The 144,179-nt window shown below is 37.6% G+C and overlaps 5 protein-coding genes, 1 long non-coding RNA gene and 3 pseudogenes across 8 annotated transcripts; 6 read left to right on the top strand and 3 right to left on the bottom strand.

The window, feature by feature from the left end:
• Positions 1–82,805: 82,805 nt before the first annotated feature.
• On the bottom strand, positions 82,806–84,740 carry LOC143573554 (cytochrome P450 76C1-like). The gene is made up of 2 exons (XM_077058401.1): positions 83,711–84,740; positions 82,806–83,426 (listed from the first exon to the last, which is right to left on the bottom strand). The coding sequence occupies exons 1-2, from the start codon at positions 84,644–84,646 to the stop codon at positions 82,806–82,808; spliced, it is 1,557 nt and encodes a 518-aa protein (XP_076914516.1). The 5' UTR covers positions 84,647–84,740.
• A 7,675-nt stretch (positions 84,741–92,415) lies between these two features.
• Positions 92,416–94,695, top strand: LOC143573545 (LRR receptor-like serine/threonine-protein kinase FEI 1; annotated as a pseudogene). The gene is made up of 3 exons (XR_013142446.1): positions 92,416–93,146; positions 93,182–94,275; positions 94,353–94,695. The product of XR_013142446.1 is annotated as an LRR receptor-like serine/threonine-protein kinase FEI 1 (transcript).
• Positions 94,696–96,079: 1,384 nt separating this feature from the next.
• Positions 96,080–98,543, top strand: LOC143573548 (MDIS1-interacting receptor like kinase 2-like). Its single transcript, XM_077058397.1, has 3 exons — positions 96,080–96,517; positions 97,335–97,968; positions 98,059–98,543. Exons 1-3 carry the CDS (start codon positions 96,500–96,502, stop codon positions 98,385–98,387), a joined length of 981 nt encoding a protein of 326 aa, XP_076914512.1. The 5' UTR covers positions 96,080–96,499; the 3' UTR covers positions 98,388–98,543.
• Positions 98,544–98,855: 312 nt separating this feature from the next.
• On the bottom strand, positions 98,856–132,076 carry LOC143573549 (putative uncharacterized protein YDL057W). Its single transcript, XM_077058398.1, has 8 exons — positions 131,969–132,076; positions 101,006–101,049; positions 100,779–100,903; positions 99,971–100,053; positions 99,766–99,887; positions 99,500–99,664; positions 99,285–99,378; positions 98,856–99,089 (listed from the first exon to the last, which is right to left on the bottom strand). The coding sequence occupies exons 1-8, from the start codon at positions 131,977–131,979 to the stop codon at positions 98,864–98,866; spliced, it is 870 nt and encodes a 289-aa protein (XP_076914513.1). The 5' UTR covers positions 131,980–132,076; the 3' UTR covers positions 98,856–98,863.
• LOC143573553 (uncharacterized) lies at positions 111,065–111,812 on the top strand. The gene is made up of 2 exons (XR_013142448.1): positions 111,065–111,303; positions 111,393–111,812. It is a non-coding gene; the product is annotated as an uncharacterized LOC143573553 (long non-coding RNA).
• On the top strand, positions 122,097–125,499 carry LOC143573552 (uncharacterized; annotated as a pseudogene). The gene is made up of 3 exons (XR_013142447.1): positions 122,097–122,930; positions 123,051–124,400; positions 124,480–125,499. The product of XR_013142447.1 is annotated as an uncharacterized LOC143573552 (transcript).
• LOC143573551 (uncharacterized) lies at positions 126,400–129,346 on the top strand (annotated as a pseudogene).
• On the bottom strand, positions 130,154–132,080 carry LOC143573550 (putative uncharacterized protein YDL057W). Its single transcript, XM_077058399.1, has 7 exons — positions 131,973–132,080; positions 131,742–131,866; positions 131,569–131,651; positions 131,378–131,499; positions 131,118–131,282; positions 130,902–130,995; positions 130,154–130,695 (listed from the first exon to the last, which is right to left on the bottom strand). Exons 1-7 carry the CDS (start codon positions 131,977–131,979, stop codon positions 130,503–130,505), a joined length of 789 nt encoding a protein of 262 aa, XP_076914514.1. The 5' UTR covers positions 131,980–132,080; the 3' UTR covers positions 130,154–130,502.
• A 6,866-nt stretch (positions 132,081–138,946) lies between these two features.
• On the top strand, positions 138,947–142,443 carry LOC143573546 (protein indeterminate-domain 7-like). The gene is made up of 4 exons (XM_077058396.1): positions 138,947–139,295; positions 139,438–139,792; positions 140,234–140,633; positions 141,175–142,443. Exons 2-4 carry the CDS (start codon positions 139,585–139,587, stop codon positions 142,067–142,069), a joined length of 1,503 nt encoding a protein of 500 aa, XP_076914511.1. The 5' UTR covers positions 138,947–139,295; positions 139,438–139,584; the 3' UTR covers positions 142,070–142,443.
• The last annotated feature ends 1,736 nt before the right edge of the window (positions 142,444–144,179 follow it).

The raw sequence follows: 144,179 nt of genomic DNA, 5'->3' as shown, positions 1-144,179 counted from the left end.
TAACAGACGACCCTGCAGTGGCAACCAGTGTCGATTCAACAAATCTTGCAACGACCTCCGATGGAGTAAGGGTTGGAGGTGGCAAGGACACAATTTCTGGAGCCGAGAGTTGAAATGTGGTGGGTGGTATGCCAAAGGAAGATGAGGTTGTCAACACTGGAACTTCCGAGGTGATCGGTCCTGTAACTGTCAACGATGTGGGGACCATAGTCATACCTGACAGTGCGGGTGGAGAAAAACGAACCACCCTCGAGCTCTCACCAGCTCCCGATCCTTCACCCGTTCTTGCCCTTCTCGCTCGATGAACCAACCGTTGTAAATCCTCCTCAAAATCTGACTCACTATCATCTGTGTCTCTCTTTCTCTTCCCATGAATTCTTTCTTGAGTAATCAGAATCTGTCTTGCCTCAGCCACATCATCATTTGAGGAGTCAGAATCAGTTCTTTCAGTATCAGCCACAGTCATAGCGGCCATCGACACATCCACACTAGAAACCTGTGCAGCCGAGACCTGTACCTCTTCCTCTGTATCAACACGTTCCATATCGAAAAATCCTTGACCGCCGAAAGCAGCTTCAAGGTCGACGTGTTCCTCCGGTGCCACAACAGGAGCAGCATGCGAAGATTGCTGTACCTCAGGTGGTGGTTGAGGTGTTCCAGCCTGTTGCGGTGCCGGATCCCGAAACTCGTCCCCACGAGCTGCAACATAATCCGGGTTGATCAAGTACCCAAATAGCGGAGTATGTCGAGGACGGAGCTCTGGTTTACTTCTGGCACTTGACGATCTACATTGGGCGAAGATCCTCTTGCTGAAACTCTCCACATATCGAATCGGACGGCGCTGAGGTAACGTGGGAGCCATGTGATTCAAGATCATTTGAAGGAATCTTGGATACATCAAGAATCTCTCACGTGCCACCGCTCGTCTTTGACGGTCTATCTTATAGAACACCATCTGACTGAAGCTATACCGCTTGTTGTAAGTCACTGCAGTCATTGCCGACTGCATGGTCGCACCCATTCCATCCGTACCAGCCTTTCTACCCGACATGCACACGATCATCACGTGCATGAGAAAGCGCCATTGATCTAACAGAAACCCCTTGCGTCTCTGAGTATCCCCCAATGGACCAGAATAGCCCATTCTTAGAAAAGCACCATCTCTGAATGGAGCCACGAAGTCTGTAGGGTCATCTCTCGTTTCATCCCCAAACTGCAAAGCACCCCTTATCTGCTCAGAAGAGAACTGCACTTCCTGATTGTTAACCGTTGCACGCATAACTGGGGGCTCAACTCTGCAATCATACTCAACAGTCTGCCAGAAATCTTCTATGTTTGGTAAAGAGATGGGCAGAGTTGTAGTAATAGCGTGGAAGATACGCGAGCGGATAAGAAAAGAGATGATCTCGCGATAATTATCTACACCGCTCGCATCCGGGTCCAAAGTGATGTACATGTTATGCCCCGGGAAAAACTGACGGTTGTTGTCTTCACCTTCGTCACCACCCGGCACCACCGGCTCCTGCAACAGCGGCCATGTCTGCAACACAAACGGTCTAAGTTAGAGAAACGTCGAGGCAGATCGTAACTTCGCTTATTACCATGAGCGAAGTTAAGATAAACATTAGTGTGTAAGCGAAGTTAGACATAGGGAGAAGTTGAGCACAACTTCGCCTATACAATAACTTCGTTTGACAACAGGTTAACATTTAAATAAAATTTAAGGCATCAGGCGAAGTTAAGCCTTAGGCGAAGTTAAGGATAACTTCGCCTAATCATAACTTCGCCCTTGATTAATTAAAGTTTTAAAGTAACAGGCGAAGTTAATCCTTAGGCGAAGTTAAGAATAACTTCGCCTAAACAATAACTTCGCCTGAACTGAAACGGCAAAGTTATAGAAGGCCAGACGAGATGAATTTTGAGAATTTGATGATTGTGGACTCAAAGAAACATGTTTTTATAGAGATCTGGACGATCAAGTTGATTACGACCACGTTAAACCGAGTTTGAAAAGTGGGTGTTTAAGGTTGGCATGAACGGGGTCTAAAATCGGACCAAAACGACATCTAAAAAACATGATCAACACGAATTATACATTATCCCGACCCTACACACCTTTAACACGGATTGAATGTGAGAAAAAAAAAACAACACGGATTGATTTAAAAGACAACTTCGCTTGATGGTTAAAGAGCTAACTTCGCTGGGTTTTGAAAATAATAAAGAGTTTGACTAGAAAAATCCTTTATATAGGGTCAAAGTTACACAGGCGAAGTTAGGGTTAACTTCGCCTACCCCGTAACTTCGCCTGTTTAAACAACTTCGCCTATATTAAACTTTACAAAAACAAAACCCTTATGAATTGAACATTATCCATTAACTTTTCTAACTTTCTTTAAAGAGTAAAATGTTACGATCAAAAACCAAGTAACCAGGTATTACACCATAACATGACATAAGTAAAATAAAACTTTAGAAATAAAGTACACGGGATCAAATTTCAGTCTTGACGGGGACCACAATGTTTCAGAAAAGATCCGAACAGGAATCATACTAATTAGATGGCTGTCACATAGATCCATGTTCAGCTGTATTATGACATAAAGAAACAGGTGTAAGCAGGTGAACAAACTTAGTATGGTTTTCATCGCTTTTGTGATACATATTAGGTTCAATTAAGCTCAAAACTTAAATAGGCAACACATCAGAGATTGTGATGTCTCCTATCTATTCTCAAAGCGTATTTGGCTTTCCCCAAGTCACCCGAGTTGACCTCGACCCGTAGTGTCTGATTAAACATTAAATACACTTCGATCTTTAGTATCATCTTCACGTTATTTTTTTTTATTTTTTTTTATTTTTATTTTTTTAATAAATATTTACGCAGCTTCAAAACAGTAAACAACTGCAAGTCCCGAATCTGGATCACTGCAGTTTCTTGACACACTATCTTCACGGGAATCAGAACACTCACGGGCTCGTGTATGACTGGGTAATCGCTTTTCTGCCTATCATTCGGAAAGATGTATATAGAGGCATGCACAACTCTTAATGAGTTTCCACTTAAAATCGAGGAGATTTAGTTAGTATCACTTCTACTTTTACGCACCATAAAAAGCTACAATAACATACAATGACTGTTCTAAAGTCTTTTAGGTCGAATTACTTCACTAGTTAAGCACACAAAATTAGCTTGTGTATCACTTTCCAAGGTTGGATCAATTTTCTTAGAAACATTGTAATTTAACTTCCTACGAAGTGAAAGACTTGAAAAATTATTTCATCTCCCTCAAAAATATTTTAAATTCTATCGCCCCGATCAAGTCTAAGTCATCAGGTAAACGGCTATTCTGAAGATCCAATGGATCAGCTGGACCGACCACATACGAGTATTTGTCCTTCTAACAAAGTATGACGACTAATTTTCAGCGAAAGAATAAAACCATATCATAAACCGCCCCGGTCACTTTCAGTGATATGGTTAATGGCTATCCTCATAATCTACTGGTAGAAGTGAGGACCAAACACATCCGAAGATATGTCCTTCAAACTGAAGCAACCGACATAATTCTAAGCGATAGTGACGTTTTTTTTAAGTAAAAACGAGAAATACGGTTACTCGGGATTGATCATCCCATTAAGCTCAACAAGGTTTTGAAAACGAGTTCTGTCAAACGCTTTAGTAAACAAATCAGCGAAATTATCTAACGAATCAACCTTTTCGAGCACTATTAATTTCTTCTCAGCACAATCCCGTATAAAATGATGACGAATGTCAATATGTTTAGTTTTGCTATGTTATACGGGATTGTTAGTTACTGAGATAGCAGCAGTGTTATCTATACAGATAGGAGTATGAGTGAAATTCAGACCGTAATCGCGCAATTGCTGTTGTATCCAAAGAACCTGGAAGCAGCAGTTCGATGCTGCCATGTATTCTGCTTCACAGGTAGAGATAGCAACTGAGGTCTGCTTCTTGCACTGTCATGACACTAATCTGCCTCCAAGAAACTGGCATCCACCTGTTGTTGACTTCCGATTCTGATTTCATCCTCCATAGTCAGAATCCGTGTAGGCGACCAACTCCAAGTCTCCCCCTTTCGTGTACCACAACCCCAGCTTAGGCTTGCCCTTGAGATACCGCAATATCCTCTTCACACCCTTCATGTGAGATTCCTTTGGGTTTGCCTGAAAACGAGCACAAAGATAAACTGCAAACATAATATCAGGTCTAGATGCAGTTAAATACATTAAAGAACCTATGATTGCCCGATATTGGGTGGGGTCCACGTCTGCATCACTGTCTGAATAAGCACCCAGTTTGTGGTTGACGCAAACTGGAGTATCAAATGGAGTGCTGTCCTCCATCTTGAAGCGTTTGAGAACGTCTTGAACATATTTAGTTTGATGGATGAACATCCCATCCTTCTTCTGATCGACCTGCAATCCTAAAAAGAAAGTTAATTCACCCATTGCACTCATTTCAAACCTCTTTTTCATGACTTCTTCAATTTCTGACACATGGCGACTTTTGATGCAGCAAAGATGATATCGTCCACGTAGACTTGAACCAGAAGAAAATCTCCCCCTTTTCTCTTGACAAACAGTGTGATGTCGATCTTTCCTCTTTCAAACCCATTCTCAAGCAAGTAATCAGACAAGGTTGCATACCAGGCACGAGGGGCCTGATGTAGTCCATATAGCGCTTTACTTAGCTTGTACACGTGATCAGGAAAGTCTGGGTCAGGAAAACCTGGAGGCTGCTCAACATACACAACTTCATCGACTATACCGTTAAGAAACGCACTTTTCACGTCTAACTGGAACACCTTCATCTCATTGTGTGCAGCAAATGCCAAAAACAGTCGAATCGCTTCCAATTTTGCCACCGGAGCAAACACTTCATTGTAGTCGATCCCTTCTTGCTGATTAAACCCTTTTACAACCAGCCTCGCCTTGTTTCTGATGATTATTCCCTTTTCATCTCTCTTACATTTGAAAACCCATTTGGTTCCAATTGCATGCACATTTTCGGTTTTGCAACCAATTTCCATACCTCCATCTTCTCGAACTGGGCTAACTCTTCTTGCATGGCTTCGACCCACGAGCTGTCCTTTAGAGCCATTTGATTGTTCTTTGGTTCAATTTGGCTGATGAAACAGGTGTACACTCGTTAATGATGCCTGTTTCTTTGATGCTTGCGTAAACACAGGTGTGCTCATTCAAGCTTTGTCTTGTTTGTACACCATCAGACAGATCACCTATCACGTTCTCTAAAGGGTGATATTTGTGAACTTCAGTGGTCGGAACCGAACTGACTTGCAGATTGTCTTCCAGGTTCGAAGATAGTTCATCAATGGGCGAATGTTGTTGAGAGTGAAAAGGATTGAAGAATTCGTCTTCTGTAGAGGCAGCAGGGGTATCAACAGCACTTGACGAGGAGGGTTGACCTTCGTCATACTGCGGTCGTTGCACAAAATTTTCTTCCTCATCATAAAGTAACTGCGTAGCAATTTTCTCATCAACTCCTGCACAATCCAAGTAAGGCATATTAAATGATTTAAAAAGCTTATCATAGTCGAAAGCCTCAGCGGGTCCCGTGCTTGGTTTTGGTGGTTTATAACTTGTGATGTCAGTGTTACACACCACCTCAACCTTGCTGGTCGATAGATTAAAGACTCGTCTGTTGGGTGTCCCAACAACATATCCGACTAAAATGCCTTCGTCGGCTTTCTCACCAAATTTGGAGTTCGTCTTTAAAATCGAACACGGGGACCCGAATGGTTCGAGACCATTCAAGTTAGGCTTTCTACCATGCATAAGTTCATAACATGTTTTATTCAATCTTTTAACAGTTAAAACTCGATTAAGGATATAACAGGCTGTTGCAACAGCTTCAGCCCAGAACACCACAGGAAGTTTAGCATCAGCCAGCATGGTTCTGGCCCCTTCGATTAGCGTCCTGTTCTTCCTCTCAGCCACCCCATTTTGTTGCGGAGTATACGGGGCGCTGTACTGGTGGTCTATCCCTTTCTGTAAGCAGAACATCTCCATCTGGTAATTTTTGAACTCTGTCCCATTGTCACTCCTGATGTATTTAACCTTTCTCCCCACGATATTCTCAACCTTGGTAATCAGGTTAATTATCAACTGAACCGTTTCATCTTTTGTCTTTAGGAAATATACCCAAGAATATCGAGAGAAATCATCAGTTATTACCAAGCAGTAAGATGTTCCACCTAGACTTTTTACATTCACGGGACCGAAGAGATCCATGTGAAGTAGGTCTAGGGTACTGTGTGACAATCGTCAATTTCAGGTTAACTCCGTTAACTCAACTCCGTCAATTCAAACTTAAAGATCACTGGATCTATAACGCACACCTCATTACATTTAAACTAGGGTTTAAATGACGCTTAACACTTACTACATGTGTAGTCTTTCGGGAATTGCACCGAAACGCAAACGAGTTGACGCAAACGATTGGTGAATAAACGAAAAACGTCAAAACAATAATTATGTGATAATTATGTGTTAGACTTATGTGTTATGTGATAACATAGTATAAAACGCTAACTCAAGATGCAAACTAGTTAATTTAGGCTAGAAAAGTACAAGTTAGAAGTTGAGGGACCAAAGTGTAATATATTATTATTAATAATATTAAAACCCTAACCTCCTTCTCTCCCTCACAAACCCGATCGGCCAGCCCCTTTCTCCCCTCCCTCTTGCGACGACAGCCTCACACACACACATATCACACTCGTTTAAACTGGATTCTTCATAATCGGAGCATCCTACACTCGTTTCTAAGCACCCCTCACGTTTCCCTTGGTTTATTTCTGCGTTTTAAGGTATAAATATGAAACCCTAACTATTGAATATCATATTAAGTGTTCTTATGATTGATTATTGCTAGAGGACGATTGATTATGTATTGGTTGTTGATATTGAGGATCATATGTGATTTTGAACGGTGAAAGATTGATGAATCGTTGATTGTTTGTAAACCCTAGAGGGTTGCTACTGATTTTCTATGATTAATTATGTGTATTACATGTTTTGGGTTATGTCGTATGCTTAGGATGCATGTTAGATGATTGTTTAGGCTTGCTGAGTTTTTGACAGCAGTGATTGTTAAGATTGAATGATGTGTAACTTGTTGAATATAAAAGAAAACGGAGCAAATTATGAGTCTACAAGGTAGTACTCTGAGTCTAGTTTTCAGAAAGTCCAACCACGCCAAATTTGGAGGTGTTTTGGTTGGTCAAACGATTTAATTGTGATTAAAGGTCAAAACTGGTACTGGACAGATTGTAAGTTATGTTAGACGACTGTAAATAAATGTTAATGTGGAAATTGGTTGAGGTTGTTAACACTACAGGGTACTTTGTTGAGTCTAATTTTTATAGAGTCCAATTTTGTAATTTTTGGATGAGTAAAAGTTAATCTTTATGATTTTACAAAAACGTTGTGCAAAGCTGAGTTGTTAGACCTGCTGTTAGGTTGTTTTGTAAATGTTATATCTCATGAACTACGAGACCAATTGGGTTGGTTCTACTTCTGGAAGTTGACTTATTGAGTTAGGAACCTAACCCAAGTGGTCTTGCATTTATTGGATTTTTCGTTTAACGGGAATTTTAAATAACATTCTGTTGCGCATGAATTTGACTGTTATGAGTTTGCTGTAATGATTTGATTATTGTGAGAAACCCATGTGAAATAAAAATATAATAAAATATGTTTTGGAAACCTAGGACATATATGCTTTTGTGATGATTTTTGGTAAATTAATTGTGATGCTATGATCGGTGGGATAGACTAGTTTTTCAAGTAGAAATTCTGTCGTTAAGAAACTAGTTGCTAAATTTTGTGAAAGTTGCATGAAACAACGTGATTGCTAATTTATTATCGTGTTTTGACCAAATTGCCCTTGAGGGGAATGATTGCTAATTAATTGTCGTGTTTTGACCAAAATGCCCTTGCGGGGAATAATTGCTAATTGATTGTCATGATTTGACCAAATTGCCCTCGTGGGGAATAATTGCTAGTTAATTGTTATATGTTGACCAAATTGCCCTTACGGGGAGTAATTGCTAGTGATGTACATTATGAATACATGACACGTAAATAATTGCTCACACATGTAACGTATCACAAATACACTTGTTAAAGTCACACACGATTCACAAACGAAACACGAAACATGTTGTGTGCATAGGTATTATGTGCCGGGTCTAGAGACTCGATAATATTCCGACACTTAGAAAAATCTCTTTGTTGTTTTAGAACGCTAGAGAGAGTTTTTATGTGACGCGCATCTTGGTGAATTATTTTGGGAATACTTCGCAAACAGTGAGTTTCACTTACCCCTTTTAAACTGTTTTCAAACGCTTTTCACTTGGGGAGATAACATACTCCGAAAACGCATTTAAGATTTTGTTAATATAGATTATATATCACTTGTAAAGACTAAGTGGCAAACGCAATAACTAAAGTCCTTCATTCACATCGAACCGTTTAATATTGGATAATAGCGAGTCATTGTTGAGTAGTACTACTGGGTTTGACAAACCCCACCCAACGCTAAACTTGACTGGAGGTCGAGTGGGTTTAATCTTGGTTAAACACATACCATGGTCGGGATAGACCTGGTGGCAAGGCAAATGATAAACAGTCAGCTTCGGTGTCGAACACTTAGTAATACTTGTTTTATAGGCTAGCTACCTATAGATATATAATTGACATAACACTATCTGGTAACGCAAAACGCTTAACGCAAAACGCTGAACGCAAAACGCTGAACGCAAACGCTAAACGCTTTATTTTATATAAACTTGTGAACTCACCAACCCCGTGTTGACACTTTTAGTATGTTATTCTCAGGTAGCCGAGGCGGGCGCGCGGTATAGGATCATGCATGGTTTTTGAACATTCTGATATGCAAACATGTTTTTAATTATTATCACTTGGGTTTTTTTAAGTCTTTCTGCGTGACGTAACTTTTGTCTTTGGTTTTTACGCTTCCGCACTTATTTTCATTTAAACGTTTTTATGGTTTGATTATAACTAATGATTCCGATCCTGTTAGTTCACACCCTCTGACGGTAAAACTCCGTTAGTGGATTTTGAGGGTGTGACATACTGACTATTGAATTGATCTTCTTGGTGTGATGAGGTTTCTTGTTGTTGCTTTTCCTTTTTGCATGATAAGCATTGGTCTTCAAAGTTGAAATCTTTTAAGGGAACACCAAGCACCAGCCCATTCTTGACAATGTAGTTCATTTTTCGAAGATGTATATGCCCCATTCTTCGATGCCATAACTCGTACTCCGATTCAGTTGCTTTTGACAGAAGACATGATTCTTCTGTTGCCATCTCAGTCGACCTCATGTCCATTACATATGTATTCTTTTCCCTTGGAGCCTTCATCCCTATCCATGCCTCTGGTATCTTGAAACCAGGATACAGTACAATCGCTTCATTTTTGGTAAAGTGCACAGTGTAATCTTTGTCACAGATCTGAGATACACTCAGCAAATTATGCTTCAGTTCTTCAACGAAATTCACCTTTTCTAACTTCATTTTACCATTAGTCACCGTCCCAATTCCAGTAATTCTACCACCACTCTCTCCAGCAAAACTTACTCTACCTCCTTGAACAGGTTTCCATTCGCGTAACAAATTCTTGTTACCAGTCATGTGCCGGGAACAGCCGCTATCCACAACCCATAGATTGTTTGCAGCCCTGTTCAACTGTTCCTGCATGATTAAAGCAAAGGATTAAATCTGGGGACCCAAGACCTATTGGTCTTGGGTCGATTAAATCTGTTAAAAGGCATCCCGTACTTTGGCTGTCCAAAGTTAGCATGAGAATGATTTCTGTAAGTCCTAAAAGGATACCTTCTTGTAGATTGACTATGAGGCCATCCAAACCTTCGTGAATTAAATGAGTTATAACCAGTGGTTTGATTGTTAACATTGAAAAACTGAGATTGACATCTTTGAAATCTTGGTTTAGTCTAATGTCTGAACATTGGTGAGTTTGCATTTTTACCATTATAATAACCATTGATCGGTTTATTCTCAGTTTTCGGAGGCCTCATACCTCTTAATCTCTGATTTAGAGGACAATCAGCAATCAGGTGTCCTATTTGATTGCATCTGAAACAACTCTTGTGTTCAACTTTCGTCTTAGCAGTTGTTTCTGATGTTGAGGTTGCATTACTACCCGTTTGTCTAAAATATGGTGGGACATACGGGTTTAGAGGGGAATTCTTTTCAGTAGGCTTATATTCCTCCCCACGTCTTAGTAACACTACCTCTTCTTTTGTCTCACTAGATTCGGATGTCTTGTCCGAATTTGATGAGACAGAACTTGGAACAGAAATCTTAACACTCGAAACAGGCTTAGTCGTATTTTTTTCACTCAATTCAGGTTTTTTAATTGAAACTTTGGCAGGAACTGTCTGACTAATCTCAACATCAACAGATTTCTGATTACTAGGATCAAATGTATAGTTATGATTATAAGGTGGTGGAACTTCAGAATATCCAATTCCTCCCCTTTTAACTGGGGAACGTTGATCACTTACGAGGTGATCAAGTAGTGCAGAGGAATTTCTAAATTGCTCAAGCTTTCTGTTTAGTTCCACCACTTTCACCTGGTAGTCAGCTATCTGTTTATCCCTTTCAGCAATTAGTTTGGTTTTCTCTTCTGACACTTCATAGCTAAGATCAATTACTTGTATTTTTTCAGCAAGACTTGCTTTAAGACTTCTGATATCTTTTTCACCAGCCTTAATCTTTACTGAATAACTATTTTCTCTAGTCTTAGTGTAATGATGATCTTCTTTTAACGTCTTAAATTGAGTGTCCAAACTAACAAACTGATTAGTTAATGTTTTCAATTGTTCAGACAGATTTTCACATTGCATACAAGGGAGTTCAGAACTTACCTCAGAGAGCTGATCATTCACCTCTGCCATATAAGCTTGATCTTCTCTTGTCTCTCTGTCGTTTCCTTCAGTTTCGATGTTAACCAAGTTGGCATGTTCGAACACTTCCTCAACCTGCAGATTCCAATTGTATCCCCCGTTCTGTCTGGATACCATCGCCCTATTCTCATTACTTCCCCCGTTCGGTTGTGATGGCCTGTTCTGACTACGTTCTACTCTTTCATTTGTGCATTCTTTAGCAAAGTGGCCATTCTGTTGACAATTATAACACCGAACCTTTGACTTATCAAACCCTGGTCTTTCGCCAACGAACTTTCTACCAGTTTTATTCATAAACCTTTTAACTCTTCTTACTATCATCGCCAGCTGCCACTGCAGATCCATCTCTTCCAGATCATCAGCATTGATCTGATCATAGTCTTCATCTAAAGTTGCAGGGTCAACAATTTTACCTTTGATGTAATTTTCGTAAGAAGTAATGAAAGATGCATAGAGAGCAAGCTGTTGTTCAGCAGATTTAACGCTCATGGGCATCTGAGAGTAGTTGTTGTTCGGAACACTTGAGGAAAAACTACCAGTTGTTGCTTGAGGTTTAGAAGAATTTGTTCCACCAGCTACGAAACACACATCACCATCCATGTTGAGAGTTACATGACCATCATGAGTTGAGTTAGAGCTTGAGTCTCCTTTTGAGTAGTAAGCAGATGATTCTGACTTTGAACTTGAACTTGAAGTAACTTTCGCACCATACATTCCCGGATCCTGAACCTGATCAGTTGGTGTCTCTTTTCGAACCATGTTAAGTTCAAAAGTTCATAGTTTATTGACTGTTGTTTCCAAGTCGATGTTTACAAACTTTTTATCTTCTTTCATCAAGACAGTGTACATCTCCCATTTCGGTGGGACAGCATCAAGAAGTTTTTCCACGATCTCTTCTTCTTTATAGTCAATTGAATAGTTTCTGAGTTCCGTCATCAAGTGGTAATACCTTGTGATGATATCATCAAGTGACTCATTCTTCAAATACTTGAACACCGAGAATTGGGTTTTGAGTAGCTTAATCTTGGATGCACGTATCCCCACATTACCTTCATATCGATTTTCAAGCGCTTCCCATAGCTCTCTGGCGGTTTTATATTTCCTGAAGGTGTGAAGAATCTCTTGAGGAAGAGCCATTGTTATCGCAGCATGAGCTTTGCTTTCAGCCTCATACATCTTCTTTTCTTCCTCTTCCATCTTATTGTACTTCTTAATTTGTTCACGACCCTCAAACAAGGCCGTTGGTGGAATGTATCCATCTTGAATGCACACCCACATCTTAGCATCTTGATATTTAACATATTGTTCAAACCAATCCTTCCAAGCCACGAAATCGGTACCCTTTAGCATTTTTGGGGCCTTAGTTGCAGAGCCGGCCTCAACTTCCATTTTCACCAGTTCCGTAATGTTTATCGAAGTCATCGCTGAAAGAAAAACGACTCGAAAACACAAAGAAACCCAAAACTTAAATTTTTTTTTTTTTGAACAGTACCAGTAAAGAGTAACTTCGCTTGAATACACAACTTCGCTGTATTAACAACTTCGCCTATTGTTCGGCTTATTGACAACTTCGCTTAAGGTAAGCGAACTTGTGAGGTAGGCGAAGTTAACTTCGCGTAATCTTATATCTTCGCCTAAACCCTACAAACAGTGGCGGCAACTTCGCCTGATGAACACAACGTTTTTGCAGGTATGATTTTGAGGTATTGCGAGGTATTCGAAGGTGTAATGGGTTGTTTTTGATGGAGGGAGGTGAGTAGGACACAAAAACTCGGTATTTTAACGCAAACTTGTCCCGCGAATAGTCGAACGGAACAATTTCTACACTCGTGTGATAATCCCGAACCACACAATCATGAGAAAATGCTCTGATACCAATTGTAGGTTCCCGGCCGGATCTACACGGAAATATCTCGTTCTACGTAGGTGCGGAATCCCTACGTAAGACGATACGAGCGTAGAAGCGATATAAGTTAAACACAAGCAAACACACGTTACAATACGCAAAAGACACGTTGTATTGCAACTAATAACACGTGATATCTCAATCATCAATTACACGTACTGACTCGTTACCTACACAAGAAGCCGTAGCCTTGCTTATATGGTTATCGACAACTTCGCCTAACAGGCTAGGCGAAGTTGTTGATAACTTCGCTTGTCCACAAGTTCGCTTATAACAGGCGAACTTGTGAGACAAGTTCGCTTAAACATCAATACAAACCAACAAACACTATTACAGACACTCGATACTGAACTACTGACATCATGCACCAACAGTATGCGACTCAGTGTCGTCATCTAAGGACTGATTAGTTACGGCAACCATCTCAATCTCTGGAATCTCCCTATCGAGAATATGGGTGTCGGAGGCAGATCCTCCACAGATTTCGCTGAGAAACTCCCCAAGATGCTCCATGATGGTATCAATGAAGTATAAGGAGTCATCAGCAGACTTAGGGTGTTTCATTGACTGTCGAACGTCAAAAGTAACGTTCTCATCCCCAACTCTTAAGATCAACTTACCCTCGCAGACGTCGATCAACGCTTGTGCAGTGGCAAGGAATGGTCGGCCCAAGATAAGTGGGACACTATCATCATCGTTCATGTACAGGATGACAAAGTCCACCGGGAAGATGAACTTGTCGACACGACCAAGCATGTTCTCGACCACCCCTCAGGGGTATTTCACAGAACGATCAGCAAGCTAGATACTCATACGAGTAGGCCTCGGTTCTCCTAGACCCAACTTGCGATACACGGAATACGGCATGAGATTAATACTGGCACCAAGATCCGCCAGCGCATGAACAACCATATTATCATTCAAGATGCAGGGAATCGTGAAACTCCCAGGATCGGACATCTTTTCTGGTAACTTTCTCTGCAAGACTGCAGAGCAACCAGCACTCAGGGGAATGGAGGAGACTTCGGCTAGCTTCTCTTTGTTCGAAAGAATATCCTTAAGGAACTTTGCATAATTGGGCATTTGCGTGAGTGCCTCAAGGAATGGGACATTAAGATGAAGTTGCTTCAGAAGATCAAGAAATTTGGAGTTCTGCTCCTCGTCTCTATCCCTACGGACTCTCCCGGGATACTGGAGTTTAGGTTTGTAGACTCTCGGTGGTGTGCTGGGTAGTGGCTGGTTCTCGGCCTGTGCTGTACTTCCTGGGTTGTGCCTCTGATGCACCCTGGCCGGTGGAGACTCCAAATGAATCTCCTCGTCTACCTGCTCGTCTACATCTACCGCAGGCTCGTTGACGACTCCTCTCGTCGCCTCTTGAATCACGGGCTCGCTACGTGCCCTGCACCGCTCCTTGTCGTCACAGCCTTCGCGAACGCCTTCGGATTTTGTTCAGTGTTACTTGGAAGTGTACCTGGAGACCTCTCATTTAGATGACTTGCTATCTCTCCTATCTGACGCTCAAGATTTTGAATTGACGCTCCTTGATTTCTCATGAATGACTCGTTCTCCCGAAATTTCTCTTGAGTTTCTTTGTGACGGGAGTCCCCCCGAGTCATATACTGCGACAACATCTGTGTTTGCTGTGCCATCATCTCCTCTAACGTGGGCTTCTTCTCCCCACTACTCGTTCCCTAACCGGAATCCTGGAATAGGCTCTGACGTTGCTGGAAGCCGGACTGATTTCCGTTCCTCCAGTTGGAATTTTGGTTACCTCTCCACCCCGAATTATAAGAATTGAAAGAATGTTGATTTCGGTTTGGATTATTAACGAAGTCGACTGCCTCCTCCTAGAAACCTACGGGGCACTGAACAGTATCATGTCCCCCTCTACAGATATCGCATAACTTACTTTTCACCTGCAAGTCCTTCACAATCTTTGCTAACGCTTCAACTTGTGCCGCAAGTGCGGTGCTCGTGTCAACCGAATGCATGCCGCGTGATAGGGAATCGACGGTTTTGGTACTCTTAACTGGTGGTCGTTGGTATTCACTCATGGCTAAACCGTTAAACAAGGCAATGCACTCATCCGTATCCTTCGTTGTCAGTAGGTTACCTCCTGCAGCTGTGTTGAGCATACTCTGAGTTGCGTACGTCACTCCGTTGTAGAACTTCTCAACAACCGCCCAGTCTTGTAGGGCGTGGTTTGGACATAACGCAAGTAGATTTTTGAACCTTTCCCACGCCTCGTAGAAGCTCTCGGTGTCCCCCATCTGGAAAGAATGAATTTGGTTACGCAAACGAGCGGCCTTAGCCGGAGGATCGTATTTTTCAAGAAATTGGGTCTGCATGGCAGCCCAAGTAGCAATGGATCCCTGTGGGAGGGACTCAAGCCACAGACTCGCATGATCAACGAGTGAGAACGGAAAGATTCGGAGTTTGATGGCGTCTTCGGATACGCCGACAAGATGAAACGTGTCGCAAATTCGTGTGATGCGAGTGATATGAGCATGTGGGTTCTCATGGAGTAGCCCGTGAAATTGAGCAGAATGAGCAATCGTGTTAAGAACATTAGATGGAATCTGCCAAGTCGTTTGAACTCCTATAGCTGGTGGAGCAATGCTGGATCTCGCGCCAGCATCGACCGGACGGGCCCGGTCTGCAACTGTCCTCCTCGGTGGTGGATTCGCGTCGCCCATAATCCTATCCCTAATGACGGGTTCAGAAAAATCAGGAGAAGAGAATGTATTATCGACGGACGTAGATGAACTGGAAGACGGGTTTGTACGACGTCTCTCACGAAGCTCTCTCTCTGGTTCTGAAAATCCTTCGGTTTCTGGTGGTTCTAGAGATCGAGTACGTCGCATACAACTATTAAAATAAACAAAGAAAACTAAAATTAGCTAAACTATTTTAAACTAACAAACAAAAAAAACAAAAAAAAAAACAAGTAGTAATTAAGGCAAGTCCTAACTCGAGTCGTTCTTAATACGCCTCAAACCGTGTCCCCGGCAATGGCGCCAAAAACTTGATGTGTGTCTAACGATGCTCTCACAACTAAGCTTTAAATTTATTAAACGAAATTCCTAAAGAAGCCACACAAAACCGGCAAGTGTACCGATCACTGATAGTATAGCACTAAGGAAGTCCGAGTGTCGAACACAATGACACGTGAAAACGTTAATGATACTTAACCCTAACCAAGACTCACCTAAGAATATTTAAATGATTTTTAATAATTAACTTCTTAACCTAACTTACTTTAACTGAATTATTTAGCTAGACTTAACTTAACTTAACTTAACTTAACTTAACTAAACACTTGAAACTTAGAAACTTAACTGCAATCGGAGAAAACGTCTACCTAGGTAAGAATCATACTGAAGGTATAATAAGGTAATGGATTGAAGACTCTCACGACACCGGTTCCTAAGGATGACTCAACTAAGGTTCACTCACGAAAGCTAGATCACCTCTCGGTCTCACTAACAAACCCTAACTTACACTTAGTTGATTTTAAGAACAAACCGGGAAACGAAAAGTTAAAGTGTTCTAATGCCGACTCTCCTCTCGGACTCACCGACACACTACCCAAATGGAGACGAATACTACGCAACCAAGGATAGAGGAACAATTTAGTTTAACTTAAACTAGACCAACTAATCGCTCAAAAACCCAAACCCGACAAGAACCGAACCCGCTCTCGCGCGATCCTAATTCTAACAAGCAAAAGCTATGAGACGAGTTTACTTCCTATCACCTCTCGGTCTCTAAGAAGGTGTTCACCCGCTGAATCTAATCAATTAATATACCCACTTAAACCCTACGGTTGATCACCCCGCAAACAATCTCTAGACACAAAGTAAAGAGTTCAAACAAGCTAAAATCAATCAAAACCTATTCAATTAATCAAAGCAAGAGGTATATGAGTATAACTAATAAATTCACAGCCACTAAACACAACCTAATTCAATGTTAAACCAAACTTTTCATTAACAATTCAAGCCATGATGATCAACAATCCATAAAACTCATTAAAACCTAACAATATTCATCTAACCTAGGTAGAACTAACGAGTTTAGCTACTCATAATCAATGAACAATATATGAAATAGATATAAATGATAAACATGTTCATATAAATCTGATTACAAAAGGTTTGAATGCTTAAAAACCAAAAACGAACTCACAAACGTTAAAATAGTCAAAACCGACAACCGAAGGATAAAAGATGTAACCGTAAGCTTGTCCTCCTTGGTTTCTCCTCTAGAGCAGGTGTGGGATGGCTGGAAACTTGACCAACAAGGCCTCTAGAATCTTCCAAATTAAATCTTTTTTCACCATCTTTCATAAACCTACAATTAACATTTAAACTTTGTAAATTATTGCACTTAACCCCCAATACTTTCAAAAAATAAACAATTAAGCACAAAAACCATGATAAAATCATAAGGAAAGTAAGTGTGTTTTACTACACATCATTAGTCTTGGAAGCACGTATCCCCACATTACCTTCATATCTATTTTCTAGTGCTTCCCACAGTTCTCTAGCAGTTTTGTACTTCTTGAAGGTATGAAGAATCTCTTGTGGAAGAGCCATCGTTATCGCTGCATGAGCTTTACATTCTGCCTCATACATTTTCTTTTCCTCCTCTTCCATCTTATTGTACTTCTTAATCTGTTCACGACCTTCAAACAAGGATGTTGGTGGAATGTATCCGTCTTTAATGCACACCCACATCTTAGCATCTTGATACTTCACATACTGTTCAAACCAATCTTTCCATGCAACGAAATCGGTACCCTTAAGCATTTTTGGAGCCTTAGTGATGTGTTGCAAAACACATAGCGTTTTTATTCTGTTTTTGGGTTGTTTTGTGCGTAAAAAGTTAACGAATATAAATTTTTCTTGCATGAAATTACATATTTGTGTATGTGATAGGTTCCATGTTAAAGAGAGCGAGAAAACGAGTCAAATGGAAAAAGAATCAGCTAAAACGGAGCTCGGATGAAGCCGGTACGCAAAAACGAAGATAAACGAGCTAAAAGTCGAAAAACGTCAGAAAATGTCATGTTCGAGCTACGCGACCAGGTCATATCATTCAAGAAGCATGTGGTAGATTCCAACATGTCCCAAGGCTGCCAAGAATGTTCAAGAATCAGCTACCACGTCTATTTTGTCTTCTAGTGGGCCTAGTGGGCTTGTTTTAACCTATTTTATATTAGGAAGGAGGTGATTAAACATATATATAAACCCTAAAAGCCTATGAACGATTTTATTCAAGTTTCCAGCCATCCCACACCTGCTCTAGAGGAGAAACCAAGGAGGACAAGCTTACGGTTACATCTTTTATCCTTCGGTTGTCGGTTTTGACTATTTTAACGTTTGTGAGTTCGTTTTTGATTTTTAAGCATTCAAACCTTTTGTAATCAGATTTATATGAGAATGTTTATCATTTATATCTATTTTATCTACTGTTCATTGATTATGATTGGCTAAACTTATTAGTTCTACCTAGGTTAGATGAATATTGTTAGATTTTAATGAGTTTTATGGATTGTTGATCATCATGGCTTGAATTGTTAATGAAAAGTTTGGTTTAACATTGAATTAGGTTGTGTTTAGTGGCTGTGAATTTATTAGTTATACTCATATACCTCTTGCTTTGATTAATTGAATAGGTTTTGATTGATTTTAGCTTGTTTGAACTCTTTACTTTGTGTCTAGAGATTGTTTGCGGGGTGATCAACCGTAGGGATAAGTGGGTAAATTAATTAGATAAAATCAGTTGTGAAACACCTTCTTAGAGACCGAGAGGTGATAAGAAGTAAACTCGTCTCATTACTTTTACTTGTTAGAATTAAGATAGCGCGAGAGCGGGTTTTGTTCTTGTCGGGTTTGGGTTTTTGAGCGATTAGTTGATCTAGTTTAAGTTAAGCTGAATTGTTCCTCTATCCTTGGTTGTGTAGTATTCGTCTCCATTAGGGTAGTGTGTCGGTGAGACCGAGAGGAGAGTCGACATTAGAGCACTTTAACAATTCATTTCCCGGTTTGTTCTTAAAATCAACTAAGTGTAAGTTAGAGTTTGTTAGTGAGACTGAGAGGTGATCTAGCTTTCATGAGTGAACTTTAGTTGTGTCATCCTTAGGAACCGGTGTCGTGAGAATCCTCAATCCATTAGCTTATTATACCTTCAATATGATTCTTACCTAGGTAGACGTTTTCTCCGATTGCAGTTAAGTTTCCAAGTTTTGTTAAGGTTTAGTTAAGTTAAGTTAAGTTAAGTCTAGCTAATTAATTTAGTTAAAGTAAGTTAGGTTAATTAGTTAATTATTAAAAATCATTTAAATATTCTTAGGTGAGTCTTGGTTAGGGTTAAGTATCATTAACGTTTTCAAGTGTCCTTGTGTTCGATACTCGGACTTCCATAGTGCTATACTATTAGTGATCGGTACACTTGCCGGTTTTGTGTGGTTTCTTTAGGAGTCTTGTTTAATAAATTTAAAGCTTAGTTGTGAGAGCATCATATTACACACATCACTTAGTTGCTGAACCGGCTTCAATCTCCATTTTTACAAGTTTTGTAATGTTTATTGAAGTCATAGTTGAAAGAAACACGACTCGAAATACCAAAAATATTTAAAAATTTTAAACAGTAATCAGATGGCGAAGTTAATATAACTTCGCTTGAATTCAACTTCGCTTCTTAACTTCGCTTGATCTTAACTTCGCTTGATCTATAACTTCGCTTGATATATAACTTCGCTTGACCTTATAAGTTCGCTTAAACCCTATGAACAGTGACGGCAACTTCGCCTGATGAACACAAGGTTTTTGCAGGTTTTAATTGGACGTATTGCGAGGTATGCGAAGGTGTAATGGGTTATATTTGATGGTGGGAGATGGGTAAGACACAAAAACTAGGTATTTCAACGTAAACTCGTTCCGCGAATAGTCGAACGGAACGATCTTAACACTCGTGTGATAATCCCGAACCACACAATCACGAGCAAATGCTCTGATACCAATTGTAGGTTCCCAGCCGGATCTACACAGGAGTATCCAGTAACACGAGGGTGCGGAATCCCCACGTAATACGATACGAGCGTAAGATATGAAATACGTTAAACCGATAAGCAACCACATGTTACAATACTAATAAACACGTTGTATTGCAACACTTCAACACGTGATATCAACTATCACTTACACGTTCTGCCAAAAACTTAATCAAAAACTAAGCCGAAGTGAGGATATATAATCCTCGACAACTTCGCCTAACATGCTAGGCGAAGTTGTCATAACTTCGCTTGTCCACAAGTTCGCCTACATCCCAGGCGAACTTGGGTAAATCAAAATTCTAAACCAAAACAAACAATCTAACACGATTACAGACACATACAAAACACTAGATACTGAACTACTGGCATTATGCACCAACACTTTCATCCCTCTTTTTTCCATCTTTCGTTTTGGGGTGATATTGCATACGTATTCAAATTAAATGTTTTATACTTGAGTCTTAAACCAAAAACTTTATTGTATACCTTACTTAAATAAATGCTCGATTTGGTGTTATATGCTTACATGCTTAATTGCTAATGTGTTTACCGCTTTTGGTTGGTGGATTCATAAATCCGAGTATACAGAAAGGTGTCGCTAATTTAATCTTATTAAGAATTTCATATAAATCCGAATCTATTTGGCATCCCCTTATAGAAAGGTGTTGTTAATGTATTCTTATTAACGATTTCATTATCTAAATTGTTGCTATTATTTATTGTTTTGTATACAAGTTGTGGAATTTCCTATTATATACTTATTGTTCAAACTATGAAATTGCTCACCAACCTTTGTGTTGACAAATTCTATTTTATGCAATATTATAGGTTTGACTTTAGGTTGACTCGAGAACTTGAAGAAAAACACTATCAAGACTATTAGGATATTAGCAAAATGAACAATATATTATTTGCTATGATTGAATTCGGTTATTGTATGAACAAGTTATGTGACTCTTTATGATTTTATGAAATTAAATGAGTTGATTAAATATTGTCACTTTAATAGTGTATTGTGTTCTTGAGCAATCCATTGCACCCCGGTATGTTCCGCCGCCTTTGTCGGGGTGTGACACTTGATCCCTGCTACAGAGGACTTTGACCTTAAATAGTGCATCGAAGAGGTGGTTATGGAAATGTTTATGATGCCAAACTGCCTTATGGTAAGACTTTTTCTATCAAATAGCCCCATGGGTTTGAAGAAGGGGAATTCAATCAGAGTTTCAAGAACGAAGTTGAAGTGTTAACTAGCCTAAGGCACAAAAACATTGTCAAACTCTATGGTTTTTGTTTACACAACACATGTAGGGGCAGAACCATAGGGGTCAAGAGGATCCACTAACCCAACCATGAGAATTTATTGGATTTTTTATATATGAAATCTGAAATTTTTCTAGGAAAAACATGATTGGGAGACTTTCATTTCACTAGTCGAGAAGTATACCTAATGTTTGACCTTGTAGAAGGAAATTATGGTTTCATCACTGAACACATGCAACTTCCTTGTTTATGAGTATATATTGTGTCTTAAGTGATAGTGAATTAGCTATTGAATTGGACTAGAAGAAGAGGGTGTAAATTGTTAAAGATGTAGCCAATGCTTTAGTATACATGCATCATGATTGCAGCCCACTTGTTGTTCATATATACATTTCAACCAAAATTTTTTTCTTGAACTCATAATTGGAAGTATTAGAAAATATTATAGAATATATTATTAGAGCTTGCGTATTTTATTTATAGCACCCCGGCTTAAGAGGAAACGCCTGAGTGTGACATTCATATTGCTCAAAACACATGTGACACTCTTAAATGACAATATTATCATTAACTAATTGAAGCATCAAATACACAAGTTTGAAAAATAAAGAAATACAAGAAAAATAAGAACAATTAAACAACTTGTCCAATTATTGTTATACCCTAAGTTCTAATGTCTTCTCCGGTATAATCCTATAATAACGGTCCCTGTAGCGCGCGCGCGCACACACACACACACACACACATATATATATAGGGTTAGTATCATTTGAGAACTCCAAAAAAGTTAAGAACTACTAGGAACTCATAAGAACCAAACATTTTTTTAATTTTTTTCATATATTAACATTGTTTGAGACTAGTTTTACCATATTTTATATATAAATTTTTGATTACATATATAAATCACAAGTTTACATATGTGTAAAATTTATGTAATAAGAGATTTACATATATGCAAAAAAAAATTAGATATGTGTAAATACTAATTTTCATAATTGTAATCATAAATATAGATATAAATAGTGATAAAACTAAACTCAAATAACACTAACATACAAAAAAATTTATAAAAAACGTTAGTTTTCAAGAGTTCCTTCAAGTTCTTAAATAATTTAAGGGTTCTGTAATGATACCCATCCTATATATATATATATATATATATATATATATATATATATATATATGATGGGTATCATTACAGATATATATATATATATACAGGGTTGGTATCATTTAAGAACTTTAAAAAAATTAAGAACTCTTAGGAACTCTAAAAAACCAAACGCTTTTTTTATTTTTTTTATGTATTAACAATATTTAATAGTAGTTTTATCATATATTATACAAAAAGTTTTGATTACATATGTTAATCACAAGTTTACATATGTGTAAAATTTATAACTAACAAATTTACATAGGTGTAAAAAAAAGCATAGATATGTATAAAAACTAATTTTCAAAATTGTAATTGTAAATATAGATATATAAAAATGATAAAACTACACACAATTGACATTGACATACAAAATTTTTTATAAAAAACGTTAGTTTTCAAGGGTTCTTTCAAGTTCTTAAATAATTTAACAGTTCTGTAATGATACTCATCCTATATATATATATATATATATATATATATATATATATATATATATATATATATATATATATATATATATATAATAAAGTCAACTAAATGAATAGTTGGCGAGTTCAAACAAGTTTTAATATAAATACATAAAAACCATACAATTCCATGAGACAAGTGTAATAATCGTGGCAGTAAGGCCATTTCCAGTTGGTAACGAACAACGTACTCGGATCGGGGGCGTCCCTTTTCCACTCATAACGAATGGTCCTTAGTGCAAATGAGGCCGTATGATCATACTTATTGAGGATACCACGTGCAAGCAATTTTTGAGCAAGTAATCAAGTAACACAATTCCATGATACGAATTGTAATTTGAAAGTATGAATAACTACGCAATTGGTTTGATAAGATATTTATATACTTCACCCAAAATATGTAAAAACGTTAAAAAAAGGGGCGTGAGAAACTCACCTTGAAATTAAAGATAAACTGCTTGAGATAACAACTGAAAGCGCGTTAAGGAAAATGAAACGATTGAACCTCACGGACTATAATTAAAAATACAAAATTAAAGACAAGCTTACGGGATTATAAAAGTTAAATAATTTAGTTTTGGGAATTAAGCATTATTTTAATACATATTTTATTATCTTAAGACATTTGATATTATAATATTATTTTTAAACTTTAACTGAATTTTAACGATTTTAATATTATTTAATTACTAGTTTATCACTAAATTGAGAATTAAATTATTTATGAACTATTGATTTTAACGGTAATTTTAACTTTAAAACAATAACGTTAGCGTGTTTAATCAATCAATCAATCAATCATGCCCAGTAAAATCCCACCGACAGCAAAGCTATAAGTAGGGTCTGGGGAGGGTGGGATGTAGGCACACCGTACCTCTATCCAAAGGAATAAAGAGGTGGCTTCCAGAGAGACCCTCGGCTCTAAGTACATGTGTATGAAGCAAAATAAAGGAAATCAAAGTTTAACAGTTATATAAAAACTACTACTAATTATAATAATATTAATAATAAGATCACAGTTTAACAGCTATATAAAAGCTAGTAATAATTATAATAATAATAATATATGTAAGGGAAATACCATTATGGTATGTGACCTAAATAAGTTAAGTCTAAGCCCTAAGGTATTCAATTCTCTCTAAAAATCCTTAACTTTAATTCTACTTCTCCACAAATTCCTATCCTCAACCATGTCCTCGGAGAGGTTTAGGTCTATCAAATCATGCCTAATCCTCTCATCCCAAGTCAATTTCGGTCGTCCTCTACCCCTCCTCCCCTCTATAGTAATGTTTTCTACGGATCTAACAGGAATCGTCGTCTGTCTTCTCTTTTCATGTCCAAACCATCTCAATCTCCACTCTCTTATCTTGTCTGCTATGTTCGCCACCCCTAATCTCTCGCGAAACACAACGTTTCTTATTCGGTCTAGCCTTGTGTGCCCACACATCCAACGTAGCATTCTCATTTCTGCTACCTCCATCTTCCGCACTTGTGCCTTCTTGATAGCCCAACAATCTGTTCCATATAGCATTGCAGGTCTAACTACCACCCTATAGAATTTTCCCTTTAGTTTAATCGGGAAACTCTTGTCGCACAATATACCTGTGGCTGCTTTCCATCTACACCATCCTACCTGAACTCGGTGGGTCACATCACTGTCTAATTCCCCATCGCTCTGTACAAATGATCCTAAATACTTGAACTTCGTTACCTGCGGGACCACCTGCCCTTCAATAACGTTAGCGTGTTATAAAGTTAAAAATGGTAGTTAATTGTAACATCCTACTTTTGGATATCATAATAAAATAAATTTCGTTTATTTTATATTGTGTCGTTTATCGGCTTAGATAATAACTTTACATGGTTGGGCTTCGACTTTAGAATATGGAATATAAGATGGAACGGGCCTTAGGTCCATGGGCTTAAGGGAGCATAAAAAACCCCTTAAAACCTAATACTTTCCATTTTATCCATCTCTACACCATAGCCTACACCTTGAAAAACACACACAAACCCGAACCAAGATCCGAAGGCGAAAACTCGAGCTTGTTGGTGCTGGAACGTCGTGACGGACCAAAACAACATCAAAGACCAGCTCGTGATCGTATACCGGCTCGTTTAAGGTACGTTTATGACTTGAACTTGTTCGTTTAGGTTTGAATTTGGTCTAGAAATCATAGATCTAGGTGTATATGGTAGAAACGAATCCAAAACAACAAACCTCACTGAAATTGGTTAAGATTTGATGGGTTAATCGATTGATAAACGAGCCGTACCTATATATGTACAAATCACACCCTTTAAACGTAAATATTTGGCTGATTATTCACCTAGGGTTTGTAGGCACTATGATTCCGAGTCTATTGGTACCAAAATCATGTTATTTCGTCAAGATTTGGAGGGTTAATTGCAGATCTGAGGGTCTGTTGACTATTCGTTATTCATATCAATTTTGACTTTGACCCTGAGTCAAAGTCTGGATAAGATGAATGCAGTTCGTTATGATTAGATGCAGTTCGTTAGGATAAGATAACGAATTAGCCAATCCATTCGTTAGGTCCGGATAGCGAATTAGTTCAACCATTCGTTAAGACAAAATAACGAATTAGATCACCCAGTTCGTTATGATAAGATAACGAATCAAGTGATTCGTTACCCACTAGTTCGCCATGAAAAGATAACGAATCAAGTGATTCGTTAATTGCCCAATTCGTTATGATAAGTTAACGAATCAGATGACGAATCGAATGATGATTAGATGACGAATCAGTTAACGAACTAGATTATGAAAGTAATGAATTAGGCTTAATTCGTTATGGCGAAGGAGATAGCGAATTAAATAATAAATTAAAATCCTAATGGAAAATGTGTTAAGACAGTTAATGGAAATAATTTTTTCCAAGCTGACCTGGCAGCTCGACCCCAGCCAGGGGCTCTGCCCCTTGGACCCAGCTAGGGCTTCCGCCCCTAGAACCCCGCTACCAGGGGCGCTGCCCCCGGACCTCCGTTCGTTGTGGGTTATATAAAGATAGAAATACGATATGAGTAGTGATAGTTAATTGATACATGTAATTATTATACAGTTAGCCGTGCACAGCTCAAGAAAGGAATAACTATAAACGGTGAACGTAACCGCATTCAGGTGAGTTTCTAGCCCCATTTCCTTTTCATGTTTTCGGGGCTGTGAGCATACTAGATGTGAATGTTAATACACTTACCTTAAATGGTAAGTGTATGTCTTGATGACGAATGTGATAGTTATGAATGTATGCTTGACAGTACGTGAACGACCTTCGGGTATTGCATGTATTGTTAAGGCAAGTATAGTGTAGTATGTATGATATGTGTAAGTGAATAAGGAAGTATGTACGACTATGATATGTATGATATTAAACGTATGAATGTGATAATAGAGATGATAATGGAAGGTAAGGTAAGATTAAAGGGTTGCATACCCTAATAATATATGCGAATGTTAAATGGTTCCACACCCTAATAATATATGCGAAGGTTAAAGGGTTGCACACCCTAATAATATATGCGAAGGTTAAAGGGTTGCACACCCTAATAATATATGCGAAGGTTTAAGGGTTGCATACCCTAATAATATATGCGAAAGTTATAGGGTGTAACGCTCTTTAAAACATAGTGTATGATTATGCAAGTACGAAGTATGTACGAAAGTATGTAGTTATGAATGTGTTGTATGTGGTATGATTAACTAGAACTCATTCAGCGTAGCTGACTTTTAGTATGCACGCATGTGAGTAGAATGAAACAGCTGATTTGAGATGGACACATGGCAGGACTGAAGTGGCTGGTATCTGAAGATTTGTCATGATGTTTTGATACTATGTTTTATGTTATGTTTTTAAAAGACAAGTTATGGATGTTTGTAATGGATGGTAGACAGTTTATATTATTCCGCGAAAGTTTTACTTAACTCTGATATTTAGAACTGCGTTTATGAGTAAATCCAACACCAAATGTGAGGCACCATTAACGAGGCCTTACAAGTTGGTATCAGAGCAAAGTTCGAGAGATTTAAGCGTCCTACATGCTTAGACTCGAACAGAGAATGGGATTTAAGTAATAAAAGAAAGAAGATGCCAGTTCAAGATAGCCATGTGTCACTCAAGAAAGCTCAGTAACGGTAAAGTGTATAGTTAAATAATGGATGTTAATGTTAGCTTACCTGCTAAAGAAAGGATATTTGTATGTTAGGGATAATATTTATTGATTGTTTGCTTGATTAACTGTTAAGAGTAGAATTAGCACAAATAGACTCATAAGAGGAAGTGTATAGGACACGAAAAGTAACGTGATCAGCTGGCCACTGTTGTTACCTGTTAGCCTTACTATCCTTGTACTAAATGGTTCCTTGAGTGACGACGTTTGTGTTTCTCTTTTCTAGAATACTATGGCTGGATCTAGGGCAGTTGCTGAAGCAGGAGGCCGCACTGGACGTCGTGGCAGGCCTCGTCGTGCCCGACAACCTTAAGTTGAAACAGCTTCCAACACCGGAGGTGAAGGAAGCGCAGCTGGAGGAAATTCGAACAACAACGAAGGGGTACAACTGGATCCCGCAATTCAAGCAGCTATTGTTCAAGCTATAGCCACTAGTGTGAAGAATATGACTCTTGGAGGGTCGGCTGGAAGCCGTAAAGGAACTGCTGAAGGAGCGGGTGGTGATGGTATGATAGATGGGGAAGGAGAGAGGGAAGCTTCGAGTGAGGTTAGGTCTGTGAAAGTTAATGATAGGAGAAGGGGCCGAGGCGGGTGCAACTATAAGTCCTTCAAGGGACGTGACCCGCCGAAGCTGTCTGGTTTGGAAGACGCAATCGCTACTCTCCAGTGGATAACCGCTATGGACAAGATTATCCGCATTAGCGAGTGTCGTCCCGACCAAGCTGTGGGTTACGCTACCCAGTCCTTCGTAGAGGAAGCGATGTATTGGTGGGAATCGATCGAGCAGAGGAAGAGTCCAGAGGAGATTAAGGCTATGAAGTAGGAGGATCTGAAAGAGCTGGTGATGAAGAAGTTCTATGCTGACGCAGAAGTTGAGAGGGCGGAGATGAAGTTCCTAAACTTGAAATCTGGGACGATGACTCATCGTGAGTACACCATAGAGTTCAATCGAATGTCTAGGTTGGTACCCGATATGGTCAACACTAAAGCTAAGAGGATCAAGTGCTATGTGAGGAGATTTCCGCAGAGAGTCCGCACACTAGTCAAGACGAGTAAACCTGATACCTTTGACTCTGCTGTCGAGCTCGCAGAGATGGTTTATGCAGACCTGGCTGCGGATGATGCTGTGGTGGAAGAAGAGAAGAAAGATAAGAAGTGGGTCAATCATGCCAAACGACCCGGTACTCAGTTATGGAACTCCAAGGATAAGAAGCAGAAAGAATGGGAGAAGAGGTCGTGCAAGACGTGCGGTAAGATGCACGGTGGTGAGTGCAAGTGGGGTAAGGGATCAGATGTTTGTTATAAATGTGGGAAGGCGCATGGGGGAGAGTGTAGAGTTGGGTCAAACGCTTGCTATAAGTGCGGGAAGGTGGGGCACTATGCTCATGAGTGTAGTGAGAAACCGGCATGTTTCCGGTGTGGTAAGACAGGCCACATGGCCAGAGAGTGTACCGAAGCTGGAGGAAACGGAAAGAAAGATGTTGAACCATCAAGGCCAAAGACCAGAGCCTACATGCTGACCCAAGAGCAAGCCAAACAGATCCCAGATGTCGTGACATGTACGTTTCTAGTAAATGGTATATCCGCTTCAGTATTGTTTGATTTAGGTGCGAACAAAAGTTTCGTAGCCACCCCATTTAGTAAATTAGCTAAAATGAAATGTCGTCGAGTGTCTGAAACTTTCATAGTAGAAACCTCTAGCTACACCTCGGTTTGAATAATGAAAATGGTTAAGGACTGTAAGATAGAGCTAGAGGGACATGAGTTCCCTGTTACTTTGTATGTTATGACCTTAGGAGGGTTCGATGTGGTTTTGGGGATGGATTGGTTGTATGAGTATGGGCTCAGATAGTGTGTAAGAGTAGGATAATAAGGTTAAAGTTCTTGGATGGTAGTGCGGTGACGGTTTATGGTGATAAGGAAAGTTCTGGGCTTAATGTCATTTCGATGATAAAAGCCGAGGGTTTGTTAAGGCGAGGGTGTGGTGTCTACCTGGCGTATGTCGTCAACGTTACAGCCGAGACGAAGGAAATAAAAGATGTTCCTATCGTGCGTGACTACTCAGAAGTATTCCCTGAGGATCTTCCGGGGTTGCCACTAGAGCGAGAGATAGAATTTCAGATAGATTTAGTACCGGGAGCCCAGCCCGTTGCGAAAACGCCTTACCGTCTAGCGCCGTCTAAGATGAGAGAACTGATGTCCCAACTGCAAGAACTCCTCGACAAAGGTTTTATAAGACCAAGTGTTTCCCCGTGGGGCGCACCAATGTTGTTCGTGAATAAGAAGGATGGAAGTATGAGAATGTGCATAGACTATCGCGAGTTGAATAAGCTTACGGTAAAGAATAGATATCCTTTGCCAAGGATTGATGATAAAGGATTACGACTGTGATATTAAGTACTATCCTGGTAAAGCTAATGTGGTCGCTGATGCGCTAAGTCGTAAGAATGAGGAAGTCATTGCAACAGTAAGGTCGTACCAGTTGATTATGAACTCAAGTCTTTTTGAAGAAATCATCAAGGTGTAGTTAGAGGTGCTGGTTGATGAAGGGCTAGTAAAGAAAGAAAGGATTTTCGGTCAGCAAGACGAGTTGATGGAAAACACTCATGGTGTTAAGACTAGGTTTGACCGTATGTGGATTCCATACCATGGAGATCTCAGAGGTCGAATCTTAGATGAAGCTCATAAGTCAAGATATTTGATTCATCCAGGAGGTACTAAGATGTACCAAGATTTGAAAAAAGACTATTGATGGCCAGGAATGAAAAATGATGTAGTAGATTATGTCAGTAAGTGCTTAACTTGTTTACAAGTCAAATTAGAGCACCAGAAGCCTTATGGAAAGATGCAACCACTTGAGATACCTGAATGGAAATGGGAACACATCACCATGGATTTCATAACTAAACTACCTCGTATAGCTAAGCATCATGATACCATCTGGGTGATTGTGGACCGTTTGACCAAGAGTGCTCACTTTCTCCCTATACGGGAGGCTATCTTGTTAGAAACGTTAGCAAGCTTATTCATAAAAGAGGTTGTGACTAAGCATGGAGTACCGTTATCGAACGTGTCTGATAGAGATACTCGGTTCACTACGAGGTTTTGGAAGAAGTTCCATGAAGCTATGGGAACGAGGTTGACATCAGTACAGCGTATCACCCTCAAACAAATGGACAGTCTGAAAGGACGATCCAAACCCTTGAGGATATGCTACGTGCTTGTGTTTTAGACTTTGGAGGAAGTTGGGATGATCATCTGCATCGGGCAGAGTTCTCATATAACAATAGCTACCATTCAAGTATTGGTATGCCGCCGTTTGAGATGCTTTACGGTAGAGGATGTAGGACCCCGATATGTTGGGGAGAGATTGGTCAGAAAGAGATGGGGAGTTTGGAAGTCGTGCAGGAAACATCTTCAAAGTTCGATCAAATCAAGGCATGATTGAAAACTGCTCAAGACAGACAGAAGTCTTATGCTGATAAGCGGCGAAGATCGATTGAGTTTAACGTTTGTGACAATTTGATGCTCAAGGTCTCGCCTTGGAAAGGAATTATCCGTTTTAGAAAGAGAGGGAAGTTGAGTCCGAGGTACATTGGACCGTTTAATATTATAGATCGTGTGGGTGAAGTGGCTTATAAGCTGGATTTGCCCGAAGAGTTCAAAGGAATTCATTCAACCTTCCATGTTTCTCATCTAAGAAAATGTCTAGCTGATATCTATTTTATGCAATATTATAGGTTTGACTTTAGGTTGACTCGAGAACTTGAAGAAAAACACTATCAAGACTATTAGGATATTAGCAAAATGAACAATATATTATTTGCTATGATTGAATTCGGTTATTGTATGAACAAGTTATGTGTCTCTTTATGATTTTATGAAATTAAATGAGTTGATTAAATATTGTCACTTTAATAGTGTCTTGTGTTCTTGAGCAATCCATTGCACCCCGGCATGTTCCGCCGCCTTTGGTCGGGGTGTGACACTTGATCCCTGCTACAGAGGACTTTGACCTTAAATAGTGCATCGAAGAGGTGGCTATGGAAATGTTTATGATGCCAAACTGCCTTATGGTAAGACTTTTTCTTTCAAATAGCCCCATGGGTTTGAAGAAGGGGAATTCAATCAGAGTTTCAAGAACGAAATTGAAGTGTTAACTAGCCTAAGGCACAAAAACATTGTCAAACTCTATGGTTTTTGTTTACACAACACATGTAGGGGCAGAACCATAGGGGTCAAGAGGATCCACTAACCCAACCATGAGAATTTATTGGATTTTTTAGATATGAAATCTGAAATTTTTCTAGGAAAAACATGATTGGGAGACTTTCATTTCACTAGTCGAGAAGTATACCTAATGTTTGACCTTATAGAAGGAAATTATGGTTTCATCACTGAACACATGCAACTTCCTTGTTTATGAGTATATATTGTGTCCTAAGTGACAGTGAATTAGCTATTGAATTAGACTAGAAGAAGAGGGTGTAAATTGTTAAAGATGTAGCCAATGCTTTAGTATACATGCATCATGATTGCAGCCCACTTGTTCAACCAACAAATTTTTCTTGAACTCATAATTGGAAGTATTAGAAAATATTATAGAATATATTATTAGAGCTTGCGTATTTTATTTGTAGCACCCCGGCTTAAGAGGAAACGCCTGAGTGTGACATTCATATTGCTCAAAACACATGTGACACTCTTAAATGAAAATATTATCATTAACTAATTGAAGCATCAAATACACAAGTTTGAAAAATAAAGAAATACAAGAAAAATAAGAACAATTAAACAACTTGTCCAATTATTGTTATACCCTAAGTTCTAATGTCTTCTCCGGTATAATCCTATAATAACGGTCCCTGTATCGCGCGCGCGCGCACACACACACACACACACATATATATATATATAGGGTTAGTATCATTTGAGAACTCCAAAAAAGTTAAGAACTACTAGGAACTCATAAGAACCAAACATTTTTTTAATTTTTTTTTTATATATTAACATTGTTTGAGACTAGTTTTACCATATTTTATATATAAATTTTTTATTACATATATAAATCACAAGTTTACATATGTGTAAAATTTATGTAATAAGAGATTTACATATATGCAAAAAAAAAAAAATTAGATATGTGTAAATACTAATTTTCATAATTGTAATCATAAATTTAGATATAAATAGTGATAAAACTAAACTCAAATAACACTAACATACAAAAAAATTTATAAAAAACGTTAGTTTTCAAGAGTTCATTCAAGTTCTTAAATAATTTAAGGGTTCTGTAATGATACCCATCCTATATATATATATATAGGGTTGGTATCATTTAAGAACTTTAAAAAAATTAAGAACTCTTAGGAACTCTAAACAACCAAACGTTTTTATTATTTTTTTTATGTATTAACAATATTTAATAGTAGTTTTATCATATATTATATAAAAAGTTTTGATTACATATGTTAATCACAAGTTTACATATGTGTAAAATTTATAACTAACAAATTTACATAGGTGTAAAAAAAAGCATAGATATGTATAAAAACTAATTTTCAAAATTGTAATTGTAAATATAGATATATAAAAATGATAAAACTACACACAATTGACATTGACATACAAAAATTTTTATAAAAAACATTAGTTTTCAAGGGTTCTTTCAAGTTCTTAAATAATTTAACAGTTCTGTAATGATACTCATCCTATATATATATATATATATATATATATATATATATATATATAATAAAGTCAACTGAATGAATAGTTGGCGAGTTCAAACAAGTTTTAATATAAATACATAAAAACCATACAATTCCATGAGACAAGTGTAATAATCGTGGAAGTAAGGCCATTTCCAGTTGGTAACGAACAACGTACTCGGATCGGGGGCGTCCCTTTTCCACTCATAACGAATGGTCCTGAGTGCAAATGAGGGCGTATGATCATACTTATTGAGGATACCACGTGCAAGCAATTTTTGAGCAAGTAATCAAGTAACACAATTCCATGATACGAATTGTAGTTTGAAAGTATGAATAACTACGCAATTGGTTTGATAAGATATTTATATACTTCACCCAAAATATGTAAAAACGTTAAAAAAGGGGCGTGAGAAACTCACCTTGAAATTAAAGATAAACTGCTTGAGATAACAACTGAAAGCGCGTTAAGGAAAATGAAACGATTGAACCTCACGGACTATAATTAAAAATACAAAATTAAAGACAAGCTTACGGGATTATAAAAGTTAAATAATTTTGTTTTGGGAATAAAGCATTATTTTAATATATATTTTATTATCTTAAGACATTTGATATTATAATATTATTTTTAAACTTTAACTGAATTTTAACGATTTTAATATTATTTAATTACTAGTTTATCACTAAATTGAGAATTAAATTATTTATGAACTATTGATTTTAATGGTAATTTTAACTTTAAAACAATAACGTTAGCGTGTTATAAAGTTAAAAATGGTAGTTAATTGTAACATCCTACTTTTGGATATCATAATAAAATAAATTTCGTTTATTTTATATTGTGTCATTTATCGGCTTAGATAATAACTTTACACAGTTGGGCTTGGACTTTAGAATATGGAATATAAGATGGAATGGGCCTTAGGTCCATGGGCTTAAGGGAGCATAAAAAACCCCTTAAACCCTAATACTTTCCATTTTATCCATCTCTACATCATAGCCTACACCTTGAAAAACACACACAAACCCGAACCAAGATCCGAAGGCGAAAACTCGAGCTTGTTGATGCTGGAACGTCATGACGGACCAAAACAACATCAAAGACCAGCTCGTGTTCGTATACCGACTCGTTTAAGGTACGTTTATGACTTGAACTTGTTCGTTTAGGTTCGAATTTTGTCTAGAAATCATAGATCTAGGTGTATATGGTAGAAACGAATCCAAAACAACAAACCTCACTGAAATTGGTTAAGATTTGATGGGTTAATCGATTGATAAACGAGCCGTACCTATATATGTACAAATCGCACCCTTTAAACGTAAATATTTGGCTGATTATTCACCTAGGGTTTGTAGGCGCTATGATTCCGAGTCTATTGGTACCAAAATCATGTTATTTCGTCAAGATTTGGAGGGTTAATTGCAGATCTGAGGGTCTGTTGACTATTCGTTGTTCATATCAATTTTGACTTTGACCCTGAGTCAAAGTCTGGATAAGATGAATGCAGTTCGTTATGATTAGATGCAGTTCGTTAGGATAAGATAACGAATTAGCCAATCCATTCGTTATGTCCGGATAGCGAATTAGTTCAACCATTCCTTAAGATAAAATAACGAATTAGATCACCTAGTTCGTTATGATAAGATAACGAATCAAGTGATTCGTTACCCACTAGTTCGCCATGAAAAGATAGCGAATCAAGTGATTCGTTAATTGCCCAATTCGTTATGATAAGTTAACGAATCAGATGACGAGACGAATCGAATGATGATTAGATGACGAATCAGTTAACGAACTAGATTATGAAAGTAACGAATTAGCTAACGAATTAGGCTTAATTTGTTATGGCGAAGGAGATAGCGAATTAAATAATAAATTAAAATCCTAATGGAAAATGTGTTAAGACAGTTAATGGAAATAATTTTTTCCAAGCTGACCTGGCAGCTCGACCCCAGCCAGGGGCTCTGCCCCTTGGACCCAGCTAGGGCTTCCGCCCCTAGAACCCCGCTGCCAGGGGCGCTGCCCCCGGACCTCCGTTCGTTGTGGGTTATATAAAGATAGAAATACGATATGAGTAGTGATAGTTAATTGATACATGTAATTATTATACAGTTAGCTGTGCACAGCTCAAGAAAGGAATAACTATAAACGGTGAACGTAACCGCATTCAGGTGAGTTTCTAGCCCCATTTCCTTGTCATGTTTTCGGGGCTGTGTGCATACTCGATGTGAATGTTAATACACTTACCTTAAATGGTAAGTGTATGTCTTGATGACGAATGTGATAGTTATGAATGTATGCTTGACAGTACGTCAACGACCTTCGGGTATTGCATGTGTTGTTAAGGCAAGTATACTGTAGTATATATGATATGTGTATGTGAATTAGGAAGTATGTACGACTATGATATGTATGATATTAAACGTATGAATGTGATAATAGAGATGATAATGGAAGGTAAGGTAAGATTAAAGGGTTGCATACCCTAATAATATATGCGAAGGCTAAATGGTTGCACACCCTAATAATATATGCGAAGGTTAAAGGGTTGCACACCCTAATAATATATGCGAAGGTTAAATGGTTGCACACCCTAATAATATATGCAAAGGATAAAGGGTTGCATACCCTAATAATATATGCGAAGGTTAAAGGGTTGCATACCCTAATAATATATGCGAAAGTTATAGGGTGTAATGCTCTTTAAAACGTAGGGTATGATTATGCAAGTATGAAGTATGTCCGAAAGTATGTAGTTATGAATGTGTTGTATGTGGTATGATTAACTAGAACTCACTCATCGTAGCTGACTTTTAGTATGCACGTAGGTGAGTAGAATGAAACAGCTTGTTTGAGATGGACACATGGCAGGACTGAAGAGGCTGGCATCTGAAGATTTGTCATGATGTTTTGATACTATGTTTTATGTTATGTTTTTAAAAGATACAAACTAGACCCTGAACTTTGAGGTGTTTTAATAATGCTATAAATGTTTCGTTACTTGGATAATTTGCATATAGCCGTTAGCTTCCTGTAACACCATGAAAATTTCGAGTTCAAAGTATCAACTTTCCAAAGTCTAGGGACTGAAATTGCCAAAATCTAAACTTAAGGGCTAAAAATGAAAATTATGTTTTCCTGACCCATCGCGCTACACGATGAGTCAGAAGAGACTCCCATCGCGTACCGCGATGGGGTGTCTGACAAGTTTTGACACGTGTGCCACGTGGCACACGGTGGCACCATGTGCTTCCACGTGTCACCACGTGGCAACACTGCTGCCACGTGTCGCAACGTGTCGCAACGACTGCCACGTGTCGCCACATGGCAAGCCTATGTAGTGACTCGACAGACCTATATCGCGGTACGCGATAGGTTTGTCCAGGGACCCATCGCGTACCGCGATGGGGTCCAAAATAATATCTATAAATAGCAGCCAAGGGCTGCTCATTTTCATCCATCCAAACACAGCTCTCACCTCTCACTACTCTCTCTCTAAAAACTGATAATCATATAAACGATTTCCTCGATAAGCGTGCCTCGAATCTCTTTTGTGTATCATCGTTTCCTTAAAGAAGTTGTGCTACCCTCCACCTACATACCAAAGAAGGTGTTTTTGGAATGGCAATGAGTCTCGATAAGAGTGTCAACGAGTATTGAAGTTTGGTGTACTCATTTGACGATCGAGAAGTAAAGCGGTGTCAGAGTGCTGCTCAAAGTCCCTAAGGATTTCGGTACGCCACTAAGGTTAGGCGTAATATCGAATTCAATATAATTTAATATTATATTCAAGGCGTTGGCCTTAGGTCGAGGTTATACTCGATACCTTGATAAAAGAAAAGAAAAGAAAACATAAAAAAGAAACAAATGAAAATTTGATTGTTGACTATAGTGATAACATACATATGTGTGTAAGTATATATGTATATATTCTTTGTTATGAAATTATTATTTAATGAATAAAGAGTATTCTTAAATAATAAAAAGATTACGTTTCTTGGAGAAGAAGAAACGTCGGGTTTTGAATATAAACTAAAGATTTATAAATTTACTTTTAAACAAGAGGTTTTCAAGTAAATAAGAATTGAACTAGAGGTTCAATCGAGGATTGAGATATAAGACTAAAGGTCTTAAGCCGGATCGTGTATCCGACTAACAAATATTTATACTCGTAACTATAGGTTCGAGATAAAAGAAAGGGAAAGACCCTTGGACGGTGAGTGAAGCCGATCCTAATGAGATAAGGTGAATACGCCCCCAAACTTTTAAACTTGTTTTCAAAATAAGTCAACTTGTTATATGAAATTGTTTACAAGGAACTATGTGTTCCTAAAACCGTTATAACTATGGGTATAAACCTAGCCCTCAGGTTGTGGTATACATATGTCTGGATCCTTACATAGGTGGTACTATGTGATGTATAGGCATGATTGCACCACCCTTGGTCGTAGGACGCTCTCCTGCAGGGAGTACGACCATATGTGTATATTTACGGATACTAAACTAAGTCAAACGCTGCGGTGTTTGCTGAGGTGACCTAGCGTAGAGGCTCTAGTTTATAATGTGTTATTTGACTTTATTATTCCTAAGCCACGTTGGGCCGAGGCAGGCGTAGTCTCGAGGGGTAATAAAGTAAAAGAAATTATTTTGCGTCAGCGTGTTCACCAGCATTCGTTGCTGACGTATTTTATTATATTTTTGCAGGTGAACAAGATTAACGCTTGGAGTATCGAAGTTATATCCGATGGCTCGGATTTCTTTTGTAACTTAATATATAAACATGGTGATTTGTAAACATAAACAAATATGTCTTTTGTAACAACTTTAAACGGGTATTTATAATCCCGTCTTTTACATATATTACATTTTCGATCCTTAAAGTTTATAAGTCTTTCGCAAATAAACGTAACTCTGATTTAATTACAATTTCGATACCAACTTATGGGTCATGCTCCTAGGCCTTAGATGGGGGTGTGACACTTCCAGATCTGCCGTTAACCATCGGTTATCAAGCTTCCAGATCTGCCATTAGCTTCGTCATCATCAAGACGCTCCTTCGAACAACAACCCACCGTCGTTAGCTTTTGGTAAGCTTCCAGATCTGCCGTCATCTTGCAGCTCACAGTGACGTGCCCGGAAAAGATCGGAGGAGTCTTCTTGATGGGGCCAGAGAATTAGAGAGGCTAGCGTGCTTGTCAGAGGAGTCGTACGGAACATATCGGAACACAGAGGTTCTGTGTGTCGGGTCTTGAAAGCCGGTTTGCCTTACCCATTACTATTATTATTACTATTATTATTATTATTATTATTATTATCTTGATTGGGTGTCCTATTGCTTGTGTTTGTGCGATTAGTAGCAATCATAGAGCGTAGGAACCATGAATATTACTTGAGACCATGTCCTGAAACGAGGGGTGTAGGAAAGGGTAAATATAGGGAGTATATATTGCGTTTGGCTTCTTGGAATGTAGGAACACTAAATAGTAAGTTGCTAGAATTGGTAGATGTGCTTAGAAGACGTAGGGTTCAGATAGCGTGCCTCTAAGAGACTAAGTGGAAAGGGCGTAGAGGGGCTGAGCGTAATGGGTATAAGTTATGGTACTCGGGGGGTCTGATGGAGCTAGGAATGGAGTGGGGTTTCTAGTGGCTAAGGAACTACACACTAGTGTGGTGGAGGTGATAAGACATAATGACAGGATTTTGGTGTTGAGATTAGTACTAGGAGAGGAAGTGGTGGCAGTAGTCTGCGCCTACGCGCCTCATGTAGGCTTAGGAGATCAGGAAAAGAGATAATTTTGGGATTGCCTAGATGTTGTGGTAGGGGCATACCTAGGGGTGATAGGATTTGTATAGGAGGTGATTTTAATGGACACATTGGTAAGGCTAATGATGGTTTTCAAGCCGTACATGGGGGTTTCAGTTTTGGTGATAGGAATGAGACTGGAACAGATCTCCTAAAATATTCGGTGGCCCATGACCTAGGAATTATAAATTAAATTATTAGGAAAAAAGACCCTCATTTGATCACTTTTAGAAGTTGCGGACGCGACACACATATTGACTACCTTTTGATAAGGCAAGGAGACCGACTTTGGTGGAATGACTGCAAAGTCATACCTGGGGAGACAGCTGTGGCTCAACATCGACTGCTAGTGACAGATATAAGCTTTAGAAATAAGCTGACTATTCGAGAGAAGAAAGGTACACCTAGAATTCGATGGGGAAATTTGAGAGATCAAAATCTCCCACTGTTTAAGGATAAACTCATACTGCAGACTCACCCTTGACTAAATGGGGACTCAACTCATATATGGGAAGCTACAGCGACAAAGATCATTCAAGTAGAAAAGGAGACTCTCGGGGTCACAACAGGAAATGCAGGTAGGCATAAGGAGTCTTGGTGGTAGAATGAGGTCGTACAAGACAAGATAAAGTACAATCATGGATGTTTTAGGGAGCTTATGAGGTACACGAATGAGGAAGAGCGAGTGGAATTGAGGGAGACCAACAAAACAGCCAAGAGAGAGGCAAAGAAGGCAGTGGCAGAAGCAAAGAACGCGGATTATAAACGGATATATGAACGTTTAGAAACAAAACAGGGGGAACATGCTATGTTTAATATTGCCAAATCCAGGGAGCGTAGAAGGCAAGATCTAGGGCCTGTGAAGTTCATAAAGGATACAGATGTACATGTACTGGTCAAGGAGCATGACATCAAGCTAAAATGGCAAACCTACTTCCACAATCTTTTTAACAATGGGAGAGCTTACCAAGAAGAACATGATAACACAACCTTCCAACGACAACAACCGAATAACTGCTACTGCCAACGGGTCACACGAGAAGAGGTGCATACTAGACTTAGGGGGATGGGAAGGGCTAAGGCGGTTGGCCCAGACAACATACCCATCGAGGTGTGGAAGTGTCTGGGAGAGGAAGAAGTCATGTGGTTAACTACTCTGTTCAATAGTATCCTCAAATCTGGTGAGAGGCCAGATCAGTGGAGGAGCAACGTTGTAGTTCCTATCTATAAGAACAAAGGAGACGCCCAATGTTGTGGTAACTACCGAGGAATCAAACTACTTAGCCATACTATGAAGCTATGGGAAAGAGTGATTGAGGTTAGACTTAGACGAGAAACTCAAGTTACGGTGAACTAATTTGGCTTCATGCCGGGGCATTCCACCACAGAGGCAATACATATTATAAGAAGATTGATGGAAAAGTATAGGGAGAAGAAGCGTGACCTGCATATGATGTTTATTGACCTAGAAAATGCCTACGACAGTGTGCCACGTCAGGTGCTTTGGGAGTGCTTGGAGGGTAGAGGAGTACCGAGGAAATACATAGAGATAATTATGGATATGTATACCAGGAGTGCAACAAGTGTTCGTGCGCCAGTGGATGATAATGATTTCTTCCCCGTAGAGGTAGGTCTTTACCAGTGGTCATCCGTTTCAATTTGCAGTAGTCTTGGATGAGTTGTCAAAGTCGAATCAGGGGACGTTTCCGTGGTGCATGATGTTCACAGAAGATATTGTGTTACTTGTGGAGAGAAAACAAGATCTAAACATGAGGTTTGTAAAGTAGCGAACAACCTTAAAGACAAAAGGTTTAAGGATTAGTCACCCTAAGACGGAGTACCTCCACTGTGATTTTGGTGGGGTAAATGACAATGAGGATGCACAGATTACCATTGAAGGGCAGGTGGTTCTGCATGCAACGAAGTTCAAGTATCTAGGATCATTTTTTCAGAGAGATGGGGAATTAGACAGTGATGTGGCTCATCGCGTTCAGGTAGGATGGTGTAGATGGAAAGCAGCTACATGTATATTGTGAGACAAGAGTTTCCCAACTAAACTAAAGGAAAAATTTTATAGGGTTGCAGTGCAATGCTATATGGAACAGATTGCTGGGCCATCAAGAAGGTACAAATGCGGAAGATGGAGGTAGCAGAAATGAGAATGCTACGTTGGATGTGTGGGCACACAGAGTTAGACCGAATAAGAAATGTTGTGTTTCGGGAGAGATTAGGGGTAGCGAACATAGCACACAAGACAAGAGAGCGGAGATTGAGAAGGTTTGGACATGTGAAGAGAAGACAGACGACGAATCCTGTAAGATCCGTAGAAAACATTACTATAGAGGGGAGGAGGGGTAGAGGACGACCTAAATTGACTTGGGATTAGAGGATTAGGCATGTTTTGATAGACCTAAACCACTCCGAGGACATGGTTGAGGATATGAATTCTTAGAGAAGTAGGCTTCTGTTTACCTTATTTTGGACACACACCAGAATAGTATTTTCTTTACATATATAGTATTATTATTATATTCCTGTTGAACTTTGATTTCATTTGTATTGCTTCATACATATGTACTTTAGAGCCGAGGGTCTATCTGGAAGCCACCTCTTTTTCCCTGTGGGTAGAGGTACGCTATGCCTACATCCCACCATCCTCGGACCCTACTTATATCTTTGCTGTTGGTGGGAGTTCATTGGGTATGATTGATTGACCCTCATAGTTTTCACATTGTTTACTTTAATAAAATTTTAAATCTCGGAGTTTCGTTATTTGAACAAAATGAATAAAAACAAACAAACTATAAACTTAAATAATCAGGAATACTATATAAACGATGAACGCCAAACACGAATACATTGAACTGACATAACGGGTCGGTTTAACGAATACAAATACAATAAGAATTGACGAATGTCACATTATTGTTACCATAATTTGGAGATTGTATTTGATTATGTTTCAATGTATTTATCTCATTGTACGTTGATATAATGCTAAATATATATGTTTCCCGTGTATATTTTAATTAATATTTTAATAGTTTTTGTTCGTTTTTAGTTGAGATTTGTATACTACTAACGTTTTTATGTTACGTAGGTTCCGGAGTTTGATCGTGATGAAAAAGGGCGAAAAACGAGCTAAAACGAGCAGAAACGGAGATCCGGAACGCATCAGGAAGGAACCGGTCAGACCGGGTGATGTGTGTATAATGATGCTCTTTCTAAATGACTCACAACTAAGCTTTAAATTTATTAAACGAAAATCCTAACGAATCCACACACAACCGGCAAATGTACCGATCACTAATAGTATAGACCTAAGGAAGTCCGAGTATCGAACACAAGGACACTTGAAAACGTATATGATACCTAACACTTACCAAGACTCACCTAATAATATTTAAATGATTTTTAATATAATTAACTACTTAACCTAACTTACTTTAACTAAATTAGTTAATTAAACTTAACTTAATTAAATGAAACTCTTGACGAAACTTGGAAACTTTAATGCAGTCGGAGAAAACGTCTACCTAGGTAAGAATCATATTGAAGGTATAATAAGATAATGGATTGAGGATTCTCACGACACCGGTTCCTAAGGATGACACAACTAAGGTTCACTCAAGGAAGCTAGATCACCTCTCGGTCTCACCAACAAATTCTAATTTACACTTAGTTGATTTTAAGAACAAAACCGGATGACAAATTGTTAACGTGCTCTAATGCCGACTCTCCTCTCGGTCTCACCGACACACTACCCTAATGGAGACAAATATGTAGGCTCCTGGACGGATCGTACACGGGATGTCGCTATCTGCGCAGGTGCGGAATCCCTGCGTAGTTAGATACGAGTGCAGAATATGTAAATCAAACACACGAGCAATGAACGAACACGTTATATTGATAACCGAACACGTGACTCGAGGTCACTATTACAGACACTGACTAGCAAACACGTAACACTCGAACTGAACAACTGAAACGAAAACCTAAAACCAACACCTAAACTGTTACAGCGAACAGTTTAAATAGACACGACAACTTCGCCTCAGGCGAAGTTGTCTTTAACTTCGCTTGTTCAACAAGTTCGCCTGAGCGAACTTGTTGACAACTTCGCTTGTTACAAAAACATAAACATAATCAAAAACATAATTACATTACAGACTCGATTACAAACGTTAGACTATGAACTACTGACACACATGTACCAACAGACTCCCCCTTGACAGTAGCTTCATATCTTGATCTTCAAATCTTGAGTCTTGTAATCTTGCATCTCTACGCGTGCGCTCCCTCTCTAACACACACCGACACCACCCGTTGATATTTCCTAGCTTGATCCTTCCAAGCAGGAATGTAGAAGATCTTCTTCTCGTTGAGCACCTTCAGATCAGCCTGCGATAGATTAACAAGATGCATCGGGTCGTAAACCCTAAGCACTTCTTGTTCATCCTCATCTTCCATTACCGCCTCCGCTGTCTCACAGTCCACAAACCACCATTTTAGGTCTTTGAGCACGTCCTTGGGCATGAGCTTCATCGGTACTTCTTTAAGGCACCGGATCGGTTTATATTTCATAACCATCCAAGGTTTTCCATCAGCTCTCAGACCTCTATCCTTGTCTTCGACAAGTTTCCCCTTTTGTGGTCTCATCAGCTCAAACTTCTTCTCCTTAATACACTCCTTCCACACGATCTTCCCGATGATTCTAGCCATGTTGTCTTCACTTCGGTTTATCAATCCCAGTCTGGCTAAATCTTTTACCTCACATTCAGGCAGTGTGTTTAAAGATCTCAACGTTCTCCTGAAGTACTGAATTCCATCGTATCTTTTGATCACGAAGAGCCGCAGCTGCTCATCATATATCCAGCAGATAATACCTTTCTTTGCTTCTGCGTATCCCTTAATATTGTAACTCTTTTTGAACATTTTAGGGATCGCCGGCTTCTTCGTCTTTATGAACCAGTGAGCACAACCCTCCTTCCAATTCGGTTGTTCCTCCCATTCAGTATCTTCCACCACGCTCTCATCACCCAACTCTGGTCTCTCAACCTCCGGAATCTCGTGTTCCACGGAGTCATCTACAATCTCCCCTTCCTTTATCACGTTTTCAACAGTAATTTGCTCACCGATCTTCTCAATCTCATCAACCGGCAGCACATCTTCTTCAATCATAAACTCATCATCATCCTCATCCAGCTCTTTCAGCGCGTCTATAACATCTTCAACATCAGCATCATCATTAACATCTACCACGTCGTCACCAGCTGCGCTTGTAGACTCCCCCTCAGCTGTGGAAGCCCCAAGAGCCTGAGAGGTTCTTGGCAGCTCACCACCTGCACCTTCCGGTGCATTGGGATCATCGTCTTGATCTTCTCTCCGTTTTGTCCTCAACTCATCTCCCCTACAAGTCTTCTCCCCCTGAGATGCCAAGAATGCCTTGAAGGCATCTATTACTTTCCCGTGTTCAACCAGGAGGGAGGCTTGCAGTCGATTGGATTCCACTAGGCTTTGAATGGTCTTTGTCTGTTCAGCAACAATCCGCTCTAGCGATGCAATCCTTTCGGAGTCAGAAGTAGGCGTTGGAGTTGGCGGGACATCAGCAGCAGAAGTGACCGCAGGTGGTACACTTGGTAACCCTGCAGTAGTAGTGACGGTCGACTCAACAAATCGTGCAACTACCACCGGTGGAGTAAGCGATTGGGGTGGTAGAGACACAACTGCTGGGGCCGACGTCTCGACGGCAGTAACCTGTGCTGTAGTAGGAATAAGAGACATACCAGACAAGGCAGGTGGAGCAAAACGTACCAGCCTTGAAGATTCTCCAGCTCCCGAACCCATACCTGTCCGTTCTCTTCGTGAACGTCTGAGCACAATCTGAACTGCTTCCTCTTCATCAACTTCCTCATCATCCTCGTCAACAGTTCTCGGCCTCTTTCCAGTAGTTCTCTCCCGAGACACCATCAGTCGTCTCGCTTCAGCAAATGTTTCGTCAAGATCGGAGTCAGCTACCGAAGTAACTGCTCTAGTAACCTCCATGACCTGAGAACCCGAGACATCCATATCAAACAATCCATGGCCGCTAAAAGCAGCCTCAAGATCGACGTTTTCAGCAGTAGACACAGCAGAAGATGCAGCAGCTGGCACAGCAGCAGAAACAACAGTAGATACAACAGGCGCAGCTGGTACAGCATGGGGTGCTGCCGCTTGATGTGGCTGTGGGTCTCTGAACTCGTCCCCTCCTGCAGGAACATACCCCGGGTTGATAAGATACCCGAACAGTGGAGTATGCCTGGGACGCAGCTCAGGCTTGCTACGTGTGCTCGAAGTCCGACACTGATCGAAGATACGTTTCGTCACACATTCGACGTATCTTATAGGGCGTCTCTGCGGTAGCGACGGAGCGACATGATTGAGGATCATCTGTAAGAACCGAGGATACATAATAAATCGCTCGCAGCGCCACAGCCCTCCTCTGACGATCAATCTCGTAAAATATCAGCTGACTAAATGAATATCGTCGGTTGTAAGTCAGGGCAATCATGGCAGATTGCATCGTCGCGCCCATCCCATCCGTTCCTGCCTTCCCCCCAGACATGCATACAATCAATACATGCATTAGGAAGCGCCACTGATCCAGTAAAAAACCTTTCCTCCTCTGTGTGTCCCCCAACGGACCTGAATAACCCATCCTCAGATACGCCCCATCACGAAAAGGAGCTACAAACTCCGTTGGGTCATCCCTTGTTTCTTCTCCAAACTGCAAAGCCAACCGTATATCTTCAGAAGAAAACTTTATATCATGACCATTTACGGTTGCTCGCATCACCGGGGGCTCAGGCCTGCAATCATAATAAACCGTCTGCCAAAAGTCTTCTATGTTAGGCAGTGAAATGGGCAGGGTATTTGTGATCGCATGAAAGATCCTTGAGCGCTGGAGAAACGTGATTATCTCCCTGTAGTCTTCCACACCTCTTGCGTCTGGATCTAACGTGATGTACTGGTTATGGGCCGGAAAGAACTGTCTTTGATCATCACCGTCGTCACCACCAGCACCGCCAACACCAGCCATATCTGCACAAAACGAAACAAGTTAGACAACGTTTAAGCAACTCACAAGTTCGCTTTGTACCACGAGCGAAGTTGTGATTAAACCTGTACAGGCGAACTTAAAGGTGAGGCGAAGTTGGAAACAACTTCGCTTCATCTGTTTGTTCGTCTAAAAACTGTTAAGTGAATTGGTATAGGCGAAGTTGATGATAACTTCGCCTTATCACAACATCGCCTCAGGCGAATTTGAGTTCAAGGCGAAATTAAGCTTCAGGCGAAGTTGTGGATAACTTCGCCTTAGGCGAAATTAAGCCACAGGCGAAGTTGCGGATAACTTCGCCTAAACCCTAACTTCGCCTGAATCTGAAACGGCGACTGTTCAGATTCATAAGGCCTAGATCCGATGTTTTCGCAACGATTTGACCATCCAGGAGTGAAGAACAACATATATTAATGGTTTTGAGACGTAAAGTTCGTCCATGAACACGTATCACAATGTTGAAAAATTTGGTTTTGAAGGTCCGACGACCCGAGGTCTCGAACCGGGTGAAAACTATAAAGAACGAGTATGTTTGTGAAAGATATCGACACCACATACCGTCAATGAATAATAGAAACTGGAATCAAAGATCGAAATCGGAACGGAAACAAGATCGCCGGATAAACTGTTCTCTGATTATAAGTTCGCCGGAAAAATTGAAAATAATGATACTGTTCATGTTTAAAATCCTTATATAGGGTCAGTGTAGGTCAGGCGAAGTTACGCTTAACTTCGCCTAGTTAAGCACAAGTTCGCCTTATTCAACTACTTCGCCCGAAATTTCAAAATTAAACCTTAAAGTTTGAAGAATCTTGCACTTAACATTAGAAGCTTCCAAAAAGAGTTAAACAAAAATGATCAAGTCCAAGTAACCAGTTATAAAATAATACAACTACAAAAATAGAAAAACTTATAAAAATTTAACGAAATAAGGGATCAAATTTCAGTCTAGTCAGGGACCACTGCGTTTTAGAAAAGATCCTAACAGGAATCATACTAACTACGTGACTATCACTTGGATCCGTGTTTAGCTGTATTATGACATAGAGAAACAGGTTGTAGGCATGTAAATAACTTAAATGGTTTTCATCGTTTCTGTGATACGGATTAAGGTTCAGTTAAACTCAAAACTTAAGTGGGCAACAACTCAGAGATAATGATGCCTTCTATCTATTCTCAAAGCGTATTTGGCTATACCCAAGTCATCCCGAATTGACTTCGACCCATAGTGTCTGATTAACTTGTAGATACTCGTTGTCTGCTTCCCGTTCTCTTCTTACTCCAGAATTGAGAAGTCTTGATTGTTACAATGACTCATAAGTACTGAAAAATATACTTGTATATTTTTTTTTTTTTTTTTTTTTTAACTATACATACTTATAGACTTCGGAGTACTAAACCACTGCAAGTCCCGAATCTGGATCACTGCAGTGTCTTGAAATGCTTTCTTCACGGAAATCAGAACACTCACGGGCTCGTGTATGACTGGGTAGTCGCTTTTCTGCCTATCATTCGGAAAGAAATGTATGAAGACATTCAAAACTCATAAGGAGATTCCACGTAAAATCGAGTAGTTTAAGTTAGTATCACATACACTTTTACGCACCATAAAAATTACCATGACATACAATGACTGTTCTAAAGCCTTTTAAGCTTAATAACTTCACTAGTTAAGCACACACAATCAGTATATATATCATCTTCAAGGTTGGATCAATTTTCTGTTAAACAAGCAAAGAACTTCTTACGAAGTATTAGACTTGAAAAGTAATTTCATTTCCCTTTAAAATTTTTGATTTCAATAGCCCCGATCACGTCAAAGTCTTCAGGTAAACGGCAATCCTGAAGATCCAATGGATCAACTGGACCGACCACATACAAGTATGTGTCCTTCTTACTAAGAATGACCGACTAATTTTCAGCAACTGAAAGAACACACGTCATAACTGCCCCAATCACTTTCAGTCTTCTGGTTAATGGCGATCCTCATTCTCTAAGTCGAAAGGAGGACCAAAACATATCCGAGGATATGTCCATCAAACTGAGGTAACCGACTAATTTTAAGCAATAATGACATTTTTTTTTTATTATTATTATTTTTTTTTTTAAATAAACACAAAGACATGGTCACTTGGGATTGATCATCCCGTTCAGCTCAATTAGGTTTTGAAATCTGGATTTATCAAACGCTTTGGTAAACAAATCAGCAAAATTTTCCAGTGTATCAACCTTTTCGATCTTGATCAGTTTCTTCTCAGCACAATCCCGTATGAAGTGATGACGAATGTCAATATGCTTAGTTTTACTATGCTTCACGGGATTGTTAATTACTGAGATGGCGGCAGTGTTATCAATTAAAATAGGAGTGAGTAAGAAATTCAGACCATAGTCGCGTAATTGTTGCTGAATCCACAAAACCTGAGAGCAGCAGTTGGATGCTGCCATGTATTCAGCCTCGCATGTTGAAATTGCAACTGATGTCTGTTTCTTGCACTGCCAGGAAACTAATCTTCCTCCAAGAAACTGACAGCCTCCTGTTGTTGACTTCCGACTCTGATTGCATCCTCCATAATCAGAATCTGTATATGCCACCAGTTCAACGTCTCCTCCCTTTGGGTACCACAACCCTAGCTTCGGCTTGCCTTTGAGATACCGCAAAATCCTCTTCACACCTTTCATGTGAGATTCCTTTGGGTTTGCCTGAAAACGAGCACAAAGACAAACAGCAAACATTATATCAGGCCTAGAAGCAGTTAAATACATTAATGAACCTATTATCGCCCGATACAGAGTTGGGTCCACATCTGCGTCACCATCTGATTCAGCGCCCAATTTGTGATTGACGCAGATTGGAGTGTCATATGGAGAACTGTCCTCCATCTTGAATCTCTTCAGCACATCATGAACGTACTTCGTCTGATGAATGAACATCCCGTCCTTCTTCTGATCAACCTGCAATCCTAGAAAGAAAGTTAGTTCACCCATAGCACTCATCTCGAATCGTTTCTTCATGACAGCCTCAAAATCCTGACACATGGATGCTCTTGATGCAGCAAAAATGATATCATCCACGTAGACTTGAACCAGCAGGAAGTCACATCCTTCTCTCTTCACAAACAACGTACTGTCGATCAATCCCCTTTCAAAACCGTTTTCCAGCAAGTAGTCTGATAACGTTGAATACCAGGCACGAGGTGCCTGATGTAATCCATATAGCGCCTTGCTCAACTTGTATACGTGATCAGGAAAGTCTGGGTCCGGAAAACCCGGAGGTTGCTCAACATACACAACCTCATCAACTTTCCCATTTAGGAACGCGCTCTTCACATCCAACTGAAATACCTTCATCTTTTTAAATGCAGCAAACGCCAAAAACAATCGAATTGCTTCTAACTGGGCGACAGGAGCGAACACCTCATTGTAATCAATACCCTCTTGCTGATTAAAACCTTTAACAACCAGCCTCGGCTTATTTCTTATGATAATCCCCTTATCATCTCTCTTGCACTTGAACACCCATTTTGTGCCTATAGCATGCACATTCTTTGGTTTTTCCACCAAAGTCCAAACTTCCATCTTTTCGAACTGAGCCAACTCCTCTTGCATGGCTTCGACCCACGAACTGTCCTTTAAAGCCATTTGATAATTCTTTGGTTCAATCTGGCTTATAAAGCAGGAGTACAAACATTCGTTCAGAATACCCGTTTCCTTAATGCTTGTATAAACACAGGTGTGCTCATTCAAGCTTCTTCTGGTTTGTACACCGGTGGACACATCACCTAGAATATTCTCCAAAGGGTGATCTTTGTGAATTCTCGTGGTCGGAACAGATCCGACATGCAAATTATCTTCCAAATTTGAAGAGATCTCATCAATGGTTGTTTCTTGCTGAGAGTGAAAAGGATTAATAAATTCATCTTCAGTTGAGGCCGCAGGGGTACCGATAGTGTTTGATGTGGAAGGTTGAGATTTCTCAATCAGCTGTCGTTGCAATAGATTCTCTTCCTCATTAAGTATCATCTTCGTCACAGCTCTTTCGTCTTCTTCAGAAATTTCCAAATCAGGTACGTTAAACGACTTAAAAAGCTTAACATAGTCGAAAAGCTCAGCAGGTCCATTGCTTGGTTTTGGCGATTGGTAACTAGTAATGTCGGTGTTACAAACCACCTCCACCTTGCAAGTCGAAGTATTGAAGACCCGTCTGTTGGGAGTCCCAACTACATAACCGACTAAGATTCCTTCATCGGCTACTTCACCAAATTTCGAATTAGTCTTCAAAATCGAACAAGGAGACCCAAACGGTTCAAGACCGCACAAGTTGGGCTTCCTTCCATGCATAAGCTCGTAACAAGTTTTTCCAAGTCTCTTAACGGTTAACACCCTATTCAGAACATAGCAGGCTGTAGCAACTGCTTCAGCCCAGAACATCACAGGAAGCTTCGAGTCTGCCAGCATAGTTCTGGCTCCTTCAATTAACGTTCGGTTCTTCCTTTCAGCCACTCCATTCTGTTGCGGAGTATACGGAGCGCTGTATTGATGTTCAATTCCTTTCTGAAGACAGAAGATTTCCATTTCAAAGTTCTTGAACTCTGTCCCATTGTCACTTCTGATGTATTTAACTGATTTACTCATGACGTTCTCAACTTTTGTAATTAGATTCTTCACCATCTGAGCCGTCTCATCTTTTGTTTTCAGAAAATATACCCACGAGTATCGCGAGTAGTCATCAGTTATCACCAAGCAGTAAGAAGTACCACCTAGACTTTTTACATTCACTGGACAGAAGAGATCCATATGAAGTAGTTCTAGAGTACCGGCAATAGAATTGACCTTCTTGGTGAGATGGGTTTTCTTGTGTTGCTTTCCCTTCTTGCATGCTATACATTTGTCTTCAAAGTTAAAACTTTTTAAGGGAACGCCCATCACAAGCCCATTCTTGACAATGAAGTTCATCTTCCGAAGATGAATATGTCCCATTCTCCTGTGCCACAATTCTGATTCTGATTCGCTTGCTTTTGTCATTAAACAAGATTCTCCGGTGGCCATTTCAGTAGACCTCATGTCCATCACATATGTATTCGTTTCACGTGGAGCTTTCATTACTATCCATTCGTCTGGTATCTGAAAACCAGGCTTCAATACGATCGCTTCATTCTTCGTGAAATGGACAGTGTAATCTTTATCACATATCTGCGACATACTCAGCAGATTGTGCTTTAACTCCTCCACAAAGTTCACATTCTCCAATGTCATTCTCCCATTCGACACTGTTCCTCTACCAGTGATCCTTCCTCCACTCTCACCAGCAAAACTAACTCTTGCTCCCTGAACAGGTTTTAAATCTTGCAACAAGTGTTTGTTGCCCGTCATGTGCCAGGAACAGCCGCTATCTACAATCCAAAGACTGTTGGCAGCCCTGTTCAACTGTTCCTGCACAATAAAACAAAGAGTTAGAATCTTGGGACCCAAGACCAATTGGTCTTGGATCGATACGTCCCGTACCCTGGCTTTCTCAAGTTAGCATCAGGATAATTTTTGTAAGTCCTGTTAGGAAATCTCCTTGCAGATTGAGTGTAATGCCTCCCAAACCTATGTGAATAGAAAGTGTTATATCTTGTGGTTTGGTTGAAAAACTGAGGTTTGTTTTTATAAAAACTTGAATTAGATACATTTTGGCACTTTGTAAAGTTTTCATTTTTAGCAGTAACAAAATGACGCTTATCCTCAGTTTTATTTGGCCTCACACCTCTGAATCTCGGCTTCAGAGGGCAATCTGCAACTAGATGTCCTAATTTGTTACATCTAAAGCAACACCGACTCTCCACTTTCTTGTCGAATGTTATTTTGGATGTAGAGGCAGTGTTACCAGCCGTTCGTCTCACATAAGGTGGGACGTACGGGTTAAGTGGAGAACTCTTTATAGAAATTTTATTTTTATCTCCACCGGTGGGTAACCCTACCTTCTCTTTTGTCTGACCAGATTCAGACAACTTATCCGATTCCGATGAGACTGGACTCGAGACAGAAACTTTCACATTTGAAACAGGCGAACTCGTTTCGCCACAGCTAACACTTGGTTCTATATTTGTAACCTTGATGGGAGTTGTCTGAGTAACCTCGAAATCAACAGATTTCTGAACACTCGGATTATAAGTATAGTTGTGGTTAAAGGGTGGTGGAACTTCGTGATAACCGATTCCTCCCCTCTTTGCAGAGGTACCTTGATCACTCACGAGGTGATCAAGGATGGCCGAGGAATTCCTGAACTGCTCAAGTTTGCGGTTCAGTTCCACCACCTTCACCTGGTGGTCAGCAATCTGTTTATCCCGATCAGCAATCAATTTAGTTTTTTCTTCTAAAACTTCATAACTAAGATCAATTATTTCAATTTTCTCAGCAAGTTTAGTTTTTAAGCTTTGAATGTCTTTTTCACATGCTTTTATTTTAATTTTATAACTGTTTTCTCTTGCTTTCGTAAAATGGTGATCTTCTTTAATAGTTTTAAAATCAGCATCTAAACGGACGTACTGATCAGTTATTGTTGTTAGTTGCTCAGACAAATTCTCACAATTAGTACAAATATTCTTATTACTTACCTCGGAGCGATTGTCCTTGTCATCTGCCATGAAAGCTGTTTCTTCTTCAGTAGCTTTCTCATTTCCATCAACCTTCTCACATTCTTCAACTTCAGCCTCAGCCATGTTCGCTTGCTCACCAGATTCATTTGAATGCAGGTTCCAGTTGTACTCACCTGCTTCTCTGGTCAACATGGCATTAATCTCTCTGTTAAATCCAGAGTGTTGTGTAGGCCGACCTTGTCCTCGTTCAACCCTCTCATTTCTACATTCTTTGGCAAAGTGCCCGTATTGTTGACAATTATATCACCTTACCTTAGATTTGTCGAATCCAGGCCTACCACCAACAAACTTTCTCCCAGTTTTCTTCATAAACCGTTTAACTCGCCTCACAATCATTGCCATTTGCCATTGCAAATCCATCTCCTCCAGATCATCAGCATCGATCTGGTCATAATCCACATCCAGAGCAGCAGGGTCCACAATCTTCCCCTGGTTGTAGTTTTCGTAGGAAGCAATAAATGATGCATAGACTGCAAACTGCTCTTCAGCAGATTTTACACTCATAGGCATCTTGGAATAATTATTGCTTGAGGCATTTGCAGAGAAACCACTTGTGGATGCTTGAGGCTTTGAAGTACTTGATCCTCCAGCAACGAAACAGACATCACCGTTCGAGTTTACAGAAACGTTTCCTTCATGAGAAGAGTCAGAACCTGACTCCCCTTTTGAGTAATAAGCAGCTGATTCAGGCCTCGAACTTGAGCCTGAGTTAACCTTTGCACCATACTTACCAGGGTCTTGTATCTGATCTGTTGGTGTTTCTTTTCGAACCATATTAAGCTCATAAGTTCTGAGCTTGTTTACTGCCGTTTCCAGATCATAATTAGGAAAGTCTCTGTCTTCCCTCATAAGAACGGTGTACATTTCCCACTTCGGTGGGAGAGCATCGAGAAGCTTTTCAACGATCTCTTCTTCTCGATAAGCAATCGAATAATTGCTAAGCTCTGTCATTAGATGATAGTATCTGGTGATAATATCATCCAGTGATTCGTTCTTCAAGAATTTGAAGACGGAGAACTGAGTCTTCAAAAGTTTAATCTTTGATGCACGGATACCCACGTTCCCCTCGAATCTATTTTCAAGAGCATCCCAAAGCTCTCTCGCAGAAGTGTACTTTCGGAACGTATGGAGAACCTCTTGAGGAAGTGCCATTGTTATAGCAGCATGGGCCTTGCTCTCGGCCTCATACATTTTCTTTTCTTCGTCCTCCATTTTGCTATACTTCTTAACCACATCACGACCTTCGTATTGCATAGTTGGAGGGATATATCCATCCTGGATGCACACCCACATTTTTGCATCCTGATATTTAATGTATTGGATGAATCTGTCCTTCCATGCCACGAAGTCAGTTCCTTTCATCAACCTCGGGGCCTTAGTGGCTGACCCCGCTTCTACTTCCATCTTGACCAAATCGGAGATGTTAATTGACGACATCTTTGCAAAAACACGAAAACCCGAAAATTTAAAAAAAAAATTTCCAAACAGCACAGTAGGCGAAGTTAAGAATAACTTCGCTGAAAGTTAACTTCGCTGGAAAGTGTAACTTCGCTGGGTCTTAAATTCGTTTGACTGGGCGAAGTTATAAATAACTTCGCTTAGAATGAGCGAACTTAGGAGGTAAGCGAACTTGGGAGGTAAGCGAAGTTGAGGATAACTTCGCTGAGGCGAACTTATGAGGTAGGCGAAGTTGTGGTTAACTTCGCTTAATCCTTATATCTTCGCCGATACCCTACTTCCGGTGACGGCAACTTCGCCTGAAGAACGGTAACTTCGCCCGATGAACAAGGAAACTGTTCAGATCTGATTTCGTCAATCTAGCAGTTTCCGATCGATGTAATGGCTTGAAAATGACTGTCAAACACGAGTATAACACAATCCCAGTAAAAACACGTCCCGCGAATAGGTCAAACGAGACGTTTTCTACACCCGCGTGAAATCCCGAACCTCACAATCGAGCCGATGGCTCTGATACCAATTGTAGGCTCCTGGACGGATCGTACACGGGATGTCGCTATCTGCGCAGGTGCGGAATCCCTGCGTAGTTAGATACGAGTGCAGAATATGTAAATCAAACACACGAGCAATGAACGAACACGTTATATTGATAACCGAACACGTGACTCGAGGTCACTATTACAGACACTGACTAGCAAACACGTAACACTCGAACTGAACAACTGAAACGAAAACCTAAAAACCAACACCTAAACTGTTACAGCGAACAGTTTAAATAGACACGACAACTTCGCCTCAGGCGAAGTTGTCTTTAACTTCGCTTGTTCAACAAGTTCGCCTGAGCGAACTTGTTGACAACTTCGCTTGTTACAAAAACATAAACATAATCAAAAACATAATTACATTACAGACTCGATTACAAACGTTAGACTATGAACTACTGACACACATGTACCAACAAAATACTACGCAACCAAGGATAGAGGAACAATTCAGTTTAACTTAAACTAGGTCAACTAATCGCTCACAAACCCAAACCCGACAAGAACCGAACCCGCTCTCGCGCGATCCTAATCCTAACAAGTAAAAGCTATGAGACGAGTTTACTTCCTATCACCTCTCGGTCTCAAGGAAGGTGTTTCACAACTGATTTTATCTAATTAATTTACCCACTTATCCCTACGGTTGATCACCCCGCAAACAATCTCTAGACACAAAGTAAAGAGTTCAAACAAGCTAAAATCAATCAAAACCTATTCAATTAATCAAAGCAAGAGGTATATGAGTATAACTAATAAATTCACAGCCACTAAACACAACCTAATTCAATGTTAAACCAAACTTTTCATTAACAATTCAAGCCATGATGATCAACAATCCATAAAACTCATTAAAACCTAACAATATTCATCAAACCTAGGTAGAACTAATAAGTTTAGCCAATCATAACCAATGAACAATAGATGAAATAGATATAAATGATAAACATGTTCATATAAATCTGATTACAAAAGGTTTGAATGCTTAAAAACCAAAAACGAACTCACAAACGTTAAAATAGTCAAAACCGACAACCGAAGGATAAAAGATGTAACCGTAAGCTTGTCCTCCTTGGTTTCTCCTCTAGAGCAGGTGTGGGATGCCTGGAAACTTGAATAAAATCGTTCATAGGCTTTTAGGGTTTACATATATGTTTAATCACCTCCTTCCTAATATAAAATAGGTTAAAACAAGCCCACTAGGCCCACTAGAAGAAAAAATAGACGTGGTAGCTGATTCTTGAACATTCTTGGCAGCCTTGGGACATGTTGGAATCTACCACATGCTTCTTGAATGGTATGACCTGGTCGCGTAGCTCGAACATGACATATTCTGACGTTTTTCGACTTTTAGCTCGTTTATCTTCGTTTTTGCGTATCGGCTTCATCCGAGCTCCGTTTTAGCTGATTCTTTTTCCATTTGACTCGTTTACTCGCTCTCTTCAACATGGAACCTATCACATACACAAACATGTAATTTCATGCAAGAAAAATTTTATTCGTTAACGTTTTACGCATAAAACAACCCAAAAACGGGATAAAAACGCTATGTGTTTTACAACACATCACCGGGCCAGTCTGACCGCCCCCCATGGAGGAGCACGCCGCACCGCACGAAGGCAGAAGGCCAAAAGCCCTTGGCGCGGCGCCTAGGCACAGCTGGGCTAGATTATTTTTGTTTTTGCTTCTTGTCGGGCCTTGTTTTGGGTATTTAAACACCTTTAACTTAATCCTGACATAACCTTAAGCCACCAGCCGAATTAGAGAGTCTTTGGAGCCATCTTACGAGTCTCGTGGTGATTTTGAAGGCAAGAGAACATCCGGTGAAGAGCTAGACGTTTAAGATCGAAGAATACGGGTTTTATCGCCTTTAATCTTTCGTTCTTTATTATTTCACCATGTTTTCAGTTTGATTTAGACTATATGATGCTAGGCTAAATTCCATAGACTGCCTAGGTCGTGATGAACCTTAGTTCGGTTTGCTTTTATTTGGATTTTTGCTTCGTTATGAATTTTATGTTCTAAGTAAACGGTTGAGTTTGATTTAATTAATGCGTATGATTGCTTGGTTTTGTCTTCTTGAATTTATTGTTTCACATTGCCCTTGTTTATTGTTTCATAGGATAGGGTTTTGTTAGGTCATTTACTGTGTGTTCTTGACTAGTTTGTGATTAATATTGATTAAATCATAGAAACAATAAAATCAAGTAAATAGATAAAAGTGAACTGCCAGCCTAGAAAGCTGTAAGGTGATAGGTTGTTGATAGATCTTTGCTTGTCGGGATTGCTAGATTTAGTTCTTCGTAAGGAGTCCGTTTATGTTTGATTGCCAGCTTGGTCTATTAAATTAATTGAGTCTGCTTTGCTATCTTTTGAATTCCGCGCTGTAAGGTAGTTTTTCGTCATAAAAGATACTTAGACATAAGCGATTAAATAATCGTAAGGAAGTTTAATATAAAACTGGTGAGTCTTAAAACTTGTTAGAAATCCATAGGCGTCTTCTTGAAGTTCAAGGGTCCTGTTCGGGTTTTCTATCAAGGGTCGATTTTATGATCCCGGTTCCATAACTTGCGTTTTTCCATTTAATTAATAACCGTAACTTTGGGGATTCCGGCCTGGGTAGTTATTTTCATCATCTGAATTAATCCAAGTTTTCTAAATTGTTTATTAGTTAAAATTAATTAGGTTTAAGTTTTATTAACTAATTAATAAGTAATGATTATGTTTTATTATTATTATAATAATTAGGGTTTGTTTTATTATTATATTAATTAGTTTATTGATAGTTAATTATTTTTAGAGTTTTAATTAATTAGTTTTAAAATCCCCCTCAAATATTATTAATAAATAGTCGTGTCTTGTAGTTGAGTCTAATTTGCTAGTTTCGTAATCTTAAGAGTCTCGTGGGTTCGATATCCGGACTTACTTAGCTGTACTAGAGTCGACCGGTTCACTTTCCGGTTAGTAGTTAAAGGGTCTAGAGTATTACTTAGTGTCTAGATTAGTATAATTTTAGTTATTTATTTTATAACTACTTTTAGCACATCAAGTTTTTGGCGCCGTTGTCGTGTACTCTTGGCGATTGCGATATTAGCTTGGATTGGACTTACTTGCTATATACGTGCTATTATGTTTTTTTTGTTTTTTTTTTTGCTTTTGAGTTTTTTTTTTTTTTTTGGTTTTAGTTAATTAGATTTTTACGTGTTATTGTTTTTTTAGTTGTAAGAGTCTAAGTAGTTTTTTTTAATTATTTTTTTTATAGTTTGTTTTGAGTCGTCGTAGTTAGGTTAATATAGTTTTATTTTATTTTATTTTATTTTTTTTAAATTAGTATAGTTTCTTTAATATAATGTTTATTATTAGTATTTGGTGCTCGTGATCCTTTTTTGTTTAAGTTTATCTTTGCAGTGATTGTCATGGATTGTTACTACCGGACCAGAGTTGAAGAAAACAGCTATCAGCCTAAATTCTGCGTTGTGTATGATAGGATGGGGATTGTTATCGGTTGTAATGACTCATCTGGTGCAATGATGTGTCACATACCACATCCAGAAGAGATATTATACGATGTTTTACGTGTCATCCATAGCATTAATCCAAAAGCACCACTTTCAGATATCATGGATGATTTCCGGTCGGGTTTAAAGTATCAAATACAATTTAACGAGCCGACGATCGAGTTTGAGGATGTTGGGTTGCAGGATAAGATAGAGGATGACGTGAATTTGGGAGATTCACTCGAGTTGATGTTTGGTATTGAGGATATGGTTAAGGTTGATAATGAGCTTAACGAGGAAGATGAATTCCTGAATCTGGAGTTAGATGGATTGTCGGATTATGACGGGGGAGACACATTGGACGTTAATGAAGATGTTGCGTTTTTCGAGGCCCTACTTGTAGAGTACGTTGTAGATGAGGATGTGGTGTTAGAGGAAGAACACTATTGCCAGCCCGTGGACTGTGTTTTAAATGCTTATCGGGAATTAAAACCACGGGAGAAGGTCGAGGATGATAGTTTACCTGAAAACCGAAGTTGCGTATACTTTAGAAGATGGTCTACGGAAGTGAAAAAGCCATTAAAAGTCAAACAAGACCAGTCTTCTCGATACTTACAACGCATTCGGCTCTTGCCAGGTAAGTTTAAATATAGGTGGTCTGACCCGTTGCTGATTTTTAATTCTAGTTTAAAATTTTGTGGTTCCATCATTGATATATTATTGTTTGATAAATTCCGGGTGGAACTAAACGGGTTAGATAGGGTCCAGATCAAGGAGAAACCTCCTGATTAAGTTCAAGTGTGGGGAGGTTTCGCAGAGTTTGTATAATTCATCGAGTCACTAACATAGTTTTTGTAGTTTGTCTTTGTTTTTGTGCTTTTAAGTTTTGCTAGTTTGAAGATTGAGTGAGCTAGAGAAACGATCCCCAAGGAATAGTATATTGCAAAAGATAAGTGTGGGGATGATGGAGCGATGGAGCCGTATACTTCATGTTTATTTATTTGCTCCTGATTATTATATTTTATATATTTATTAGTGAAACACTTTAATTGCATAATATCTATCATTATGATAAGATACATTTTAGATATGTTTGTTTTGTTTTGCCGCTTACGTTCGTGTGTGGGATAAGGAGGTACTGTTTACTGAGCATGTTCGTAGTTGGAGGGCATTCATGGAAGAAGACTTTGGCATCATGTTTCATTCGCATATTACCAGCTAAGTCTTTTCCATTATCTAGCTTGTTAATTTTTTTAATTTTGTTTTTTATTTTAATTTTTAGTTTTCTAGTTTTTTTGTAGTCCAACTATATTTTTTATTTTATTTTAGTCGTCCTTATCCTTGCATTGAGGACAATGCAAAATTTAAGTGTGGGGATAGGATATTTGAGTCGTAGTTTAATTTTGCTTTAAATTAATAATAATAATAATAATAATAAAATTGAGAAAAAATAAAAAATAAAAAAAATTGAAAAATGTTTAAAAAGAATGTCCCTTGAATCTAGTTTTTTTGCGTTAAAGTGGGAGATGCTGATATTTATCGGAAATTGGTTTTTCAAACTACTAATAATATGAGAAAAACAAAAAGAAAACGCACTTAACTCGGGATGTGTCGGTAGGCTCAGCCTTGAAAATGAAAGGGCAATTTGATAAAATGGGTCGGAAATCTCTTGTGGGTAAAGCGTTTTGTCCGTAGAAAATAAGTAATGAAAGGTCAGCCATACTCACGCCTCAATTCTTTGTATGAAAAAGTGGAAATATCATAAAGTTTGAAAAGTTTAAAAAATTGAATACGTTATCAAATGATGCTTGGGTAGGTTTAACGTTAGAGTATGTCGTGTAGCATGTGATATAAATCTTAAACTGCTAGCTTTAGTGTTTTACACATCATTGGCGTATGGTTTTATAACCTTAAATCTTGTATTGATAGGATGCCCCGGGTCCGGAGACCATGGGTCTGTATGCCGATTATTCATCTGGGTATTCACAATTCCAAATGGGGTTGTGAATATTTAAAATAAAGCTAAAAAAAGAGCAAACCCGCAGTTTTCTGCCACTTAAGTCTTTAAACATGATCACAAAAAGTACAAAAGTACAAATGCATTACAGACTTGATCATCCACGCTGTTAGCCATGTGGGGTCCCCTTGCTCGCGTCTCATTACCATTAAGAAACTGTGACAATCGTCAATTTCAGGTTAACTTCGTTAACTCAACTCCGTCAATTCAAACTTAAGATCACTGAATCTATAACGCACACCTCATTACATTTAAACTAGGGTTTAAATGACGCTTAACACTTACTACATGTGTAGTCTTTCGGGAATTGCACCGAAACGCAAACGAGTTGACACAAACGATTGGTGAATAAACGAAAAACGTCAAAACAGTAATTATGTGATAATTATGTGTTAGACTTATGTGTTATGTGATAACATCGTTATAAACACTAACTCAAGATGTAAACAAGTTAGTTTAAGCTAGATAAGTAATACTTAGAAGTGGAGGGGCCAAAGTGTAACATAGTATTATTATAAATAATAATAATAATAATAAACCCTAACTTGTTATTTCTCTCCCTACACAAACCGATCAGCCCCCCCCCCCCCCCCTGGCTCCTTGGCTGCCGTCGACATACACACACATACATACAACAAATTTCAAGCTTTTGATTCAAGATTAAGGTGCTAGGAAGGTATAATCAACTATCCTATGCATCCTTTATAGTTAATCTTGACTTTTATTGGGTTAATTACAAACCCTAGATGCCGATTTTTATATGTTAGTGTGTTCATATGATTTTGTTTGATTTGATGATGTATTGATGATGATTTGATAACTAGAATTGATATTGTTACATGTTAATTGTTGTGTCTTTGATTTGAGTTCAAACAAAAACCCTAACCATGTATGTAATGTGTAATTGATGTGCATGGATAGTGATTATGGAGTCTAGAGTGTTATATGAATGAATTATGGTTCATACATAGTTAATATGTTGAGTTTGGATGCAAACAGTTTCTGGACAGATTGTGTTATTGATGTTTAAGTGACTGTAACGAAGTGTACATGTGAAAATTGGTTGAGATTATTGATACTACAGTAAACTAGGTTGAGTCTAGTTTCTAAAGAATATAAATTTGCAATTTTTGGACATGGAAAGGTTAACTTTTATGATTTTACAAAAACGTTGTGCAAAGCTGAGCTGTTAGACCTGCTGTTAGGTTGTTTTGTAAATGTTATATCTCATGGAATACGAGACCAATTGGATTGGTTCCACTTCTGGAAGTTGACTCATTGAGTTAGGAACCTAACCCAAGTGGTCTTGCATTTATTGGATTTTTCGTTTAACGGGAATTTCAAATAAAATTCTGTTGCGCATGAATTTGACTGTTATGAATTTGCTGTAATGATTTGATGATTGTGAGAAACCTACGTGGAATAAAAATATAATAAAATATGTTCTGGAAACCTAAGACATATATGCTTTTGTGATGATTTTTGGTAAATTAATTGAGATGCTATAATCGGTGGAATAGTACAATCTTTCAAGTAGGATTTCTGTCTCGGTGGAACTAGCTGCTGAGTTTTGTGAAAATGCATGAAACATGATACTTGCTATATAGTTGTTATGTTTTGACCAAATTGCCCTTGCGGGGAATAATTGCTAATTGATTGTCATGATTTGACCAAATTTCCCTCATGGGGAATAATGGCTATTTAATTGTTATGTGTTGACCAAATTGCCCTTACGGGGAGTAATTGCTAGTGATGTACTTTATGAATACATGACACGTAAATAATTGTTTACACATGTAACGTATCACAAATACATTTGTTAAAGTCACACACAATTCACAAACGAAACACGAAACATGTTATGTGAATAGGTATTATGTGCCGGGTCTAGAGACTCGATAATATTCCGACACTTAGAAAAATCTCTTTGTTGTTTTAGAACGCTAGAGAGAGTATTTCTGTGACGCGCATCTTGGTGAATTATTTTGGGAATACTTCGCAAACAGTGAGTTTCACTTTCCCCTTTTAAACTTTTTAAACGCTTTTCACTTGGGGGAGATAACATACTCCGAAACGCATTTAAGATTTTGTTAATATAGATTATATATCACTTGTAAAGACTGAGTAGCAAACGCAATAACTAAAGTCCTTCATTCACATCGAACCGTTTAATATTGGATAATAGCGAGTCATTGTTGAGTAGTACTACTGGGTTTGACAAACCCCACCCAACGCTAAACTCGACTGGAGGTCGAGTGGGTGTAATCTTGGCTAAACACATACCATGGTCTGGATGACCTGGTGGCAAGGCAAATGATAAACAGTCAGCTTCGGTGTCGAACACTTAGTGATACTTGTTTTATAGGCTAGCTACCTATAGATATATAATTGACATAACACTATCTGGTAACGCAAAACGCTTAACGCAAAACGCTGTAACGCAAAACGCTTAACGCAAAACGCTTAACGCAAAACGCTGTAACGCAAAACGCTTACGCAAAATGCTGAACGCTTTATTTTATATAAACTTGTGAACTCACCAACCTTGGGTTGACACTTTTAGTATGTTATTCTCAGGTAGCCGAGGCGGGCGCGCGGTTTAGGAACATGCATTGCTTGAAACACTTTTAACTATGCAAACTTATTTTTAACTGTTATCATTGGGTTTTAAGTCGTCCTGCGTGACGTAACATTGTTTGCTATGGTTTTACGCTTCCGCATTTAATTACTCGTAAACGTTTTCATGGTTTTGAAACTTTGTTTTATGGTTTGATTATAACTAATGAATCCGATCCTGTTAGTTCACACCCTCTGACGGTAAAACTCCGTTAGTGGATCTTGAGGGTGTGACAGATTGGTATCAGAGCCATTGGTTATAGCGAACTAGAAGCTGCATGCATACTAGACTATAACCGCGACGACCCATTAGTTATAATGATACGCACTGCATAGATTTGTCTAGTCTTTGTTATCTTATCTCTTTACCTCTTTCACTCATACGCACGCGCATACACGGCTTACCTGTAGGAATGTCGACGCCGCCATCATCATCATCATCCAATCCGATGACTCATGCTCACGGGAAGGAACCGCAGTTACCTACCGCCACCCACCCCGTGTAGTCCCGGAACTCGAAGCTCCCGCACCGAAGAGGTACCGCTTATCCGGAGGCATGTACGAAAACGAAGTTAGCTGGGATTGGTACCCTAATATGATCAGACGTATGGTCTATCGCGAACAGGTTCCCCCGTTACCTCACCCGAACCACCCTGCTTACCCCAACACCCTACCACCCATAACCGAACCTGTAGAGCGTGTGCTCGCAGCTGTTGTTTCTTGTTTGGAGCGTGACGCGTGTTACATGCGCTATACGAGAGCGAACGTTTCCGGACTATTAAAAGACGGAACCGAAACTAAAGAGGAAATTTCCCGCATGACAGTGGCAATGAAGGAAATGCAAGAGGCTAGTGATCAACAGATGAAGATTATGAGAAAGATGCAAGCCGAGATGATAGACTTGCAAGAGCAACTCCAAGTAGCAAGGACCCGAACCGAGATAGCTTTAGAGCGCTGCGATGTCTTACAAATGCAAATTGCTCAGAACGCAGCCGAACCCGAGGCAGAGCCTGAGGCAGAGCCTGAAGAAGAACCGGAGGAAGAACCGGCTGAGGAGGAGGCACACTCAGAGGTGTCCTCAGACGATGACATCTAGACACGGTCGTGGTAACAACAACTTGACTGCAGCTGAACTCCAAACCCTGCTGAATGACCATGCGGCGGCCGCTCTAGCCGCACATGTTCAGAACCAAGCTGGAGGTCCAAGTGGAACGTGTACCTTCAAGAATTACCTTGACTGCAAGCCCAGCTCGTTTAAGGGCACTGAGGGAGCTATAGGCTTCCTGCGTTGGGCTGAGAAGGCCGAGTCGGCATTTGAGATGTGTAATTGTCCCCCTGCCAGTAGGGTCAAATTCGCTGCTGGAACACTGGAGGATTCTGCCCTCACTTGGTGGAATTCGAACGTGCAGATCCTTGGATTGGAACTGGCTAACGCTATGAACCGGGAGGAGTTCAAGAACATGATGCGAGAGGAGTACTGTCCGAGAGAAGAGATTTCAAAGTTGGAGTCAAAATTTTGGTCGCTGAAGATGGTGGGCTCAGAAATCGAAGCCTACACTACTCGTTCTCACGAGTTAGAGGTGATGTGTCCGCGGATGGTAGATCCGCCGAGTAAGAGGATTGAAATGTATATTGATGGGTTAGCACCGCAAATTCAGGGCATGGTGACGTCTTCCAGACCAGCCACGATTCAACAAGCGATCCGTTTAGCTCACAAACTGACGGATCAAGCTGTGACCCAAGGTGCGTTACCACCTAGGGATTCAACCGCGAAAGCCCGTGACAACCCGAGTAATGACAACAACAGCAACAGCAACCCGAGCAGCGGAAAGAGAAAGTTTGACAACACCAGATCCTCGTCCTCGAACCTCCCACAGCAACAACACTACCGTAAGCCCGAATTCACTCGGAGCTTTAACAATCAGAGTCACAACAACAACAACAACGGTAGCGGGAAGGGTTCGAGTGGATATGCTGGGAAATATCCAAAGTGCAATAGGTGCAACTATCATCATGTTGGCCCGTGTGACCGTGTCAAGTGTCAGAGATGCGGAAAGATGGGTCACCAGGCGAAGGAATGTAGAGGAGACCTTGCGGCAAAGGGTGCTCCTAAACCACCTATGACGACGAAGGGATGTTTCGAATGTGGGCAGGAAGGTCATTTCAGGAAAGATTGTCCCAAGCTGAAACAGAACGACAACAACGGAAGTAATGGAAGTGGCAGTAGTGGTGGAAGCAATGGCAAAGGAAGAGCTTTTGTAATTGGGTCGGGTCAAGCCCGCAATGATCCGTACGTGGTGACTGGTAAGTTCCCTGTGAACGATTGTTTTGCTTCTGTATTGTTTGACACTAGAGCTGATAGGAGTTTTGTGTCGAAAGCCTTTAGCCAACTCTTAGACTTAACTCCAACTCCGTTAGATGCTAAGTTTCCTGTTGAATTAGCTGACGGTAAGACTATAGTAACGACGCATGTACTTGCGGGATGTAAGTTAAAACTGTCAGGTCATGTCTTTGATATCGACCTTATTCCTTTTACGCTTAGTAGTTTCGATGTCGTTGTCGGCATGGACTGGTTATCTGAGAACCGAGCGGAGATTATATGTCACGACAAGATAGTCCATATTACTACCCCTTCCGGCGAGATCATTTCGATCCGAGGTGAGAGAAGCGGCATGACCACCAGCGTCATTACCCATATGAAGGCGCTGAAGTACCTACGAAAGGGTCATCCGGCAATTTTGGCGCAGATTGTTGAGAAACCCGCGGAGGAGAAGCGAATTGAAGATATACCAGTTGTGCGAGATTTTCCGGAAGTTTACCCTGAGGATTTGCCCGGACTCCCTCCTGTACGACAAGTCGAATTCCAAATCGAGTTGACCCCCGGTGCAGCACCCATAGCACGAGCCCCGTATCGGCTCGCACCGGCGGAGCTTCAGGAGTTGTCCACTCAGTTGCAAGATTTGTTGGATAAGGGTTTTATCCGACCTAGCTCATCACCATGGGGAGCCCCTGTCTTGTTTGTCCGAAAGAAGGACGGGACTTTCCGCATGTGTATCGACTACCAGGAGTTGAACAAGGTGACGGTCAAGAACCGTTATCCTCTACCCCGAATTGATGATTTGTTTGACCAGCTTCAAGGATCGAGTTACTACTCGAAGATCGATCTGCGATCTGGTTATCACCAACTAAGAGTGCGCGAAGAAGGTATCTCAAAGACGGCATTCAGAACACGGTATGGTCACTACGAGTTTTCGGTTATGCCTTTTGGACTAACCAATGCACCAGCCGTATTTATGGATCTCATGAATCGAGTATGCAAGGCGTACCTCGACAAGTTTGTGATTGTTTTCATTGATGATATTCTCGTCTACTCCAAGAACGAAGCTGACCATGAAGAACACTTAAGGGTAATTCTGGAATTATTGAAGAAGGAACAACTGTATGCTAAACTCTCGAAATGTGAGTTTTGGCTTCGCGAGGTTCACTTTTTAGGACATGTGATCAACGAGAATGGTATCCATGTCGATCCCGGTAAGGTAGAGGCCATCAAAAACTGGGAAGCACCTAAGACTCCGACTGAGGTGCGGTAATTCCTAGGACTGGCCGGCTACTACCGACGTTTCATCGAGGGATTTTCAAAGATTGCTCAACCCCTCACCGCTTTGACTCACAAAGGCACTAAGTACAATTGGGGTGACGCGCAAGAATCCGCTTTTCAACTGTTGAAAACCAAACTCTGTAGCGCCCCTATTCTAGCCCTCCCCGAGGGAATGGAAAATTTTGAGGTACACTGTGACGCATCGATACAAGGTCTCGGTTGTGTGCTGATGCAACTCGAGAAGGTTATAGCTTATGCCTCTCGACAACTACGGGTTCACGAGAAGAACTACACGACCCATGATTTGGAACTCGGAGCTGTGGTGTTTGCCCTTAAAATATGGAGGCATTACTTGTACGGTACCAAGTTTACCATTTACACCGACCACAAGAGTCTCCAGCATATCTACGATCAGAAGGAGCTGAACATGCGACAACGTCGTTGGGTCGAGTTGCTAAAGGATTATGATTGTGCCATCAAGTATCACCCTGGCAAGGCCAATGTAGTGGCCGACGCCCTCAGCAGAAAAGAAACAGATAAACCCAGATGAGTGCGAGCATTGCAACTCACGATTCATGCCAACTTACCTGACCAGATTCGAGAGGAGCAACTCGAAGCTTTGAAAGATGATAATCTTCCATCGGAACTCATGCGGGGCATGAACAAGCAACTTGAAACCAGATCGGACGGGGTCCGATATTTTGAGAACCGGATTTGGGTTCCACGGTTCGGAGAGTTGAGAACTCTGGTAATGGACGAGGCACACAAGTCCCGATATTCTTCCACCCTGGCTCAGATAAAATGTACCATGACTTAAAGGCACTTTACTGGTGGCCGAACATGAAAGCCGACATTGCCACCTACGTGAGCAAATGCTTGACTTGTGCCAGAGTCAAAATAGAATACCAGAAACCATCTGGTCTACTGCAACAACCGGAACTCCCAATGTGGAAATGGGAACACATCTCAATGGATTTTATTACGGGTTTACCTAAGACACCGACGGGATGCGATACCATCTGGGTGATCGTTGACCGGTTGACTAAGTCTGCACACTTCTTAGCGATTAAGGAATCGGACAAAATGGAAAGACTGACTCGTGTTTACATGAAAGAAGTGGTGTCTAGGCACGGAGTGCCTGTCTCAATCATTTCCGATCGAGATTCTCGTTTCACGTCGCACTTTTGGAAGTCGCTGCAAAGCGCACTAGGCACCCGTCTTGATATGAGCACAGCATACCATCCTCAGACGGATGGGCAAAGTGAACGAACTATTCAGACCCTGGAAGATATGTTGCGTGCATGCGTGTTGGATTTCGGAAAAAGTTGGGAACCTCACTTACCTTTGGTAGAGTTTTCGGATAATAACAGCTACCACGCAAGTATTAAAGCAGCGCCGTTTGAAGCGCTGTACGGACGGAAGTGTCGATCACCACTCTGCTGGGCAGAGGTGGGTGACAGCCAAATCACTGGTCCAGAACTGGTACTCGAAACTTCGGAAAAGATTGTTCAAATCCGAAATCGCATGGCAGCAGCACGAGATCGCCAAAAGAGTTACGCCGACAAGCGCCGAAAACCTCTCGAATTTCAAGTGAATGATCGAGTGTTACTCAAAGTCTCACCTTGGAAAGGTGTGGTTCGCTTTGGTAAGCGAAACAAACTCAACCCACGATATGTTGGTCCCTACCGGATAACTGAGCGCATTGGTCCGGTGGCGTACCGACTGGACCTACCAACGGAACTCAGTGGCATACACAATGTATTCCACGTATCCAATTTGAAGAAATGCTTATCCGATGAAACCCAAGTAGTCCCTTTGGATGAACTACAACTTGATGAACAGTTACGTTTCATTGAGGAACCAGTCGAGGTTTTGGATTGGGAAACCAAGACGCTCAAGCACAGCAAAATTCCAATCGTTAAGGTTCATTGGAACTCGAGACGTGGACCGGAGTTCACGTGGGAACGCGAGGATCAAATGATGAAAAAGTATCCTCACCTTTTTGAAGGGCTGACCAAACACAGAAAACCGCGAAACCCGGCAAACCGTCAGAAATCACCGGAGGTATGAATTAAATTTCGGGACGAAATTTCTTTCTACTAGGGGATGATATGACAAACTGAAAAATTTTTCTTACTTTTTCAGACACTCATCACGACTTGACTCAAATTTTCGGGACGAAAATTCTTTAACATGGGAATGATGTGACAATCGTCAATTTCAGGTTAACTTCTTTAACTCAACTCCGTCAATTCAAACTTAAGATCACTGAATCTATAACGCACACCTCATTACATTTAAACTAGGGTTTAAATGACGCTTAACACTTACTACATGTGTAGTCTTTCGGGAATTGCACCGAAACGCAAACGAGTTGACACAAACGATTGGTGAATAAACGAAAAACGTCAAAAAAGTAATTATGTGATAATTATGTGTTAGACTTATGTGTTATGTGATAACATCGTTATAAACACTAACTCAAGATGTAAACAAGTTAGTTTAAGCTAGATAAGTAATACTTAGAAGTGGAGGGGCCAAAGTGTAACATAGTATTATTATAAATAATAATAATAATAATAAACCCTAACTTGTTATTTCTCTCCCTACACAAACCGATCAGCCCCCCCCCCCCTGGCTCCTTGGCTGCCGTCGACATACACACACATACATACAACAAATTTCAAGCTTTTGATTCAAGATTAAGGTGCTAGGAAGGTATAATCAACTATCCTATGCATCCTTTATAGTTAATCTTGACTTTTATTGGGTTAATTACAAACCCTAGATGCCGATTTTTATATGTTAGTGTGTTCATATGATTTTGTTTGATTTGATGATGTATTGATGATGATTTGATAACTAGAATTGATATTGTTACATGTTAATTGTTGTGTCTTTGATTTGAGTTCAAACAAAAACCCTAACCATGTATGTAATGTGTAATTGATGTGCATGGATAGTGATTATGGAGTCTAGAGTGTTATATGAATGAATTATGGTTCATAGATAGTTAATATGTTGAGTTTGGATGCAAACAGTTTCTGGACAGATTGTGTTATTGATGTTTAAGTGACTGTAACGAAGTGTAAATTTGAAAATTGGTTGAGATTATTGATACTACAGTAAACTAGGTTGAGTCTAGTTTCTAAAGAATATAAATTTGCAATTTTTGGACGTGGAAAAGTTAACTTTTATGATTTTACAAAAACGTTGTGCAAAGCTGAGCTGTTAGACCTGATGTTAGGTTGTTTTGTAAATGTTATATCTCATGAACTACTAGACCAATTGGGTTGGTTCCACTTCTGGAAGTTGACTCATTGAGTTAGGAACCTAACCCAAGTGGTCTTGCATTTATTGGATTTTTCGTTTAACGGGAATTTCAAATAACATTCTGTTGCGCATGAATTTGACTGTTATGAGTTTGCTGTAATGATTTGATGATTGTGAGAAACCTATGTGGAATAAAAATATAATAAAATATGTTCTGGAAACCTAAGACATATATGCTTTTGTGATGAATTTTGGTAAATTAATTGAGATGCTATGATCGGTGGAATAGTACAATCTTTCAAGTAGGATTTCTGTCTCGGTGGAACTAGCTGCTGAGTTTTGTGAAAATGCATGAAACATGATACTTGCTATATAGTTGTTATGTTTTGACCAAATTGCCCTTGCGGGGAATAATTGCTAATTGATTGTCATGATTTGACCAAATTTCCCTCATGGGGAATAATGGCTAGTTAATTGTTATGTGTTGACCAAATTGCCCTTACGGGGAGTAATTGCTAGTGATGTACTTTATGAATACATGACACGTAAATAATTGTTTACACATGTAACGTATCACAAATACATTTGTTAAAGTCACACACAATTCACAAACGAAACACGAAACATGTTATGTGAATAGGTATTATGTGCCGGGTCTAGAGACTCGATAATATTCCGACACTTAGAAAAATCTCTTTGTTGTTTTAGAACGCTAGAGAGAGTATTTCTGTGACGCGCATCTTGGTGAATTATTTTGGGAATACTTCGCAAACAGTGAGTTTCACTTTCCCCTTTTAAACTTTTTAAACGCTTTTCACTTGGGGGAGATAACATACTCCGAAACGCATTTAAGATTTTGTTAATATAGATTATATATCACTTGTAAAGACTGAGTAGCAAACGCAATAACTAAAGTCCTTCATTCACATCGAACCGTTTAATATTGGATAATAGCGAGTCATTGTTGAGTAGTACTACTGGGTTTGACAAACCCCACCCAACGCTAAACTCGACTGGAGGTCGAGTGGGTGTAATCTTGGCTAAACACATACCATGGTCTGGATGACCTGGTGGCAAGGCAAATGATAAACAGTCAGCTTTGGTGTCGAACACTTAGTGATACTTGTTTTATAGGCTAGCTACCTATAGATATATAATTGACATAACACTATCTGGTAACGCAAAACGCTTAACGCAAAACGCTGTAACGCAGAACGCTTAACGCAAAACGCTGTAACGCAAAACGCTTAACGCAAAACGCTGTAACGCAAAACGCTGAACGCTTTATTTTATATAAACTTGTGAACTACCTTGTGTTGACACTTTTAGTATGTTATTCTCAGGTAGCCGAGGCGGGCGCGCGGTTTAGGAACATGCATTGCTTGAAACACTTTTAACTTTGCAAACTTATTTTTAACTGTTATCATTGGGTTTTAAGTCGTCCTGCGTGACGTAACATTGTTTGCTATGGTTTTACGCTTCCGCATTTAATTACTCGTAAACGTTTTCATGGTTTTGAAACTTTTTTTTATGGTTTGATTATAACTAATGAATCCGATCCTGTTAGTTCACACCCTCTGACGGTAAAACTCCGTTAGTGGATCTTGAGGGTGTGACAGAAACGGACCACAAGGGACACGCCACATGTAAGCCCTACAGATGAAATTTTGCATACTCACCTATGATGATGGTTTGGTGTATTGCTTGATAACGGGGGTATGTCATGTTGTGGGAAACACTGGCTATAAATTAATTGTACCTTAATCATATTTAATGGCTGCTTGGTAGAATTTGATGCTTAAGCTTAGGTGGATAAACAATACCCTTGATCGTCTTAACTATTCATGAAAAAAAAATATAGCAACAAAAAGTTTTAAATCTGCTAATTTTGATGTTTAAGTCAAGTTGGGGTGGTCTGGTCCGGTAAAAGCTGAAAATAAGCTGGTCTAAATTGTGTAAACCACTGAGTAAAAAAATTGTAGGATCATATTTGTCCCGGTAAAGATTAAGGCCTAATCTGTCATGCCATAAGTTTATGATACCAGAATCACAACAATTTTCTTTGACTGCCATATGTGCTTGAGGCACATTTATATATGTATAATGTAAACCAGAATGGAGCATTGGCAGTTTTTCCAATATCTTATCTTTGCTTATGATATGCAAATATTTTTCATTACTAACAGTCCTTGACTGAGTATCATATCCATTATGATATATATGTTTTTGAAACTCAACAAATTTCTTGTTGATTTTGGGAAAATAGAGCATTTTCTATTTTGAGCTCTATACCATTTGGTAATGCTAAATTAGCTTTTCTCACTTCTTCTATCAAGTTTGTAGGACCTGATATTGTATTGATGATCCCTTTTCTCGGTTTTAGTTTATGAAAATATTTTTTAGATCTAAGTACAGTATGCGTGGCTCCACTATCCGCTATACATATATCTTCTTTATTTGTTTGATCTTGTGCTCCAGTGATTTTCATTTTAAATCTTGAAAGTATTAAGAAAATAATAAGTGTATAACAAAGACATTATGATATTTTAATAATAACTTTATTTAATTGAAAAACAAACAGTACATGAAGGAAACTACATAACTAAAGATAAAAAGAAACACACTTAATTATTTCATAAAATTATTGTCGTCACGCAACATTTGTTTCAGAGATCCACACCAAAGTCTGCAATGCTCAGATCAGCATTGAGATCATCAAAATTATCAACGTGATTCACTTCTTTCTCTTTTCCTTTAAGAGAGGCTTGGTACAGTTCACACAGATGTGGGGCTCTGCGACAAGCCTTTGCCCAGTGGTTTGTACTTCCACATCTAAAACAGGGTGTGCCATTGTTCTCGGACCTACCAGCTTTATTCCATTTATTGTGGTTGTTGGAATTGGTATTGTGTGGGACATGATAATTATTGGCTCTCTGGTTACGACCACGGCTACGGCCATGACCACGACCGTAAGAATTAGTGTTCCGTTTGAATGAATGCTTACGATCATTAAAATGCCTTTTGTCAAAACGACCACGGCCACGTCCTTGGCCTCGTCCACGACCTTGTTCCCATTTATTACCAGAATTTTTATGTGAATTTTTGTGAGCAACATTTGCTTCTGGTATTGCTAATGATCCCGTGGGACGAGTTTGATGATTTTTCATCAATAATTCATTATTCTTTTCTGCTACAAGGAGAAATGCATTTGGTTCAGAGTATCTCCTAAAATTATGCAATCAATAATGTGTTTGCAAGGTCATATTTGATGCATGAAATGTGGAGAAAGTTTTCTCCAGCATATCTCCTTCGGTAACAGTTTGCCCACAAAATCGGAGCGTTGAGCATATTCTAAACGAAGTAGAGGTGTACTCATTTAATTTTTTAAAATCTTGGAACCTGAGATTGTTCCATTCATCTCTAGCAGTGGGAAGTAGAACTTCCCTTTGATGGTCAAATCTGCTTTTTAAATTTTCCCACAAAATGCATGGATCCTCACAATTTGAATACTCAAATTGTAACATCTAATCAATGTGTTTGTGGAGGAAGACATCGGCTTTTGCCTTGTCTTGATCCCCGCAATTATTTCTCACTGTTATCGTATCCAAAACACCCATTGATTTGAGATGTCGTTTGACATGTGCCGTCCATGACATATAATTATCTCCGGTGATATTGAGAGCCGGAAATTCAAGTTTTGCGATATTTGCCATTTTATTACTTTGTGTCTATTACCTTTCTTGATTAGGATATAAGCGGCTCGTGCTGATAACGTGTTATAATATTAGCCTTAATTACAACAAGATTATTGAAGTGATAAAGAGACAAAAGGATAGAAAAGCGAGAATGTAATATATTTCTGGGATGATTGTAACTCGTAACAATGCATGGTATTTATAATACCAAAAAGCGATTTTCATATATATTATTGGGGGGGTGACAATGATGAATGATTGGTTTGACAAAATTGAAATAGGTGGCATACAACCGTCGGTGGTTCACAACATGTAAAATATTATAGCATTCCCAATGGGTTCTTCATACCCATATTCATTTCTAAAATTTAAAAAAAAATCTAAATAATCACTCCAACCCATTCCCCTATCTCCAAACTCCATCTCTAAATTTTTAGTGAAATGAAATGATATAAGAAGCCTCCAAATTTAGAGTGTTGTCACAATACTCCATTTTCAACTACCATTCTATAAATATATATTAGAAATCAATTTATATTGAAAATTGTCACACCCCGACCAAAGGCGGCGGAACATGCCGAGGTGTAACGATTGCCCATAAGCGCATGACACTATTTAAAACGACAATATTTAACAAACTCATTTCATTTCACAACATCGAAAATGTCACATAACAATATTCATAAGGTAGTCACAACAAAATATAACAAATAATAGCAAATCAAATATTGTTCATTTTTGCTAATATCCTAAATGTCTCGATGTCGATTCCTTCAACTCCACAATCAACCTAGATGCAAACCTGTAACATTTAAGAAAATAAAGTTTGTCAACACAAAGGTACGTTGGTGAGCAATTCATAAGTTTGAGCATATAAGTATATAGTAAGAAAAATTTGCAAAACTTGTATACGAAACGATAGATAAAAGCAATAACTTGGATAAACAGATATCGCTAATAGAATTACGTTAGCGACACCTAGCTATAAGGGGATGCCAAATAGTCTAGGATTTTATAGTTATCGTTAATTGCATTACGTTAACGACACCTTGCTATAAGGGGATGCCAAATAGACTAGGATTTTATAGTTCAACCAACCAAAAGCGATAAACACATAAGCATAAAATCATAGAACACCAAATCGAGCAATTATTTAAGTAAAGTATACAATAACGTTTGTGGGTTAAGATTCAAGTATAAAGCATTTAGTTGAATAAGTATGAAATGTCACCCCTAAACGAAATATGAAAAACGGGGTATGAAAGTACTCAAGTTCAAGTAATAAACTTGAAAGATGATAATTTGGAGATTTGCCGGAACGACGAGTTTAACGAATAATGCCTAAAAGGAAAGAAGCCTTGGATTTAAAAAGGTTGTCTTGAAGATCTTTAAATAAAATAATTGTTGGGAAAAGTAAATAATTAAAGTTCAAGGTTTAAAATGTAACTATTTAAGAATTTATAATAATAACCCTTTAAAAATGTAAGTTTGCTCGAAACCAGATTAAAGTATCTAACCTTAATATTTACTTAACCTATGTTAAGTAATAGGGTGGGAAAAATGCAAAAATGCAAGTTCCTTTGGGATAAAGATACTAAAACGGGTCTTTAACGAGTGTTCGAGTTGTTGGTTCGGGTCTTGGTAATTGGTCAAACCCAAAGTCAACTTTCCAAAATAATGAATGTTATGAGATAACTCAAATAAACTTATTAAGAGTTAACCAAGTATGTAGTTCTATTGTTTTAGAACTAACAACGCACGTTAAGCGAGTGTTCGGTTTTGTCGGTCCAAACTATGTTATGAGATCAAGTTGGATCCAACATTTCCAAGTACTTAAGAAAATAATTAAAATCAGTTTGTAAACTATTTTTAAAGAAATATACAAGTCTTGATAGCTAAAACACACTTGTGTGTCTTAAGCGAGTAAAAATCGGATTGGTTGGGTTTCCATCTCACAACAAGTTCATAGATGTTTTCCACATGCCCAAATAACCAAGAACTTGTATAATAATGTACAAATGAAAATACTTAAGATTTACAACCAAAAAGTTAACAACAAAGTCTTTAAACAAAAGTTCGGTTTGGTTCGGTTTCCATCTCACAACAAGTTCATAGATGGTTTCCACATGCCCAAGTATTCAGATAACTCAATAAAACTTATTAAGACTTAACCAAGTATGTAGTTCTATTGTTTTAGAACTAACAACGCACGTTAAGCGAGTGTTCGGTTTTGTCGGTCCAAACTATGTTATGAGATCAAGTTGGATCCAACATTTCCAAGTACTTAAGAAAATAATTAAAATCAGTTTGTAAACTATTTTCAAAGAAATATACAAGTCTTGATAGCTAAAAACACACTTGTGTGTCTTAAGCGAGTGAAAATCGGATTGGTTGGGTTTCCATCTCACAACAAGTTCATAGATGGTTTCCACATGCCCAAATAACCAAGAACTTGTATAATAATGTACAAATTAAAATACTTAAGTTTTACAACAAAAAATTTAACAACAAAGTCTTTAAACAAAAGTTTGGTTTGGTTTTGTTTCCATCTCACAACAAGTTCATAGATGGTTTCCACATGCCCAAATACTGAAGATCTTGTATAATAATGTACAAATGAAAATACTTAAGTGTTACAACCAAAAAGTTAACAACAAAATCTTTAAACAAAAGTTCGATTTAAGGTCTTGAGCTATTTACGGTTAAACCGAAACATAGACTCTTAGAATCCATAACCATAGAACTTGTAAATATGACAAACAAACTAAATGAGTAGAAGTTAAGCAAGATTAATATGTATAAACAAGTTATATATATACATATATATATATATATCAAGGACACGAAGTCCTCCATGAAGCCTTGCCTTACAAGGTCCGAAACCTCACCGACCGAAACCGGAGAAGTAACTACCAAAGGTAACAAGGGGTATTATATTATATATATATGTTGTACCACCATAATCAAGTATTAATAAGACCATATGTACTAAATAGATTGAAAGATTAAACTCAGTTTGACTTTTGGAAGTCAAACCCTCAAGAACACATAAATAACAACCTTGAATCTATGAAGAATTGAGAGAGAATTTGGAGTGAAAGCAAGTGTAAAAATGAAGGAGATGGGTGTGTATATATAGGGTAAGGGTCAAGGCTTCTTTGTAAGGTTCTCTTTCATGTTTGCATGAAAATAGATTAGTTAAACAAACAAGCAAAGCACAAAACAACAAAGAAATCCAAAATATGTGCAGACACCTCTAAGCGTCATGCGACCTCACCCTTGCCCCTGGCCGCGCGGCGCGGCGTGCCCAGGGGGGTTGGCCCAGCTCGTCTTTTGTGGTTCGTTATGCGTCCGGAAGTTCGTTGTTGATGTATTTTGATCGTTTTAAAGCCGTTTTCGAATCCGTAAAAGGGGTTTTTCAAATTGAACAAATGGGAATGATTTGGTAACATAAAAATCCAATATTATATATATCATGAGTTTCGGTTTACAAAACGGGTCGGTTTACAACATAAAAAAATACAAATACGAATACAATCGAGACCGGAATTTGACAAATGTCACAAAAATGATAATAACACAAAATAGTTAGAAGTTAATATTATAAATGAAAAAAGAGAAAAAAGAATATAGAGATGGTAATGGAGAATGTGTTGGGGAATGTTATTAGAAAATGACGTATAAATTAAAGAAATTATGATTTTTAGTTAAATTTTAAATATGAAGATAGAGAACCCATCGGGAATGCTCTAAGGACACATATCACTTGGAGATTCATTCATATCCTAAATTTCTCGCTCAAACTATTCTTCTATTTTTAATGAAAAAATGTTTTTGTTAGTGTAATCAAACATATAAATCCATTATTTAATCAAATAACTAATTACCTAAATTATAGAGATTAAAATAAAAATATACAGGTATGTGTCAGTATAATTAAAATATTTATATCTGTAATGAAATCGTATCTACTTTTTTTTATTAAATCAATTTATATGCACTTTGAGTGTAGGAGTTAAATATGATAAAATTCAATGAACGATATTTATAGGTTTATGATAAAGACAAAATTAAATTATGAATGTAAAACAATTTTATTCTCAAATATTTATTCAACATCCATGCATCCACAGAGTTTTCATCCATTTTTTTCAAAACTATAATAAAAAACGTGTTTTATTCATGTTAACTTTATATATGATTTTCTTTTTTTTATGTCATTCATAATGAAACATCTTATCAATTTTTTGTTAAAATTCGCTACTCCCTTAAAAAAATATAACTACAAGTTACAACTTATAAAATTACTGGGTGCATCTTTTTTCGTGATTAAGAAAACATTACGTGAGAATACATCACTATTTGTATGAATATTCCATTAGAAAATATATTTTGACCTTATAAAACCATTATATTTGATAAAATACAGTTTTAAAAAAAATAAATAATCATTTAACTTGTATAGTTTAATTGTATAACTTTTAAGCCTTCCGTGAATCACACGGTTCTAAAGCTAGTTACTTGTATAAAATGAAAATAAATTAAAATTTCACCCAAAATCATCTTATTATGACTGAAAATGTTCCAAAATTCGGTGGAAACACTCAAACGTGGAAACTATAATTTGAGTAGACCTTGATAAAATAACGAATGGCTTGTATTTTATTTTCTTTAATTGGAAAAGGATTAGAACAGATATGGTACGTTTAAAATTGTGGATAGCAATTTATGAGAAAGATAACCCCAACTTTGCCATTGACTTAAAAAAGTAGACTTCCATGCTTGATTAGCACGGCTTTGGGAATGCTTATATATTTAGTACCAGCCACTTGAGAAATCATATACAAAACCAATCGTTGATAAATAAACAATACATGCATATCATGTGGCATGCAATTACTCATCTTCTTATGCTGCTGTTTTTCATGTTATATTCAGAAGAAGCCACTGCCACTCATTTCAACAAATCATTAGAAGGAAAAGATTTGCTTGCACCCATATTGGTGGCAACAATATGTAAATGCCACTGATTTCAACAATTCATCATTAGAAGGAAAAGCTTTGGTTGCAACTAATTGGTGGCCACAGTATGTAAATGCTTCCAGACATTGTATTTGGGATGAGATCCTCTGCAATGAAGCAGGAAGTGTCATCGAGATAAACATTTACAGTCGTGAGAAGCAGCTTGAAGGTAATCTGGGAAGCCTTGACATGTCTTCATTTCCAAACCTTCTTAGCCTTATTATTGATAACTGTGGTCTTGAAGGAAGCATCCCAGAGCAGATTGGTTTGCTCTCAAATCTCACCTCTCTTTCACTTTCCGGTAATCGACTCTCAGGTACCTTACCTGCTTCCCTTGCCAGTCTCACCCATTTACAAGTCCTTGATCTTTCTAGTAACAATTTCAGTGGCCAGTTACATGTTGCCCTCACCAATCTTACTAGTTTAAAAAGTCTTGATCTTTCTGATAACACTTTCAGTGGTGAGTTACCTGTTTCCCTTGCCAATCTCACCCATTTAATATACCTTGATCTTAGTGAAAACCAACTTACGAGTCCAATCCCACCATCTTATGGTTCCATGCTCAATCTCACAGTCCTACAGTTGAGCACAAACCATCTCAATGGATCCATCCCAAATGAAATTGGTAATTTGCAATTCCAAATGGGGTTGTGAATATTTAAAATAAAGCTAAAAAAAGAGCAAACCCGCAGTTTTCTGCCACTTAAGTCTTTAAACATGATCACAAAAAGTACAAAAGTACAAATGCATTACAGACTTGATCATCCACGCTGTTAGCCATGTGGGGTCCCCTTGCTCGCGTCTCATTACCATTAAGAAACGGACCACAAGGGACACGCCACATGTAAGCCCTACAGATGAAATTTTGCATACTCACCTATGATGATGGTTTGGTGTATTGCTTGATAACGGGGGTATGTCATGTTGTGGGAAACACTGGCTATAAATTAATTGTACCTTAATCATATCTAATGGCTGCTTGGTAGACTTTGATGCTTAAGCTTAGGTGGATAAACAATACCCTTGATCGTCTTAACTATTCATGAAAAAAAAAATATAGCAACAAAAAGTTTTAAATCTGCTAATTTTGAGGTTTAAGTCAAGTTGGGTGGTCTGGTCCGGTAAAAGCTGAAAATAAGCTGGTCTAAATTGTGTAAACCACTGAGTAAAAAAATTGTAGGATCATATTTGTCCCAGTAAAGATTAAGGCATGGGTTTAAGTGGACAACAATATCGGTGATCGCGGTTTTTGCGTTTTCCTGAGCTTTAAAATTAACCTATATGTTTGTTAGACTGTAATTTTCTGATTCTGATCCAACTGCATCAAACTTTTTCAGGGACGAAAATAAGCATAAGTGTGGGGATATTTGATATAATGCTAAATATATATGTTTCTCGTGTATATTTTAATTAATATTTTAATAGTTTTTGTTCGTTTTTAGTCGAGATTTGTATACTACTAACGTTTTTTATGTTACGTAGGTTCCGGGGTTTGATCGTGATGAAAAAGGGCGAAAAACGAGCTAAAACGAGCCGAAACGGAGATCCGGAACGCATCAGGAAGGAACCGGTCAGACCGGGCCGGTCTGACCGCCCCCCATGGAGGAGCACGCCGCGCCGCGCGAAGGCAGAAGGCCAAAAGCCCTTGGCGCGGCGCCTAGGCACAGCTGGGCTAGATTACTTTTGTTTTTGCTTCTTGTCGGGCCTTGTTTTGGGTATTTAAACACCTTTAACTTAATCCTGACATAACCTTAAGCCACCAGCCGAATTAGAGAGTCTTTGGAGCCATCTTACGAGTCTCGTGGTGATTTTGAAGGCAAGAGAACATCCGGTGAAGAGCTAGACGTTTAAGATCGAAGAATACGGGTTTTATCGCCTTTAATCTTTCGTTCTTTATTATTTCACCATGTTTTCAGTTTGATTTAGACTATATGATGCTAGGCTAAATTCCATAGACTGCCTAGGTCGTGATGAACCTTAGTTCGGTTTGTTTTTATTTGGATTTTTGCTTCGTTATGAATTTTATGTTCTAAGTAAACGGTTGAGTTTGATTTAATTAATGCGTTTGATTGCTTGGTTTTGTCTACTTGAATTTATTGTTTCACATTGCCCTTGTTTATTGTTTCATAGGATAGGGTTTTGTTAGGTCATTTACTGTGTGTTCTTGACTAGTTTGTGATTAATATTGATTAAATCATAGAAACAATAAAATCAAGTAAATAGATAAAAGTGAACTGCCAGCCTAGAAAGCTGTAAGGTGATAGGTTGTTGATAGATCTTTGCTTGTCGGGATTGCTAGATTTAGTTCTTCGTAAGGAGTCCGTTTATGTTTGATTGCCAGCTTAATCTATTAAATTAATTGAGTCTGCTTTGCTATCTTTTGAATTCCGCGCTGCAAGGTAGTTTTTCGTCATAAAAGATACTTAGACATAAGCGATTAAATAATCGTAAGGAAGTTTAATATAAAACTGGTGAGTCTTAAAACTTGTTAGAAATCCATAGGCGTCTTCTTGAAGTTCAAGGGTCCTGTTCGGGTTTTCTATCAAGGGTCGATTTTATGATCCCGCTTCCATAACTTGCGTTTTTCCATTTAATTAATAACCGTAACTTTGGGGATTCCGGCCTGGGTAGTTATTTTCATCATCTGATGTAATCCAAGTTTTCTAAATTGTTTATTAGTTAAAATTAATTAGGTTTAAGTTTTATTAATTAATTAATAAGTAATGATTATGTTTTATTATTATTATAATAATTAGGGTTTGTTTTATTATTATATTAATTAGTTTATTGATAGTTAATTATTTTTAGAGTTTTAATTAATTAGTTTTAAAATCCCCCTCAAATATTATTAATAAATAGCCATGTCTTGTAGTTGAGTCTAATTTGCTAGTTTCGTAATCTTAAGAGTCTCGTGGGTTCGATATCCGGACTTACTTAGCTGTACTAGAGTCGACCGGTTCACTTGCCGGTTAGTAGTTTAAGGGTCTAGAGTATTACTTAGTGTCTAGATTAGTATAATTTTAGTTATTTATTTTATAACTACTTTTAGCAAATCATACGTCTATATATAGTTGATTAATAATACATAATAATATTTCACGAGGTTTTAATTATTATACATGGTATCAAAACCTTAGGGTCATGTCATGTTTCTTTCTCGTCTTCTCATTCTCGCCTTTGCCCCGGGGACGCTTGTATCACATATATAGTTGACTACGGTCTACTTGCTGCCTTTATTTCATCAACCACTTATATTATGATCTACCCCCACCTACTGCAGTCTTCTTCGCGACGCTCATGACCTAATTTTATAGTCTCGTTACTACACGCCTATGGGCCGAAGTAAATACCACCCCCATGAGTAATATGCCCAGTTCATTTTTTGATGAACGCCTTCAGTATCCTGACCTGCCGATGATATTTTTCTTTCTGTCCGGTTCCGAGCATATTTACAAAACCCGTTTTTGAAACAATTTTTTGATCTTTAGTTTTTTATCCCATTCATGAAGGTTATTTTTCCTTTGTAATTTCTTTAGTTTTTTCTCCATCTTTTGTTTCAAAAAAAGAAAAGGTTTTATTTGTTATTATGTTGTTGTTGTGTTGCCAAGTTGTTGCTTCATCAGACTCGGTCATAGCTCCCGCCGTCCCAATCGAAGTTCATGTCAGCATGCCTAGTTGACTACCCACGGTCAAGATGCCACCGATCTTAGGTCTTACAACCGATCAAGTTCCTGCTCAATGTCACAACCGATCATGTATTTTCACAAGCTTTGCACTCCAGAGCGTCCGATTTTCTCATGTTCGTGAATATATTAGAGAATATATTAGTAGCGTTTGAGTACTATATTGTTATCATAATTTGAAAATTGTATTTGATATATTTTCTTGTATTTATCTCATTATACGTTTATATATAGTTGGTTACTAGCTAATATATAACACATCACGAGGTTTTCGTTATTCTACTTGAAGGGTTGTTGACCTTGGAGCAACAAGATTGCTCGACCCAGATTCTTCCAACGAAGCAATAATTGCAGTCACTTTGGGATATATTTAGCTCCAGGTATTTCTACCTAACGCTATTGCATCGGGTACTTCTACATAAAACTGCATGAATTCTGCAAGTTTTACAGATTAATATTACTATAACTATTAAGTACTGACCCCTCTAGATTTTAATATTTAAAGGAATACCAAAAAGCAACGGGTCAACCCTTTTACTTGTTACATGGATCTTTGACGTATATTTAACTGACCCATTTGAACCCGAATCTCGTTTTTGGCTCATCATGTATGACTAGGCAATATTTCTGTTAGTGTACCATCTTAACATTTTCAGCACTTGTGCTTAGTATAACTATAACCATCTGCTGGCAATACATCGAGCATATCGCTGACCCCTTCAATCTTCAATAGCTAATGAAGTATACTATTATAAATTATATTAAATGGTTTCATGCTGTTTTGTCATTAGTGTGTAATTAGATTTTGTGTTCTTTAATCTACCCGACCCGGATTCCTTTCAAAACTCATGAACCCGCCATTGCCAATCGATGTGTCACCATAATGAATTCATTTTTAATACTGCTTAATGAATCATCACAGATTTAATACTGCAACATGAAAAAACAAGATTTCTAAACCCCTTGAAAGATAGATATATATATATATATATATATATATATACAAACAGACAAGAAGCTTCAAATGCTTTATTGATTACTAACAAACAGGGTTCCAAGATATATGATTTATAAAAAAGAAAATGCAAAGAAAACAAGAGAATAAAAAGTGGTTTATATCACAAGTAAAACTTTGCATCAGCTAATCTTTGAGAAGGTATAGCAACCAATGGTTTCCTTTTCTTGGTCACAAATCCAAACTCATCAGAAAGCTCAAACTCTTCATCCTTTGGTACGCTCCACTCAAAAGAATGCAAGAGGGACGCTAATATATACATCAGCATCTTTTCCCCAAGGGGGATCCCCGGGCATATTCTTCTTCCTGATCCAAATGGTAAAAACTTCAAATCATTTCCCTTGTAATCCATTTTTCTGTTTAAAAATCTATCTGGTTTAAACTCCAATGGATTGACCCAGTTCTTGGGATCCCGTTGGATCGCCCAAATGTTCATATACACAATACTTCCCTTTGGTATTGTGTATCCGCCCAACGTGCATGATTCATCTGGGCATCTCTGGATTAAAAGAGGAAGAGGTGGGTGTATCCTAAACGTCTCCTTAACAACCGCATCTAAATATTGTAACTTTGGTAGATGATATTCTTCAACAATAGTGTTCATACCAATAATCTCTGTTATTTCTTCCTCAATCTTAGTCTTCACATCTGGATGTTTCAAAATCTCCGCCATCACCCACTCTACCATTGTTGATGCCGTGTCTGTTGCTGCTGCCAAAACATCCTGATATAACATTTTTTGATTGTTTAGTAATTCAATTTGTACATTTTAGTTTTACAAAAAAAAAAGTAACAAAAAAAATAAAAACAGCAAACCTACATAGTAATTCCCACAAATAGCAAAAAACTATTAGTAGGGTCTGGGGAGGGTGTGATGTAGCAACCTTACCTCTATCCATGGGGACAGAGAGGCCGCTTCCAGAAAGACACCCAGGTCCAAAGCAAGCAACATACAAACATACATGTATCAATAGCAACAAAATAACTGGACCTTTAGTATTAACTTACAAATAATAGGGCCTTTATTTGATCGATGTCAATTGACGTTGAAGCATCTTTCTGGTCTTTAAGCTCTAACATGATCTGGAGAAAATCCTTCCTTACATCAGCTGCACCTCCCACGTTTCTGGCGTTAAGATTGATTCTTTTTTCAATTAGATGGTCAAATACCCTATCAAGCTTTTCCATTTGCTTCCGGGCCTCCTTTTGTCTTCCCTGTAGATCAAACCGTGATAAAATCGGTATAAAATCGGAGATATTTGGTGCTCCCAGTAACTCAGCAATTTTGAACTCGACTTCTCGAAACCCATCTAAAATATCCCCAAAATCACTACAACCCCATAACATGCTCGTTACAACATTTAATTCTGTGTCAAAAGCAATTTCATTGATATTAACCTTTGTCCCCATCCTAGCATAAACATCCCTTACTGTTTTTCTCACCTCATTTACTCTAAAATCCTGACAAGCATCAAGATTTGAATTGTTCAACACTTGGCTAACCAAGAGTTTCCTCATGTTACGCCAGTGTGTGTTGTTGGACCATGCAACATCAATGCCACCATAGGTGATAGTTAATGCTGTGATCGGAGGATTGCGATTAGCAAAGGTCTGGTCAAGTTCACGAACCACAACTTTTGCTAGGTCCACAGAGTTTACCACAACATGTAACTTACTTCCGAGCCACAGGCTAAAGATAGGACCATATTTGTGAGCCATCTCGGTGAATCTTTCGTGTAAGTTGGAGCTCAAAAATGGAAGGTATCCGAAAATCGGTATGCCATAGGGGCCTGGTGGTAACCGATTTCTTCCATTTTTTGTAGATGAGACGACGTGTTTGTACCAAAGAAGTACTAGTGTTGGAACAAAAATGGTAAGAATCGTGCGAGCAAGCTCGTCTCTATTGTTTTCGACTTTCCACCACCATGACCAGTAGTTGATCATTGTGAGATAAGTCTTATCTTTGAAATCTGATTTTGGTTGTGGTATAATGATACGAAAGCATGAATTAAAGGTCGTTATATATAAAGAAGTAGTGGTGTATTCTTCACCATATATGAGTGTCGTGTGAGAATACGTGACTACTAAGTGGCCACCCACATGTAGGCGGATGATAGTGTTGATAGATTTGGAACCTTCCTACCAAATGGGACTTATCTATAAAATGCACTTAAGACAGTAACAACACACATATTCTTTTTTCACAATTAGAGTATAAGATAGTTTACCGTATTTTTAGGTGTGTATGAGCATTCCCAATTCATTTCCATCTCATCTTTAAAGTTCAGAAAAATCACCTTAAAAACATCATCTCATTCCATTCTCCATCGCCATATATTTAGGAAAAACTAGAGTGAATCCTCATATGTTAGGATTCGCTATTTATTATCCCAAATTCAAGCAATCTAGTTACATGATAACACATTATAAGTGTATGTGGGAGTTTATATAGGAATAAGATCCGGTACATATGAATTTAACATGCTAAACATACACGTAACTAGAGCAATTATTAATACTTTACATACAACTTATGCATGAAGTAGAGTCATTATCCAACAAAAAATAGAGTAAAGTAGGAGTAATATTTACTCTAGTTCAAAAAAATATAGAGTACTAATAATGATTTTAATATTAGTATAATTACTCCGTTATTTATTTGTATTAATCTTCACTACATACCTTCAAGTGCTTATATGGGTTTATATGAAATATGTCTGGTATTAAACGGCGTGGTTATGATTATATTTTCTCATTCCTAGGTATTCTACATAGGGTTTTTAACATCAAAATTGTAATGGTTAAAAGCGAATATGCGGCTATTATACATGTAACTTAGATGTGAAATCATCAAAACTACTACGTAATTTAAATCCCTTTTTTAATCCTAGTAATAGTTTCCTTTATAGATTCCAGCGACTTCCCTTATTCTTCTCAATCAATGTCCATACCTCTATTCTCCAAAATAAATAAATAAATTTGTGACCAGGGTTTGTATCAATCCTATTTGATTCCATCAAACATCTATAGCAAGGGTCAAGAAAACGAAACAGAATGGGAATGGTCCAAGTGTTCCCAGGTTAAGCAAATCATCTTTCCTTGTATCTGGTCACAAAATATGGAACCAAACATCTGTGAAATTATCAATTCTATGCTAGATAAAACATAGCACTAATTTTACTATCTCAACAAAATTGAGAAAAAAAACTTCAAGAGAAAATACTCAATACTAATGCAAACATTCAGAAAGAGACATCATAGACACGGGATCAAAATCAGTAAAATTCAACATAAATATCCCAAAAATGTTTAAATCATACTATTTGCAGTGTTGACTTATAAATTTAGTGGGTTACACTTAATCCCCAAATTCAAGTGGAAACAAACTACCATCAAATCGAGTTGAAGTTATTGCCATGTTGAGTGCTATTGGCAATAATTTACAAGATTTTGTTGGCAAAATAATTTCGTTAATCCATGGGTGTCAAAGTTTAGGGGTCGTCTTGTAATTATGTCAAAGTATGTTTAGTATGTATTTAGAATGTTTATGTAAGTATAGGGTCCAGAAGTGTCAAATGGAAAGTTTATAACTTCCATGACACATGTCAGATTAGGATTGGTTCTGGTAATCTATAAATAGGGGTCAATGTTGAAGAGTCAAAACATTCAGAATTGTTATACGTTATCAGTTTATCAATAAAGTCTTGTTGATTCAATTTTGTTTCATCTTTGCTTTCTTAATCGATCAAGTTTGTAAAGTTCAAATCTGGGCAACAATTGGTATCAGAGCATCAGGATCTTTGATCGGTTAATCGAAAATCAGAAGATTGGTAGTGGCCGGTTGTGATTTCCGGTGAATAAAAAAACGAACAGCAGATTCCGGCGTTATTCCAGCAGGAACGTTTTTCCGGCGAAAGTTTTTGAGCGAAATTGAACAACGTAAGTTAGAGAAAGTGTTCCACCAGTAGTATATTTGATGTATAATTATATATACATATTTATTGCATCATTTTATATCCAATTCATGTTATTTTCTTGATAATATTATTGAGAATCGGTTCTAATAAGCCTTTATTTGTTTTCATAGGAAAAATGAGCTTAGGAAACCAAAAATGACGAAAAATAAAGAAAAGAATCAAGAAAAATGAAAGTCTGTCAGCTAAGCATGGGCCAAGCCTCAGCTGGGGCATGCCCCATTTCCATATGAAGACATATCAGCTAAGCATGAGCCAATCCTAAGCCAGACATGCCCCACGCCTTCTCAGAAGATGACAAAATAAAGTACACAGTACATTGTCCCCCTTTTTGAAGACACACAGGGTCATGCCTCAGCCAGACATGCCCCATGCCAATCAAGTCTGCCAAGAAAGTACAAATCAGTTGCATGAGCATTAAATGATGAGGGACCAGCACAGCCCAAGCCTAGACCAGACATGCCCCGTGCCTAGCTATATGCTAAATAGTACATCAGGTAGCACGTGGTGTACTACTAGGGGACCAGCATGGGCTATGCCCCTTCTAAGCATGGGTCATGCCTTGTGCACATTTAGCCTATATAAAGACCATGCATGTTGCTCATTGGAGTGCACAATTTTGGAAAAAAAACACACTAATTTTCACTCTCATAATCCATAGAAGTAAAGAAAGAGAATCTCTTGAACCTTCATACAACATCAAGAAGAAGTGTTAGCATCATCATAATTATCTAGCTTGGTTAGATTATCTTAATATTAAACATGAATGCTATATTCTTCTATTTTGGTGTATCTTTTATAATTATCATGAGCTAAAACTCTTTATATCACCTTAACACATGATGAAACTTGACAACTTTTGATGGTTGGAATTAATATATGATAATTTTATATAAAATAATGACTAATTCTTGGTTATCCTTTGATGAAATATTATGTTTAAACAATTGAAAGTAATATACAAGAATTATAAATGGTACACCTTGTTATGTTGAAAGACTCTTGATTTTATCATTTATTTATAAATGTTGTTCATGCAACTTTATAACTTTTAATCTAGAAATAGTTAAAATAATTCTTGTATGGTACATGAAAATTGGTTAAACACATATCCTCATGTTTAGATTTGAAAAGATTGAACATTTGTTATGAATTGATATTCTTGTTAAGTAATATTATAAATAATTAGTTAACACAACTATTTTAATATTACACTTGGGTTGAAAATTCATAAATCAAAGGAATACTTGAACTTAGTCTAATTTAATCAACCAAAGGTGGATTATGTGTTGTTCATGTAATCTTTCTGACCAGTTGTTAGATTTGAGTTTCGTATTTGAATGATAATCTATATATTTAAATTTCAACATAAAGGTTCACGTACATTATAGTATGATTTGAGGTGATTAGTTTGTATAATTCATACTAAGTTTTCCAAAAAATCATTTGGATGGTTATCTATAACTAGAAACTATTCTTTTTAAAACAAAATAGTGAATTTATCATATATTTAAGTTTACCATCATTAGGAGTCAAGTGGATTCTAAGTTAAGGTGATAGCTTCTTAATTCTTGTTTATCTCCGTTATCGTGTTACTTGCTTTAATTTATTGTTACGAGTTTTTCTAAAAAATTAATCTTAAAAACAAATCAATTAAGCTCATTTCTCACGGTTAATATTTTTGCAAAGGTTTGATATTAAAATTTACGTGTCCATGGATTGATACCCGGTTCTCACCGTTACTATATTACCACACGACGGGTACACTTGCCTTTTGTGTGTGTGGTTAAGTCTAGGTGAAAACCATTTTTAAAACCTGACAAAGTGTGAAAAAACTTTAATAAAAATATATATCTCTCGCACCACATCAATATTGAAGGTTCCCGAAAGAAAAAAACACAGCAACAACGTTTTCCGGCGACGTCTCCGGCAAAAAACGTGAATTTTCGGTAAGGTGTTTTTCGGAAAAATTTGAACGGTAGGTGGTGTCGGTAGGTATTGCCAGTAGTTTCCGACAGTATGATTGAAGAAAAGGCATCGGCGGTGGATTCCGGTAATGTAGGGCAGCGGCGACGGTGGATTCCGGCGGCGTGGTGGTCGATTATGACATCCGGCGAAAAAGAGATCAGCGGCGGTGGTATTCCGACGGTGCGGGCAGCGACGACGGTGGATTCTTACGACGTGGTGGTATTCCGATTGTAGAACGGTGACAACGGTGGATTCCGGTGTCACTAAGGGTTATCGGATTATTAGAAAGAACGGCGACGACGGTGGATTCCGACGACGCGGTGGTATTCGGCGATTAGATTTGCGGTTGTGAAACCGAGGTTAAGATCAAAGTTGATCTATTCCAATAAAATAGAAGGTTTTTGTTGAAGATTTCAAACCAACTAAGAGATAAGCAAGGGCTGGTTCGGTTTGATCAGTTCGTATAACAAGTTTCAAGAGGAAACAAATATCGATTGAGGAATAATCGAGGGTGACTGAAGGATTTATTGTGGGTTACACAAAAGTCAGTCAAGGTGAAGGTTATACGCGTAGAAAGTATGTCAGATTCAGGAGGATCGAGTAATACCAACGCAATGATTACACACAAACAAGTAGGATCGTTAACCCATTATCAATGCCCTATTTTAAATTCAACAAACTACACGGTTTGGGCAATTCAAATCAAGATTATCCTTGAGGCGAATGGTTTATGGTATCGATAGTGTAAGGCCCCGTTACCGGTGCCCTACGTTGGACGTTGGATTTACTCATAAACACATTTCTAAATATCAGAGTTAATTAAAACATTCGCGAAATATTAAAAACTTTCATAAACATTACAATCAAATCCATAACTTTGTCTTTAACGAACATATTGTCTTTCGAATCAAAAACCTTAATTAAAAACGTCTTAGGTCTTCAGATGTCAGACTCTTATTCTTCTACCATGTGCCCCCACTCAAGCCAGTTGTCTCATTCCACTCACCTGCGTGCATACTAAAAGTCAGCTACGCTGAGTGAGTTCTAGTTAATCATACCACATACAACACATTCATAACTACATACTTCATACTTTCATATTTGCATAACCATACCTTACATTTTAAAAAGCATTACGCCCTATAACCTTCGCATATATTATTAGGGTATGCAACCCTTTAACCTTCGCATATATTATTAGGGTATGCAATCCTTTAACCTTCGCATATATTATTAGGGTGTGCAACCCTTTAACCTTACCTTACCTTTCATTATCATTTCCATACATTTAATACCATACATATCATAGTCGTACATACTTCCTTATTCACATACACATATAATACATACAACACTATACTTGCCTTAACAATACGTGCAATACCCGAAGGTCGTTCACGTGCTGTCAAGCATACATACATAACTATCACAATCGCCATTAAGACATACACTTACCATTTAAGGTAAGTGTATTAACATTCACATCGAGTATGCACACAGCCCCGAAAACATAACAAGGAAATGGGGCTAGAAACTCACCTGAATGCGGTTACGTTCACCGTTAATGGTAACCCCTTTCCTTAGTTGTGCACGACTAATTGTATAACAATTACACGTATCAATTACTATCACTACCATACCGTCTTTCTAGCCTAATTATGACCCTCAACAAACGGGGTCCGGGGGCAGCGCCCCTGGAAGCGGGGTTCTAGGGGCGGCAACCCCTAGCGGGGTCCAAGGGGCAGAGCCCCTGGCTGGGGTTAAGCTGGAAGTTTAGAGGTCATCTTGTAATTATGTCAAAGTATGTTTAGTATGTATTTAGAATGTTTATGTAAGTATAGGGTCCAGAAGTGTCAAATGGAAAGTTTATAACTTCCATGACACATGCCAGATTAGGATTGGTTCTGGTAATCTATAAATAGGGGGTCAATGTTGAAGAGTCAAAACATTCAGAATCGTTATACGTTGTATTATTAGTTTATCAATAAAGTCTTGTTGATTCAATTATGCTTCATCTTTGCTTTCTTAATCGATCAAGTTTGTAAAGATCAAATCTGGGCAACAGATTTCTCTGTAGGAGATAGGCTGTTGAGAAAATGATGGACGGATTAAATAAAAGGGATTTAACTAGATTTTAATCAAAACTATGTAGTGTAGGTGGTTTTTCTACGGATTAAATCGGGATTTGTATATTGACGTATTGGATTTAATATTCTCGGGCTATTCGGCTGAACCCAAACTTGCCCAAGTCAACCCAAAAAGTGATCCAGTACTCTAGGCACCTCGGGTACGGGTTAAACGTAAATTTGAGTTGGTCATTCGGGATTGCGTTTCACTTCGGATCGGTTAGGGTTTGATTTCGAGTATGTCTAAAAACACACCTTTAACTTAGATTCTATGTTATATCCCCTTAAACTATAATTAATATTCTATGGAATGTATATTGTTTTCGATATAAACTAAATGGAATGTTTCAAATAATGAATGGCTTAATTTTTTCATTGTTGGCTTGGAGAATGACAGAAAAGGGGACGCATCTGAGAGAAGAAAGATACCCCAAACCGACCCCTAAGACGGGTTAGAAATTTTGAGTAGGGTCGTTGTGGATAGATGTCTTCTTCACTAAAGTTTCCACTTTGCCATTAACTTCAAAGTCTAACACCGTGATATTCAATCCATGTGGTCCAAGATTTAATCACATAGTAAAAAATGTAAATCACAACAGCCTAAGTGTTTTTCTTTCTATTCATTTTGATTTTAACCCAAAATTTAACTTTGAGTAATTTGAATGAAAACCCTTGCAGTCTTAGCTTCACTCAAATAACTTCGGGATATAAAAAGGAATACAATAGAATATAAGCTTGTAAATCTACAACTCACAATGCACTGCCTAAAATTTAGTTAATTTCCATTTCGACAAACTACCAAAGAATATGATATGCAACATCAATAACAATATATAAGGTTATAACTAAATCAGTAAGGTCAGTATTAGGATAACATAACATACAAAAAGGAGAGGCCAGTGGAATGAGAGAATACAGAAGTCAAAACCATTAAAAGAATTGAAATGAAGGGATCACATAATAAAGACCACATTAAAAGTTGTAATTATGTAGCTAGTGGGTTACTTTCTAACCTTCTGTCCTAAACTGTTAGGCTCAGGGGTAAACCTTAATGGGGCGTTAGAGCCAAGTTGACAATAGTTAACGAGTGGCATACCACTCCTTTCATGAGTTAAGGGCGTTAAATGCAAGATGAGTTAAAATGTAAGTAGATTTTACTCTACACACACAATATACACTTTAAAATACTCTACACACACAAAATAATTTAAATATCAATTTTAAATTAAATAAAGAGAGGTAAATGGGGGCCGGTTAAAATTTCCTTAGGATAAGAAAGAGTAACATGAGGTAAACTATGTGATGTGATGCATACGTAAAGTTAAGAAGCATGAATGTATACCCTAGCCTTACACAACAAAAGCCTTAGGTTGAAAACAAGACATTTTTAGAATTTTACTTTAAACAAATAATTAATTTAACCCATTTAGGATTGTGCAAAGTTATATATATATATATAGGTGTCATACCAGCAACCCCTAAGATGAGTTAGAAAATTAAAAGAAATCGATTTAATTTTCACAAAACTTCCCAATTTGTCATTTGACTTACACAAGCGACTTACAAACACACACACACACTCAATCCATCCTCATCTCTTAAATCAATTACTTCATTTGATAAAGAATGTTGCGCACTTCCTCCACCAATATTACTTCTCCATTTATGAGCATTCTCACTCATCTTCTTATGATTCTCCTTTTCATGTTATCAAAAACCACTGCCACTCATTTCAACAAATCATTAGAAGCAAAAGCTTTGCTTGCATCTAACTGGTGGGGATATGAAGACGCATCAGATCATTGTATTTGGTATGAAATACAATGCAATGAAGCCGGAAGAGTCACTGAGATAAGTTTTAACAGTTATCACCTAGAAGGTGGTCTGGGAGACTTTGACTTTGCTTCATTTCCGAACCTTGAGCGGTTTAGTATCAACTACTGTTATCTTGAAGGAAGCATCCCAGAGAAGATTGGCTTGCTGTCAAATCTCACCCACCTTTCCCTTGGGGGTAATCAACTCACTGGTAACTTACCTGTTTCACTCACCAGTCTCAACCGTTTAGAGTACCTTTATCTTTATGACAACAATTTCAGTTGTGAGTTACCTGTCTCTTTCACCAATCTCACCCACTTAGAACACCTTGATCTTTCTAGTAACAGTTTCAGTGGTAACTTACCTGGCTCTTTCACCCATTTAAAATACTTTGATCTTAGTAAAAACAAATTTACGGGTACAATTCCACCATCTTATGGTTCCATGCTCAGTCTCACACACCTAGACTTGAGCACAAATCAACTGAATGGATCCATCCCAGAGGAGATTAGTAAACTGCAAAACCTAGAAATACTGGATCTGAGTCATAACAATTTGACGGTACACTTCCCTCAAATTTTGGTAATCTAAGCCAACTGCAAATTTTAAGCCTTGCCATGAATTCCATAAGTGGCCACATATATCTAGATATGGCATATTTGAAGAACTTACAACACGTTGACCTTAGTTATAATAGTTTCGTGGGTCTAATTTATTTAAACCTGTCAACAGTACTTTATTACCTTAATTTATCATCAAACCAGTTGGCAGGGAACTTGTCGTTTCAACATCCGTATCTACATATTACCGGATTTATCCCAATTTTAATTGATTGCTATAAGTTTGGCCACAATATTGACCTTAGTCATAATCACTTTACTGCTCCCTGTGATCTTAGTTACTTATCTGACCCGTATTATATTGACTTATCATACAATGACTTCACTGGACAAGATACATGCACAGAAAGAAACAAATTGATTTCCCATCTAAAAATTTTTCTTCCTATCATCTTTGGTTTTTTCTTCTTAGTGCTTTGTTATATGTGTTTCCGTCATAAGAAGTCTACGTCAAACAAAACCCAGCAGGAAACAAAAAATCATGGAGATGTTTGCTCTGTTTTGAATTATGATGGAACAATTGCATATGAAGACTTCATCACTGCTACAGAGGATTTTGACCTCAAATATTGCATTGGAACCGGTGGCTATGGTAGTGTTTATGAAGCAAAACTGCCTGATGGTAAAACATTTGCTTTGAAAAAGCTTCATCAGTTTGAAGTCGAGCAATTTAACCAGAGTTTCAAGCATGAAGTCCAGATTTTAACCAACCTAAGGCACAAAAACATTGTTAAACTCTTATGGTTTTTGCTTTCATAGTAAATGCAACTTCCTTGTATATGAATACATGGAAAAAGGGAGCCTCTTTTGTGCCTTGAGTGACAGTGAATTAGCTGTTGAAGTGGACTGGATGAAGAGGGTGAAGATTATCAAAAATGTAGCCCATGCTTTGGCATACATGCATCACGATTGCAGCCCTCCTATTGTTCATAGGGACGTATCAAGCAACAACATTCTCTTGAACTCAGAAATTAAAGGATTTGTTGCTGATTTTGGAGCAGCCAGATTACTTGACCCAGCTTACTCTAACCAAACAGTAACCGTAGGAACTTTAGGATACATTGCTCCAGGTCATCTTACTCTTCTTTTATATGTCTATTAGAAGTTTAAATTTGCTAATGATCCTTTTGATTATATGATCATGCAGAACTTGCCTATAGCATGATTGTGACCGAAAAATGTGATGTGTATAGCTTTGGTGTAGTGGCTCTTGAGACAATTGGAGGGAAGCATCCTGGGGACTTCCTTTCATCACTGAACTATTCGACTAGTCATGGTACAACATTTGAAAATATATTGGACAAGCGACTCCCTTATCCAACCAATAGTTCGATTGAAAAGGAAATTATTCGTATTTATAATACAGCACTAGTATGCATTGTCACAGATCCAAAGTGTCGACCGACAATGAAAAAAGTGTCTCGAGATTTATTATGTTGAGAGATCAGCTTTACAATATTGAGAACAACCCCTAATTATACTTGTGTAATGAATTATGAATGTACAATGTACTTATATATTTATTATACAAGCTTAAGGTAGATCCCAAATATATTATGATATAAAATAAAAGTTAAGGTAGCTCAAATGATGTAAGGAACTTAATTAGTACAGCTACAACAGGGATGATTTTTTATTCGCCCACAATCCTGCTTTGCCTCTGATTTCTATTTCTTAATCAAAATTAGGGCTGCTCTCGGATTCTCAGTCTTTGAATTGTCAAGTGTCTATAGAAGTTAACTGAATTACAGAGGTCAAAAGGTTTCAGCAGAAACCTTTGGGATTCTGTAAGAAGCTCCTGGATTAAAGATACATGATACGAATATGAATGTAAAATGAGGTTAACATTGCACTCATGAACGAGGATTGTTTAGCCTTAATCCTCTATTGAATTCATCTTTAGTTTCTTGATTGTCTTCTTCCATAATTCAATTCAGAATTACAGGAAAAACCATATCAGTAAAATTCGACGCAGTTAGAATTCGAGAGCACAAAATAACAGAATGCGTTCATTCCAAAGGAGGTAGATTACACGGAAAAGCTACAATCACTGAATATGGGTGAACAATATTGATGGTCCAGTTCCCTCAAATTTTGGTAATCTGAAACTTGGAATTTTAAGCCTTGGCATGATCTCCACAAGTAGGTCCATGCCTCTAGATATAGCAAATCTGAAGAACTTAGAACATTTTGACCGTAATCATAAGAGTCTTGTGGGTCCCGTTTAGAAAGTTGTAAAGACTTTTTCAGCGAATCAGTGTCCGGAAATGTGTGGTCTAGAGCATCTAAACCTCTATCACAAGTCTTACTGCTGGACCGATGGAATAGGACACTTCGCAATAATGAGAAAACAACTTCTTATGAATGATTGGAAAATTAGGAAAAAATATCTCACTCAGAATATGTATATTGAACATTTTTTTAAGAAGAGTAACTTAACATTGATTAGCACTGTACATGCATGTTGAATTGTAAAATTGTTTCTCGATTTAGTTAAATACAAAAGTGTATAAAGAACAACCACACAGAGACCATGCAATGGATAATTAGCAGCAAATTTAACACTTAATTTGAGAGAACAAGTATGAATTTGCACAGACCACAGCCCTAGCCAGACGAGTCCCTCTCCCTGTTGTGATATTTTGAATTACGCGTATTGTTCTCATAACAGTGATTTGTTTGCAACATAATGGATGGCTCATTTTTATTATTGACTTGGAGCATGATTGATATTTTGAGTAGGACCATTGTGTTCAATAATGAGAAAAATTTACCTCCAAAAAATCATAATAATAATAACACTGCTTTGAGAATGCATATATTTTGAGTAGGAGCGCTGGAAACAAATATCCTTTTCACAATCGTTTGCCATTAACTTTCAAATTTCACAGACTTAGTTGATAAAGAAACAATATAATATGGCATGCTTCCTCTAATATTACTTCCTCTATGAAGATTCTCAATCATCTTCTGGTGATGATTTTTTTCATGTTATCAGATGCCACTGCTACTGACTTCAACAAATTATCAGAAGCAAAAGCTTTGCTAGCAATTGGTGGCCGCATGCTAATGCTTCTGATCATTGTACTTGGCATCAAATTTCTTGCAATGAAGCAGGAAGTGTGCTTTCAATAAGCTTTGAAAATGATAACCTTCAATATCTAGGTGATCTGGGAAGTCTTAACTTTGGTTCATTTCCGAACCTTGAATGGTTTTCTATTGAAAACTGTAAGCTTGAAGGAAGCATCCCACAACAGATTGGTTTGCTGTCAAATTTGACCTATATTTCACTTTATGGTAATAGTCTCACAGGTAAGTTACCTGACTCTTTCGCCAATCTCACCCACTTAAAATATCTTGATCTTAGTAAAAACCAACTTACGGGGCCAATCCCATGATCGTTTGGTTCTATGGCCAATCTTAAAGTCCTCAACTTAAGCACAAATCAACTGAATTCATCCATCCCACAAGAAATTAGTAATTTAGAAAAGCTAGAAACATTGAGTCTGGGTGACAACAATTTTGACGGTCCAATTCCCTCAAATTTTGGTAATCTAAACCAATTGAACTTTTTAAACCTTGGCATGAATTCCATAAGTGGCTCCATACCTATAGATATAGCAAATTTGATCAACTTACATCATGTCAACCTTAGTCATAATAGTCTTGTCGGCCTGATTCCCAGAAAATTGTCTAGACTTTCTTACCTTGATGTTTCATCAAACCAATGTCAGGTAACTTGTCTTTTCAAACTCCCTGTAATCTGCAGCATCTAGACCTCTCAATGAATCTTATGACCGGAGATATCAGAAGTCTTACAGTTTGCAGTTACTTAACTTACTTGGACCTTAGTAGTAATAATCTAATTGGAGAAATACCTATTTCAAACTTCTCACTTTTCATGCACCTAAATCTGTCTCATAATCATTTAACGGGCATTGTCCCCCCTATCCTTAGTCGCCAGTTTGGAGTAATTGATTTGTCAAGCAATGAGTTCACTATACATTCAACTTACACACATAAGAAAAAGCTCAATGTCTATTTAGACTATTTTCTTAAAACCATCTTTGCATTTTTCTGCTTCGTGCTTGGTTATGTTCTTGCTTATGTGTGTTACTGTATCCAAAAGGCTACCACAAAGAAAATCCATCATCTAGAAGCAAAAAAACATGGAAATGTTTGCTCGGTATTGAACTATGATGGAACAATTGCATACGAAGACTTCATATCTGCTACAGAGGATTTTGACCTCAAATATTGCATTGGAACCGGTGGCTATGGTAGTGTTTATGAGGCAAAGCTGCCTGACGGTAAAACATTTGCTTTAAAGAAACTCCACCGGTTTGAAGCTGAGCAACCAACATTTGACCAGAGTTTCAAGAATGAAGTCCAAGTTTTAACCAACCTAAGGCACAAAAATATTGTCAATCTCTACGGCTTCTGCTTGCATAACAAATGCAACTTCCTTGTATATGAATATATGGATAAAGGAAGCCTGTTTTGCGCCTTGAGTGACGGGGAATTGGCGGTTGAAGTGGACTGGATGAAGAGGGTGAACATTATCAAAGGTGTAGCCCATGCTTTGGCATACATGCATCATGATTGCAGCCCACCTATAGTTCATAGAGACATATCAACCAACAATATTCTCTTGAACTCAGAAATGGAAGGCTTTGTTGCTGACTTTGGAGCAGCAAGATTGCTCGATCCTGATTCCTCTAACCAAACTGTAATTGTAGGAACTTTGGGATATATTGCTCCAGGTATTTGTTTCTATGTGACCTTATACTTCTTATATGTATATTAGTAAAAAGTTTTCTAATAATCCTTCGGTGTGTATATTTGTCATGTAGAACTTGCCTATAACATGACTGTGACTGAAAAATGTGACGTCTATAGCTTTGGGGTGGTGGCACTTGAGACAATTGGAGGGCAACATCCTCGAGATCTCCTTTCCTCCCTGACTTATTCGAATAGTCATGGTACAACGTTGAAAAATATATTGGATAAGAGACTCCCTTATCCAACTGATAGGCTGATTGAAAAGGAAATCATGTGTGTTTATAACGTTGCAGTAGCATGCACTCGCACAGATCCAAAATGTCGACCGACAATGAGAAAGGTGTCTCAGGAATTATCATGTCGAGGGTGTTATTTGGGTGATCTCCCAACTTTATCTTAAGGAGGGAAAAAAAAGCCCTTATATAATGTATTTATGTACCATACATGCTTACTCATGTTCAATATTCACCAAAGTTATGATAACAGTTAATAGAGAGCAAACACTCTTAAAATTTAGTTCAATTTATTTTTTCACTAAATTGGACAATATTTTTAATGTATGAGACATAATTAATATTTTACGAGTTTGTCATTTACATGTTCAATGGGTATGTGTTTAAAATAGAGCTAAGGTGACAGATATACACTCCTTCCCAAGCATAAGAATACATTAAGAAATTTGTGGCAACAATAACGAGCTTTCACGACATGTTTGCTTGGCATAAAGTCATCATGATTAAATAACCAAATCCGTGCTTTTGTGCTTATTTGGATTATGATAAGCATACAACGATAAAAATAGCAAGATGGAAAAACACCATTGCATACCTGTATGTGCGAGTGATGAATATTGCGGACATAGTAAGAGAGAAAAGCTCATAAACGTGAATGTAGAGGTTTGTTTGCAGCTTGTGTGCCGTCATGGCTAGAACTGTTTTTGACAAAAGCGAGCACAATTGAAGCAAGCTCACTCTGATGGCAGGTGTATTCATGATCAGCCCCATTAATGATATGTAATTTGTGGTTTAATATATGCTTTTCAAACTCCATGGCATCTTCCACTGGCACAATCTTATCAGCAGAACCATGGATGCTTACCACCCTGCAAGCACATTAAATATTGATGTCAAATTAAACTTTGGCTTGAAGTAACACAAATTATTTTCTAGTGAATAACCTTTTAAATCATCCCACTCGACACTTAAAATGAAAATAAATCATTTAATTTACAAACGAAATGACACTATGTCAAACAAGAATGAATAAATATTGGACAGATTATGGAAACAAGACAAACCTGCAGTTTTGGGGAATTAGTTGGCATGCTGCACTTGTATTGGTAGTTAAGCGGTCCATCAAGCTTTCTTCAGTCACACGATACTCTACGTTCCCTAAAATTGTTTACAACTTCAAGTGAATCCACGATATAGTGATACTATTGCTTTTGTAAATCGTGATTAACGCGTTAATTTTTTATAGAACATTATAAAAAATGGACCATACAAATCTCACCCTTTCTATTGGCAACATCAAGGAATCCATGTTTTTTAATTCTCTGCAGGTAATCCTTACCCAATCGGCCCTCGATGCCTCTTTTCAGATTAAACCGGCCAGAAATGTTGACAACATTGTGAACATCGTTGAACCTAGAAGCATATGAAAGCACTACATTCCCACCTGCAAAAGTGTCTCTGATCAATATAGCAGTTGTTTAAATGTGTTTATTTATTATGAAATGTTAATCAGCAATTAAGAAGTATAAAATTATAGTTTCTGACCTTTACTGTGCCCAATAATTGCAGCCACATAGCGTTTTTGATGCTCAAAGTATTGGACGACCGCCCGCAGGTCATCAACTTCTCTGTAGTAATTCCCATACTGAAATGAACCTTCGCTTTCTCTAAAAGAAAATAAATTACCATCAAGAATCTAAGTAAGTAACACCATATTTGACTGGCTTAATTACTGGAAAATAACAATTACCCATTGCCAGCAAAGTCAAAGCGAAAAGCAGTAATTCCTTCAATTGCAAAAGCAGCAGCAAGATTCACCATGGGAATCCTGTCCTGTAGCATAAAAAAGTAATTAATGAAAACTACCCTTGACAAGTGATATTGATCAAATGTTAAGTTAGTGGGTTGGCGGGTTGAATTCTTCAACCCTAACACGACCCATATGCTTTATTCATGCCGTGTTCAGGCCGACTCACTTAAAAAGCATGCGATGTTCAGTCCGTGTTCAGTTTGATCCGCTTTATGTTCATTTACCGATATTAGTAATACATAGTGACTTAGTAACAAGTTAAAGAATTAACTACTCCGATTCATATGAAACTTTTTTGTAATTTGTGTAGCTTGAATTGTTTTAACGTGTTTATTCCTCACTCACAGTTAAGAAACATTGGTATATATATTTAGCTCGAGATATAGTAAGCGGGAATTATGAACCGCCAGTTAGAACTAATGAAACAAATAAAATTATATAAAGGGAAAAACCAATTTCGCATTTAAAAGTTAATAGTTATACATTAAACTCCAAATTCGAGCACTTTTCATCTCCTAAATTAAAAATTCATTTTTTAACTTCTTTAAAAACTCTTCAACGGGTCAACCAGCTTTTTTACAGATCGTGTGCGGGTTGACCCACTTTTTATACGGGTCGGGTTCAAGTTTATCTGTTTTAGAAAGCAGGTCGTGTTAGGAACTGGTATCAGATTGTAGCATGAATTATATCACAGTAAGTAAGTCTATTATAACAATGTAATAATAACTTTAGGCAATGAGCAAGTAACCTTGCAGGATCTGTATCCATGACAGACGATAACAACCTCCTTGGAGCCGGTTTCGTGCAATATGCCAACAAGCTTTTCATTGTAACTGTTATCGATTATAACTCTCTGATGTTGAATTTGAACTCCTGCAGAATTTAAACACTTAGCATAGTTAATATACACACAGGGGAATATGATCGAACAGGTGGTGTGCATTTCACAAACACCCAATTGCATTACAGTGTAACCTGCTGAGAAGAAGAGGTTGCAGTCTTCAGGGGTCGAATTTGATCTACCCGTCATCTAAAAAGATTAGCTTTTTACATGAGTTTCATCATCAATTTGCAATTGAGCCGGTGGCGTAAAGAAGGGGGCGATTGGGTTTATGTGTAGACCGTAGAGGGCTAAAGTAAACTAGAGCATATAATGAACGTTTGTAATGTTATAATATTAGCCTTAATTTTAACAAGATTATTGAATTGATAAAGAGACAAAAGAATAGAAAAGTGAGAATGTAATATATTTCTGGGATGATTGTAACTCGTAACAATGCATGGTATTTATAATACCAAAAAGCGATTTTCATACATATTATTGGGTGGGACAATGATGAATGATTGGTTTGACAAAATTGAAAAAGGTGGCATACAACCGTCGGTGGTTCACAACACTCCCCCTTGGATGACACCTTTTCAAAATTTCAGGGTCTTGAAGTACTGTCTCATTAAAAACCTTGCTAAAGAAAAACCCAGTGAGAAAAAAAACTTTAGCTAAGGAAAAAAGAGTGCAGTATATAGCTCCCCCTCAAGTTGCAGGTCGTTACATCGTCCATGCATGGCGCATGCCAATATCATGGACATGTTTTCTGAATAATGCCGTGGGAAGTGCTTTTGTGAAAAGATCAGCCGAGTTGTTGCTGGATTGGACATATCTCATCTCAACCTGATTGTCTTTAATAAGGTCCCGAGTATACTCAAAATATCTTGGTGGTATATGCTTTGTTCTGTCACTTTTGATATACCCTTCCTTCATTTGCAAGACACAAGCTGCATTATCTTCATAGATAGGAGTTGGAATTCGATCTTTCTCTAGTCCACAAGAAATCAATATGTGTCGTGACATAGATCTTAACCATACGCATTCTCTTGAAGCTTCATGCAATGCAATGACTTCAGCATGATTTGAAGACGTTGCAATGAGTGTTTGTTTCTGAGAACGCCATGAAATCGCAGTTCCACCATTCTTAAATACGTATCCGGTTTGAGATTTTGCTTTATGGGGATCAGATAAATAACCTGCATCTGCATAACCAACTAACCCTTCTTTTGAATCGTTAGGATAAAATAAACCTAAATCAGCAGTTCCTTTTAAATACCGAAAAATATGTTTAATGTCATTCCAATGTCTTTTAGTATGGGATGAACTGAATCTTGCCAATGAATTATCTGCAAAAGAAATGTCAGGTCTTGTACAGTTAGTAAGATACATAAGTGCTCCAATTGCACTGAGGTATGGTACTTCGGGACCAAGAATCTCTTCATTATCTTCGCAAGGACGAAATGGATCATTGTCAACATTGAGTGATCTAACAACCATCGGTGCTTAAAGGGTTTTCTTTGTCCATATTGAAACGTTTTAAGAGTTTCTCAGTATAAGTTGACTGATGCACAAGTATCCCATTACGCATATGCTCAATTTGTAAACCAAGACAATATTTGGTTTTTCCAAGGTCTTTCATTTCAAATTCTTTCTTTAAAAGAGCAATCGCTTCATTAATTTCTTTTTGTGTCCCAATTAAATTGAGATCATCAACATACACAGCTATGATTACATATCCTGATGTTGTCTTCTTAATGAAGACGCATAGACAAATAAGATTATTTGTGTATCCTTTGCTTATCAAATAATCACTCAAACGATTGTACCATATCCTTCCAGATTGTTTCAGTCCATACAAGGATCTTTGTAACTTTATGGAATACATTTCCTTAGGCTTTTAGCTTATTGCTTCGGGGAGTTTAAATCCTTCGGGAATTTTCATATAGATGTCACTGTCTAGTGATCCATACAAGTAGGCTGTGACAACATCCATAAGACGCATCTCTAAATTTTTAGAGACTGCTAAGCTGATTAAATATCTAAACGTAACAGCATCCATAACAGAAGAATACGTTTCTTCATAGTCAATTCCTGGCCTCTGAGAAAAACCTTGAGCTACAAGTATTGCTTTATATCTTGTAACTTCATTTTTCTCATTTCGTTTTCTCACAAAAACCCATTTATATCCTACAGGTTTCATTGACTTTGGTGTAATGACAATTGGTCCAAAAACCTTTCGATTGTTTAGTGAGTTTAATTCAGCTTGCATAGCATCTTTCCATTTGTTCCAATCTTGTCGATTTTTACAATCATCTACATATTTTGGTTCAGGATCATCATTTTCTTCCATGATATCACTTGCCACAGAATAAGAAAATATATAATCAATATTTTCCATTTCATCTCGATCCCACATTATATGTGATTGACCATAGTTGATTGACAATTATTTATTGGAATCATTTATTTCTTCCTGAGGAAATGTTATATCATTTATTCTTTCCTGAGGGAAGGTTTCCTTAGGGTCAGTATCCTTTTCAGAGCTCTTTCTTTTTCGAGGATTTTTATCCTTTGATTCGATTGGCCTTCCACGTTTTAAACGTTTTTGGGATTCATGAGGTGCATTATTATGGTTTTGCTTGCTTGGAATCTCAACTCGAGCTGGAGCATTAGCAGCTGGTATATGAGATTTAGTGACCCTGTTTATATCAGTAAATGCATCAGGTAACTGATTTGCAATTTCTTGTAGATGTATTATTTTTTGAACCTTTGTCTCACTTTGTTTTGATCTTGGGTTTAGGTGTAACAATGATGGCACACACCATGATATATCTCTTTCTTGCTTTTTTCATTTCTCCCCCTAATGCCGGGAATACTGTCTCGTTAAAATGGCAATCAGCAAAATGTGCTGTAAATACATCACATGTTAAAGGTTCAAGGTATCTTATGATGGAAGACGTTTCATATCCAACATATATTCCCAACCTTCTTTGGAGACCCTTTTTGTGCGTTGTGGTGGTGCAATAGGAACATACACAACACACCCAAGAATTCTAAGGTGAGAGATATTTGGCTCATTTCCATAAACAAGTTGTGTGGGAGAGTATTTATGATTTGCACTTGGTCTCACACGGATTAATGATCCAGCATGCATAATTGCATGACCCCAAATAGAAACAGGGAGTTTTGTCCTCATTATTAATGGTTTAGCTATTAGCTGTAGGCGTTTGATCAACGACTCTGCTAAGCCATTTTGTGTGTGTACATGAGCAACTGGGTGTTCTACAACAATCCCCACAGACATGCAATAATCATCAAGATCATGTGATGTAAATTCTCCCGCATTATCAAGCCTTACTCTTTTAATGGTATAATCAGGAAAATGTGCACGTAATTTGATAATTTGAGCAAGAAATTTTGCAAAAGCAACATTACGAGTCGATAATAAAGAGATATTAGACCATCTGCTGGATGTGTCTATTAAGACCATGAAGTATCTAAATGGTCCGCATGGTGGATGAATTGGTCCACATATGTCACCTTGAATTCTTTCAAGAAACATTGGTGTTTCTTTATCGACTTTTAATGGCGAAGGCCTTGTAATTAATTTGCCAAGAGAACAAGAGGTACATTGAGACATTTTATCTATTTTGTGGATCTTTTGACCTTTCAGTGGATGCACATGTGTATTTTCAATGATCCTTTTCATTATTGTGGATCCTAGATGGCCTAATCTGTCATGCCATAAGTTTATGATACCAGAATCACAACAATTTTCTTTGACTGCCTTATGTGCTTGAGGCACATTTATATATGTATAATGTAAACCATAATGGAGCATTGGCAGTTTTTCCAATATCTTATCTTTGCTTATGATATGCAAATATTTTTCATTACTAACAGTCCTTGACTGAGTATCATATCCATTATGATATATATGTTTTTGAAACTCAACAAATTTCTTGTTGATTTTGGGGAAAATAGAGCATTTTCTATTTTGAGCTCTGTACCATTTGGTAATGCTAAATTAGCTTTTCTCACTTCTTCTATCAAGTTTGTATGACCTGATATTGTATTGATGATCCCTTTTCTCGGTTTCAGTTTATGAAAATATTTTTTAGATCTAAGTACAGTATGCGTGGCTCCACTATCCGCTATACATATATCTTCTTTATTTGTTTGATCTTGTGCTCCAGTGATTTTCATTTTAAATCTTGAAAATATTAAGAAAATAATAAGTGTATAACAAAGACATTATGATATTTTAATAATAACTTTATTTAATTGAAAAACAAACAGTACATGAAGGAAACTACATAACTAAAGATAAAAAGAAACACACTTAATTATTTCATAAAATTATTGTCGTCACGCAACATTTGTTTCAGAGATCCACACCAAAGTCTGCAATGCTCAGATCAGCATTGAGATCATCAAAATTATCAAAGTGATTCACTTCTTTCTCTTTTCCTTTAAGAGAGGCTTGGTACAGTTCACACAGATGTGGGGCTCTGCGACAAGCCTTTGCCCAGTGGTTTGTACTTCCACATCTAAAACAGGGTGTGCCATTGTTCTCGGACCTACCAGCTTTATTCCATTTATTGTGGTGGTTGGAATTGGTATTGTGTGGGACATGATAATTATTGGCTCTCTGGTTACGACCACGGCTACGGCCATGACCACGACCGTAAGAATTAGTGTTCCATTTGAATGAATGCTTACGATCATTAAAATGCCTTTTGTCAAAATGACCACGGCCACGTCCTTGGCCTCGTCCACGACCTTGTTCCCATTTATTACCAGAATTTTTATGTGAATTTTTGTGAGCAACATTTGCTTCTGGTATTGCTAATGATCCCGTGGGACGAGTTTGATGATTTTTCATCAATAATTCATTATTCTTTTCTGCTACAAAGAGAAATGCATTTGGTTCAGAGTATCTCCTAAAATTATGCAATCGATAATACGTTTGCAAGGTCATATTTGATGCATGAAATGTGGAGAAAGTTTTCTCCAGCATATCTCCTTCGGTAACAGTTTGCCCACAAAATCGGAGCGTTGAGCATATTCTAAACGAAGTAGAGGTGTACTCATTTACTTTTTTAAAATCTTGGAACCTGAGATTGTTCCATTCGTCTCTAGTAGTGGGAAGTAGAACTTCCCTTTGATGGTCAAATCTGCTTTTTAAATTTTCCCACAAAATGCATGGATCCTCACAATTTGAATACTCAAATTGTAACATCTAATCAATGTGTTTGTGGAGGAAGACATCGGCTTTTGCCTTGTCTTGATCCCCGCAATTATTTCTCACTGTTATCGTATCCAAAACACCCATTGATTTGAGATGTCGTTTGACATGTGCCGTCCATGACATATAATTATCTCCGGTGATATTGAGAGCCGGAAATTCAAGTTTTGCGATATTTGCCATTTTATTACTTTGTGTCTATTACCTTTCTTGATTAGGATATAAGCAGCTCGTGCTGATAACGTGTTATAATATTAGCCTTAATTACAACAAGATTATTGAAGTGATAAAGAGACAAAAGGATAGAAAAGTGAGAATGTAATATATTTCTGGGATGATTGTAACTCGTAACAATGCATGGTATTTATAATACCAAAAAGCGATTTTCATACATATTATTGGGGGGGTGACAATGATGAATGATTGGTTTGACAAAATTGAAATAGGTGACATACAACCGTCGGTGGTTCACAACATGTAAAATATTATAGCATTCCTAATGGGTTCTTCATACCCATATTCATTTCTAAAATTTAAAAAAAAATCCAAATAATCACTCCAACCCATTCCCCTATCTCCAAACTCCATCTCTAAATTTTTAGTGAAATGAAATGATATAAGAAGCCTCCAAATTTAGAGTGTTGTCACAATACTCCATTTTCAACTACCATTCTATAAATATATAGTAGAAATCAATTTATATTGAAAATTGTCACACCCCGACCAAAGGCGGCGGAACATACCGAGGTGTAACGATTGCCCATAAGCGCATGACACTATTTAAAACGACAATATTTAACAAACTCATTTCATTTCACAACATCGAAAATGTCACATAACAATATTCATAAGGTAGTCACAACAAAATATAACAAATAATAGCAAATCAAATATTGTTCATTTTTGCTAATATCCTAAATGTCTCGATGTCGATTCCTTCAACTCCACAATCAACCTAGATGCAAACCTGTAACATTTAATAAAATAAAGTTTGTCAACACAAAGGTACGTTGGTGAGCAATTCATTAGTTTGAGCATATAAGTATATAGTAAGAAAAAGTCGCAAAACTTGTATACGAAACGATAGATAAAAGCAATAACTTGGATAAACAGATATCGCTAATAGAATTACGTTAGCGACACCTAGCTATAAGGGGATGCCAAATAGTCTAGGATTTTATAGTTATCGTTAATTGCATTACGTTAACGACACCTTGCTATAAGGGGATGCCAAATAGACTAGGATTTTATAGTTCAACCAACCAAAAGCGATAAACACATAAGCATATAATCATAGAACACCAAATCGAGCAATTATTTAAGTAAAGTATACAATAACGTTTGTGGGTTAAGATTCAAGTATAAAACATTTAGTTGAATAAGTATGAAATGTCACCCCTAAACGAAATATGAAAAACGGGGTATGAAAGTACTCAAGTTCAAGTAATAAACTTGAAAGATGATAATTTGGAGATTTGTCGGAACGACGAGTTTAACGAATAATGCCTAAAAGGAAAGAAGCCTTGGATTTAAAAAGGTTGTCTTGAAGATCTTTAAATAAAATAATTGTTGCGAAAAGTAAATAATTAAAGTTCAAGGTTTAAAATGTAACTATTTAAGAATTTATAATAATAACCCTTTAAAAATGTAAGTTTGCTCGAAACCAGATTAAAGTATCTAACCTTAATATTTACTTAACCTATGTTAAGTAATAGGGTGGGAAAAATGCAAAAATGCAAGTTCCTTTGGGATAAAGATACTAAAACGGGTCTTTAACGAGTGTTCGGGTTGTTGGTTCGGGTCTTGGTAATTGGTCAAACCCAAAGTCAACTTTCCAAAATAATGAATGTTATGAGATAACTCAATAAAACTTATTAAGACTTAACCAAGTATGTAGTTCTATTGTTTTAGAACTAACAACGCACGTTAAGCGAGTGTTCGGTTTTGTCGGTCCAAACTATGTTATGAGATCAAGTTGGATCCAACATTTCCAAGTACTTAAGAAAATAATTAAAATCAGTTTGTAAACTATTTTTAAAGAAATATACAAGTCTTGATAGCTAAAACACACTTGTGTGTCTTAAGCGAGTAAAAATCGGATTGGTTGGGTTTCCATCTCACAACAAGTTCATAGATGTTTTCCACATGCCCAAATAACCAAGAACTTGTATAATAATGTACAAATGAAAATACTTAAGTTTTACAACCAAAAAGTTAACAACAAAGTCTTTAAACAAAAGTTCGGTTTGATTCGGTTTCCATCTCACAACAAGTTCATAGATGGTTTCCACATGCCCAAATATTCATATAACTCAATAAAACTTATTAAGACTTAACCAAGTATGTAGTTCTATTGTTTTAGAACTAACAACGCACGTTAAGCAAGTGTTCGGTTTTGTCGGTCCAAACTATGTTATGAGATCAAGTTGGATCCAACATTTCCAAGTACTTAAGAAAATAATTAAAATCAGTTTGTAAACTATTTTCAAAGAAATATACAAGTCTTGATAGCTAAAAACACACTTGTGTGTCTTAAGCGAGTGAAAATCGGATTGGTTGGGTTTCCATCTCACAACAAGTTCATAAATGGTTTCCACATGCCCAAATAACCAAGAACTTGTATAATAATGTACAAATTAAAATACTTAAGTTTTACAACAAAAAATTTAACAACAAAGTCTTTAAACAAAAGTTCGGTTTGGTTTTGTTTCCATCTCACAACAAGTTCATAGATGGTTTCCACATGCCCAAATATTGAAGATCTTGTATAATAATGTACAAATGAAAATACTTAAGTGTTACAACCAAAAAGTTAACAACAAAATCTTTAAACAAAAGTTCGATTTACGGTCTTGAGCTATTTACGGTTAAACCGAAACATAGACTCTTAGAACCCATAACCATAGAACTTGTAAATATGACAAACAAACTAAATGAGCAGAAGTTAAGCAAGATTAATATGTATAAACAAGTTATATATATACATATATATATATATATATATATATATATATCAAGGACACGAAGTCCTCCATGAAGCCTTGCCTTACAAGGTCCGAAACCTCACCGACCGAAACCGGAGAAGTAACTACCAAAGGTAACAAGGGGTATTATATTATATATATATGTTGTACCACCATAATCAAGTATTAATAAGACCATATGAACTAAATAGATTGAAAGATTAAACTCAGAAGTCAAACCCTCAAGAACACATAAATAACAACCTTGAATCTATGAAGAATTGAGAGAGAATTTGGAGTGAAAGCAAGTGTAAAAATGAAGGAGATGGGTGTGTATATATAGGGTAAGGGTCAAGGCTTCTTTGTAAGGTTCTCTTTCATGTTTGCATGAAAATAGATTAGTTAAACAAACAAGCAAAGCACAAAACAACAAAGAAATCCAAAATATGTGCAGACACCTCTAAGCGTCATGCGACCTCACCCTTGCCCCTGGCCGCGCGGCCCGGCGTGCCCAGGGGGTTGGCCCAGCTCGTCTTTTGTGGTTCGTTATGCGTCCGGAAGTTCGTTGTTGATGTATTTTGATCGTTTTAAAGCCGTTTTCGAATCCGTAAAAGGGGTCTTTCAAATTGAACAAATGGGAATGATTTGGTAACATAAAAATCCAATATTATATATATCATGAGTTTTGGTTTACAAAACGGGTCGGTTTACAACATAAAAAAATACAAATACGAATACAATCGAGACCGGAATTTGACAAATGTCACAAAAATGATAATAACACAAAATAGTTAGAAGTTAATATTATAAATGAAAAAAGAGAAAAAAGAATATAGAGATGGTAATGGAGAATGTGTTGGGGAATGTTATTAGAAAATGACGTATAAATTAAAGAAATTATGATTTTTAGTTAAATTTTAAATATGAAGATAGAGAACCCATCGGGAATGCTCTAAGGATACATATCACTTGGAGATTCATTCATATCCTAAATTTCTCGCTCAAACTATTCTTCTATTTTTAATGAAAAAATGTTTTTGTTAGTGTAATCGAACATATAAATCCATTATTTAATCAAATAACTAATTACCTAAATTATAGAGATTAAAATAAAAATATACGGGTATGTGTCAGTATAATTAAAATATTTATATCTGTAATGAAATCGTATCTACTTTTTTTTTATTAAATCAATTTATATGCACTTTGAGTGTAGGAGTTAAATATGATAAAATTCAATGAACGATATTTATAGGTTTATGATAAAGACAAAATTAAATTATGAATGTATAACAATTTTATTCTCAAATATTTATTCAACATCCATGCATCCACAGAGTTTTCATCCATTTTTTTCGAAACTATAATAAAAAACGTGTTTTATTCATGTTAACTTTATATATGATTTTCTTTTTTTTATGTCATTCCTAATGAAACATCTTATCAATTTTTTGTTAAAATTCGCTACTCCCTTAAAAAAATATAACTACAAGTTACAACTTATAAAATTACTGGGTGCATCTTTTTTCGTGATTAAGAAAACATTACGTGAGAATACATCACTATTTGTATGAATATTCCATTAGAAAATATATTTTGACCTTATAAAACCATTATATTTGATAAAATACAGTTTTAAAAAAAATAAATAATCATTTAACTTGTATAGTTTAATTGTATAACTTTTAAGCCTTTCGTGAATCACACGATTCTAAAGCTAGTTACTTGTATAAAATGAAAATAAATTAAAATTTCACCCAAAATCATCTTATTATGACTGAAAATGTTCCAAAATTCGGTGGAAACACTCAAACGTGGAAACTATAATTTGAGTAGACCTTGATAAAATAACGAATGGCTTGTATTTTATTTTCTTTAATTGGAAAAGGATTAGAACAGATATGGATAAAGGCTTCTGCTTGCATAACAAATGCAACTTCCTTGTATATGAATATATGGATAAAGGAAGCCTGTTTTGCGCCTTGAGTGAGGGAATTGGCGGTTGAAGTGGACTGGATGAAGAGGGTGAACATTATCAAAGGTGTAGCCCATGCTTTGGCATACATGCATCATGATTGCAGCCCTCCTATTGTTCATAGAGACATATCAAGCAACAACATTCTCTTGAACTCAGAAATGGAAGGATTTGTTGCTGACTTTGGAGCAGCCAGATTGCTCGACCCGGACACATCCAACCAAACAGTAATTGTAGTAACTTTGGGATACATTGCTCCCGGTATTTCTACCTAATCTTGCACTTCTTTTATTCCTATTAGCAATTAGAAATATTCTAATAATCCTTTGGTGTATATACTTGCCATGTAGAGCTTGCCTATAATATGATTGTAACAGAGAAATGTGACGTGTATAGCTTTGGGGTGGTGGCACTTGAGACAATTGGTGGGAAGCATCCTGGAGACCTCCTGTCGTTTCTGAACCATTCAACTGGTCATGGTATTATGCTGGAAAATATATTGGACAAGCGACTCCCTTATCCAACCAACAGGTCAATCGAAAAGGAAATCATGCGTGTTTGTAATGTAGCATTTGCATGCATTCTCACAGATCCCAAGTGTCGACCGACAATGAGAAACGTGTCTCAGGAATTATCATGTTAAGGGCATTGATCATTAACTATACTTTTATCGTGAATGTACTACACATGCCTTCTCTATCTATCATGTTCCGTATTTAGCAGATTATAGGGTCCAAATGTATGTATATGATATAGAAACAAAGTTATGGAAGCAGTTTATAGAATAAAAAAAACATTGAACAGGGGCTCACCAAAAGCTTATATAACTTATTATGTGTTGAAGCATGCCAATTTGTGTTGCACTTCAATATTGAGGGTTTACTTATTTGCAACAAAATCTGTAGCATTGCTATCCAGGATGAGAACTAAGTAGGTCAACTGCTAAAAGAAGCTTAACAGATATTTTGAAAAATTCTGGATGAACTGGAGCTTTGGTATGCATATACTTTGAAGTCAAAATTTTAAGTCATAGTGGTACCCAGCTTATATAAGCTATAATTTTTAAAACATGGGTGTGAAACTAATAGTAAAATGATGATGATCATATACTTGTAATTGCTCAACCAGGGTTCTCTTGAACTCAAAAATTCTTTGAACCTGAACTCTTGTTCATAGAGACATATCAAGCAACAACATTCTCTTGAACTCAAAAATGGAAGTATTTGTTGGTGACTTTGGAGTAGCCAGATTACTCAACTAGGGTTCCTCCAATCAAACGATAATAGTAGGAATTTGGGATACATTGCTCCAGGTATTTGCATACGCTTCTTTTTTGTCTATTAACAGTTGAATTTTTTTTAACGAACCTTTCGTATTTATTTGCCATGTAGAGCTTGCCTATAACATGATTGTGACGGAGAAATGTGACGTCTAGCTTTGGGGTGGTGGCACTTGAGATAATTGGAGGGAAGCATCCTGGAGACCTCTTGTACTCCCTAAACCATATGACTAGTCATGGTACACCGCTGGAAAATATATTGGACAAGCGTCTCCCATATCCAATTGATAGATCCATTGAAAAGGAAATCATGCTCGTTTGTAATATAGCACTTGCATGCATTCCCACTGATCCAAAGTGTCGACCAACAATGAGAAATGTGTCTCAGGAATTATTGTGTTGAGGTAATCATTTACACCGTCTCCCTGCCATACCATATTAAGAACAACCCTTAGTTGTACTTGTTTCATAAATGCATTTATACAGTACATGCTTGTGTTATCTATTGCATTCCATATTCACCAAAATGTAAGTCCCAAATATAGTACGATACAAAACAAAGTACATGGCATCCCATATTCACCAAAAGGTAAACATTTGTTCCACCTACGCTCATGGAATGTAGTTCTACAATGATCAAGTCGAGTTTTTCAGCCTTAGTAGAGAGATCCTCTAACGCACGCCACAAACTATCAACCCCACGATCTCTAACATAAGAACGGGGAGGCCTGTTGATTTACTCCAATGCAATGTGCCATCAAGATAATAACGAGCCCTGATACCACCTGACCGCTGAAAGGAAGCAAAATAAGCTAGATACGTTCTAGCAAACGACTAGATATAAACTCATTTGAGAGAAAATTAAGAGAGGACATGGCACCAATATGGGTAGAGTGCAAGGCTTCCAACCCACATGGCAGCATCGCCGCCACCCATTGCCGCATAAAATTGATTCATTTAGGACATTTATTGTAATTGGAGAACTAAAAACAAACAAAAGGTTATAAGGTACTTGTGGGTAGGTGTTACCAGAGATTCCCGGGCCTAGCCCCCTCTCACCGCATACGCAGGAGCCATGGCAATGCCATCTTAAACATAAACATACTCTCTTATCTCCCTATTAGCTATTAATACCTATTTATAAAAATATAAGTTGCACTTGACCCCCTCCTAAAATAGAAAAATGACATTTAGAGTAGAAACTAGATACGATTCCTATCACTATTGCTTTTGTAAATCGTGATTAACGTGTTAATTTTCTACAGAACATTTTAGAAAATGGACCATACAAATCTCACCCTTTCTATTGGCAACATCAAGGAATCCTTGTTTTTTAATTCTCTGCAGGTAATCTTTACCCAATCGGCCCTCGATGCCTCTTTTCAGATTAAACCGACCAGAAATGTTGACTACATTGTGAACATCATTGAACCTAGAAGCATATGAAAGCACTACATTCCCGCCTGCAAAAGTGTCTCTGATCAATATAGCAGTTGTTTAAATGTGTTTGTTTATTATGAAATGTTAATCAGCGATTAGGAAGTATAAATACATAGTTTCTGACCTTTACTGTGCCTAATAATTGCAGCCACAGAGCGTTTTTCATGTTCAAAGTATTGAACGACGGCCCGCAGATCATCAACTTCTCTGTAATAATTCCCGTACTGAAATGAACCTTCGCTTTCTCTAAAAGAAATAAAAAATTGACTATCATCAAGAATTTAATTAACTAACACCCTATTTGACTGACTTTATAACTAGAAAATAACAATTACCCATTGCCGGCAAAGTCAAAGCGAAAAGCACTAATTCCTTCAATTGCAAAAGCAGCAGCAAGATTCACCATAGGAATCCTGTCCTGTAGCACAAAGAATTAATAAATAAAAACTACCCTTGCCAAGTAATATTGATCAATTATTTAGTTAGTGGGTTGATAGGTTTCGGGTTGGCGGGTATAATTCTTCAACCTTAACCTGACCCGTATGCTTTAGTTGCGTCGTGTTTGGATCGACTCACTTAAAATCATTCCGTGTTCAGGGTGACCCCTTTTATGTTCAATGTAATACATAGTGACTCAGTATCAATTTTTAAAATTAATTAATCCGATTCATATGAAGCTTTTTTGCAATTTGTGTAGTTTGACTTCTTTTAGTGTTTATCCCTCACACCCAATTAAGAAATATTTTGCTCGAGACTAGAATAAGTGGAAATGATGAATTACTAGTTAGAAGTAATAAAATAAATTAGTTGCAGTAAATAATAGATAAATTGTATAAAAAGTGGTGGGAGCAGTTGTGGTAGTGGTGGGAGAGTGGTGAAGGTGATGTAGGGTGAAAGAAGGACTAACATGTGATTCTATTTCCTTAATGAATGGAATGAATTTGGAAGTTTCAAAGGGAATGAAATTTACAATGTAATATGAGATTTCATTTCTTTAATCAGTTAGCCTATTAAACACTGTATCTTTCATTACATTGTAATGATCCATTCCATTTCGTTTCCGATTCTTGCATACTGACGTTACCTAAAAGATTAATTTGGCCATTATGTAATCAACTCCAGATCCACTGTACTATGTGGCTAAGAAAGACAATTCTTAAAAGTTAAAAAAAATGTTTAGCTTCTATTGAAATTCTAAACATTTCGCTATAACTAAACAAATTATTTTAATTATTAACATTTTTTGTTAATATTTGAACTAATTGTTTGTAACTTTAAAGAACTGAAAAATAGTTTATACCATTTAAACAATTGCCTTTTGTTAGATTCATTTATATAAAAAGGAAAATAAATTTGTATAAAATTCCTCCTAAAATCGTCTTATATTAATTAATTCGAAATGCTCTAAACGAGGTTGAAACAATCAACCGTGGAAATTATATTTTGAGTGGGTCCATGATAAAATAACGAAGGGCTTGTATTTTAATTTTGACTTGGAATAGGAGTTAGGCAGATGGCATATTTGGAGAAAACGACTCCGTCAATTTAGACCAATCTTTCAACTTTGCCATTGACTTAGAAAAGTCGACTAGCTTTTAACTTTGCCATTGACTTAGAAAAGTAGTAGACTCTTTATCTCAATGAGTTAATCGGTTTTTTCGGGTTTACGGAGGGGAGAGCAAGTGTGGGTTGCTCTCCTTTCGCCTCTTAGTTCGGGTTTTTACTTCCAAACTCAGCTCGAGTTTGTTTGTTGGCCTTTCGTCTTGTGGGGTTATGACTAGGGCTCGGAATGTCAACGGAGCCCCATCGGGGTATTGGTGATCAAATCGGGTTGGTCAAAGGAACCGGAACCGGTTCAGAACCGGTTCCATTAGTCAACATCACTGTTTAAACCGGTTCCATGTTCGAACCGGTTAGGGAACCGAACCGGTTCCCCAACCCTCGGACCCGGAACCGGTGGAACCGGTTCTGACAGGTTCCTAAACCGGTTCTTACACTGTAACCGGTTCCAACCGGTTACAGTGTAAAAAATAATTTTTTTTTTTCGTTTTTCGTTTCCGCTGCTCGTATTTGTATAACATGTTAAATAAAAAAAACAATTAACATAAAATTCATTTTATTTACTTTAAGGAGTTCAAAAAAAAAAGGTTACATGTTTTAAAATATTCAAAAACAAACTAACAAAACATTAAACTTATAAATATAAAGTTGTGACATATTATTTCTATAAAAGCCTTCTTGTTCGTCGTAATTATTGAGTGGCGACTTATTCATCAGAATTACTTGTAGAAACGCCTTCTTGTTCGTCGTGCACTCGAACATCAAGTGGTGTTTCGTCTTCCAGAGTGGTTACGTGTTGAACACGATCGATTGAGTCCAAGTGATCCTTCAAGCAAATGCACATCTCCACCGACTCCGAATTCAGTCTTGTTCTTCTCACCGATATTACCCTGCCACTAAGAGAAAAAGCAGATTCCGAAGCTACCGTAGAAGCTTGGGCGGTTAGTAAATCACGGGCCATGGTGGCAAGAATCGGAAACTCGGTTTCCTTTACCTTCCACCAAGCCAAAACATCAAAAGTGCCATATTCCTCTTCGGATAAACCGGTAGAGAAATCATATGCACTATACCTTCCTAGTTCGCTTGAAGGGGTGTTACCCCTTTGTTTTTTAGCCGTTACGTTGCGAACGGTGTTCATAAGGCTAATCATGGGGTCTCGTACTCTAGGAGCACTTGAACTTGATGAAGACCCCCCCCCCCCCCCGGCGTAGGCATGTGTATGTTTGACCCATATTTATTTATATAAAAGTCATACATAAATTTAAAATTCAAGTTAAAATCATTTTGTGCCTCTGTTGAAAAGTTTGGGTCAACTTCATGCATATCTAAGGCTGAAAAAATTTCGTCTATCACACATTCAACCCCCGTAACATTTAACATTGGGTTTAAAGCGGCGGCGCAAGTAAAAATCGGTGGCAATTCAAGAAAGTATTTTTTTAATTTAAACTTCATTGGTAATATGATGTTTGAAAACATTGGACTTTTATTTTCAAATTCTTTAAAATTGTTAACGATTAAAAATAACTCCGAAAGAACCAAGGGACTTGTCGGATAATACGTTCCCGATAGTTTCGTAGTTGATGTTTTAAAAACTTCAAGAAAAGTCTATAAGTCATTGATAATTTCCCATTTCTCATTTGAAAAGGGGATTGCCAAATCATTCTCGGCAAGACTAGAATGAAACATTTGTAAAGTGTCTCTTTGTTTCAAAGCACTTTGAAACATTATGCAAGTGGAATTCCATCGATGAGGTACATCCCAATTAGCTCCCAAAGCTTTTCGTCCCGTATCTTTACAAAATTTTCTATAATCCATTTGTCTTTTTTTACTTTTCTTAAAAACTTCATGTAGCATTACTCTAAAATCGTTTATAACCGATGTAACCTCATCCGAAGCAAGTCCGTCTTGCACGATTAAATTAATGATATGTGCAACACACCTTGAGTGAAAAAATACACCATTGCAAATCGGCGTATATTTTAATTTTAATTTATCAACCGCCGATGTATTATTCGACGCGTTATCAAATGCAATTGAAAATATTTTATTTTCTAGTTTATAAGTTTTTATAACATAATCTAAAATTTCAAACAAATTATCTCCCGTATGTGGATACTCAAAGAGTTCGAAAGCAATGGTGCGTTTCATCATTTCCCACGATGACGGGTCTACCCAATGAGCGGTGACACAAAGATAAGATTCGGGTAGACCATGTGGAGCCGACCAAACATCAGTAGTTAAGTTTATTCCCGTATTTATATTTTCAAAATATGCAATTAGTACCTCTTTGGCCTTCTTCCACAATTTTAAACAATAACGTTTAAGAGTATGACGACTTACGTGAGTGTATTGTGGTTGAAGCGTATCTCGAATCATGGCGGTTAAGCGAGGGTTGTCGAAGTGGCTAAACGGCAAAGCTTCTTGAATCACAAACTTCGCCATACGATCTTGAACTCGATCAATTTGGTATGTAAATATTCCGCCTTCACTATCCATTTGCGTTTGTTGCGACTCGACGTTCTGTTTCAACGCCCTGCAATACGGTCTTTCGATGTGTTTCTTCAAATTTGAATTCGAAAGTGGGTTTAAATAAATCCCACAAAACTTGCACCGAGCCTTCAATGAATGGTCACTCAATTCAACCAAATCCCAATTGCACCAAATCTCTTGATTACGATTATGAGGTACAATACGAACGAAACTTGGTCCGGCGGTGGAACCTTGACCAACCGATGATTGTGAGGCAGCCATAACAACAAATATGAATATAGAAGAAGAGAAAACAAGAGATTAGAGAACTCAGAACGTTGTAATAGCGTTTTTTTGTATTTTTTTGCGTTCGGGTTTGCGTTTTGAGTGTTGTGATGAACCCATTACACCAAATACCTATTTATACTAGTAGTGGGGTGTTTGGGGAGCCAAAAAAACGGCCATTTTTGACCCCAACGGTCAAAAAACGGCCATAAAACCGTTTCCCAACGGCTAGAACCACTCCAACGGCTATAACCGGTTCCGAACCGGTTCCGGTCGAACCGGTTCCAGAACCGGTTCCGGTTCGGTTCCGGTTCCTACCCGGTCCACCTCCAAACATGTCAAACCGGTCCCGGATCGTCGGGTTGAAACGGAACCGAACCGGTTCCTACGAAAAACGGGTAGGAACCGGTTCGGTTCCGTCGAACCGGTTCCAGGAACCGGTTTTGTTGTCCACCTCTACATCGGGGAGGTGGGCACGGGCTATTGGCCGTGCCCGTTTAGAGGATTCCATTGCTGCCCGGATGGATTGGTTGGGTCCAAGGGGATCCAAAGGTTAGGGGCACATATAAAGCGGTTACACCTATATTCGGATGACAAAAAATGCACCATGCGGGATGCGGTATCCGGGGATTGTGAGCTTTTTGTTGCGTTGGCAGATGCTCTAAAGGTTGCCAAACTATGGTTGTGCGGTGAGTGCATATCTTTACAGGCCCTCAATCGGCATTGTCACCATGTAGACAAAGTTATCAAGTTCAAAGGTGATACGGGAGGGGTGGAAGACTTCATTGTCGGGATCCCTAAGCCACAACTTGCGATAGATGTAGCTCCTTTGGGTGGGATAGTTTTGGACGCGACCCTCCTTGACCGTATTTTCGCACTTCCGGTAAAGACAGTTAAAAGCATCCCTTTTAGCTGTCGCATGGCATTTGCCCATGTCTTATCTGCTTCATTGTGCAAGTGGTGTCTAGGCCAGAGTCCATTGAAGCGTGGGTTAAACTTTTGATATTACCCCGTTGCACATTACAAGTTGTCAAGCCTTCCAACCAACAGGAGCGTAGGTCGGGGAATAGGAAATCCTTACAATGCCATTCTATTCGGCAGGCCCTAGCAAGTTGGGGTGATGGAAGCGGATGTATTGATCTTATCCAATCGCTCTTTAACCAACCGATGGATATGGGCTCCAGAGCCGATGAGGACTCCTTCGGGGGTGATCATTCGAGGGAGGGCCTCAATGCTAAGCAATGTATTCGGAAAGTTGCCGATGGGCACTTCACGGCCGCAGTTAAAGTTTTGTGCTCTTCGGGTGTTGCTCCTCTTGGTGACGCTACTATGAAAGTGTTGCTTGATAAGCATCCCGTCTTGCCCCCGCCCGCCTTGCCTGATGCCTTACTCTCGGTGGCCCCTTCGGTTGTGGACGTTGAAAGTGTCCTAGGGTGTATTAAATCGTTTCCTAAAGGGACTTCATGTGGTAGAGATGGGCTTAGGGCCCAACATATTTTGGATGCCCTATGTGGGGAAGGATCCGCGATTGCCGTGGGGTTGCTTAAGGTTATCACTGAGGTGGTTAACTTGTGGTTAGAGGGACATGCCCTGTTTCTTTGGCGGAGTTTGTGGCCTCGGCCCCTCTAATGCCACTGCTTAAGCCCGACAATGGGGTTAGGCCTATTGTCGTTGGCGCGATTTGGAGAAGACTTGTATCCAAAGTGGCTATGGGGAGTGTTGGGAAAGAGATGGCAAAATACCTTGGTGATTTTCAATTCGAGGTGGGGGTCCCGAGTGGAGCGGAGGCGGTGCTTCATAGCGCGAATAGATTTCTTAATATGTTCCACTCGGATGGGTCGTTGGCTTTGCTTACAGTAGATTTTTCTAATGCCTTCAACCTGGTGGATAGGACTACCCTCCTGCAGGAAGTTCGTGCCAGATGCACATCTATTTCCCTATGGGTTATTTTTCTTTACGGGCAACCTGCAAGGCTATATGTAGGGAATGATTGTATCCAGTCAACTACTGGGTTTCAACAAGGCGATCCTTTAGGACCCCTTCTCTTTGCTTTAGCTTTACACCCCCTCATTCATCAAGTACGAGATGGTTGCAAGTTACTTTTCCATGCATGGTACTTAGATGATGGCACGATTATAGGAGACGTCATTGATATAATTAGATCTAAGGGGCCAAGTTTAGGGCTTGAGATTAATATTAAAAAGACAGAAGTATACTGGCCGTCGTGCAATGGGGTAAAGGCAAAAGTAGGTTTATTTCCTATAGGGATTGGGAGACCGGAGTTAGGGGTAAAACTCCTTGGAGGTGCGGTTAGCCGGGATGCTGGGTTTATCAGTAGTTTGGCCATTACCAGAGCTTCAAGAGCCGTGGAACTAATGAGATGTCTTACTCGTCTGCGTGACTCTCAATGTGAGCTTCTCTTGCTTCGCTCATGTATGGGGGTGGCTAAATTGTTGTTTGGACTCCGAACATGTCAGCCTATGTTTGTTAAGGAAGCTGTCTCTGTTTTTGACAAAGGGCTTCGAGCGGCGATTGAGGATATTGTGGTATGTGGGGGTCCGTTTTTTGGGGATTTTCAATGGAGACTAGCCTCTCTCCCTATCCATTTCGGTGGTTTAGGGTTATATTCAGCTGAGGATGTTTCCACCTATGCTTTCGTCGCCTCGAGAGCACAATCTTGGAAGTTACATGACCACATTTTGCGTGATTGTGGTGGTGATGGGTTGGATTCCGATTTTGGGTGTGCGATGGATTATTTGCACAACTCTATTCCCGATTTTGATCTTGGCGGGTTCGCTAATAAGGACACCCCCCCTAAAGCCCAAAATGCTTTGGCGAGTGCCCTTTATAGTAAAACCGTCCAAAGTTTGGGATAAAAGTTGGCATGTCCTCTCGTCAAAGAGCGGTATTAGAATGTCTTCAGGCTCCTCATGCTCAAGACTTTTTGACTGTCACCCCAATCGAAGGTTTAGGCCAGCACATGTCAGCAGTGGAGTACCGAGCCATTCTTAAATATCGTTTAATGATCCCACTATTCCCAGTTGATGAGCCATGCCCGGTCTGTCGTAAGGTTTGTTTAGATAATTTTGGTGAACACGCGATTCATTGCAAAGAACTCCCTGGGTTCAAATATAGACATGATTTAGTCAGAGATGTCCTTTGTGATGTGTTAAAACGGGCGGGAATCTCGGCAAGAAAAGAGGCTCCTGTGAATTTCTTGTCGGGTCCACGTGAAGGAAGGTCTACTCTCCGACCAGCGGACATTCTTGTGTTTGGATGGGCGGGGGGAAGCATGCTTGTGTGGACCTTACTGGGGTGTCCCCTCTTGTCGGGCTTAGGGACACCAGGTTTGTTGCTAGGCATGCCGTGCTAAAGGCAGAAGCAGGAAAAATTGCTAAGCACGAGAAGGCGTGTGTGGAGAATCAACACGCCTTCATTCCTTTTGCTTTTGACACATTTGGGTCTCTTGCCCCCGATGCTGTTGCGTTTCTAAAAAGAGTTTAGCGGATCGTGCACAGTAACTCATCGACGCCGAAGAACGATAACTTTGTTTTCAGTAGGATCGGTTTTGCCATTCAAAAGGGGGTGGCGGCGCAGCTTGTTGCCCGCTTACCTGCCTCTTTATTGTAATTGGAACTATTTTTAATATAAAGTTATCGTAAAATTGAAAAAGAAAAAAAAAATTAATACCATGCCAGATTCTTAGTTAATACTTAATAAGCATTACAATGCGGTCTGCTTCCTCAACTTCTGATCCGATCCACATTCTCACTCATCTTCTTTTTCTTATGTTGTTCATTTTCATATTGTATTCAGAAGAAACCGAAACCGCTGCTACTGATTTCAAGAATTCATCATTAGAAGGAAAAGCTTTGTTACCGGTCAAATTTGCTCATCCCTAGCATATACCCCATTACATTATCTGAACTCTTACCAATTGCTCTGGTGTTTGTGAAATGTATTACGTAAGATGATCGGTCAAATTTTTTTACTAGGACCACTGTTGACTAAAGGCTCCTTTTTGTCGTTGACTTCCAAAGTTAACAACACGGCTATAGGAATGCATTTATGTATAATTATGTATCCAATAACACTTGAGAATCCATAAAGCCACACTCGTTCAGTTAGTTGATAAATTAGCAATAAATAATATTAATATTTATATAATGTGGCATACTAATACTATTGCTCATCTTCTTCTTATGATCCTCTTTTTCATGTTATCACAAACCACCACCACCCATTTCAACAATTCATCATCAGAAGGAAAAGCTTTGATTGCAACCAAGTGGTGGCCACAATATGTAAATGCTTCCAATCATTGTACTTGGTATGGAATCGACTGCAATGAAGCAGGAAGTGTCATCGAGATAAACATTTACAGTCGTGAGAAGCAGCTTGAAGGTAATCTGGGAAGCCTTATCTTTCTTATAACAATTTCAGTGGTGAGTTACCTGCTTCCCTTGCTAGTCTCACCCATTTAGAATCCCTTTCTCTTCGTAATAACCAACTTACGGGCCCAATCCCACCATCTTATGGTTCCTTGCTCAATCTCACAGTCCTAGACTTGAGCACAAACCATCTCAATGCATCCATCCCAAACGAAATTGGTAATTTGCAAAACCTAATAACATTGAATCTGGGTGACAACAATTTCCAAGGTCCAATTCCCTCAAGTTTTGGTAACCGGTTGACGGGAAATCTTTCTTTAGTATCTGTTGGAGTATCTGAACCTTGGCAAGAATTCCATTAGTGGTCCCATACCTCTAGATATCGCAAATTTGAGGAAATTACAACAAGTCGACCTTAATCATAATAGTCTTGTGGGCCCTGTTCATCCTGAATTTGGAAATCTTTCTTACCTTGATTTTTCATCAAACCGGTTGACAGGAAACGTGTCATTTCAATATCCTTGTCATCTAGACCTCTCTATGAATCTGATGACAGGAGATATCACTAATCTAAGTAGTGAATGCGTTGACTTGAACTACTTGGACATTAGTATGAACAAACTTACTGGTCCAATACCAAAGGAAATTACTAATTTACAAAACCTACAAATGTTGAATCCGGGTGTCAACAGTCTTGACGGTCCACTTCCCTCAAGCTTTCGTAATCTATGTCCACTGGAAATTTTAACCTTAGCATGAATTCCATAAGTGGCCACATACCTCCAGATTTAGCAAGTTTATGGAACTTACAACATGTTGACCTTAATCATAATAGACTTGTGGGTCCTGTTCATCCTGAACTTGGACGGCTTTCTTACCTTGATCTTTCATCAAACAAGTTGTCAGGAAATGTATCGTTTCAGTGCAATGCTTGTTATTTAAGGTATCTAAACCTCTCTATGAATCATATGACTGGAGCTATCATAAGTCTACTTGTTTGCAATGACTTAGAGGACTTGGACCTTAGTAATAATAACTTTGTTGGAGAAGAACTTCATACTTTTGATTTCGGGCATTTGAAGTTCTTAAATCTGTCTCTGAATAATCTGACTGCAATCATGCCTGATCCTTCTTCAGTACATGATAGAAATATTGGATGGCCATGCAATGCTTTATATGGACAATCAACCTCGGAAGAACATATTCTAAATAGCAAACAAGTCCACCATTGGACCACTTTTGTTCCCATAATCGTGGGACTTTGCTTATTGCTTCTTGTTTACATGTTCTACAAAATCTACATGGCTAGCGGAAAACATATCCAGCCTAAAAGAAAGAAACATGGAAATGTTTGTTCAATATTGAATTATGATGGTACGATTGCGTATGAAGACTTCATCACTGCTACAGAGGATTTTGACCTCAAATACTGCATTGGAACCGGTGGCTATGGTAGTGTTTATGAAGCCAAGCTGCCTAATGGTAAAACATTTGCTTTGAAAAAACTACATCGTTTTGAAGCCGAGCAACCTGCATTCGACCGGAGCTTCAAGAATGAAGTCCAAGTCTTGACCAACCTAAGGCACACAAACATTGTCAAACTATATGGTTTCTGCATGCATAAAAAAGCAACTTCCTTGTATACGAATACATGGAAAAGGGGAGTCTATTTTGTGCGTTGAGTGACAGTGAATTAGCTTTGGAAGTGGACTAGATGAAGAGGGTGAACATCATCAAAGATGTAGCCCATGCTTTGGCATACATGCATCATGATTGCATCCCTCCTATTGTGCACAGAGACATATCAACCAACAACATTCTCTTGAACTCAGAATTGGAAGGATTTGTTGGTGATTTTGGAGCAGCCAGATTGCTCGATCCGGATTCCTCCAATCAAACGATAATAGCAGGAACTTTGGGATACATTGCTCCAGGTATTTGCATACATTTCTTTTATGTCTATTAACTGTTGAAATTTTGTTAACGATCCTTTCGTATCTATTTGCCATGCAGAGCTTGCCTATAACATCACTGTAACGGAGAAATGTGACGTGTATAGCTTTGGGGTTGTGGCACTTGAGATCATTGGAGGGAAGCATCCAGGAGACCTCCTGTCATCCCTAAACAATTGGAATGGTCATGGTACACCGTTGGAAAACATATTAGACAAGAGACTCCCCTATCCAACTAATAGATCGACTGAAAAGGAAATCATGGTCGTTTGTAATGTAGCAGTTGCATGCATTCTCACAGATCCAAAGTGTCGCCCGACAATGAGAAATGTGTGTCAGGAATTATCACGTTGAACTCGCCATTTGGGCTTTCTCCAGGCTTTATCATATTGGGAAGATCCCCTGATAATATTTGTGTCACTAGCATATAAAGTTGTAAAGTTGAAACTATCAGATTGTTTGAAATGTTGATCCAAATTTACAAATAAAGCTATGAACTTGAAACATTCTATTGCTATACATGTGTCCTTGAATATGTTACTGTTTCCTCAGCAGCAAATAAAGGTGTGAACTTGAAACTCTGCATTGTAAACACAGATATAAATGCCTAAATAAAGCTTTGAACTTGAAACATTCTACTAAATAATTAGAACTTCCTTCTCTTCCACAAGTTAACAGGTTATATTGGAGTCGGGTCACATACTCATACTAGAATTACATATATATCAAATTAATAGTTACCCTCAAAGTCAACTTTGGTGTTTGGAGTTCCCAGATATTTGATGTTTGTTTTAATCAGTGTCTGAAACATAATCTGACTGCAATCATAGCCAATCCTATGCACTCAAGAACACCCTTATAAAGTTTCAAGCTTACAATTTTAACTCACAATACACTGCTCCAAAATTTGAGAATTTCAAAGTATCAAAATCTAACTAATGAGTAAGCCTAAGTAAGTATTGCCCCAAATCAGAGAAAATGATCAATAATATCAACAAATTACGCACACAAGTTAAGATAAAACAGCAAAATATAATGTTATAAGTAATATCACTTGAATAATTTAGTTGGAGTTAAGAGAGGGAGGCGGAGACGTGACGGAATTGTTCTGATCTCCGATTATGTAGAGAGGTGCGACGACATTGACGAGATGAGAAAATACGAAAGCCTAGTCGAACATTCATTACGAAACGCCTCGTCCCCGTTAAAAGAATCTCATTTAAGTGAAAAACATTTGCTTTTTACTTATTATATTTAGAGTTAACTACTCGGATGCTCTCTGGGTATACTCATAGTGGAGTCCCAATAATTGTGTGTTGCGGGTAACACATACTAAAGATTCAACATGACCGTGAAATCTTTTGTCGAAGCATTCAAACGTGGAAACTCTCTTTTGAGTAGGTCCATAAGAATTAATGAATGGCTTGTGTTTTTTTTATTTAAGTTTCACTTGGAATGGGAGTTAGACAAATAAGTAGGACCATTGTGGATTGCAACTTATGAGAAAGATACCCACAACCCTTAAGATGGGTTAGAAACTAATTATGAGAAAAGGACTCTGTTTTGACCAATCTTTCCACTTCTCCGTTGACTTAGAAAGGTAGACTCTTCTAGGCAGGGGACATACAAATTAAAAAAATACTTCACCAAATTCTAAGTTATTACCTGTTGATAAACTTTTACAATGAGGTCTACTTCCTCTACTAATACAATTTCTCCAATGCACACTCTCACTCATCTTCTTAAGTTGTTTTTCATGTTATATTTTATTCTTTCATCTTTTTCTTGACCACCAAACAACACAAGGTAAAAATCTATTTTATTCAAATAGGTTAACCAAACAAGGCAATATAATTGTAATAATGCATTTCATTCATTTATCCATTCAGTTATCTTATACCAAAAAGTTCCTGCTTAATATGGATATATTTTTCACTTGAGAATCCATAAAGCAACACTCGTTCGGTTTGTTGACAAATAAGCAATTAATAATATTTATATAATGTGGCATACTAATACTATTGCTCATCTTTTTCTTATGATCCTCCTTCTCATGTTATCACAAACCGCTGCTACTGATTTCAAGAATTCATCAATAGAAGGAAAAGCTTTGGTTGCAACTAATTGGTGGCCACAATATGTAAATGCTTCCAATCATTGTACTTGGGATGGAATCTATTGCAATGAAGCAGGAAGTGTCATCGAGATAAGCTTGTCCTATGAAAACCTTGAAGGTAATCTGGGAAACCTTGACTTCTCTTCATTTCCAAACCTTGTTGCCCTTGAAATTATATATTGTAATCTTAAAGGAAGCATCCCAGAGCAGATTGGTTTGCTCTCAAGTCTCACCTCTCTTTCACTTTCCGGTAATCGACTCTCAGGTACCTTACCTGCTTCCCTTGCCAATTTCACGCATTTAGAAGTCCTTGATCTTTCTAGTAACAATTTGAGTGGCCAGTTACATGTTGCCCTCACCAATCTTACCAGTTTAAAAAGTCTTGATCTTTCTCATAACACTTTCAGTGGTGAGTTACCTGTTTCCCTCACCAATCTCACCAGTTTAAAATACCTTTTATCTTTCTTATAACAATTTCAGTGGTGAGCTACCTGTTACCCTCGCCAGTCTCACCCATTTAAACTACTTTTTTCTTAGTAATAACCAACTTAGGGGGTCCAATCCCACCATCTTATGGTTCCATGCTCAATCTCACACGCCTATACTTGAGCACAAATCAACTCAATGCATCCATCCCAAACGAAATTGGTAATTTGCAGAAACTAGTAAGCTTGGATCTGGGTAACAACAGTTTTGACGGTCCAATTTCCTCAAGTTTTGGTAACCTAAGCCAGTTGAACTATTTGAACCTTAGTATGAATTCCATAAGTGGCCACATACCTCTAGATATATTAAATTTAATGAACTTAGAATATATGGACCTTAGTCATAACACTCTTGAAGGCCCTGTTCATCCAAAATTTGGAACTCTATCTTACCTTGATTTTTCATCAAACCGGTTGTCGGGAAACTTGTCATTTCAACGCCCTTGTCGCCTATGGCATCTAGCCCTCACTGTGAATATGATGGCCGGGGATATAACAAGTCTAAGCAGTGATTGCTTTGACTTGCAGTACTTGGACGTTAGTATGAACAAACTTACTGGTCCAATCCCACAATCTTTTGGTTCCTTGGTCAATCTAGCCATCCTCGACTTGAGCAAAAATCAGCTGAACGGATCCATCCCAAAGGAAATTACTAATTTACAAAAGCTACAAGAGTTGAATCTGGGGGTCAACAGTCTTGACGGTCCACTTCCCTCAAATTTTGGTAATCTAAGAAACTTGAAAATTTTAAACCTTGGCATGAATTCCATAAGCTATACCTCCAGATATAGCAAGTTTATGGAACTTACAACATGTTGACCTTAATCATAATAGTCTTATGGGTCCTGTTCATCCTGAACTTGGAAAGCTTTCTTACCTTGATCTTTCATCAAACAAATTGTCAGGAAATGTATTATTTCAATTCAATGTTTGTTATCTGCAGTATCTAAACCTCTATATGAATCATATGACTGGATCTATCACAAGTATTCTTGATTGCAGAAATTACTTAATGTACCTTGACATTAGTAATAATAGTTTCGTTGGTAATGAACTTGATTATTCAGAGTTCCCACAACTGAAGATCCTGAATCAGTCTTTGAATAATCTAACTACTGCAATCATCCCCAGCCCTTCTTCAATCCAGGATAGAAAACATAAGCCCAAAAAGAAGCTGGTCCACAACTTAACCATTTTTCTTCCACTCATCGTGGGACTTTGCTTCTTGCTTCTTCTTTACACGTGTTACAGAAACCACACTGCTACAGGAAAACGACTGGAGTCAGAAACCAAAAAACATGGAAATGTTTGCTCAGTATTGAATTATGATGGAACAATTGCATACGAAGACTTCATCACCGCAACAGAGGACTTTGACCTCAAATACTGCATTGGAACAGGTGGCTATGGTAGCGTTTATGAGGCCAAACTGCCTAACGGTAAAACATTTGCTTTAAAAAAACTTCATCGCTTTGAAGCCGAGCAACCAATATTCAACCAGAGTTTCAAGAATGAAGTCCAAGTGTTAACCAACCTAAGGCACAAAAATATTGTCAAACTGTATGGGTTTTGTTTGCATAACAAATGCAACTTCCTTGTATACGAATACATGGAAAGGGGGAGCCTATTCTGTGCCTTGAGTGACAGTGAATTAGCTGTTAAAGTGGACTGGAGGCAGAGGGTGAACATTATCAAAGATGTAGCACATGCTTTGGCATACATGCATCATGATTGCAGCCCGCCTATTGTTCATAGAGACATATCAACCAACAACATTCTCTTGAACTCAGAAATGGAAGGATTTGTTGGTGACTTTGGAGCAGCCAGACTACTTGACCCAGATTCCTCCAACCAAACAGTAACTGTAGGAACTTTGGGATACATAATAGCTCCAGGTATTTGAACTAATCTTATGCTCCTTTTATGTCTATTATCTGTATAAATTTTCATAACGATTCTTTGATCTATATTTGCCATGAAGAACTTGCCTATAACATGATTGTGACGGAGAAATGTGATGTGTATAGCTTTGGGGTGGTGGCACTTGAGACAATTGGAGGGAAGCATCCTGGAGACCTATTGTCCTCACTGAACAACTATTCGACTAGTGATGGTGCAATGTTGGAAAATATATTGGACAAGCGACTCCCTTACCCAACTAATAGATCCATTGAAAAGGAAATCATGCTTGTTTGTAATGTAGCACTCGCATGCATTCTCACAGACCCGAAGTGTCGACCGACAATGAGAAATGTATCTCAAGAATTATCTTGTTGAGGTTTTACACTGTCTCCCAGATTAAGAACCCTTAATTGTACTTGTAAGTCCCAAATGATACAAAAACAAAGTTCATGGCATTCCATATTCACCAAAAGGTAAGTCCCTCATGGAATGTAGTTCTACAACGATCAAGTCGAGTTTGTAGGCCTTAGTAGAGAGATCCTCCAACATACGCCACAAACTAACAACCCACGATCTCCACCACAAGAATGGTGAGGTTGATTTACTCGAACGCAATGTGCGGTCAAGAAACTAACGAGCTCTGATACCACCTGACTCGAAACGGAAGTGAAAAAAGCTAGATGTGTTCTAGCAAACGATTAGATATAAACTCATTTGGGGGAAAATTTATTATAATATCAAGAGTTGTCCTAAACATTACCAATGACCAACTATATATAGGAGTATAGGACACTCTAGTAGCTTACACCATAAATTCGGTCAAAGTAACCAATAATCAGCTAATCTTCCCCATATCACTTACTTTTGTCTATCTCGCTCAATATTCATCGAAAGGGAGGCCCCGAGTATATATATGATAAAAACAAAGTTACAGTGGTGGTTTAGAGAAAGCGAACACTCTTTGTAATTCAGTTGAAATTTATTTTTCAATAAAGTTAGACAAAAAAAAACTTTTTATTTATGAGACATATAATAAATATTTATGAGTTTAAATGGGAGCTAAGGTGAAAGATATCAATGCTAAAATTTATACCCCTCTCAAGCCAAAGAAGACGAAGAACAACATACACAACCACATAGACTACTTTCGAACTAGAAGAATCTAACAATAAGGAATTTGTAGCAACAATAAGAAGTTTCACAGAATATCCAAAAAAATAGTAATGAGAACTAGAACTACGTCAAATGTGTTCACAAGATGTTCGCTAAACATAAAAGCATCATGATCAAATAACCATATATATTCGTGCTTTTGTGCACATTCAGATTATGATAATCATACACATTAGCAAAATGGAAAAACACCATTAAATATTTGTATGTGCGAGTGATGAAGATGCGAACATGGTAGAGACAGAAATTTAAGGCTCAAGCGGAAGAGAAAGCAAAACGAGGAGAGGGAAATGTTAGTTAAGAATTAAACTGTAATTTCTTTTAAGGTTTGGAGTTCTTTACCTCATTTATACATAAATTATAGGATAAAAAAGCTCATAAGCGTGAATGTAGAGACTTGTTTGCTGCTTATACGCTGTCATGACTAGAATTGTTTTTGACAAAATCGAGAACAATTGAAGCTAGCTCACTTTGATGACAAGTGTATTCATGATCAGCTCCATTCACGATATGCAATTTGTGGTTTAATATATGCTTTGCAAACTCCATGGCATCTTCCATTGGTACAATCTTATCGGCAGAACCATGGATACTTAACACCCTGCAAGCACATCAAACATTGATGTCAAATTGGGTTTTAAGGCAAAACTTTGGCTTGAAGCAACACAAATTCTTTTCAAGTGAATAACCTTTTAAACCATCACACTCGACATCTTATTGCAAATAAATCGTTTAATTTACAAACAAAATGATACTATGTCACACAAGAACGAATGAATCTGGATAGATTATGGAAACAACACAAACCTGCAGTTTTGGGGAATCAGTTGGCATGCTGCACTTGTATTGGTAGTTAAACGGTCCATCAAACTTTCTTCAGTCACACGATATTCTACGTTCCCTAAAATTGTTTGCAACTTCAAGTGAGATCCACGACATAGTGATACTATTGCTTTTGTAAATCGCGATTGACGCGCTAATTTTCAATAGAACATTTTAAAAAATGGATCATATGAATCTCACCCTTTCTACTGGCAACATCAATGAAGCCATGTTTTTTAATTCTCTGCAGGTAATCTTTACCCAATCGGCCCTCGATGCCTCTTTTCAGATCAAACCGGCCAGAAATGTTGACCACGTTATGAACATCATTAAACCTTGAAGCATATAAAAGTACTACATTCCCGCCTGCAAAAGTGTATCTGATCAATATAGCAGTACTTTAAATGTATTATTGAAGATGTTAATCAGCAACTAGGAAGTGCAAAGTTGTAATTTTAGACCTTTACTATGACCAACAATTGCAGCTACAGAGCGTTTTTCATGTTCAAAGTATTGGACGACCGCCCGCAGATCATCAACTTCTCTGTAATAATTCCCATAGTGAAATGAACCTTCGCTCTCTCTAAAAGAAACGGACAATAAATTATCAACATCTTTACTGCAACAAAAATAAAATAAAAAATGCAATTACCCATTGCCAGCAAAGTCAAAGCGAAAGGCGCTAATTCCTTCAACTGCGAAAGCAGCAGCAAGATTCACCATTGGAATCCTGTCCTGATGTACAAAAAATTAATAAATAAATACTACCATTGACATTACTAATAACTTTTCACAATATTAATAACTTTATGCGGAGTGACCAACCTTGCAGGATCTATATCCATGACAGACAACAACAACCTCATTCGAGCCCGTTTCGTTCAATATGCCAACAAGCTTTTCATTATAACTGTTCTCGATTATAACTCTCTGCTCTTGAGTTTCAACTCCTGCAGAATTTAAACAGTTAGAACAGTTAATATACACACAGGGGAATATGATCGAACAGGTGGTGTGCATTTCACAAACACCCAACTGCATTGCAGTTTAACCTACCCATCATCAAAAAGCTAAGATTTTTACAGGAATTTCATTTTCCCAGATGATAATAATAATAATAATACTGAATTGCCGAAGAAGCAAAACTATCAATTTGGGACTAAATAAGGGGGCGATTGTGATCATGTGATAAAACTAGAGGGCTAAAATAAACAAGTTTGGGGTTAAGGTTGAGGTTAACAAGTGTTGTGTTTTAAACAAGTTAACATGTTAAACACTTGTTAATGACATGTTTAAAACTTTTATGAACTTTTGTTTCACTACATATGTAATATCGATTTCGTGTTTGGGAAATTTGATGCGATTAGTTATCATGTTAGGTTCTAGCACTGCAGGTAATCATGTGTTATAAGAATACATATACAATGGTGAATGAAATAGCCTTCGGGGCTAGGAGTCAACATTATAGATATTTGGTAAAAAAAACAAAGACCACTATGATACAAATAAAGGACAATTACACGCCTTATATATGGTGGTAACGTACACATGGAGAAGTCAAAAAAGATACACACACCGTCAAAATTGGGGTTAGTTTGTTACAGAGTAAACTTTAGAGACAATTCTATCTAGACAGTGTTAAGTTTTAAGCAAAGAGCTGGTTACGTAACCTCAAGCCAGATGGAATGATTCAAGGGTGGTATGTTAAGAAATCATGACCCCAACTAGTGAGATTGTTGTCCTTTTGGACGAGATCCCTTGTTCTATTTTTATGATGGGTTATAATCATGGGAAATGATGTAACTAGAGCGATACTTTGTTTAAGACATTGGCTCAAGCATCGCAATACCCAAAAGCATGGTTGGCCTACGTGAGAGATGATCATATAAGCCCATGAATGAATAAATAGCAACAAGAAAAGTGAGGGAGCCAAGGACAATGTTCAAAAGAAGGACACTGGACACACATAAAGCGTCTAATCAAGATAACGCCTATTTCTTTATAGTGATAAGACACATAACCCAACTTTCTTCTAAAAAGGTTACGCTTATTTCATTTACAGTGATAGACACATAACCCAATGAGAAGGCAAAGTGAGTAGCAGGATCGGCTAATTAGATACAAGTCACAACCCCCAATATGAAGTCTATAGTCTAGGACTTCAATTCATAAGAATAGAAGTAAACTAAATTTCCACGAAAGTTGAAGTGAATCGATTCAACTAATAATCAAACGCAATATCTATAAAGTAATAGGTTCATATCATTGAATCTTAAGAACAAGAAACAAGAAGGGGATGAGAAAACAGAATCCTATAATAGAGAGAATGGAGATGGGAAATCAGACGGGTTTACACATTCAAGTTCATTATTGCCTACATTGTCTTCTACCCGTGCTTATAACATGCTTCTATCAATTTTCCTTGTTGGGCTTTTACTAACATTTGAATTGGGCCCGCTTGGTTGGTTTGTTGTGGTCTCATAGATGTAAACCGAGCTTGGACCGACAACGTTCATAACAAAAGTCTTGGTCAATTACTACTATTTTTGGTTGAAACCCATTCTAGCTTCAATATGCAGTGACCACAATTCTTCACTAGTTAATCATTACATCATTTCACCCATGTAACATCCCATATATAATGATGATTTTCCTACCATCATAATTTAACAATTGTAATCATTTCAATGCTCCTATCACGAGCACACATCCATCATCAATGACTTGGGAAAGTGAAATTAGCACAACAAATAATCGAAGGGGCTGAACCTATTTACTTTAATACCACTTTTCACAAACTCATCTTGTTGATATGACATCCTTGTCCCAAAAAAGACAAAACCAGCTTTTGTTCTGCCTATGATCTATATTCATTGGTTTCTTCCTTAATTCCTTAACTCAATAGGAGAGTAGCCTTGAGTCAAGAATCAAGAGTGTGTGTCTAGATGAGAATACACCCTTGACACAAATGACACTTTAATCACGTGTTAAGTGTACATGGCTGGATAGATCCAAACTTTGACTATTTGACTTGTTAGCATCAATTGTGTCTCATGCTTATATGTTAAGATCAATATTTATACATTATTATGTCATGACTAGGTTATGACTAACATTAGACATGCACCTGCAAAAGTGCAAACCTATGATCTTGTAAATTAAATGTGCTTACATGAATAATAGTCTTTTTATTCTTCTGTCAATCATACTATATATCATAGTATACTAATCAAATATACAATCAGTAACTACTTTTCATGCTTTCTAAAACAATTAAGTCTCACCTAACATTGTCTCTATTCATCTATTTTTTATTCTGTGTGAATTGAAAGAGTAGATAAAACCATTATCAAATGCACCTTAATACGTGTAATTTTAACAGCTAGTTGTTCAATTATTAAGTACATCTAAGATAAAATATTTAAAAAGGAGATTGAATAGTAAGGAATAGCATGCTTTTAGGGTTGATAGGAATTGATGAAAGAATATAGAATGATATGCATGGATATTATTTAATTACAAAAAAGATAAATTATATTTTTGCTTTTTGGGGATGAAAAGGGAATCAAACGTAGCAGGTTTCCATGAGCATGTCTGTCTCTTGGAATTTAGATCACGTGACTCTTTCTGGTTGCATGCATTCATAACAACCCAAATTTGCTTCTTTCAAGATATTAAACAGTGTATGCAATTTTATTAATCATGTGAAGTTTAACTATGTGATAAATATAAAGACAGCCATTCCATGTATATAAAATCTTGAAAATATTAGGCAATTGTAAAAAGTGAAACAACTTATCAATAATATAGCTACGTGTTTAATATTGTTTATATCAAATTGGCAAATGGATGAAAATATATACCCTAAACTCCTAAGTTAAAAAAAATATAAATATATACCGTTTAGTCATGTTCCCTATACATCTTATAAAGTTAGTTCATGACGTTGAATTAATCTTTTTAATTAATAAAATAAAAGGTGTGTGTACTCTAATAACTTAGCCTAAATAATCTAAGGAAGGTGTCATCATCAATTTGAATGAAATAAATTGACAACCGGCCAAAACAAGTCTAAAAGCTGATTGGATTTAGGGGCTAGGGTATGTCTTTGAATCGGTCTGATTAGTTCTTCAATACCTCATAAACGGTTGAGTTAAAAATTTCATATAATCGCTCAATCCATAGAGTCGAAGTCATATCCATAGTGATTCCTACTTATAACAAGCATGCATTCCAAATTCTCATTCATAAAGTGGTGTTCTGGAAAGAGTAAGATAAAATCAAACTTTGCATTCATCCTCCCTTTATACAGTATAAAAATACAAGTAACATAAATAAGTATATGTTAGTAGTAGAAGAGAACAGGAAAATCGGACATAAAAAATCCTAAATTACTTAACAAGGATGTATATGCATATGATGTTCGTGTAAGTGAGTGGATGATTAGCAAGTTGATGAACTGCCTTAATTGTTTAACGAACATGGAGAAGGCTAGTTGGGAGCAAAATATCATTGAAGGTTAAATTAGATGTAGAGATGTTAATCACCATTAAACTTGATAATTTGTGTGTCATATGCATGTACAATAAAGTGGATCGATATGCTGAATAAATCAGTTTTAAGTGCTTGAGTTGTTGAAGGGGGAAAAGGCTTGAAATGAAATCAAGAAAGGACCATGAAACACTTACATTTCACAAACAGCAATGATTAGGGAATTTACATGGTATAAATGCGATTTCGATGATTTTGTAACATTTAAGTATTTTAGTTATATTTTTAATGTTGGATTTTTAAAATCACTGAAGATAAATTATTATATTTATAAATATCTAAACACTTAAACGTAATTTATTACATGAAGTTATACAAATTGAAAAAACAAATATTATTAGAAATAACTTTACAGTCTAAAATAAATTTAAAAGATTTTTTTTAGGATAAAAGACTTTTCGATACTACAAAGCGATACTACAAGGCAATTACAATAAAGTGGCAGGCAAACAAGCAACATGCTGCGCCGCAACCCCTTTTTGAATAACAAAGTCAATCCTACTAAAAACAAAGCTTTGGGACCTAGGAGCTGAATAAGTTCCTTGTACGACACGCTGAACCGTACTCAAAAAATTCGCAACTTCTGGACCAGAAAATCAAATGTATCAAAAGCAAATGGGAGAAAGACATGTAACATGGAAATAAAAAGAAAGAAATAAGACGGATTTATAAGAAAAAAATAATATTCGTTGAGGACGGATTGCTAATATGTACGTTGGACTTATGTTAGCTTGCTTACTTTTCTCAAAGTTAAAAGAGTTGCGTAAAGTACATTTGAAAGATTATAAAAATAAAACTTTGAAAAACATTTTATTGTAAAGATAGAAAGTAAAGTTGGTTGAAATTGTTTTGTAAATAACAAATTGACAAACACAAAATGTTGTTAGATAAGACAAACAAAGATCGGCAATTTAACGTTGGGGGTGAAAAACCGCAACCATTTAATTTAACCTTGAAAACCAATACATTTAATATAACATTATAAGTGCAAATTCATTGGCTATATTATTAAAAGTCAAAATATTGTAGGGTGTATTACCGATTGCATAGAAAAACTGCAAATACATCCTGCCAACAGTGAAAACAAACTGATCATAATATTATATTTAGGTGCATGGAAGAAATTAAAATATATAAATTAGCCATGAGTAAACAAAAAGCTAATAAAGGGTGAAAAGAGCGGTCCCATCCCGGTGTCACAACTCAATATTGTAACATCAATCTATGGTAGTAATCAACATAACTTTTTAGTCCTATTATTAAAGGGAGCACTTTAATTTGGTCAAGAGTTTTATAGGCTTATGGCTCTAAAAAAGATCCCAAATATCACCTAAAACCGCAACATAAAAAAAAACTTAAGGATGATGAAGATTGAGCTGCCCGTGAGTTGTTGCTTCTAAAATTGTCAAGAACATAACCTACAATTGCAAAAGAGTTCTGATTAAGGCCACCAAGACGGGAATCTATGTCACAATTGTGAAAATGAACACTAGACAAACTATTACCCACAATAATGATATAACCTGGTCAAAACGGATATAATTCGAAAATCCAAGTATCCAACTAAGTTACGTATGTGGCATTAGATTAAAAAGGTAACAAAACACGATTAACAATTTTATAAGGTTGCTAGTTAATATAACATGGTTTTAGATAGAAGTGTGACAGTGTGAGTTCAATAAATCTTTTATTTTGTGTTGTTTGGTAGTAAAGAAAAATCTGGTTATTATATGTCTTGCGTTTTTAATATCATAGCGTTCATGATCAGGTATTTGCTTGACACAACTTGATTAGGCTGGTGATATTGTTAATAGAACCTATTAAGTTCTGTTTCTTAATCATCATTTAAAATCAATGCATGCATAGAGTCCTCATTAAGAATGTCCTAACGAACAAAGCTAAATTATTAGTTAATTATTGAATCTGAAGCCTGAGGTGGTTATTATTTCTCATTATTGTTTTACAAATCACTTTTAAACCGTTTGACACCGTCTTTTTGCCTAAATATAATTATTTTATAAACAAGTAGCCAAATTAGTAATTTTCAACTGATTCCATATGGATTCGACATTCTAATTACCCTGCTAGTTAAGGGGAACATTGGTAGAGTTTTATAAATGTTTTTGCATGACTTGACGACGGTCATCAGTCTATTCTCGAGTGTTTCTTTGTTTTCAAGTAGCCCGGCTCTTGTGCCTAGAATAGCTTAACGGTTCTACTTGAACGTAAGAAGTTATAACCATCGCTTGTTATCTACTCGTTAAGCTTATTAAGGTAACAATTATTGCTTTAGTGAGTTCATTATCTAAGCTAAGATTATAGTCAAGGGTATAGTCAAACACTGGAAAGTTTAAATAAATAATATTAGCTTTTCATTCAAACGTTTTGATAAAAATGAACATTACTTCATGATGAAGAAACACAAATTTTTAATAAAAACAATGCAAAGACCAAGGTCTATTTGTTATAGTAGATAATGTAAAAACATTTGCTTCTTACTACAAATGTGCGATCACGTTTTTATTGGGTCTTGCTAAATTGGTACTCGCCTAAGCTCTAATATCAGCTAAACCAAAAGTTCGACACTTTACTAGACTACTGAAGATCAAGAAACGTACACCTTAAAATGAACGTTCAGACATCCCCTATTTAACCTAAACAAACTCATCATCCTAGAAATCTAACTCCTATTTTTATATATTCAAACTAAAATTAATTTGACAATCAAGAAACATATACCTTATAATGAACGTTCGGACATCCCCTATTTAACCTAAACAAACTCATCATCCTAGAAATCTAACTCCTATTTTTATATATTCAAACTAAAATTAATTTGACAAACATATAACTTTCAAATGAACTAACCAATAATTCTAAACTTTCAAGCAATTAATTAAATCCTATATAATTAAGCCCTTTTATATTACCTCTTCAACTAATTCATATTCTTTCAAGACAAATTCGTAAACCTTCTTGATGACTTGTTTCAAGATTAACTTTCAATGGTGCCTTTAGCAGTCACTTGACTTTTTTAAAACTTGATTATGATTTTGGAGTTTTGATTCTTATCTAACTAGCTAGTTTAATTAGGAGCTGCATTATAACATTCTATGCTCTAACACGTCAAGGAAACTTTAGTGCATGGGTTGGACTCATTCCCCTCTATTTCTATATGCACCATGCAAGTTGATACTACAAATATGCTATATCAAAACTTATTTATAACGTACATTCAAAAAGTCCCTCTATTATGAGTCCCTTGTATCTTCAAACATAATGATCAAGAAAGCTAAGTTAAGGTATTTCAATTCCCAACCTTTTAAGAAGATTAAAAAGCTGATGAGAAGAATGAAGAAAAGTTATACACATGTGTACATACATGTATATGGGGAAAGCAAAGTAGTAATTCCCTGGAAAAGATTAAGTAGTCTCTTTTAAAAGCAAAATCAATAATGCAAGCAGTAATATTCAGGGATTGACAAGAAAACAAAGAATAGGACAAAGTTTTGTAACGTCAGAGACATAGTCCCTCTGCCCTCCTCCTCATGTTTCCCTTTTGGTTATAATTTGATGGGTTGAAGCTACCTACATAGAGGCCCAATTTTAAAGCTATCAACTCATCCACATCTCTCTCTCTCTCTCTCTCTCTCTCTCTCTCTCACACACACACACACAGAGGGAGACACATAGTCGTTTCTTAAACTTCTTTTCTACTTGTACGAAATGGGTTGTCTTTTGTTTTGGTGTATTTGTACCCAAGTGTGTGGATTCTTGTGTTGAATCATCTTGGAGAGTTTGAAGAATTAGAAGTTTGCTAACTGTCAGGTTTGAGCTTTTTCACTTTTAATATCTTGTTACATCTATCTTAACTTATTCTTTGATTCATTAACCAATATCCTAATTCAAACTAAAAACTAGTTAAAAAAAAAGAAAAAAATTTCTAATCATTTTCTTAATAATTTCTCAGATCTATATAACATGGTGTTTGAGGAAGCAAAAAAGATGATCTGTCTGTACATGAGTTAATCTGTAGTATATGAAAAAAACAAAGAACAAAGAGAAATTAATATTCCAGTTCATTTAATAAGTGAGATAGAGATAAAGAGAGAGAAACATGAAAGGCATCTTTTTGGATGACAATATGTCAAATTTAACATCTGCATCAAATGAAGCAAGCCTATTTTCATCAAGCAACAGGAATGATTTCGGTACTATGTACCCTCCACCACAGATGCAGCAGCAGTCCTTCGGTTCTGTGCCAATCAGTACCAACAACCAAACTCAATCAAACAAGAAAAAACGGAATCTTCCAGGAAATCCAGGTAAACTAATTACATACTTTATTGTAACAAACTTCTTTTTGTTACTTAATTACTTGTTTTAATCAAATATTCTTGTATATACATATATAGTTTATATTAATCATACATAGCTACATCACCTCCATCTGATTTCACACCATCAAACGACCGTTCACCACGGAACACTCACATGTTAAAACGGCCGTCTGGCCAATATATGGACGGTCGTTCTAGCCAGAGACAATCAAACTTTAAAATATTTTTTGTTAAAACGGCCGTGTAACTTCCATCTGGACTAAACAACTATTTGAAACGGTGTGTGATTAGATGTCAGACGGTATGTGTATAATTCTCATATTGATTATCTTTCTAGTATTAATCTTTGTTCCAATTCTTTTTGTATTGAATTGGAGAAACTTAACAAAATATTTAAACAAACTTTCTATTTTGGGTATGAAAAAGATCCAGAAGCTGAGGTGATAGCTTTATCTCCAAAATCACTTATGGCAACAAACAGATTCATGTGCGAGATTTGCAACAAAGGATTTCAAAGAGACCAGAATCTACAGTTACACAGAAGAGGACATAATCTACCATGGAAACTTAAGCAAAAATCAAAACTAGAGGTAGTTAGGAAGAAGGTGTATGTGTGTCCAGAACCAAGTTGTGTGCACCACGAGCCATCAAGAGCACTTGGAGATCTTACCGGTATCAAGAAACACTATTCAAGAAAACATGGTGAGAAAAAATGGAAGTGTGACAAGTGTTCGAAACATTACGCGGTTCAGTCGGATTGGAAAGCTCATTCCAAGATTTGTGGCACAAGAGAATATCGTTGTGATTGTGGTACCCTTTTTTCAAGGTAATTGCACATATTGATCTTAATATAGTTTTGTTATGATATAGGTAATTAATGTGAGAAACAAATAAACATAAAGCTGCAAGAAGGTCACAAGCTGAACAGTAGAAGACATAAAGAACAAGTTTTTAAACTTTCTATCCTAATCAATAATCATCTTCATTTTTGTTCAACGTTTTCTACTATATATCCTTTTTATTACAATAAAGAATTCTCAACATGAAATATATGCTTGAGCAACAAAAAAAAAAGAAAAGGGAACTTTAAACATGTTTTAATTAATAGATTATCGGCTGGGTCCGTAGCCCGGTCAATAATCTAAATGGTCATTAAGAAAATGTCACATTAATTAATAATTAAGATTTAAGACCGCTTTAAAAGCTTCAAAAGCATATACACCGTACTTCACAAATACTAAGACTATAGAATTACATAAAAGTTAAGTATAATATTGTTGGCTTTTTATTTAACTACCTTTTTACATTTCAAAAAGTATAATGATTGACTAATTGTTGTTATATCTTTGTCTTCTCTCACACCAAAGGAGGGACAGTTTCATTACTCATAGAGCTTTCTGTGATGCATTAGCAGAAGAAACAGGAAGATCATTTTCATCATCAACCTTAAGCCATCTCCCTCTTCATCTACCGGTCGGTTTCCCACTCAAAACCGAACCGCCCCAACTTACGTTTAACGTTGGATCGAGCACAACTCCGCTTCATAATCATCGATTACCATCATGGTTAAATCCTCATCATCATCAACAACAACAACAAGAGCAAGAAAACCCTAACCCTAATAATAATAATAATAATGTTCATTTTCCTTCTCCTTCTTCTCACATGTCTGCCACTGCTTTGCTCCAAAAAGCAGCTCAGATGGGTGTGACCATGAGCAGCAATAACCCTGCACCACCTCCACCTCCACCTCCTTCCACTGCTACTAATATTATTTTAAATGGGCCCCACCAAACCCTACAACATGATCACGTGTGTGCACCTCTACTATCACCTCATCATCATCCTTCTGGACTATCAAATTTGTCTTCAAGTGATAACCCCATCATCACCACTTGTTGCATGGACCAGCTTCTTCATCATCATCATCATCATCATCATCATCCCAATTCATTGACATCAACCAGTGTAGGGTCAACCAACATCCATGATCAAATCTTCAATGGTATGTTCAGTTCCACAAAAAAACATGTTTTCCAAGAACCAGAAAGTACCATGAATATTAATATGAGAAAAGACAACGCAATTGGGAACAATGAGTTAACTAGAGATTTTTTAGGTCTTCAAGGATATCCCGATAATCCGACCGATGAACCGTTTCTCAACATGACCGGTCTTGATCACATGAGTCATCTGAATCCGAACCCGAACCCGAACCCGAACCCGAACCACAGCCAGAACCAAATTCCATGGCAAGGTTAGCTAGTTTACACACCAATTGTGGTGTACTTTTAGTTCCTTTTTTTCTGTTACTTTTTGCTTTTAAATTTGTTTCTAGTGATGAACCCAATTTTCCATTTTGATGGTTCTGGATTGGAGATTTATGAAAGCTATGAATGCTTCTAGTATTTGAAGTATGTACAGTTGTTATACACTAGGTATGCTATCCTGAATCACTTTAAAGAAACAAAAGAATAGACAAAGAAAAGAAAAAGTGGTTCTTTGTGCTGTAAATCAAAACACGTACTACCTATAAAAAAACTGTTGCCATGCTAGGTTGTTTACTTATCACTTTTTGATAAACGTGCACTTTAACTTATGCATTATCTTTAAAACGAAAGTCAAATGTGTGACATGGTTCGATTGGTATACATAAAACCTGCTACATTGATATACATATTTAAGAAAGTCGTAATTCTTATAATTTTGTGTAGGAAGGATACACGAAAATAAATAGAGGAACTACAAACATGACAAATCGTAAAACTAATATTGAAATTATGTACATAAATAAACGTGTAAGCTTTACGTGTTTTACACTAAAAATAAATATTACAAAATCACAAAAATTCGAGAAAAAACTTTAGCATGTGATGCAACTGAGACTGACTGACTTGATGGAATTCGGGTACAATAGTTAGTTCAAACCTCCTATAGCCTCTTACAATAGTTAGTCCAAACCTCCTATAGCCTTCTTATAATGCCCCTGTAATTGCAACTGACCCAAGTTACGCTCCTCTATGCTTGAGCGTTTTTCTCCTCATAGGTACTACATCAAGAAGTCAACTAACTCTTGAATCAACTATCTGGAACACCTTTGGGGAATCCCACATTAGTCGTGGACGTGAGAATTCCTTGGTTATAAGGAATGCACCGTCTATTAAGTCATCAACGCGTTTTGGGCTAATGCTAGTAGATGAGAGAACTTCACAGATAAATGTACTTATGTAAGAGTAATATCAGGATGAGTGACATCCACCCATCCTGGAAAGTCTTTACTGGAACAACCAAAAACAAATATATGATCAATTCTCTATGGGCAAACCATATATTAATAATATCAATGGTACGAGAGGCCGAGTGTTACACTATTATGTCTAATAACTTTTAATATATACAATAAAAAAGGGCTTCTAACTTATGCTAGCAATCATTTTATTTTCTATAATTTTAATTTAGGAGGTTTGATAAATTTCAAAAGGTTATCAACTTCATATAAAATTAAGAATTATCATTAATTTATACACTCACTATATAAGAAAATTCTTCTATATAAAAGCCATCTAGTTGGCCAAAATGAATAATTAATACACATGCGGTAAAAAGGAATAAATTACCATACGAACCACTTTATTTTTATGATATATAGAGGGAAAAACAAGAATGTGTTTTCTATAGAAGTATGACTCATTGTCCATTTTTGTTGCTACAGTGGTTAGAGTCACATGGCAGAATCTTTTATTTCTAGGGTATAGAGAAAAAGTTTAATGTTAGGTTTTATATTATATTAAAATTTGTTTAGATTCAAACTTTTTAGTTTCTCTTTTTAAGTTTTTATTAATGTATCAGCCGGTTCAGTTTACGCTACATGTTTCAAACTGTGAAGCCTGGTTTTTTAATCTGTAAACGGGACCAAACAAAACATCATTTTCTGAAAAGAAAAATATTTCCACGTTTGTTTTTTAACGAATATATAGCCTAATAGTTTTAAAGCCCGTGTGGCATACGGAATGATTCAAATAATTAAGTTACAAATAAAGTAATACATGATATGTATAGAAAAAAATAGTCAAGGGAAAAATACCCAACGTGCAAAATCCCGAATCTTGACTATTTCCAAAAATGTACTTAAAAATAAATTCAAAATCCAATCACGTTTAAAATTCTAACTTTAATTTGTTTTACATTTTCAAGTCAAAACTTTGAACACGTAACAAATTTAACAATATATCTATTTGTATTCTCAATATTTTAAAAATATTCAGATCACCTCTTTTCACCCGTAACAAATTTGAGCCAAATGTAGTTAATTTGTACCAAATGATCTATTAACCAACTTTTAACACGTAACAATCAAACTTAAGTTCCACAA

Source organism: Bidens hawaiensis, unplaced genomic scaffold, assembly GCF_021521415.1.
Source record: "Bidens hawaiensis isolate Kalapana, Puna unplaced genomic scaffold, B.hawaiensis_p1.1 tig00026586_1, whole genome shotgun sequence".
Taxonomy (NCBI): Eukaryota; Viridiplantae; Streptophyta; class Magnoliopsida; order Asterales; family Asteraceae; genus Bidens; species Bidens hawaiensis.
This window is presented reverse-complemented; position numbering and strand designations above follow the sequence as displayed.

Coding starts and splice junctions, on each gene's coding strand:
- LOC143573550 (XM_077058399.1), bottom strand. Junction 131,652..131,741: donor ATGGATATAGATCCTGCAAG/GTTGGTCACTCC, acceptor TTTGTACATCAG/GACAGGATTCCAATGGTGAA. Junction 130,996..131,117: donor TGATGTTGCCAGTAGAAAGG/GTGAGATTCATA, acceptor AAACAATTTTAG/GGAACGTAGAATATCGTGTG.
- LOC143573548 (XM_077058397.1), top strand. Junction 97,969..98,058: donor TTTGGGATATATTGCTCCAG/GTATTTGTTTCT, acceptor TTTGTCATGTAG/AACTTGCCTATAACATGACT.
- LOC143573546 (XM_077058396.1), top strand. CDS start 139,585: ATGAAAGGCATCTTTTTGGATGACAATATGTCAAATTTAACATCTGCA. Junction 139,793..140,233: donor GAATCTTCCAGGAAATCCAG/GTAAACTAATTA, acceptor GGTATGAAAAAG/ATCCAGAAGCTGAGGTGATA. Junction 140,634..141,174: donor TGTGGTACCCTTTTTTCAAG/GTAATTGCACAT, acceptor CTCACACCAAAG/GAGGGACAGTTTCATTACTC.
- LOC143573554 (XM_077058401.1), bottom strand. CDS start 84,646: ATGATCAACTACTGGTCATGGTGGTGGAAAGTCGAAAACAATAGAGAC. Junction 83,427..83,710: donor AAATAAAGGCCCTATTATTT/GTAAGTTAATAC, acceptor ATGTTATATCAG/GATGTTTTGGCAGCAGCAAC.
- LOC143573549 (XM_077058398.1), bottom strand. Junction 99,379..99,499: donor TGATGTTGCCAATAGAAAGG/GTGAGATTTGTA, acceptor AAACAATTTTAG/GGAACGTAGAGTATCGTGTG. Junction 99,090..99,284: donor CTAATTCCCCAAAACTGCAG/GTTTGTCTTGTT, acceptor ATGTGCTTGCAG/GGTGGTAAGCATCCATGGTT.